The sequence below is a fragment of the Urocitellus parryii genome, chromosome 5 (genome assembly GCF_045843805.1).
Source record: "Urocitellus parryii isolate mUroPar1 chromosome 5, mUroPar1.hap1, whole genome shotgun sequence".
Classification (NCBI taxonomy): domain Eukaryota; kingdom Metazoa; phylum Chordata; class Mammalia; order Rodentia; family Sciuridae; genus Urocitellus; species Urocitellus parryii.
The window spans coordinates 82216079-82360257 of NC_135535.1; the positions used below are offsets into that span (position 1 = coordinate 82216079).

Below are 144179 nucleotides of genomic sequence, written 5' to 3' on the forward strand. Positions count from 1 at the left end.
TAAAAAAATGCTACAAAAGATTTAATTGAGGAGTGAGGATCCCATTTGGCTTCTGTAATAGTTTTCTGTGTCCATTGTTTCACATATGTTAATTCTAAACATAACTGAATGAGAAAAGTATTATCATTCTCATTTTACCAAAGCGCGTACTGAAGCTCAGAGATATCATTTGTTTTATGACAAACGATTCCTGTCAGAGAAGAATTAGCACACAGGTTTAACCAAATAAAGACTTTAATCACCATGCCATGCTGCTGACAGTGTGTTCAGAGGATAACACATGCCAAGTATGGATTTGGACTAGGGAGATGAGACTGAAAACATGAAGAGACTGGTATGGGCCGGCTTCATTCACACATGTGAATATGTGAATAAAAATTAAATGTGTGTGGAACTAAAAATAAGACTTGCACATAATAAAGGAGGCTCTGTTCTTAGAAAGCTTGAAAATAGTACAAATTTCCTTACTTCATTAGGAATTATGTCAGGCTGTTGGTCAGAGACCTGTGTAGTAGCTTGAAGGAATCAGGAGTTTATTCTCTTCCTAAATGAAGTCTGGCAGCAGGAAACACAGGGCTACCAAACAGCTCTACAGAGTCATAAAGGTCTGAGGACTCTTTCTTTTCCACTATCCTTTATGCACATGAGTTCATAAAATTGCTGCTAGGCTAAGGCTATCATACTCATTCCAAGAGAGGAGAGGAAGGGAAGGGAGAAAGGGGGTCAAATTGCTTTCACAGAAGCATTCAATGTACTCAATAATTTTTATTTACAATTCTGGCTATCCCATCTGCCAAGTCTGGGAATCTGAAGTTCTTAATTTGGGTTTACAGTCCAGGATTCTGGTGTTAAGAGAGAAAGGGATTTATATAAGTAGCCAGAAGTCTCTCCCAAATCCCTAATTATTATCCCTTTTTAACAATTTTATTTTTGTCACCCTTTTGAGAAATAAATACAAAAGAAGTAGTGCTAATTAAAAACAGCAACATAATTGTAAAAAGCAAGCGAAATATTTTTTACTGCACTCTGTTCTTTTCTCATGTCCTTTAGTTAACGTTTTTTAATAGTTCAAAAAGCCCCATATCACAATAACAGGATTTTCAATAATGAGAAAACAGGAAAAGGAAGGAGAAAATCATCAAGAAAATAAGCCAAGAAAGTTTCCTAGAGCCAAAGGACATAAGTTGCCAGAGAGTCAATGAATGCCCAGCAATGAATCACATTTGTATTGGCCATCATTGTGAATCTCAAAAACCCTAAAGAAAAAAAAAAAAAACTATACATGTTATACAGCTAACATGATGCTTTGAAAGTTGTAGATTTTGGAGCATTTAGGACTTTTGTATAGGGATGCTCATATTTCAAAATATGAAAAACTCTTGAAATCTGAAACACTTCTGGTCCCAAACATTTTGGACAAGGGATGCTCAACCTGTGTAAAATTCCATAGGGAAATAGATCTCATGCAATGGGTCAGGAATCTGAGTGTCTTTACACTCTTCATCAGGAGTATTTGAACAAAAAGATGCTTTGCCCCATGGGTTTTTCCATGGGGGCTTCTCAAGCATGATTATGACTAAACAGCTAGAATTCCTCAAGGGATGATCCAAAAGTAGCAAGGAAGAAGCCACAGTGTCCTCTATGGCTGCTGCTAAACCTTTAAAATTTTAACAGTCTTTTCAATTCTTTTTAAAACAAAACATACAGTTTAACTAAACCAATCCTACATGCATCTATGTGTGTGTGTGTGTGTGTGTATTATATATATATTTGGATATAAATGGTACTGATTTTTAGCCTCACATTATCACACTTATTGCCCCAGAATCGAAAATTCAAGAGATTTCTACACATGTCCCACCTTGTAAATGTGCACAGATGTATGTTAAAAAGCTTATCTTTAATATTCCTTAAGATTTCACTAATTCAGAGAAGATATTCTGGAGAGAACATTTGCACAGCAAGGGTACCTCCACTAATTAGCTAATGTCTCCAGACCAGTGAACTCTGTATCCCAGTAGCTTTAGCCTTTAATATCATCTTCTTGTCTGAGTTTCCCATGCCTAAGGTTTTCTATAGCACATGAATTCCCTTTGCAGTGCTGTTTTCCTAAATAAATAGCATTGTTCTTTGGAGAATTTCGCCCACTATTTAGATTGACAATGTGATACCAGAAGGTCCAATCTGTGGTCTGTAGCAAGGAGTCAGATTTTTAGCGGGGTTCCCGCATCCTAACAATCCTCCATTAGAAGAAAATAAATTTCTGACCAAGTCTACTCCTCCAAAGACCGGTTTATGAGAAAGTTTGTATAGATCAAGGAAAATGTCTATTGATTATTGGGTTTTTTTCCTCCCAAGACCCATAAAGGAGAGAGACCTCACTACTGTTAACTTGACTTTTACTTAGAAAAACAACTTGTTAAAAGAAATATTTGTCAAGTTAGTTCTTATAAAATAATAATGTTTATTCATCATCTTTCATCAAAGCATCTGAACTCTGATCACTAGGAAGGCCTTTATTTCTATTATTTAGCTGTTTGATGTATTTTTTACAATATACAAAATTTTGCCTTAAGAATATTCCTCAGATATAAAATGTAAATGTTTGGCCATTTTAGTCCAACACTGAAGTTAATTAATCATATCAGAAAACAGAAAAATATCTATTTTTCTATCAGCTGCAGACTGATTCTTATTATTCACTCATAGCATCTTGGATTTCTTTCTTGACAATTTGTCATTTACATAAAAGTCAAATATATGAAGACACACATAAAAATGTACTTGTCTTAGTCTCCTCCAAGATTAGCTGGGTTTCATTAATTTATAAATATTAGCATGAACAGGTGAAAATGAGGTAGTGATTGCTATAAAGAATATTATAAAGCCTGCTAGTCTGGGAGAACATGTTAGTATTTCTAGCTGACAGTACAATGTCTGAAAGAAGTTTGAATTTGAAAGGTTTGGGAAGAAAAATGTTACCTGGCTGATCACAAAGGTGTTTGAGTTTGGACAGGTGTTAAAAGATTTCTGAGCATTTGTATCATGTTACTGAAATTAAAATATGCCTACAGCATGTGAACTAAATATGTGTTGCTTCTTTTGAACTTTATAGTACATTAAAGTATTTATTATGCCTTAGGCACTTATTTAAAGATTCCCATCTGCATTTAGCTTAAAATTAGTTATGTATTTAAAACTTTTAAGAAATATCAAGAGTGAAAATTTATTTAAATATATAGAGATCATAGAAGATACTAAATAAATAAAATACATGAGATACAAAAATGAACAATGAAAGAATATTTGAAAAGCAAATGTTCTTTGAACATTCATTTGAATGTTATCATCATTATAGAGAACTGTTGGCATGGAATATGTATTTGTTGATTATTTTTGTGTTGAAAAATCATAGAGACTTATAGTAAAATATACTGAATACACATTATTAATAACTATCAAGGTAAATAATACCAACCACAGTCATATATTTTTGTGGGGTTACTTATTTGATGCCTATTTACCCCAATATAGAAAAAATTCCATGGGCAAGGGTATCCACATTGTCATTACTTCCTACTTAGCATATCTCTTGTCATATAGAAGGTATGCAATGAATATTTGTTTGAAGAGTGGTAAGGCTACAGGTTCAACTGATTGACCTATAGTCCCTCAGAACCTATTAACCATATTGAACTATTGTACATAAATGATTTACAGATATTAGTGGATGATTACTGAAACAGAGGTATTAGATGGCAGGTAGTGCCTCTGTGCATGGACCAAAAGTATCCATCAGTGGACATAAAACATATAAACTTCTTCTGTGAAAAAGTAATTTAAGACTTTCAATTCCCAAGTTGGCATATAGAAAAAATGATTCAGAAATGTAAACTACAATATTTGAAAATGTAAATACATAATTTGAATACAACCTGACAACCACCTATGGATAAAGAGGTAATGAGGTCCTGGTGTTTAGTATGAGGGTAGGAGAGTCTCAATGGATAAATGACTGGCCATTGGGATTGGCAGCTATAGAGAGGAAGGAGGAGATGTGGGATTCTAACCTGAACTTGAGATTTATGGTGATATTTTCTAGGCACAGAGGAGAAGACAAGATTTTGGGATAATTTATACAATCCACTTGGGAGATACTGACTTTGAGGTGTTTGTGGACATATGTTAGTTTTGCTTCTTACTTGCTAATACTTTTACTCAAACTATGGAGAAGGAAAAAAAAAGTCACGAAAACGTGGTTTTGGAATAGTCTAAAATCTATCTTCTGTAGGTAATACTTAATAAAAAAAATTGGGGGTGGGGCTAGCAAGGATTGAACTCAGGGGCAGTCAACCACTGAGCCACATCCCCAGCCCTATTTTGTATTTTATTTAGAGACAGGGTCTCACTGAGTTGCTTGGGATCTCACTTTTGCTGAAGCTGGCTTTGAACTCATGATCCTTTTGCTTCAGCCTCCTGAGCTGCTGGAATTACAGGCATGTGCCACCTTAGAATGTTTGTCTTTTAAAACAAAATTTTTTCCAAATATAATTTCACTGATAACCTCTCTTTAAAGTTGAGTTCTGTTCAAGTGAAGTTCAGTGGCAGAGCATGTGCTTCCACAGATCCTTGATTTGAGCCTCAGCACCAATAAAATAAAACAAAGTCCAGCAGGGTTTCAGTTTTCAGATAAAATAGTTTAGTCTTGTTAGATAAGATAATGGTGTTTTATTTTTTGTTTTGTTTTTTAAATAGAAGGGTCAAATTAGTTTTGCTATACTGGGAAACCCAAATTTCATGGGGTAGTTGTTATGCAAAAGTTGATTACTCTGAACTCCAGGGATCCGGAGGTATTTAAGTAAAAAAATTCCAGCATCCATCCAAGCAAGAGCCCATCCAGTCTTAGACCCACAAAAGGTGGGGGTGGGGGGCGCGGTGAGGAAGGACCTTTTATGGCTGACGTCTTTATAGCCAAGATAAAGCATTTTAGGTATATATTAACTCATTTAATCCTCATAATAACCCATTTTACAGAAGAGGAATTGGAGACAAAGAAGAAATAATATGCCCCACATAAAGTTAGTTGTTTTTATTTTTAATATTTATTTTTTAGATTTCGGCGGACTGAACATCTTTGTTTGTATGTGGTGCTGAGGATGGAACCCAGGCCAAAGGCATGCCAGGCGAGTGCGCTACCGCTTGAGCCACATCCCCAGCCCTAAAGTTAGTTTTTGAACTGGAATTTTAACTAGAAAATCCTTGCTTCAAATCTATGATCTTACCCTTTAAAAAATGTTTCTTCTTAAATGTGAAGGAAGTGGAAACTTTAAATCCTTTTACCTTGAAATTATTGAAATAGAAATGTCTCATTAGAAATTTTCATCTGCCCTTCTTTGGGGAAACTTTCAATGTAATAAGATTTCATAGTTCAGTAAAAGTTAATTCACTACATGAGACAGTTTTGAGAGAAGCAGAGAGCTGACTGTGAACTATGCCTGCTACTTCTTAACTCAAAGGCCTTATCATTAGCAAACAAGTAAATAAGGGTATTACTTTACAGGAGTGTTAGGATTAAATGAGAAGGCAAATAAAACATTTAAATAAAATAGTGCTGTGTATCAGTTGCAATTCGGCTTTCGATAGCCTTTTTTGGTCAATTAATCAGAAAATTAAAATTTCAAAGTTTGCTTGTAACATTTGATACAAGATGGGTAAAAAGGGGCCCGGGCCAGGCTTACTCTCCAGCAGTTCCTAATTACTCTTTCTCCCACCACCCGCCCCTTTCTTACTTACTGTACTATGAAGCGATAGGAAATGATGAATCATTAATTTTCTTTCTGAACAAATATTTAAGGGAAGAACAGATGTTGGCGAAGGCCGTGAGGAAGTCAGGCGTGCTTTTTCTTTTCTTTTTTTTTTTTTTTTACAGAATTTATATTGTAGAAAACTTTAAAAACACTGAACGAATTTAAAACATTAGCCATGCCTTGAAAGGTTCAAGTGTTCCTGATGGAGGGGGGGCGATAAGAACGCAAAGACAAGGGACACAGACCACGCAGAGAATGGAATCCTACGCGTTAATATTGCTAGGTATAATCTGCGTCCAAAATTCTCACCAGAACTGAGGTCTGTTGCGTTCAGTAGTGGAAAGCAACCTCTCTTTTCTGGCAGGAGATTCCGGATTGGTCAAGCGATTACACCAAAAACGCGTCTCCGTCTCTTTTCAGTTTAGGCACGCCCCTTGCACCGTGACCACACCTCTTGATTCACCAAACAATTCGTAAGCACAGGAATTATCGCGAGAACTCCAAATGGTCTCCCTTCTGACGTTTTCAGTGGTGATAGTCGCTTTTGTTCTCGCGATATTTCCGGGTACACGGGAGCCCCGGCGGCCCGGGCTTCTGTGAAACATGGCGGTCGACTGGGACCGTAACACAAGGTAAAATGTTGAAACCCCATTGCGTGGTGTTCCCTTGCTTGTTTCAGGGCCGCTTGGGCATGAATGCGGTTAAGGAGACTGAGAGCTTGGCGTTAGTTTAGGTGCCTGTCTTCTTCTCTTTCTGGAGAGCAGGCCAGATCGAAGAGCCTCTCCACTTCTCCCGGGGGCGTTACTGGCAGGACCCTGGGCAGCGCTGTGACTAGGAGCTCCGCTCTTTCTGTTCCTGGTGTCTCCGAGCTTTCTTGCAGTTAGAAGTAGTTGCGGTGCTTCCTTGATAGCTCCAACCCTGACTCCTTGCTTCTCACAGTGCCAGGTGACTTCTTGCGTCCCCAGGCAAATAGAGTCCCGCTTCCTCAAAACCAGCCTCATAGTGTCCCTAGTTTTATAGGGTTTCTGGTTCCCTACTCTCAAATAAATACTACATTCTTGGTAGCACGGTACTCTTTTTAAGAAAGAAGAGTGTTTTAGCCTCGCCTTCGCACGCATCTTTGGAAAATGAGAAAGGGGCAGGACAAGGCAAGATGCTAGGGGAGACAGGTCCCAGAGCGTCTACTTTTCTCAATTCAAGAAACCTGGGAAGGTAATTTGTCAACTCGTGTAGAGAAAAGCAGTGGTTATCGTAGTATAGAGTTGATCATTGTTTGAGATGAAAAAACACGTTTAAATAACTTTTACTTTTAGGATTTAGTGCCCTCAAAATTTAAGGTAAATTATGTTTGTTAAAATGTTGCAAGGCTGGCTTTCAGAAGCAATTAAAGATACAGTTAACAAAATTTTTCTTTTGTTTAAAATTATAGCCTAGTATTTCAATTAATTGCTTAACCTGTTGTATTGAATTTTAGTGTAATTATAAAGACATGGGTCTAACATGTTCACTGAAGGACTAATTTGCCTAATTTGTTTATTGATATCTTTAAGTTAATGCAATTACTCCAGTATTCTTAGAAGAATAACATGAGAAACAGAAATTCCATTTTTCCCCTTTTCTGTTTGATGCTAAACTTTAGAACATAACTGAGTATTGTCATAGCTTCATAGCACAAATTTTAAAAATATATCAAGTTTTCAAGATTTCTCGAAGGAAATCAATCTGGAACTAGGATAACAACGAATTAGTAAAAAACAAATTTTTCTGGGAGTTGATGACTGAAATGGAAGAAATGAAATTCACTTTTAATAGACATTACTTTTACCTTAGTCTGTGCCCATTGTAAATTTTATTTAACAATTTTCCAGTGTTTATTTTATTTCTGTCCTTTACAATCATAGTGAGCCATTATTTAACCTCTCTATGCCTTAGTTTCCTAAGTAAAATGGGAATGATAATATAGTCATACTTAATTTGTAAGGAGATTGTAGGATTAAATGTGTTAAAACAAAGTACTTAGACAATGCCTGCTATAGGGTTAACACCCGGAAAATGGTAACTCTTTGTTATTTTTTTATTTCCACTTTCTAACTTTTTTACTTGCAAATGTTACCTTGGTACTTAATCAAAATATAGACTGAGGAAGATACTTTTAAAAATTTCTTTCTGACTTCTCCAAATTGTCTAAACACTCTTCATTATATGTACATATATGACCTTAAACTTTTCCAGTTACTTTCTTGAACTGTTCTTCTCTCTTAATTTCTAAGGCACAGATTATTCCTTTCTACTTCTTCATGTAGTTTTATTGCAGTCTAGGTTCCTGCTCCTCTTCTTGGTCTTAAAAGCATGCTTTTGCTCTTAAGAACATTCATTTTATTGTGAATATACTTATTGCATTGTTGACCTTCTTTCCTCATTCTTAAGTTCCTTATACCTCCTTACTTTGATTTTGTATACTTTTTTAAAGTAGCTACTTTAGTCAAGCTGTTTTTTGTATTGATCTTCCTTTTATTGCCACTAGGTACTTCCATATTTCTGTTGCTGTGACTTTACAGTCACTTTTCCTCAACTTTTATTCTATTAGTTTATATAGTTCTCTATGAGATTATCTACTTACTTCATATATTGTCCTACTTTCCTCTGAGTTTAGCATCTAAATCTCAAATATCTTGTTTTTCCTTTTTTTCCAATTAGAAAACATTGACTAAATGCCTCATTTTATCCTAACTAAAAATTATGAGGTAACCTCCCTACCTTTTGAAATAATTGTGTGTGTGTGTGTGTGCGTGTGTGTGTGTGTGTGTGTGTGTGTGTGGTGCTGGGGATTGAACCTAGGGCCTTGTGCCTGCAAGGTAAGCACTCTACTAACTGAGCTATATCCCCAGCCCAGATGTAAAATTTTTGAGAGGATTCTGAAACATTGAGGCCTTTGCAAGTTTCTCACAGAACTAGTAAGTATGTAGATGACAATCTAGGTTTTTTTGGATTGAAACTTACATGTGTACCATCTTACTTGTCTTCCAAGTTAATCTTCTTATTACTGTGTACCATCTTGCTTGTCTCCCAAGTACATCTTTTTATTACTAAGAAAGTTACTAGATTATTTGAATTATTTTGAAGTAAATAACTTTAAAGCATAATATTTAACTGGCATATCCACTGTAAAGAGAGACTAAGCTATTTATTTTATAAAATTGTTCTTACTGTATTCTAATACAGTATAGTCTAGTAATAAAAATTTGTAGATAGATTGTACTTTTATTTCTGAAACTCAATGGTAGCCTGGATAATATATCTCCTTTCTCATTCCTATTAATAGCTCATATTAGTTTTGAGTAGTAGTCTTTACAAACTACCATAAACTGAGATGCTTAAAGAAATTTATTCTCACACAATTTTGGAGGCTAGACGTCTAAAATCAAGAAGTGGGTAGGGCCATATTCCCTCTGAAGATTCTTGGAGAGTTTTTAATTGCCTCTTCCTAATTTTAGGGGACTCCTTATAGACACCTTACTCTAATTTCTGTCTTTTTAATTTTAATTTTCTGTCTAATTTCTGTCTTCTTACATGGCATTCTCCCATGTGTATCTGTGTTTTTACATGTTCTTTTAAGGGCATCAGTCTTTAGATTTTGAGTTTCCCTAATCCAATATGATTCATTTTAACTAATTATATCTGCAAAGTCCCAATATCAAATTATGCACATTCACAGATAGCAGGGATTAGGATTTCAGCATCTTTTGGGGGGGACATAGTTCAACTCACATGATGGACATATGTATTAACTAATTAAATATTTATCATTGTCAAATATATATTATAAATAGACATTGCCTTATAAAACTTGGATAGCAGACTGTCTCCCGTTTTGTTTGGAGAGGTAATGAAACTTGAGCAAACTATAAAAAGTTTCATGAATGCTGTGTTTTAATTTCGGCAAAGCATCTGGTATTTTGATTCAAATGAATACAATGATAAATTATAGGCTATATGACACTGCTTAAATTGAGTGTTGATAAAGTCTATTCTCATGTGAAAGGAGGTTTCTTATTATGCAATTCTTCAAAGTATTATCTTTATCTCAATGTCAGTGACTTCCTAGAGTTTGTTTTTGTATTGCTTTTTAATATACAGGATAGTTTAGGCAAGACAGCAAAGAAAATAGATGAGATACTGGAGATGGTTAAGGTATAAATAACAGCACCAACCATTGGACAAAGAAGTCTAGTGTAATTACTCCTAAATTATTGGATTTTGATGACCAATACAAAAAAAAAAAGAAGAAAGAAAAAAAGCAGGGAGAAAGGCCTAGATTTGAGGACTGAGAATACATTTTACATTTTGCTAAATGAGGATATCAAAAAACAAAAAGACTCCTCTCCCTCTCTATATACTTATGTATATATTTTTATGATTTTAGTGTATATATATATATATAAATACACACACATACATACATATATGTGTGTATACACACACACACACACACACACACACACACCCACACCCCTCTGTTTACTTTTATCATTTCATAAAGGAAAAGGTATTTTGACACATAAAAAGGAAGACAATAATCCCAGATACCAAGGACAGATTTTAAAATTAAAAAAGTTTACCTTTTGAAAAATTTGCTATATTGTCCTTATGTTTTTCACTTAGGTAGAAATAACAAATTTTGTAACAGGATGGCGGCGACTTCTAAGAAGCATTTCTAAGTATATTTTTGAAAATGTCCAAACTGAATAAAAAGGCAAATAGAGTGGGTATGGGAGCAATGGGATTGGGTAACTGGGAGGGATTCAAGGGTTTGAGAACAGCAGTGAAAATGAAGAGCTTGAAGGATTATTTTTCATTCAGAGAGGAAAATGATGTTTTGAATTTTAGAGGTGAAGCAATTGTAAGAGTTGAGAGGAGCCAAACCATGATCTTGCTTATGAGTGACTTTGTATAAATTAAATGCACTGGAATAGAAGAACAATTGAGTTTACATAGTAAAAAGATGTTATTGTGAATGAATGGCATAAGATCATGAGTTCAAAGGATATGATGGAATGGGGAAGAAGAGAAGCATATTGAATGACCAAGGTGCTAAAGTCATAAAGGAAACTACATAAACACTTGCCAGTGGACCATGGCAGCATATAATGAAATAACAGCATATACTGTGGTTTGGAGCATAGATTTTGGGCCAAGCTGCTTGGGATCAAATCCATGTTATTACTGTCAGCATTATGGGCTTGGGAAAATTATTCTACTGTTCCTTGCCTTGGTTCCTCACGTCTAAATGAGAATGAGAATAGTATTATAGAAGATTAAATAAATGTAAACTACTTTTAATAATATCTAGCATGAAACATAAAAGTCATACTTTGTTGTATGGTGTTAACTTATCTTTTCAGCAGAAGGTAGACCTGAAAAGGGGAAAGAAAAGTGGTTGAGAAGTATGATAAGACACATTACTTCTTTAACCTGTGAGTCTATGAAATGAAGTAAAGGATTAGAAAGGATTTACCACCAGGAGAAAGTCAGGTTTTATAAAGAGAGTGGGTAAAAGGATTGGTTTTAGAAAAACTAGTTATTGAATAACTTGTTCATGTCAGAACAGTGACTTTATAGAGTGTTAAATACTAGAGGTAGAATGAATTTCTTGGAAGTAGGTTAGTGAATGAACATGAATGGGATGGGAAGATTTTCAGATTGGCAGGGCGCCTCATTCTAGAATGATAATAATGGAAAATGGTTTGGAGGAAGCCAGAGACTAGGTGGTAGCCAAATGGGGTATATAAGCTGAACTTTGAAGGGTAGAATACTGAATAGGTTGTGTGTGGTCTTAAAGGGTTTGTGAAATGAACCAGCTACTTGCCATATTTTTATACTCACATATAATTTAAAAGAAAGCATTTACAAAGCTTATAAAAATATAACATAGAAACTTTTGGAAGTAAAATTTACTGTTTTATTCATTTGCTCAACAATGCTTTACCAACTATGTGCCACCCACTGGTCTAGGTGCTAGGGATACTGCAGTGTACAAAATTGAAAAATCCTCCTCCTATTGATCTTAGGTATTTACTTATCTAAGTGTGACACTTGGTGATTTGAAATCTGTGCTAGTATTGGTGTTTCTCTGTTGAGAGCCACAGGTGAAACGGCCCCAGCAAACTTCCAGCTGATTGGCTCCTCTGCAGTGATGCTCATTGGGCTGTTTCCTCATACGGGCCACCAAATGCCACAGTCTGGCTGGGCACAATTCACGAGCCACTTGTCAAGCAGAAACTAACTTTATTTTTAGAGCGCGCACACACACACACACACACACACACACACACGCGCGTGCGGGCGCCACACCACACCACATGAGCTCTTCAGGAATTCCCTCAGAGCCCAACTGCCACCACCGGCTTCTGGCGGGCCTCTCAACCCCCACTCCTCCCCCTCTTGAGGCTGATTGGCTGGGTCGTGTGGGTGGAGCCAAAAGAGTCCCCCAATGAGCAGCTCCGTGGTCTGAAAGGGCGGGGAAACAGCCCAATGAGCATCACTGCAGAGGAGCCAATCAGCTGGAAGTTTGCTGGGGCCGCTGTGAGCCAATCAGCATTGGTGTTTCTCGGGAAGTTTCCTTCCTTCCCTCAAATATTTATTAAATAATTGCGTGCTAAGCATTAGAGATACAGAGATCAAGTTAGACATGATTTCTGCCCTAGAAAATAGAAAATGAAACCAGTAATTAGAAATACTGTGATAAAGGTATAGTGCTGTAAGTACTCATAAATTTTGAGGGTTGCAGAAAGCTTTTCCCCCTCAATACAGAAATTTATAATAGACTGGAACTTGAGGAGTAAACAGTCAAATGAGAGTTGGGGAGGGAATAGAAAATATTTAGGGGAGAGAGAACAGCATATTTGAAAAGTATAATGTGATTTTTCTTGAAGCTGAAACTTGAACTGCTAGGAATTGAGTTTGAAGAAAGGTAATCAGGACTTGGATTTTGGAGGGATTTGTAAACTGTGTTAGGATAGAGTACATAATCTAAGTGCAGTGGAACTTATCTAGGTATTTCAAGAGAAATATATGATCAAATTTATGTTTTAAAAGGGTAATTCATAGAATATGGAGAATGAATTGAGGGGTTGAAGGTTAGAATTTGTTGAAGCAATGCACTAGATTGTAACAGTTGGGACTAGGTTTCTACTTAGGAACTTCTCAGTGGACCCTCAAGAAGAGAGAATGGACCATTTTGAGAGAACTTTAGGAAAAGCCTAAGTCTAATGGTACCTGTTTCTAGCTTATGCAGTTGGATACATGGTGTTTATAATTAACTAGGAAGATATAGGAGAAACAGTTTTGATAGGATGAAATGATCATTTTTTTTTTGGACTTGCTGAGTCTGGGTTGTCTTTGGGATGTCTAAATGAAAGTGGAAGAGAAGACAAGAAGATATATCTGTGCAGAGAGATTTGGGCTGACTGGAAAGATTTGGAGGATTCAACATGTAAATGGAAACTGAAGGAATAGGAAATTACTTTAGGAAAACGTGGAGGTTGGGAGGAAGGCCTAGTGTAGAGAATGCGAGAGGAAAATAGATCTGCAAAATTAGCCAAAGAGGTAAAATGAAAATTAGGAGTGCAGTATGGGTTGAGTATCCATTATCTGAAGTGGTGGAACCCAGAAGTGTTTCGGATTTCATGGTTTTTCTAATTTTGAAATACTTGGATGGTCTTTACCAGTAGAGCATCCAAAATACTCCAAAATCTGAAACTTTTTGAGTTGGCATGTCTGTGCTCAGAAGTCTTGGATTTCAGAGCATTTTTGACTTTTGGATTGGGTTCTCAATCTGTATCACTTAGGCCAAGGTAACTATTTCAAAAAGAAAAGAAGTTTTTCCCAGGTGACATTAGGTAAGAACTGAGATGTGTTCTTGGGCTTAGTACTAAGGAAGTTCTTAATGACCTTGCTGAGAGCAAATTTAGTTAAGAGTGGTGACTACTTTTCTGAAAAAGGGGGTTATCAAAGAGTCCCACAATCCATGGGCCACAGTTTTATAGATTCTCAAATGAAAAAAGTACATATGTCCTATGACTCTTAATATATACTAAGTGAATCCCACCATTGTGTAAGGAAGTACTCATAATAGATGAATGGAGACAACTCATATGTTTGGTTAAAGATGTTGCCATAAATCTATAGAGTTGGACTTGAGTTTAAGAAAGGGTTTTATTCTAAAGATAAAGAGGCATGAACATATTTAACATTTAACTAATCAAAAAGGACAAGTAGAGATCGAAGAAAGGTTAACCTTGATGTGGTTTTTCCATACCACAAAGCAGGTATGGAAAATTTGATTACTTTCTCAGAATAGAGCAAACTCAGGGGCATGACTTATGCCCAACAAATACTCAAGAAGCTTAATTTACAAATAAATAAAAGTTTTATAATTGATATGGAGAAATTAACAAATGGGCCAAAGACCTGAACAGGCACTTCTCAGAGGAGGACATACAATCAATCAACAAGTACATGAAAAAATGCTCACCATCTCTAGCAGTCAGAGAAATGCAAATCAAAACCACCCTAAGATACCATCTCACTCCAGTAAGATTGGCAGCCATTATGAAGTCAAACAACAAGTGCTGGAGAGGATGTGGGGAAAAGGGTACTCTTGTACATTGCTGGTGGGACTGCAAATTGGTGCGGCCAATATGGAAAGCAGTATCGAGATTCCTGGGAAAGTTGGGAATGGAACCACCATTTGACCCAGCTATTGCCCTTCTCGGACTATTCCCTGAAGACCTTAAAAGAGCGTACTACAGGGATACTGCCACATCGATGTTCATAGCAGCACAGTTCACAATAGCTAGACTGTGGAACCAACTCCGATGCCCCTCAATAGATGAATGGATTAAAAAATGTGGCATTTATACACAATGGAGTACTACACAGCACTAAGAAACGACAAAATCATGGAATTTGCAGGGAAATGGATGGCATTAGAGCAGATTATGCTAAGTGAAGCTAGCCAATCCCTAAAAAACAAATGCCAAATGTCTTCTTTGATATAATGAGAGCAACTAAGAACAGAGCAGGGAGGAAGAGCAGGAGGAAAAGATTAACATTAAACAGAGTCATGAGGTGGGAGGGAAAGGGAGAGAAAAGGGAAATTGCATGGAAATGGAAGGAGACCCTCATTGTTATACAAAACTACATATAAGAGGTTGTGAGGGGAATGGGAAAAAATAAGGAGAGAAATGAATTACAGTAGATGGGGTAGAGAGAGAAGATGGGAGGGGAGTGGAGGGGGGATAGTAGAGGATAGGAAAGGTAGCAGAATACAACAGTTACTATTATGGCATTATGTAAAAATGTGGATGTGTAACCGATGTGATTCTGCAATCTTTGTAATGTTTTGAATAACCAATAAAAAAAATTGATATGGAGATTAGAAACTGCCATCTCTTGTCCACATCATCTATTTTACTAGATTTTGAAAAAAAATCATAATCTGAAGGTCACGTTGTAAGCAAGGAGTCAGCAATGGAAGTTGGATGTTTTTAAGAGTAAATGAAATTAAACTATTAATGCTTTCAACCCCACTTTACAGCAGTAACTCAGTGGTAGATTGGTCAAAAGTGTCCCTGGTTGGGGCTCTCTCTTTTGGGTGTCATTTGTGATAACTTCCAGTTTTTCTCCATGAATGCCCTTTCTGTGGCCTATTTATATATTAATTCTAGTCATTGGATTTCAGAACCAAAGTCTGTCTTCTAGAGATACTTTTTCTTACAGTAACTTCTGCAACCATCTAGAATTCATTCTGCTATTATGTGTTAATTTTACTAATACACCATTGATTTCTGGGAATTCTTTGTTATCACTTGTAGTATTTACACATGGATACAGTTGGCTGGGCATATCATGGGCTTCACATCCATGGATCAACAAACCTTGACTGAAAATATTCAGAGAAAAATAATATATTAACTGAAAATGTACAGACTTTTCTCCTTGTCAATGATCCTTAAGCAGTAATAGTACAACTATTTACCTAGCATATATATATTGTATTAGGTATTATTAATTATCTAGAGATTATTTAAGATATACAAGAGGAAGTGCTTGGGTTCTATGCAAGTACTACACTATTTTATATGAGGGACTTGAACATCTGAGGATTTCGTTATCTCCTGGGGACTCCTGGAACCAATCCCCCATGGATAGTGAGGGATGATGATATTATTAAAATTGCAGAATATCTAAGAATTAAGTTCTCATTTGTTTGACTTTATAACATTTTAGATGTAGTTGGCATATTGATCAAAAAGAATGGCAAGCAATCAAATTTTAAATAATATTTTAAAAGCAATTTTGAAACTTTGCAATTATGTAAAAAAAATGAAAATCCTCTAGTGATCTACTTTTAACGTTTTTATGTATGGACTTAAGTTTGTTTCTTGTATCTTTTCTTGTCTCTTAAAATTAGAACCCCTAAGGCCTTTGAATCTTCTTAATATATCATAAGTGTTTTCTTTTGTCATTAAATGTTTTCTTTTATGCTTTTTAGTAGTTATAGAGATTAAGACCAGTAATTTCACCATAATTTGTATAGTGGATACCCTGAGTTTAATTGTCTTGAATATTTAACAACAAAAAAAAAATAATATAATAGCTGGGTGCAGTGGTTCATGCCTATAATCTCAGTTAACAAGTTCCGGGCCGGCCTCAGCAACTTAGCAAGACCCCATCTAGAATTAAAATAAAAAGGGCTGCAAATATACCTCAATGGTTGACTGCCCATGGATTCAGTCCCCAGTACCAAACAAAACAAAACACTATAAGAAATATTTTTGTAATCAAATTTTTGTTCTTAACCCAGATTCTTGCCTTAGGATCCATTTCTAATGAGGAATTCATTTAGTGAAAAAGGAAGTGATGACATTTATGTCCTTGTTAGCAATGTATGTCTGTCTTATTTCATTTTTATCCATTGCTGGGAATGTTTTATTTTTATTTGTCAATTTAATAACAAAATCATTTTTATTTTGATTTGTATGTTTGAAGATTACAGTGTGACTGAATTGTTTTTGTGCTATGTATTGTTAGTATATATAAATTGCCCTTTATTAGTAGTTTTTTGTTAGGGCGGAGTGGGGAAAGGAATGGGTATGAGTATTATTTTCTCAAGGAAGGATAAGAACACTGAATTTCTAAGGACATCTTACCCTAAACTAAAAGAAACCTTTCATCATTTTATAGAATTCATTTAATTATTATTTATTTCTCAGCATGACTATATGAAGGAAGAGGAGGGTTTTCCTGAAGATGAGGCGACTGAATCGGAGAAAAACCTTAAATTTGGTGAAAGAGTTGGATGCCTTTCCAAAGGTTCCTGACAGCTATGTAGAGACTTCAGCCAGTGGGGGAACAGGTGAGTTTTAGTTCAAATAAAATTTCCTCGGTAAGTAGTTTCTGAGTGATTCAATCAAGAACATATAGAAATGTAGCCAAGAGGAAGAACTCATCAATGAATTGTGCAGTAACTTTGTAATTCGTTTGTCTGTCCTTGTGTCACTGTTGCCCTGTTTTATTCTTGTTTATATTCTGTATAACATTGAACCAAATTCCACTCATACATTTAACAGTGTCTATTAATCAATAAATTCATGCAATTTTACTATTTTGGTACTCTTCAGTTACGGTATTTACATTAACAAGATTTTGATATATAAATGGAAAAAAATTTCAAGAAATTATATGAGAATGTTGACACTGCCTCATTCCTATTTTGATTAAGTTAATATAAACGTAGAAATTTCTTAAATTTCACATTAGTGTTTGAGAGGCTGCATGAGGTAATGCTTAAGAATTTAAACTTTAAATCCAGACTTAAACTATCTGGATTAAGATCCCACCTCTGCTGCTTCCTATAAGGAAGTTACTCAAAACTAGTTTTATGAAGCAGGTATATCAGTATTTACTCACTAGGGTTAATGTATCGAATAACTTACTATGTATTATGCTTAGAGTAGTGGCTTACACAGATAGAAGGGTTTGTTAAATAAAATAGTAAGAACTGTAAGAATAATATGACTTTAATAATGTTACTATTTATTTTCCCATGAAGAGGTAATGAAATAACATATTTCACATGATTCTATTTTATTGAATAAAATGTGTAATAAATTGCTTAATATTTCTAATCTCTTATGATTTAAATTTTGTTAATGAAAGTAATACATTTTTGTTGTAAATTGGGCTATTTGCATAGATGCATTTTTTTTTAAACACTGAGGGGAATATTTTCAAATTTGGCCAGTAAGGATGCTTATTTTCATCATTTATTATATCTCACAGTGCTATATGTAACAAAATAGTTTATGTCTTGTAAAATTATAGCAAACCTATTTAGTGAGAGATGCCCTTAAAATTAGAGCAGAAAATTGCTTTCTCAGTATTCAGTTGTTTGTGTTCATATTTGTGCTTATTAAATTTTCATTTTAAATTGTTTTAGAAAAAATATATAGTAAACATTTGAATCAAAGTGTGAAATATGATATGTCAAGAACTATGTAATGTTTTAAACAACCAACAATAAAAAAATGTACAATAAAAAAAAACATTTTGAAGAAAAATTTTTTTATAGTATTTATTTAAATGGAAATCATATTAGACACATTTTTATATTGCTACTTTTAATCTCACTTAAAATAGTTTACTGTTGTGCATTTTTAATTTTTTTTTTAATTTGGTGGTATTATATTTCTCAGTTTCTCTAATAGCATTTACCACTATGGCTTTATTAACAATAATGGAATTCTCAGTGTATCAAGATACGTGGATGAAGTATGAATATGAAGTTGACAAGGATTTTTCTAGGTAACTGTTTTCTTTTTGAAATACTTTTAGATTCAAGTTATTTTAAAAGTGGATCTTTTGAAAAAATGTCTAACCTTTTATATTTGGTTTTAGTTTTGAAGAAATGGTCCTGAAAAATTCTTACTAATTACATGCATTAAATTGAAACATTTGGAATCATTTAGATACTGGTCTCTGATTAATTTGTACTTGTATACAAATTAGGAGAACATATGTTTTTCCTTAGATGTAAATAGCTGTGAGAATTGTTTGAAACTCTATTCTTTATACTTTGAAATATCTTACTGACATATATGGACTGAAACATAAATTGTGTATACTTATAACTTGACTTCTATGAATTATATCTAAGATAAATTTTGATATGTAGATTTACTTTTTAACCTTTGAAAATATAGTACTGTAGGAGATAAAATATACTTTTATCATTTATTCTTTTATTTGGATTTTTTTTGGATTGCATATAACATGTTTATAATATTAAGAGTACACTAGAGAAGAAGACACATTTAGTTCTCCATTTAAATTCCAGCTCTGTTATTCACGAGCTTTGTGACTTTAGGAAGTCACTAAATCTGTATCTGCATGTACTTCAGTTTTCTAATCGGTAAAAAAGAATAACATTTATTGTATCTTTCTCATGGGATTTATAATTAGGTCAACATATATAAATTGTTGTATAACCTTGAGCAATTCATACAATTGACTACTTTTGGACCTGTTTCTGCATCTGTAACATGAGTTACTATTCTAGATGCCATTAGTTTTCAGGACATTTTTTATTGTTATTTTGTTTGTTTATAGCATAAATTAAACCATTTTTATTTTCCAAATGTAGTCTAGATTAAGCATGTTATCAGTGTAGTAGGGGCACCCCAGAATCTGCTTATGTGGCCCCCTCCTCTGGTTCCTACAGTTTTTCCTGGAACTAAGCCTCAAACTTATTTTGAGCACAGTTTGAACTATAGACAACTTTAAGACACTATGAAGTTTTAAAATTTGTAATTCCTATTGAGATTAGATGAAAATTATTAGCGATAAAGTTTTTATAGGAAATGAAGGATTGAATTTGATGGTCTCATTCTACTATTTATATTGCTTAATTAATTTTTGTATTGTAAATTGATTCAAACTAATCATTTGAAAATAATCAAACCCTTTAAAAGGCCATACAAAACTTTAAGCATCAGATGTTTGTTTTCTGATAATTTGATTATATTTATCCTGAGTTATGCAGACCTAGTATGCCACTTTAGTAGTTATGTGATTTTATGCCAACATTAATTCTACTTTGAGTACTGGTGGTTTGTTAGAAAAAAGTTAATTGGAAGCCATTAACTTTATAGTTTCATGATATAGGATAAAAAAAGAGGGCTGAGGTTGTAGTCCAGTGGTAGAACGCCTGCCTAGCATACGTGAGGCACTGGGTTAGATTCTCAGCACTGCATATAAATAACTAAAATAAAGATCCATTGACAACTAAAAAATATTTTTTAAAAAGAAGAGAACATTTGTATATTACATTATACAAATATTATATTATATTATATTCGTAATGCATGATGTAGGTAGAGGAAAAAAAACAGTATACGTAATTCTTAATTTTTGGTGTTTATATTCTTAAAGGAATATTGTATCCAAAGTTTATATAAACAGAGGTTAAAACTTTGGATTACTTATTGTTATCTATTATGGTAGAGTTGCTATTATCATTATCTGAGCAATTGTGTTAAAAATCTGAACTCAAGTTTTTGGATTAATCAAAATAGAACTTTTATTTTTAAAGTGCCTTTGTTTTGGCCATAAGAAATGCAATCTAAGTTCTAATTGATATATTTTTCTCTGTTTGAAATCCAGGTTTTTCATAATTGATTTATACTTTTGATATTTTGTTGATTAACTAATAGATACTAACATTTACTTTTTTGTCTTTTAGCAAATTGAGAATCAACATAGATATTACTGTTGCCATGAAGTGTCAATGTAAGTACATCTTAACCTGATGAATCTCTATGTAGTTTATGGCTCCATCGATTGCCAGTAGAAATTAAAAGCTATTCATTGTATTGTAATCTTGTTTTTCCTTTATGAAATTAAACATTTTATTGTGATTTTATTTAATAATGAAAATAGTTTCACCTCGGTTTGTATTCATTATATTTCATCTTCATAAAGAGATTTAATTCACATAGTATAATTAAAATGAAGAAAATTGGAGGGAAGTTTTATCAGAATTCTAGAATAGACATTCTTTCTTGTTTGAAGTAACAGGTTTGGTACTCACATTCCACAAACATATCCTGTTTCACCATTTCAATTTGTCACATTTGCTATACTTTTATTCATATATTTTAAAATAGAAATTCAGTTCATTTAAGGGAATAGTGATATTTACGTTTTTTTCTATTTTCTGGCTTTCTGTATTGTCAGAAGTGGAAAAATACTAATATGTCAGATAATGTTTGAATTTGTAGTGCTCTCGAAAATGAGGCTGCTTTTATATGAAAATGGTCTTTTAAGTTATTGCTTAAAAATGTGGAAACCAAGAAATCATTAGTTTAGATAAAATTGTTTAGTGTGAAATAGTCTTATCCAATGTAACAGATTAGTTTCTGGAAGATTTTATCTCAGAACAACTTTAAATCTCTTTTCCAGGGCTGGGGTTGTGGCTCAGTGCTAGAGCGCTTGCCTAGCAAGTGTGAGACACTGGGTTCGATCCTCAGCACCACATAAAAATAAATAAATAAAATAAAGGTATTGTGTTCATCTCAATTAAAAGAAAAATAGTAAAAAAAAAATCTTTTTTCCGTTTATTTATTTTTCCTTATGTTAGTACTTTTAAGAAATAAGGAAATACTTTATATCCCCAATTTTGAGTTATATAGTAATCTTTTCAAAATAAGGTTTTCTATTTCTTGACTTTTTAAAGATTTCACAGCTTTAAGATTCCTTTTAATCTTGAAAATTAATTCTTAGTTAATATTTTGTTCAGCAGCCATTTATTACTTGTGATGAGGTTCTTGACGATTTTTGCAAAGCTTTTTTTTTTTTTTTTTTAAAGAATTTGGCTGGGCTTTTTTTGTTTGTTTGTTTGTTTGTTTTTTAAAGAGAGAGTGAGAGAGGAGAGAGGGAGAGAGAGAATTTTTATTATGTTTTAGTTCTCGGCGGACACAACATCTTTGTTGGTATGTGGTGCTGAGGATCGAACCCGGGCCGCATGCATGCCAGGCCGGCGCGCTACCGCTTGAGCCACATCCCCAGCCCCAGCAAAGCTTTTTAATTCAGTTAAGATTTATGTTATTTACCATGCACATCTTTGTCATCTATTTTTCTGAGCAAGAAATAAAAAAATCATTTTTCAGTTTTGGAATAATATCCACAAAAGCTACATTAATGGTACTATTTTAACTTTTGAACAAATAAACACTATAGGAAAGTGATAAGTGAGTTTTCTGTTAGTCATTTTAATTTGTTTATATCTGATGTCATTTGGCTCTGAGCATAGAATGTAAAAACTTCTAATTTTTTTCTTTTTAATGCAGATGTTGGAGCAGATGTATTGGATTTAGCAGAAACAATGGTTGCATCTGCAGATGGTCTAGTTTATGAACCAGTAAGTTTAATTCATGTAATTTTTGAAGTATACAGTTTGAGGAATTATACACTTGAAGACCAGTTTGACATTTGCTTTTAGTTTTCTCTGAGTTTTTAATGTAATTTTTCTTATTACATAGGTAATCCATATTTGTGCAAAATTTAGGTGGAGGGCAAGAGAGAAAAGTCTAATGTCAAAGACTTGGCATAGCCATTGTTAATATTTAGGAATGAGCCTCTAAAATCTGTTTTATGTTTAAACTTTTTTATATTTTTTGTTAATGCTTCCTAATAGTTTCCTTGTATCTTTGCTTTTAGTTGCCATAGTGATAAAATTTTCTGCTTTTTCTCTAATAATTTAGAAACTTTTATGTCCTATTCTACTTGTACAAAATTTTAGTCTTTACAAATACTTGAGCTGAATTTCTCTTATCATAATCAGGAATGAAGCATTATCTAAGAGAAATTTCATAGGCATGTATTAATTCATACCTCACTTTCACTTCTCAAGCCTTAGGAAATGCTAACATTCTCTTAATATCTTCAAAGCACAGTTGTGCAAAAATATAATTGGTTTATCAGCAGATACATTATGGGGATAGGTACAGTGATAACAAGACCTAATCAGGATTAGCCCTAAAGAAGCTTCTGAGAAAAGGGATGCAATTGTCAACTACTTTGTAGTTGCTGACTGCCTTTTGGTGTTGTGGTACTTGTGTTTACATATGTATTCTACTCTTGAGTTCTTTTTTGTTCACCACTGGCACTTGTGAACCCTTCTTTAAGGAAAATTGCAAAATGATAACTCAAAGTGGTAAGTAGAGGAAGACTTGAAGTAACTGAATGGAATTTTGATTGCTGAATTCATATTAGTTTTTTTTTTTTTACAGTAGCAAAACATGTACTTTTGGTGTACACTCTTTTAAGTAGAAATTTGTATAGAAAAGTGAATTTGTTATTGCTATTCTTTCCCTTTCTTCCTGACCTCTGTTTTCCTGCTGATACAATTGACTTTTTAGTAATTTTTACATGAAGCTATATACCTTTCAGTTCAGCGGATACTGTCACAACATATTGAGCTATCTGGAAATATTAATCCAAATGATTAGACACTTTAACATTTGCAAAAATGTTTTATACTATTGTAAGAATAGTTTTTCAAAAAAAAAATTTTTTTTTTTTTTTTGGTACTGGGGATTGAACTCAGGGTCCTCAACCTCTGAGCCACATCCCCAGCCCTAATTTATATTTTTATTTAGAGATGGAGTCTCACTGAGTTACTTAGTGCTTTGCTTTTGCTGAGACTGGCTTTGAACTCACAATCCTCCTGCCTTAGTCTCCTGAGCCTCTGAGATTATAGGCATTAGCCACCAGGCTGGCTAGTTTTTCAATTTTAATAATGTTTCATTGCTTTTAATTTTTACCATTCCTTTTTTATTTTTTTTTTTGTCTTTTATTTTTGTCTATCATTTTGTAGAGGGACTTGAGATTTCTTTTTTTGGCAGAAATATAGGGGATGATTTACAGACTAGCATGAATTTCTGTGCCAGTCATGGAGGAAGCTATTTGGCCTGCAAATGCAAATTTGGCTGAGGAGAGAATTCTTATTGCCTCCTAGCAAGAATATGGGCTTTGAATCCTCGAATTTTATACTTAAGCTATATGCCTTCCCACTCACCACCGTAGTTGTTAGTTTCATCCTGCTGTGATTTAAATGATTTAAGTCCTAAAATACCATTTTATATCCTGATAGATTGACTATATCTGTCAATAAAAACAGATAACTTTAACAGGAACCTATTTGTGATTAGTAAATTTTATTCTATTTTTGAATAGAATTACATTAAAATTTTATAATTTGACTTATAGAAGATTAAATATAAATCATGAATACCTGTTTTTAGTAACACTCTAAATTTATGTTTCTTACTCAGAGAATTTTTAAAAATTGTGCTAGAAAAACCAAGAATATTTGGCAGTGCCAGTAATTATGTTTTCTTTTATTTCAGGTAATATTTGATCTTTCACCACAGCAGAAAGAGTGGCAGAGGTAATAAGTGAAGAAAGAATTATTATTCATAGAAATCTATATCATGTTTTGGTATTGTAGAGTGCTCTGTATGCAGTTTTATCAGGATTTACTATATAATTGCTTCCAGAATTTTAGTATTAAAAATTATATTCACTAAACATGTGTGAACCTAATTCTTTATGTACTTGTGTTAGTTTGTGTGTGGAAAATTCCTAGATATCTTATTGAACATTTTCATAGGTGGTGGGACATATCCTCACAAAATATTTTGCTTATACTTCAAAGTTATATGAGAATATTTATTTCTGTACAATCTCATCGAAAATGGGTAATAGACTTTTTAAAAAATGTTTGCCAGTTTAATGGATCAAAATTGGTATTGTATTGGTTTTAATTAACATTTTTTTATGAATCAATTGAATATCTTTGTGATTTTTTTTTCCACCTAGTATTTCTTTTTTATGAAACTACTTGGTTATGGTTCATGCCTATTTTACTTGGTTGGTTTTTTTTTTTTTTTTTCCCTTAAAAAGGTGTTACATAGTTTAAGATTACTGCAAAGGAAGTTTTTAAGCCATTTTGTTTTCTAGTCTTCCAAAGTATGTTTCAAGGGTATTTCTTTTTTAATTTCTTATTTCATCATTTGGAGGAATTTTAATATGAAAATTGAAATTGAATGTGGTTGAACAAAAGCAATAACTATTAGATGTCTTAAGGTTTCTAGTGTTCTTAGTGAAAAGCTATCCAGAAATGAAATATTTCACTTTTATCCAGGCATATTAAAATGAGATGACTCCTTTCACCTGGAATTTTATTTATTTATTAAGATTAGTAATAAGTGGAAGAAGAGATTGTTTTTATAAAGATGATAGAGTTTTTTCTTCATGGTTTTCTACATACTTTTCTATGTAGAATATAGGCTTTATTGATTGGTATAATCCAGGCAAAATTTACTTGAACACACACTTTATTGTCATCACTGTCTTTAGTCACTGCCTAGCAACAAAAGTTGATGTAGATCCACAAAAATGTGAAGCTGTCGATTTCTGCTGGGCTTGGATCCAAAGTTATTAAGTCTTTAAATGTATGTATCTGAAGATGGGATTTTTTGAAGCTTTTTAGATGATCATGTTTTGCTTCTAAACATATATTCTTTACTCTTTTTTTATTATTATTGGTTGTTCAAAACATTACAAAGCTCTTGACATATCATATTTCATACATTTGATTCAAGTGGGTTATGAACTTCCATTTTTACCCCGTATACAGATCTTTACTTACTCTTGAATGGCCTAGAGATTTCCAAGACGTTATGTCTTCCAGAATAATGTACATATGAACTTGTTTTTTACCCTTATGTACCACATTTTATTTGTCCATTCATCTGTTGAAGGACACTTAGGTTAGTTCTATAGCTTAGCTGTTGTGAATTGGGCTGCTATAAACATTGATGTGCCAACTCTCTATATTATGCTTATTTTAAGTCCTTTGGTTATATGCTGAGGAGTGGGATAACTGGGTCAAATGGTGATTCCATTCCAAGTTTTCTGAGAAATCTCCTTACTGCTTTCTATAATGGTTGCACCAATTTGCAGTCCCACTACCTTTCCCCCCACATCCTCACCAACATTTATTGTTATTTGTATTCTTGGTAATTGCCATTCTGACTGGAGTGAGATGAAATTTCAGTGTAGTTTTAATCTGAATATTTCTCTAATTGCTAGAGATCTTGAGCATTTTTCATATATTTGTTGAACGATCATATTTCTTCTGTGAAGTATCTGTTCAGTTCTTCTCTAATTATTAGATTAGTTGTTTTTATAGTGTTAAGGTTTTTGAGTTCTTTGTATATCCTTCAGATTAATGTTCTATCTGAGGTGCAGGTGGCAAAGATCCTAAAATATTTAGGATCTCAATTATTCTTTTTTGTAAAAAAAAAAAAAAAATCAAACCCTGGTGATAGTCTTTCTGAATTTCTACTTTTTAAAGTCTGATTTAATATTTTTTTTTTAAAAAATCTATTTATTTATTTATTTTTGCATTACAGTTCTTAATACACCATTAATATCATAGTTTATCATATTTCTGATTATATATAAGGTATCTTGACACCAAATTCACTTCTTCATACATATATTTTATATAGTGATGAGAGTCTCCTGATTTAAGATTTATTGTAAACTAAATTTATAGTGTAAATATGAATTATTTTAAGTAGCCCTGTTATACCAGTATTTAGATGGGTGGTACATACATATTTTATCACCCACTTTCATTTCAAGAAAATGCTTATTTTATCATTTGGTGGAGGAGTGTGAATTATTATCAGATTTACATTTACATTTTTAAGTGCCTATGTTTATACATACCTTATTCAAGTTCAGTGATGCGTGTGTGTGTGTGTGTATGTGTGTATGAACAGACTTTTATCTTTTAGCATAGTTTTAAGTATACATTAGGGTTCACTCTTTATATTGTACATTCTGTAAGTTGACAAATGTATAATAAAACACATTGTGGAAGGAAAACTTCCACTGCCCTAAAAATTCCATTTTACTTAATCCCTTCCCCCCCCCCCATATTTAATTTTTATACTTGCTAAGTTTGAACTTTACTACAAATGACTTGGGATGTTAGTTATTTAAAGATGTTAAAGGAGATTAAAACCTAAGTATTTTTTTCTCCAATGTATGCTTTGCTTTCTATAATCCTATGCTTATATGTTGATATTACTTTTAAAATTATGTAGGAAGAAATATATTTTATTTAGAATGATCTTGTCATAGAATAAAGTTTAACTGTCTTGGGAAGGACACCAGGTAATATTTAAATGGTCTCATTATTTAGTTTGAAATGAAAAGTAGATGCTGGTGATGTGGGTTTATATCCTAGTAATCTATCATTTCCAATTCCATCAAGTCTATTGTATGCCCTTATTTGTCTTATTTTTTGTATCTGTGACACTTAATTCAATGCCTGACAAAAAGTTAAAATTTTGTAATTGTGGACATATGTATGAAAGATGAATTTAGATATTCAGGTAAGTAGAACTTTTTTGGTAATCCTGACTGCATGTTCATTATTGATGAAATCAGATGGATTTCTTAGTACTAGCTATTAGACCTCTAACTACCTCACCTCATTTTTCTTGGTTCCAAAGAAGTAAATAGAGGAAACTTTATATACTTTATTTTGGAATAAAATCTTGTATATTAAATATATATGGTTTAGCTAAGTCAACTAACCATTGCTATTTTTGAATAACTATTAACTATCTTTGTTTACCTTACTATATTTCTAAATTATTATTTGTGTTTAATTTAGGATGCTGCAGCTGATTCAGAGTAGGCTGCAAGAAGAGCATTCACTTCAAGATGTGATATTTAAAAGTGCTTTTAAAAGTGCATCAACAGCACTTCCACCAAGGTGAGATGTGCATTTTAAATCTGCAAATTTCCTATACTTACTGTGAATTTAATTTGACGGTTTTACTATTGGTTTAGTTTTCTAAATCTTATTTTTTTTCTCAGAATGGAATAATTTTTACTCTGAAAATTTTTATTACTGACTATCATTATGAACCATTAATAATTCTATCATGAATTATTAATTATTAAAGATACACTGTTAAATATTATTTTATTATTATGTATGCAGCCTGTAATTTTGATTAGGACTATTACAATATATTATTTCACTTTTACTTATTTACTTTATGTTATACCTTCATATAAAATTGTATTAGGGTCAGGCACAGTGGCACACACCTGTAATCCCAGCGACGCAGGAGAGTGATGAGAAGTTGAAGACAGTCTCAGCAACTTAGTGAGATCCTATCTGAAATAAAAAATAAAAAGGCTGGGGATGTGGCTCAGTGGTTAAACAGCCCTGGGTTCAATCCCTAGTACCTCCCCCTCGCCAAATTATTATTATTTATATACACACACACACACACATACATATATATATATATGTATGTATGTATATATTAAAATTAGGTTTTATGAACAAAATAATTGCAATTACTCTTATGAGGATGCATAAATTTTGGTTAGGAACTTTGTTTACTTCTCTTATTTTTCTTTTAAAGGTTAGAATAGCTGATATTAAGAAAAGTTATAATCATGAAAAGGATACTTTAAAAATATTCAGAGGTTTTACATTTTTTTAGGAAGAAATTGTTATTGTCTATTCAAAGTTAGAAAGGATTCCCTTTCCTTACCTTGGTTTTATTCCTGTTGTCCCCTTTCTCCCTCAGTGCCAGAAATAGATGAAGAAAGTATATCTTTGGTTGGACTGTTTCTTTTGTTTTAATCTTCTGTCATTGAATTTAGTCCTCTGGTTAGATTTAAAGAAACATGTAATTTCAGTTTTGTGTAAACAGTAGATATGTAATAATTATATATATATTTTTCTATTTTGTAGATGTATTGTTTTAACTTCGGAGACTTTAGGAAACTGCTATTTTTGACATTTAGGATATTATCTAGAAATTCATCTTTTTGGACTTTTATTCCTTCTATATGTAATTTTCTCACCTCAGAATGATTAGCAAATGTATTTTAAGTAATCTTAATATATCTTGTTTTAATAGGGAAGATGATTCATCACAGTCTCCAGATGCATGCAGAATTCGTGGTCATCTATATGTTAATAAAGTAGCAGGGAATTTTCACATAACTGTGGGCAAGTATGTTCTTTTCATTTACCAAAAATACTTTAGACAAGGTTGGAGCTTGGTTAAAAGTAAATTTTTTTCCCCTAATAAGATAATATATAGCTAGCTAGTAAAGGACTACTTAAAATGTTGTGTGCCTATTTTTAATGTCTTGAGATTGTTTTGCAGGGCTTTATTTTCAGGACATAGAAGAATATACTAACTTTAAAAACTACCTCAGGACAAAAGTAAAAGTCATGTCATATTTTATATAGTAGAATAAATGAACTATTGGTAAATACGAATTAAAACTTTCTGCTTGCTAAATTTTAGTACCCAGAGAACTCATATTTAGACATTTCATTAATTTGGTCATGTTGTTAAGGCTTTCATTTTGTTTAAAACCCTGTAGTATCCCTCACCAAAATTTAGTCCTTGACTAATTCTTTTTTTTTTTTTTTAAATTTTTTAGTTTTAGTTGGACACAATACCTTTATTTTATTTATTTATTTTTATTTGGTGCTGAGGCTCAAACCCAGGGCCTAGCATGTGCTAGGCAAGTGCTCTACTGCTGAGCCACAACCTCAACCCCATAGTCCTTGACTAATTCTTGACAAATATTTTGATATAGTTAGAAGCCAGCAGTATTCTGGAATAAAGTTAAATTAGGCAAAACTTAAGGAAAAATATCAGATCACAGCTCTTATGAACTGCATTTAGCATAGAAGTTGTAGAATAATAAATTTTACATAATTTCTGAATGAATAAATAAATTTCCTCCCTCAGATTTTGTTATTTGTTTGCTATGGCCAGAACCCATTCTACCCATTCCCAATCTGTTATTCAGAACCTTAGAACTTCTTAATATCATAGAAGCAATGACTATTAGTCATTGCCTAATAGTTGGCTCAAAGAAATTTAGAAGATTTTATTACACCTTTGCGTATATCCTAGTCCAATATGAAAACTTACACTCTCATGATGATAACGTATATTTTCAATGAGAGAGGCCCCATGGAAAAGCATTTGGTTTGTATCTTATCAACTCAGTGGTGTCTTTATGTGACCACATTCCTAACTTTTTGGTCTTGGATTTGTCAAGTACAGAACTGATCATTTTGAAAATTGTGTATTATCTCTCAAACATAGTGCCATTTCTAATTGTAATATAAGAGAGATTTTTATTATGTATAATATAATTTATAATATGTATTTCAGCATGCAAATGAATATACTAGAAAGTATAAGGAAGCAGGCAGATGTTTGCAACTTATACTATCAGATTGTGAAAGGTGTATTAGCATTTTTGTTGATGAGATGTTGTTCTGGAATAATGAACAACTCTCTTTAATGTTGTGAACAAAATAATATAATATTCACTCAGTTTCTTGGGAAATTTAGTGTATATTGAAATTCCTGCAAGTACTTTGTGAAACTAAATGGAATTAGGTTCTAGTCTAAGGTAATTATATATAGGTTTTTCACGTATGTGAATGTCTCTTAGAGCATTTTAAAGTTAGGTAAGATGAAGAACAAATTTTTTTTTAATTGATTTTCTTTGCAGTTTGTTTTGTTTTTCTGGCTGTTGTCCACAAATGCCAGTAGCAACCCCTTCCCAATAATTGTCACAATCAGAAATGCATCTCCCCAACCCCAATTTTCAGAATAACTTTTTCTCCACTGAAAGATCATTTGGGCTAGATTTCCTGTCTGATGGGGTAGAAATTACAGTGTCCAGGAAAGAAATAGGTAAATTGTTAGTTATCTAACTTCCCTAAGAAGAGCTTTAACAAGGGTCAGAGAACTGCTATCATGTACTAGGAATGATTTAATTTTATCTATCTATCTATCTATCTATCTATGTGTCTGTTTATTTATTTATTTATTTATTTATTGTAGCTGGACACAGTACCTTTATTTTAACATGGTGCTGAAGATCGAACCCAGTGCCTTGCACGTGCTTGGCGAGTGCTCTAGCACTATGCCACAACCCCAGTTCTTTAATTTGATTTTTACCTTTTAATTTTTTAAAGGGAGATGTATATTTATGCTATTACTTCATAAATTTTTAAGTGTGTCTTAACAAAAATTTAAGAAGGAAATAAAAAAGAGGCATAATTTAAAATTGTTCTCTATTCCTCTCAGAATAAAATACAGGTTTGTGAGACTGTGTGAGAGAGAGACCATTGAAGTCAGATATGATGTTATAATGTGATTATTCAGAAATTTTCCTGTCTAAAAATTTGTTTAGAATTTTAGTAGGAATACTGTTAGAATGATATGCTTTGTGGGGATAGGAATAGCCTACAACAATAGACTTTGTTTTAATAGTAAATCTGAGGTAATATACATTACCTTGAACACACAGCACTTTACCAGACTAAACTATTAGTTATTTCAGTGCATAGGGAGTTGCTTTGTTGCATAAAATTTTAATTTTATTGGATGTTAACCTAACTCATAGAAACACAATGGTCAGAAAAATTAGAAAATAGAATATCTAGAAATTCTTCATAAAAATAAAATATGAAAGTGAGGTTGCAATTAATGTAAGTTTCTGAGTGTCTCATCGGTTAGCCAAGGAAGGAAAGCTATGTACTGATAATTTAATGCAGCTGAAACAGTATATTCAGAGAAAATAAATTTGCTTTAGGTAATTAGCCTTCAGCAAGGAAAGTGCTATAGCAGTTGGACCTTAATAGCAGTAGCTAATAGTCAATTAAAAAAAAGACAAGTGATTTTGAGTGGTTTTACTAAACAATTGATGAGTAGGTAGGAGTTACCAGTAGTGTTTGTTTTTTTATTTGAGAAGTTAATGTTGAGTTTAAAACAATTTAAAATTAGAATCTTTGATTAGTCTATGTGGAATAACTTAGGGAAGAATATTTTTAAAGGAATCAAGAAAGCACAAATTCAGTACAACATAAAGTGAAATCTGCTAAGATGTGTTACAACTGATGATGTAAAAATAACGTAATAGCAGGAAAAGATTTGCTTGAGTACATTTTCAAATTGTGAAAATATAGACTTTTTTTTTTGAGAGAGAGAGAATGAATCTTTCTTGTAGATGGACACAACACAATGCCTTTATTTTTATGTGGTGCTGAGAATCAAACCTGGATCCCGCCCATACTAGGCAAGTGTTCTACCACCGCTGAGCCACAATCCCAGCCCAAAAATACAGACTTTTTTAAAAGCCTATAGTTATCCATTTTTTATCAGTATTTTACAGAAAATATTTAAATTTATCATGTATTTTTAACTGGTAGTGGTAAATTTAATTTGCTTTCATGGACTTAAATATTGTAATTTCCATGAATTTTTGTTAAAAATAAAAGCTGAATATTCTAACTTGCCCTACTACACAGGAATTTGATGGCTTTGCGAAGGTAAAATTTTATTGCTCTTTTTTTTTCTTAAGCTCACTACCAAGATGAAAATTTTTTTAGTGAGAAAATATCATCTACCACTATTACCAAACAGAGTAGCTTTGGAAATTTAGTTTTATGTGTGCTCAGTAAGGTTACTTGATGAATTTAACCTAAAGTCCTAAGGCAAAAACAGTTTATATATGAAGCTTATATTGTGGTAAAGGTTATTTTGATACAAATACTATTAAGTGATTTTTGAGTAATTTCTTTTGCTCTTAATGCTTTCACAGGTTGTGTTGTTAAAAGTTTAAATAGGAATTAGATTTCCATTCTTCTACTTGGATATATTTTCTTATCTCAAATTGTACTTCCAAAAGTGTTTTCAAGCACTTTTAAGTGCAAAGGAAATTTCTGTGTTTTAAAAATCCTTGTAACTATACAGTTGAGTAAATTCTGCCTTAAATTATTAAGCTGTTATGTAATGAATGACATGCTTAAAAGCAAATACCCAGAATCTAATAAGTATTGCTGAAATACCTTCCAAGTAATGAATATGCCCAATTCAAACAAGTCATGGATTTATATTTTCAAATTTGAAATATGTAAGATTTCATTATAGATCATCATTAACAGATAAACACTTGTAATCAGTTTTGAAAATAGGAACACTAAGGAAAAAGTAGCTTCCCTGTTAAACACTTACATTACAAAAAGTAGTATTAAGTTATTATTTTGAGTTTCAGCAATAAAAGTGTATGAGAATTTATATTCTATGTAATAGCTTTGATATTGTATCTTGGCCCACAGAGCCCAAAATATTTATTACCTGTTTCCTTACAGAAAAATGTTTGCCAACTCCAGTTCCTTATACTGCCAAGGTGATAAGACTTGTCTTCTTAATCATAAGCCACATACATTCTTCTATTTGTACTATAAACAATTACGTAACTTGGGAAAGATCCACTTTCTAGTTTTAGTTAGTTTTATGTGTATATATATATTTTTTTTTTAATTGTTTTTTTTAGTTGTAGATGGACAGGGTACCTTTATTTATTTATTTTATGTGGTGCTGAGGACTGAACCCAGTGCCTCACACATGCTAGGCAAGTGCTACACCAGTGTGCTGTTACCCCAGCCCCTTAATTAGCTATATTTTTTTAAGTGTTATTACTTTAATTTTTTTTCCTTCCTTTCAGGGCAATTCCACATCCTCGAGGTCATGCACATTTAGCAGCACTTGTCAACCATGACTGTAAGTAGTTTCTGAAATTTTTTCAGTGTAGATGTCTTTGAAGAAAAATATGGAGTTTTTATTTGGTGTATGTTTTTGTTTGTTTTATTGCAGGTGCAAAGTAGGGTTTTGAAAGTAAGCTTTTTAAAAACAGATGTTCTCCAGAGGAGAAAATTAATTATTGAATTTTTTTACTCTAATCCATTTTTTGTCTTTAATCTGCTTTTACTTCAGTTTGCTAATAGCTCAGATACTTCTAAGGTTGGGGATGAAGGCCTAGATGTACTTTGTATCACTTTGTATGCAGTTCCACTAATTTTTATAGACAAGAGAATATATTTGAAGTTTAGTTCAATTTTTGTATCTAAATGTGGCCATATTCATGTGTATGTATAAAGTTAGTTTGATATAATGATTGTGAGAAGAGTTACTTTTAAAGTCAGCTATAGACAACAAAATAAATTCCATAAAAATCTAAGTTTAGTTATAGCAATGATGTATGTGAAAACTATATATGATCAGCTTCATCATTTAGCCAGACGAACATCATCCCAATTCATGTAAAAACAGAATCTTGTAACTGTATAATTTATTGGATCAAGAAAGATCTAAATTTTTTTTGCTCTCAGGATTAAATGTAATACTGTTTCTTAGAATTTAATTTGCATGTAAATTATAAAACTTAAGACAGTTTTTTATCAGAATTTACTTTTACACATTTAATCCTGATGCATTTTCTCAACTTAATGTTGTTTTAAATAACGTATTATATTTGTAAAGTTTAGATATTTTCATTTGAGAATAGATAAAAATGTAAACCAATCTGTAACATGTATTTTTGAATAATATAACTTCTCTACTTAGTTTTTGTTTTGTCTTTTTTTTTTTTTTTGGTCTCTTAGCTTACAACTTTTCTCACAGAATAGATCATTTGTCTTTTGGAGAACTTATTCCAGGAATTATTAATCCTTTAGATGGAACTGAAAAAATTACTATAGATCGTAAGTATTTATTAATTATTCTTGTAATTTACATGTAGGAAATGGCTTTTATAACCTTACTATTAGTATGTTTTTAGTTATCCTCTTACCCCCTAGTAAAGATAATCTTTAAATGGCTGAATAATTATTTATGTAGAGAGAATTTGTCCTAGAATTGCACAAAATTTGAGTGCTAAAAAATAAGTTATAGTACAGAGCCAGGCTTGGTGGCACACACCTGTAATCTTATCTAAAGTCTGGGGTGTAGCTCACTGGTAGAGCATTTGTTTAGCATGCATGAGACCCTGGCTTCTATTCCCTGAATTGCAAAACAAATAATGTCATAGAACAGAATAAAGAAATTAGAGTTATGAGTAGGCAGGGGAAAGAGAATTTTAACAGTCAAAATATAGGAAAGGTTGATATGTTAATTGGGCATAAGTGCATTTTTCTATATTCACCAACAAAAAGACTTATTAATATAGTCAAAAGTACTACATTATAGGACAGATAACTTCTTTCAGTGTTTTTTTAAACATTGAATTTCAATAAAAATATTAGTTTATTTTCCATGTTTTTCTGAAAATGTTTGATTGCCTTTTCTTCTCTGGTCATAGTAAAAAATAAAGGTTGGGATATAGCTCATCAACTATACCTTTTAAGGACCTACCTTACACTTTTGGAGCACAGATAGTGTTATAATTGCACTAAATATTCCCATTCAAAACAGGCAAGGAAGGAGTGACACATGAGTCAGTGGTCTATAGCAGTTTTCTAATTCAACTGGACAAATGTAACATTTCCCTGCTCTAGGAATGGAGATGTGTGTTGATTTTGTCCTATTCTGCTTCTAGGCAGGTTTCCCTAATCCCCCATGCTTTCTTCATTTCTCTTTGCTTTGTCCTCTGAAAAGTATTCCTACTTTCCCATATCTTTTTTGGCCATATCTAAAGAGGGCACGGAGGATATCCCTTTCTTAGTAGCGAAACACCTCTCTCAGCCTACATCCAGTTTATATAAAAGTTGTGAATCCATAAGTTTTTAAATTTTTAGCTTAAACATGTATTTTCTTTTAATGCACACTCACAGACTTTGTTGGTCTTTAAGCGTATCATCTTTTCATTTAATTCTGTGTGCCAAAACTTACAGAATTCTTTATGAGATATGCCTCATTTTATAAACTTAATTCTACAGAATTCAGGCTATCAACCTTCCATGAAACATGCCTAAATTGCTCCAAATCAGTGAAGGGAAGTACATTCTGTTCTTGGTGAACTTGGGCAAAGGCAGGGAGAAAGAAGTGTACACAAACCAGTATACTGTCTTCCATGACTCATATTTGCCTTGCGGGTTTATTTTGTTTGTCGTATTTTAAAATATGTTTAATTTATTACTACATTTGATTTTCTAAAGATCACATATGTAGATACCGATTCTTGGATTCTTTTTTAAAATAGTGCTTCTGGTATTACATGGGGATGAATAGATGTCCATTTTAAGTAGGATATGCTCTGTCCAGTTTGTGTCGTACCCTTCTTGAAAATTAGAAATTGTGGTTAATTGACTTGTCTGAAACTGTAAACCTAGTAATTGGCAAAACACTGATTAAAACTCAGGTTACATTCCCACTAACTTTGCCTTATAGAAAGATTTGTTGAGGGTTCCTGTTACATAGTAATTTAACTCTTTATTTTTTACTACAATATGACCAGGTAAGTAAATATTTAGTTTTTTTTAAAGTATTCTTGGGCTGCTCTCTATCACAATTATTGAGGTCTTTGTGAAAAGTGCATATTCCTGGTCATCTTATCCATTTAAATTAGAGTCTCTGGGGAAATGGCCAAGGATTGTGTGTGTGTGGGGGGGGGGGGGTGTGTGTGCTGGGGAATGAACTTACGCCTTGTGCATATGAGGCAAGCACTCTATCAACTGAGCTATATCCCCAGCCCACAGGACTAGGATTTTTATTTTAAAGAAACTATTCATCTGGTTCTTTAAAATTAATTTTAAATTACTATATTTATACATAGTTAGTTTTTAGAAGAAAATTACTATGCTGAGTGAAGTACATCTGTTTTCTTTTGGACATAATGTGGCCTCATTGCTCATCTACAGACACACCTAATTTTTTAGAATATACCTAGAGAATGAAGATTACTTCATTACCAGTATTACCAATTACTAAGTATTACCAATTACTGACAATGATGGAGCAGAATTTTAGAACTGAAAAGTTTAATAGATTTCTTACCTACTTTGTTATTTGGTATTTTTTGCTTGTGTTAAACCTAGGCATGCCATAAAAATGACCCTCTTAATTTCATAGTAGTCATTTAGAAGTTTGTTAGTGTATCTTAAGATAAAAGGAGAAACTGAAAATTATGATGATTATACTATTGTAATTTTATTTTACTCATATTCCTGTACTACAAAGAAATGTTACCTTTATTTTTCCACATTTCATATGAGAATGATAATGATTATAAGGGCTACCTAACTAAATCACTAATTCATATTTTTTAACATTGTATGTTTGTATATTGTGTGTGTATGTGTAAGAGAAAAAGAAAGAGCAAGAGAAAGAAAGTGCAACCATGAGTATATTTTCATTTTATTAGACATTAAGTCAAATATAATATTAAATTTTAAGTTTAATGTATTTGCTAGAAGAAGGATATATCTGGTTCTATTGCTATTGGATTGATAAAAAAATAATTTGTTTTTATTTTAGACAACCAGATGTTCCAATATTTTATTACAGTTGTGCCAACAAAACTACATACATATAAAATTTCAGCAGATACCCATCAGTTCTCTGTGACAGAAAGGGTAAGTTGATTCTGATTGGTAAAATTATTTTTTAATTTTTTTGTTAGTGTTTTATAGCCCCCCAGGTACAAGGTTCAAATTTAGTTGGTTCCTTTTCTCATTTTAAAATTTGTAGGAATTTTGAAATGAATTAACATTTTATTTTAAGCTGAAAATTTATCAGAAGTATTAGTATATTCTAGAGTGAGAACAGAATTTTTTAAAAATCTGAAATGTTTCTATTCAATGAAAACTTTGAATCATTAAACTATGATGACATCACTTATTCATAATGTCTTTACTCTTTTTAACATGTTTACTTTTTATAATATTTTTTCCTCTATATTGTTCTTAATTGGCCAGCAGATTTTCTGATGTCTTTGCTGTTTATTTACTTTTAATATTTTCTTTTAGTTGTAGATGGACACAATATCTTTATTTTATTTATTTATTTATTTTTATGTGGTCTGAGGATCAAACCCAGTGCCTCATATGTACTAGGCAAGCACTCTACCACTGAGCCCCAACTCAGCCTTCTGTTATTTATTTTTTAGTAAATGTTCCTACCATGGAACATATGTGGTTCTTATACATCAGATAGCAAATTTAGAGGGCTTGCCTCCTCTAAGTTAGTGCTTTGTAGTTATCTGATAAAGTGTTGTGGAACCTCAGAATAGTGTGGTTTTATAAATAAAGACTGACAATGATGGAGCAGAATTTTAGAACTGAAAAGTTTAATAGATTTCTTACCTACTTTGTTATTTGTTTTTTGTGGAGCTGAATATAAAAATCAGGGCCTTGCACATGCTAAGCAAGTACTTTTACCATTGAGCTACATCTCCAGCCCTTATTTTCTTGTTTTTATGTTTAAGAATTGTAAACATTCAAATACTAACATCAAGAAGAATTGCAAGACGACAAAAAATAAGTGCTTTTTAAAATTTTCTTTTCTTCATTTGTAGTTTTCTTTTTGTATACTTGTAACTTATTATGACCAGGTTCTTAATAATTGTAGAATTTTCCATGTTCTGAAATTAGGTGGGTTTTTTTAGGGGTGAAATTTTGTGTCTAACTTTTCAAGTGGCTCAGGGAGAAAAACCAAGTATATATAATTGTGTGTATTTGTTTATTTTTGTGTGTATATACAAACTAGGTAAAATGTATATAAGTATATATTGTGCTTTTCAACATTTCTGTAAGAATAGGGAGATATTTTTCACCTTAAGATTAACAAACATCTGGAAGACACTATAAGCTTTGGAGAAAACAGACACATGTATTGCTATGAGAATGTAAAGTGTCATAGTCTCTGTAAAAAGAAGTTTAGCACTATCTGCACAATGATGTATGCATTTATCATTTGACCTAGCAAACCCTTTCCTAGTAATTCTTTTTGTAAAGAATTTAGAAGAATTCTTTTTCTAAAGAATTTACCTATTTATTGTATTGTAAAGGTTATTTATTGTATTGTTATTTATAATAATAAAGACTAGAAACAATCCAAGCTGTACATCTATATAATAGAAGAACACGTATCTTCAAAAGGGAAGAATGAAAAAGATCTCTATATACTGATATGAAATTATACCAGAATATATTTAAAAATAACAAATCCAAATAAAAAGTAAAAAAAATATAGCTGGGCACGGTAGTACCTGCTTATGATCCCAGCAGCTCCGGAGGCTGAGACAAGAGGATGGTGAGTTCAAACCCAGCCTCAGCAACAGCAAGGCACCACGTAACTCAGTGAGACCCTGTGTCTACGTAAAATACAAAATAGGGTGGGAAATTGGCTCAGTGGTTGAGTGCCCTGGGTTCAATCCCTAGTACCCCACCCCAAAAATAGGTATATATTAGAATCTCAGAGCATTTAATATTTAGAGGGATGTGAATACTGATATGATGACCAAATTAGTTGTGTTTCACTTGAGTAAAGAAGTGATGAGTTGGTAAAGTGCAGGATTGAGGGGTAGGGAAAGAGGCTGATCTTTGGTCTTGGAACCCAAAGTAAATCATTAGTCTTTTGTTACATGGACATCGCAGTCTCTAGCATATCCATATATGTGGTAACTTCAACATGATATTGAGCATATCAGAGCTTTAAGGTAAAGTCATTATTAAAAATTTGATCAGTACCTTGTAAGGTTCTGTTGTGCTAATAATAGGGGAAAGGGTTTTGTAATGCTCCACATAAAAATGTTTGAATTTATCTTGGTAAATAATTATATCACTTGTATTCCTAAAAGTATACAGTTTAGTTAAAACTTCTACAAACAGAATCTGGCACAAAAGTTATAACAATGCACTATGGTAGCATAGTGTTTGGAGCCATAATAGAAAATTATTAGTTTCCAAACTTGAGTTTTGAAGTATAAGCAGGATGGAATGAAATAGATTTTTTTTTCCTTAATGTTTACACTGGTAGATCTATGATTCTAGTGGCATTCGTGTTTGTTTGTTTGTTTGTTTGTTTAAATCCTTTTAAAACTGAAACAGTTGTTCAAATATTATCTTTCAACTTAGTGCATTGTCTTTTTTTCATGTTGTGTATGTAGTTCAAAATGAACAGCAGAAACTGAAATTATTTGCTTTTTTAAATTTGATGACATAAATGACAGGAAAGAAATATGATTATTTTGTAAATTCCTAGCAGATAAATACTACAAAACTATATCAGAATATAAACTTAGTTCTTATTGTTTTGGTCAATGAGGAACATGCTATTCAGTTGTAAGCTCTTGGACTTAGTATAAAACTCAAATGTAAGCTGACCTATTTGAGAAAATAGGAAAGAATGAGCCAGGTGTGGTGGCACATGCCCGTAATCCCAGCACCTCCAGAGGTTAAGACAGGAAGATCACAAATTTGAGGCCACCCTCAGCATTTTAGCAAGACCCTATCTTAAAACATAAAAGGCAGGGCTGGGGATATAGTTTGATGGTAAAACACCCCCACCCTCCACCCTAGGTTCAATCCCCAATACTGCAAAAAAAAGAAAAACTATAAGAAAGAATAATTTTGCTCTTTTGATAGTTTCAGAAGCTAACCACACAAAGAATACTGAATAACTGTGTCTGAAGAGTTTAATCTGGTAGGATAATTCATAAAGAATTTTGAATGTCTTGTATAGTAGAGTTGTACAACTTAATACTGCCGATATATGTTAACATTCAGATAACAAATTTTGTTTCTCTCTTCCTCCTTTTCCTCCCCTTCCTTTTAGGAACGTATCATTAACCATGCTGCAGGCAGCCATGGAGTCTCTGGGATATTTATGAAATATGATCTCAGTTCTCTTATGGTGACAGTTACTGAGGAGCATATGCCATTCTGGCAGTTTTTTGTAAGACTTTGTGGTATTGTTGGAGGAATCTTTTCAACAACAGGTTAACAGTCATTTCTCTGTCTTAATTTCTAAAAAGTGTCTATTAATTACACTTAAGATACTTCTCCTTAAAAGGGGCAATATACACATTCTTATGTTTTAATATTTGAAGAACTTTTTGTTTAATGTTAATTTCAAACCTCTAAAATTATATTGACTCACCATTAAGAGTAACTAATTTCACAGCATTCACTAATTGAAGGGATATTTGGTAAGCTACAAATATCCTGGGGGTTAACAGAAGACAGAACTAGAATTAAATCAGCCCATTTTCTTGGTGGTAGCCTTGAATGAGTCACCTACCTTTTCTGGAATTGTTTTCTCATCTGTGAAAATCACAATGAAAGATATAAGTTGTAAGTGTAGTATGGAGTTAAATGAGAAAATGCATAGAAATAGTCACTTAAGTTCAAATTTCCTTTTCATTTAAGCTTTATACTGTGTAAAATCATATCTTATGCTACTTTCAACTTTGTAGTATGTGGGATTTTTTTCAATCAATAGTGTTTTGATTTTTGGCCCCAAATTCTGAAATTCTTTTAAAGATCATTTGCAGAATTGTAATGATGAAAATTTGAGATTTAAGCATAATAGGTAAAGTAGAGAAAAAGTTCACTTCCTTTTTCATCTTTAGTTCCTGTTTGTATTACATGGAGTTGAATGGTTTATATACTTGAAATCTTTTTTTTTTTTTTTTTTGATACTTGGGATTGAACCTTTGGGTGCTCACCCACTGAGCCACATTCCCACCCCTTTTTATATTTCTCATTTTGAGACAGGGTCCGGCTAAGTTGTTTAGGACCTTGCTAAGTTACTGAGGATGGCCTCAACCTTGTGATCATCCTGCCTTAGATTTCCAAGTCATCATTTTTTTTTTTTTTTTTTTGATACCCAGGATTGAACTAAGGGGCACTCAACCACTGAGCCACATCCCCGGTCTTATTTTATATTTTATTTAGAGACAGGGCCTCACTGAGTTGCCTAGCGCCTCTCTTTTGCTGAGGCTGCCTTTGAACTCCTGATCCTTCTGCTCCAGCCTCCCGAGCCGCGGGGATTACAGGTGTGCACCATTGCTCCCAGCAAGGCATCATATTCTTAAGCATATTTTTTTTAAACAAATGAATAACTTTTCTATGTAATTCCTTGTTTTGTGCTTTATTTAAACATGTGTTAATAATTTATTTTCAAAATTATAGGGGAAAACCTTGAAAAGATTATGTCAAGGTCATGAATTATATGGCCTTGTGATTTTGAAAAAACATTAATTTGTTTTTAAATGTATAATTATCTTCTTATTTATTTATTGTTTTTCTTTTTTGGTACTGGGGATTGAAGCCAGGGGTACTTAACCACTGAGCCACATCTTCAGCCCTTTTTATATTTTTTTAGAGACAGGGTCTTGCTAAGTTGCTTAGAGCCTCACAAAGTTGCAACTGTTGGCTTTGAACTTGTGATCCTCCTGCCTCAGTGTCCTGAGCTGCTGGGGTTACAGGCATGCCCCACTGTGCCTTACTGTCTGTCTTAGTTTTTAACCATGAAAAAGAATAATACAAACAACTTTGTTTCCTTCCTTAATTTATTTCATTATAGTTGAGTTTTTTATTCATGTATAGCAATTTCAGAATAATTTAAAAACATCAACATTTTTTGTTACAGGCATGTTACATGGAATTGGAAAATTTATAGTTGAAATAATTTGCTGTCGTTTCAGACTTGGAGCCTATAAATCTGTCCATTCTGTAAGTGATATTATATACATGGTGTTGATCTCTGAATCATAATATCATTTCTAAATCTCAATAGTCACTTTTTGTGCCTAGAAAGAATTACCCAAAATACAGCTTTGTGTTTAGAGAAAATAGTATAAGGAATAAAACTAATGAGTTGGTCTTTTTTCTCCCTTTTCCCTTTAGGTTCCCTTTGAGGATGGCCACACAGACAACCACTTACCTCTTTTAGAAAATAATACACATTAGCAACTCCTGAGGGAAGGAGATAAACTTTTTGCCTGAGACATAAAACCTTTTTTAATAATAAAATATTGTGCAATACATTCAAAGAAAAGAAAATATGAGTGAGAACCTGGAAACACACTTATTTTAAAAAAGAAAAAAAAAAAAGGGAAAAAAAACAACCCAAACTGAAATCCTGTGTATGTTGTGTCTGTTACAAATGTCCTAGAAGAAATTATGCAGCTAATCAGTGAATAAGTCCATCTGGAGTATTGGTTTGAAGATGACTCCTTCTGATACTTTCACAACAAATGGACAGTGTTGAACTCAAACCTTACTTCTTGGTAACAAAGCCTGAAGGAAGGAAATGAAACTACATCTAAAGGAAAAGGCATTGATAACTGCAAATGTTTGCGTCCTTTTGTTTTTAAGAGATATGATGTGAGAATAAAAATATGTAAAACATATGGAAAACTAGTCTAAACTTTAAAAAATTGTGATCAGTTCACAATGTTAATAAAGAAAACAGGGACTAGTCCCTATGTTATAGCCATATTAATGTTAAGCCATATTGACAAGACCATTTTATCCAGTATTTTGGTCTTATGAAAGTAACTGCTTTTCTTTAATTCTTGACATTTATAACCATTCAAGGTAGAATCTTAGAAGACTAAGGTGAAATCTCCCAAGGGCAGATATGTAAGTGGTATGATATATAACAGAGATATCATTCACAAATTGTATAGTGGAGACTCTAGGGAAAAGAAAGCACATTCTTTTTTTAAGATGCTGTTTCTTAATCTGATCATTATTTATTGGTATATTTTGAGTGATGGGAGTGAGAAAGACAAAGATCCACTTCTGATGACAAAAATTATTAGTTTGTTAATAATAAGAGGAAACCCGGAATATTTTATACATGTGATAAATGGGGAGCAGGGTAAATTTAAATAAATTAGAAGTATGAAGCAAATTTTAAGTATGACAAGATAATGTCAGGTCTCAGAGGTGCCATATTGAACAATGTCCGTTAAACTAAAAGCTGGATTATGAAGGAAATATTTCATTCAGTATGTCCTGAATGTGATTGATTTGTGTTAGGTTAAGGGTTTGTTTTTTTTTTTTCATAACCTTTTAAGGGTTGGTTTTAAATTTCTAGAATATAAAAGATTAAAATAATGAAAGGGAGCTATCACGTAGGTGCCATTAAAACCTATATTTGGAATATGCATGTCAACATCAGTTTTCCTTTTATAATACTTAATAATAGTAGAAGAGTCATCAGTCATTTCCCAAAGTTTAAATCATTTAAGGAAATGGGGAAACAAGATTCCAGGTAGGTAATGAGATTAGCAGAAGATTTTAGTCCTTAACAAATAGACTTAAACGACTAGATTAAAAATGGTGGTTTAAGAGAGTGGTGGGTCACAAGTTATAGTTTTTCAAGTGAAAAAGTTTTAAAGATAAAAGCTGTTTTTCTTTTTTTAGAATCAGAATATTTTTTATTTTGGTTAGAAGTGGAATCAGTTAATAGGAAGATAGACTTCCTTAAAAAGAAGGTAAACCATAGAGAAATCCAGGTCAAAACTATTTTGCAGTAAGGCTTATGTAGAATGATATTTTGGATATTTTGCCTAAAATAACAGAAGCATCTTTGTTTAAAATATACAGGATCACAGAGACCTAATGTTAACTGATAAATAGCAAGTGACATGTTTTAAAAGATTTTTTAATTGAAAGTCCAAATAATGAACAAGCCTTCTTTGTGTTTTTTCTTCTAATATTATTTGTAACAAAGGTGGGCTAGAAACTAATACAACATTTCTCAAAAGGAGATTAATTGGAGAGAATTAGAATTTTTGCTACTGACTTTAGACTGGTTGTTGGTCTTCCTAACCTGCTTGTCAGAAAATTCAATCAACTTTTCAGGTTTTTTTTTTTTTTAATGGGAGGAAAGTGCTGATTTAGGGTTACTTTCAGGATTATAGCTGTTAAATATCTTTTTAAAAGATTTTTAAAAATTATTTTGTATTTATATGATTTTTAACTATTTCCATGTTTTCTAAATACCACATTAAAATTTTAATGAAATTAATCTGTCCCATTAAAACTGACTATAAAGGAATTTCATTAGTTCAAAATTCTGCTTTGCCATACATCTTCAGAGTTAAAATAGAGGCATATTTTTGGCATTGAAAGAATTAAAATTCTGTCCAGCTCTTTGAATGATGAAGTTTAACTATGTATTAAGATTCCTTAGGTGTTTTTGTCCTCTCCAAGTGTTTCACTTTCATCCTGGAAAGCATTTTCTGACCTACCAGTCATGCAACTTTCTCTATGTCTGTGGGTCCCTCTAGCCCTGATACTCAACTTTATTACTTAGTCCAATTCTCCTTTTCATTGTGTATTCATAATCTATTATATATATGTTCCAGCATACATATTTTAAAAATCAGGGACCTAAAATTATTTGAAATGTAATTTTTAAACTGTGTTTTCATATATAAGCTATGAGGAAGATTAAATATTTAGGTGAATAATTCACCTCTGCAGTATCTGTACACTTCAGAACTACCTCTTCAGAATAGCTTAGCTCAATATTAATCAGAATTATTATCTAATAATTCTGTAATTCATAAAATTACTTCTGATTCTCAGATGATTAATATACATTATTCTCCTGCACATTTTTGATAGAAAGCATTGTATTTTTATAATAATTTACTGCCACAAAATTTATAATCTATAGTTTTAACTTTGGAATTCATAAAGAAATGATTAATATTTTAATATTGGAAGTAAAGATATACCATGCTTTTTAATCTTACATAATTTAAGTACTGGATAGTAAATTTATATGTAACCCTTCTGCATCAAAATTCAGTTTATGCTTGAGATCAAGGTGTATTTTTTACCATTCGAAAATTACTTAAATCTGGGATCTTTACAATCTCAGCATGCCATTTAAACTAGTACTTTCCCTTCTCTCTTGAATTCTAGCAAACCAAATGGAGTCAACCTTTTTCACCACCATCAAAATAAAAATGGTGGTAAACAATATGTTTACTGCCTTATCCTATAATGCCTATATTAATACTCAAGTATTCCCTTATTGTGATGATATGCTCAAAATATCTACCCCCCCCCCTTTTGAAATATTTCTTAATGATGAAATCACCTTACATTATTGAAAAAAACTGCCTTGGATTTTTAAAAAATTTTATCCCAGGAACAGAACAGGAAACATTTAGTGTCTCAACTGCAAACATTTGACCCTAAATAAAATTACAAATAATAAAACATTTTCTTTGTTTTTTCAATCTTAGAAAATAAATAAACATCAATTCCTTATATTTAAACCTTTTTTTCTCATAGATAAACTACATGAATATTTAAATATCACTTGGTTATATTTGCTTTTACTCTAGATGGAGCTAAACTGCTATGTTAAAAGTGGAAGAGTGACCAAAGTTGAGCCAATTCATATAGGTCTATAAAAAATTGAGTACAGATAAGATTACAATTGATAAAATATAAAACATTTAAGTAATTTTGTTTTGCAGCTCCAAATATTATTGGATGTTTAGCCAAAAGAATTAAGTTAACTCTTCCAAATAGTATAACTAATGCAATTTATGTAGTAATTTTAAAACTCAGAAGGCATAAGGAAAACTTACACATTAATGAAAATTTTTTATGTCAGCAACAGTTTACATAAATATGTAATGAATGTATTGCATATTCTTTGTATTCTTTTTTCAGGTAGTTGTCACTTTAGTAACTACCTTTTTAGTTTTTAATTTTATTTATTTTGCAATGTTGGCAATCAAACCCAGGCCTTGGAATATGTTAGCCACTCCCTCTACCACTGAGTCATACCTGCCCCCAACCCCTACCTTTAATTTCTTAAAGGTATTTTTTATAATTCATCCAAGTTGCCATACCTCACATCTCTCCTCTGATATTCAATTCCAGATTAAAATAAGTGTTTTAGAATAGGGATTTACTAAAATGTGTATCAATAAAGATATTTCTGCTATTTAAACTCAATTTCAGTTAAGCTCCTTTGCTACAACAGTAGCTGTACTTCTAGGGGATTGCTGTCTCTCAAACCAATAACATCTTAAAACCAGCAAGTGCTACTCTTCATTTTGTTAGTTTCTGGAAAATATTTTTTCAAAGTAACCTAGGCAGTGAGATTTTTAAAACTTTGTAGGCATATGGGACAAACATTACTTCTTATCATAAACAGTTGCTTATATATTTCCAGGTATTAGAAGAACAGTTCTAGTAAAGTAGCCATTTAAAAATTTGCATATGATTCCCTTTAATTTAAAAATTGGTGTTTCTGGAAAGTTTAGTTGATCTAATTTTTATATTCTTTGTGAGATAACATGCTCTGGCTATGAGATTATTTACCTTGGAATTTATTTAAATGGGATGTTAACTAGAAATTAGGTTAGCATAAAATTTCTATGAAAAGTTAGTACTAAGTTGTGTACCCATTTTCAATTTTTTCTAGTATTAATTGCCTTAGGCAATTAATATTCACTACTATATTAAGTATCATGTGGGTGTAGAATATAGGGATTACCAAACTTCCTTTTAAACATAGGTACTTTTACTTTTTATTTGCTCCCCAAAGTAGAAGATTCTTTCCCATTGCTCCGAATATATTAGACATTCAAGTTATTGTTAATTGGTCCTGATATGAACTACTTATATAATAGGGATTCTCTGTCATGCAGGTACCTTTTACTGCTGAATCATCACAAGAGCACTCAATATTCCTGTCATTTATCTGATGCCACTGATAAAACATTCATGTAAATGTAATCCTACAAAGGGTATCAGAAAAAAAGTGAAGTATTGTGTACCTGTATTTTTATATTCATCCTATAGATATTCCTGTGGTTTTATTTGTACAGAGTTCTTTGGAAGGTTATTTCTTTTTTCTGGGGTGGGGTGCAGGGTGGTGTTATGTGATCTGCTATCATCTGCAGTTAAACAAATACACAACACTAGAAGAGGAAGTTTTTAATTCAAAGTTTTATTTAATCAAAAGTCAAAATGTGAGTACTTGATCAGTGGAGTTACTGAATTGATGCAACATACAATAATCAAAAGATAGTAAATGCTTAGAATTATTGTGTTTAAATCCAATCCATTGAAGTTTATCTTGATTTCATATTTTTACTGTATCCATAGTTTGTATTACTGTAATTCAAAAGTATCATATAGACATCTCAAACTGGTGTTTTGTTTCAGAGCTGAGTTGTCTGCCATAGAAAGTAGTCCCTAGATCTTATGTCAAATTGGTAAAAACATTGCCCAGAAGAGTTTCCCCAAAATGCCTTTTATGATACTGCTGTAAGGCCTTATATATTTCAACTACCAGAATGTGCCTTTTTGAATATTACTAATTAATTATTTCAGAAGGTGAGCATAAATGTAACTGCTATTCTTTATTAACTTTTTCAACTAGTTGTGTGGTGATGATTACTTTTTAGATCCCAAAAGTCATATTTGAATAATATTGTTTTTAGCATGAAGAAAAGTAATCAACATGCACTCTCAAATATGAGAAAAGTTGGGATAACAGTTATTACTATGGAATGTGAGAGCATATAAAGATTTTACTAATTTGTATTATATAAAACATTTTAGGCAAAAAAAACCCTCTAAATTTAATGAAATCCACTTTTCTGCTGTACATTGTACAGTCAACATTGTACAATTGAAATAATCAAGATACTAATAAATCCTCTGGTGAACACAAAGAGTAATCTTCCCCACTTTATATAAGAAAACAAACTAGATTTTAAATTTTCATTTGAAATTTTGCTTTCATCAATGGCAAAGATGAGGTGACTGGGTTTTTAAGATTCTGGTCTAGGAATTTCCTTCCACTTTAGCCACTCAAATAGATGCCTAATGAGTGAAATAAGCTTAAATATAAGGGCTTTGGCAATTTTAATCAATAAGCAGGAAACTCACAAGAAAAGATTATCCATAAAACTGGTGATTAAATAGTAGTTATCAAAATTTTATGAGATGTTATTATTAATGTTGACTTGAAAGCATAGTGAGACTCTCCAATGCAAATATGCTTAAGTCCTCACTCTATACACAATTGTTTACACTTCTTGATCTTTTTTTTTTTTTTTTAGTTTTAAGAAGTGGATATAGTTAAGAAAAATGGTAAATGTGAACTCAATTTCTGATTCTACTCCTTAACCAGGACTCTGTTACATCATAGAAAGGAAGGAGAGCCACTCCAGTGGGGAATCGTTTAACTTACAGCATTTGTGAGGGTGTTGAGATCACAATTCCTCTACTTGTTTTGTGTTCAGACCTTTCTCCCAGTTACCCCAGTATGTTTCCAGGGTTAGTACTGCCTTAGCTTATTTTGGCTTCTCCATATGTTCTTCCTTGCTTATTGAGTTGAAATTAATCCTCTCAAAGAGAAAAGCTAAATAAGAAAAGTGGGAGCATTTTCACATTGAGTATGCAAGAGCCTAGACTAGAGTGTTAGGAAATAATCTGGAAGTAATTTTTTCCTAAAATATGTATGGCTATAGTCTAGTTTGTGACTTTCCTCCTTTCATGGAAATAAAAATAGACAGTTAAGAAATAGTGATGAATACGTAACAGCATATTTGACATATGTCAGCTTGGACATGTTCCTTGTTACTTCCTAATCTTGAGAACCACAGTTTACTGTTTTGAGAGGTATCCGAGAGGTTCCAGATAAAAGGTGAATGTTGAATGTTCTTAGATCTTTAGCGTTCTGGATGCCCTAAAGTAGGAGAGGAACTTATAACAGAAGCTCACAATGAAGAACCACATATTCCGAGCCATTTGAGATCTTGCAATGAGAAGGCACCAGATGATAAGAAAGAGGGCAGTATTAAAGAGGTAGTGAATATTTCGGAGCCTGGGGAAGAGACAGACATAACCAAAGTTAACATAGTACAAATACTCAACTGTGTGATCTTAAGCATAAATGTCTTCCTGGTTGTAATCAGCAAATATTAAGTAGAGTATGTGGCATGATTTGATGGCTTTTTGGTTTCTGTATCTTATTTCCACAACATTCTGAATAATCATTTCTCTAGCTAGATTCTTTGCTCATCTCTCTCTATTTTTAAGCTATTTTACAAACATGACCAGTATAATCTTTTAAAAATATATTTGACTTTATTACCATATCATAAATCTTCACTGGTTCTTGTTTATCAGAGGATAAATTCTAAAGTTCTTGGCCTGCTTTTCAGATTTCCTTCCTGTTTATAATCTGCTTTTCCATTCTTATTATTTTCTGCATTGCTATTATTATTTGTACCTCCAGGATTATGGCTGAAAGAAATGTAAGGAAGTTGAAGGAACTGAAGAGTAGCTAAGTGATTTTTCTTGGATTACATATAATAATCAGGTCTCTTGCCTTTGGAATTTTTTTTATATCACATTATGATAGGGTGTGGTAAAAGAAATAGAAACTTGAGTTTAAATCTGGCTCCTGTACTAAGGAGGTGTTACCACAGATAAGTTATTTGCCTCTTTGATCTTAAATACTTTCGTGATAAAAATGGGATAACGAAAATAATACCTGCCTCATAGGGGTGTAGTGAAGTCTAAATGAAGCAGTGTATTATTATAGGGCATAGTATGGAACACAGGACTTGCAGAAAGTGCTCAAGAAAAATTAATTCCTCCCTTTCCCTTCTCAAATTCTATCTGGTACAAAGTGACATACACAATAGATGCTCCATAAATATTACCTGAGTAATTATGCTTACCTTTTTAAGTGTTGCTTCGCTTCTGGGATCCCAGCCATATCCTCTTTCAATATGTATTTCTTAATTCCCAAAACATAATTTTCAATGTATTCTAGCCAGTTCAACTGGCTCACATCAAAGTTGAATACCTGCAAGGCAAGAGAGATTATGCGTTGCCAGAATTGCACAGCTGAATAGGCACTTTGTCCACTTGATGAAATTTCTTTTACGTAAAGGAGTGACACTCAGTTATAAGAGACAGGTTGGACACCCCCTCCAAAAAAACCCTGTGATAATTTGGAGCTGTTAGTTCAGAAGAACTGATAATATAGATCACCATTTACATAAGACTATTTAAACAGGGACCAAGCCAAAACAGTTGACATTCAGGAAGTCTTGTGAGGAAAATTTAAAAGAACTGGTATTAAGTGTTATGGTTTTGAAATAAGATGTCCCTCCAGAGCTCCTGTGTTTCGGCAGGAATATTCAGGGGGGAAGTAATTGGATTGTGAAAGCTGTAACCTAACCAGTCCATCCTAGTTTGAACAAACCAGGTAGTAACTGTAGGCAAGAGAGACATAGTTGGGGGAGGTGGGACACTGTGACCCTGTCCCCTGCCCCCCTATGCTTCCTTTCTCTTTACCAGAAGCAGCTTCCCTTAGGAATGCCCTTCCCCCCATGAGACCTCTGAAAATTAGCTCCAAAAGTTATTGTTGCCAGGTATTTTGATCACAGCTAAACAAAGCTAATACAATCTGGTGAAAGCTTGTGATTGGCTTGGTATGCTTTTTCAAGTAAATGATGAATGATTATTATAAATATTAATGGGATGACATGTTAGTGACCGAAATATAACTTACATATCTTTCCCATACCTCTTAAATTTTAGCATTGTTCCCTTGGCCTACTATTCTTTCTTCCAATACTACTTCATTACATAGATGAGGTTAAGTAACCCATTCCTTAAAGCTTTTTATATTTAAGAAGTTAGTGGTAAAAGAAAAGAGATGAAGGAAGATGGAGGGCAAAAGGAAAAGGAAGAGATTTATTTAGGGAGAGAGTGCTGCTACATAGAGATAGACACTGTAAATAACAATAAGGAAAGTTTAAAAATGTTTTGCATCATTAAAGTGTATTTTCTATTTGGTTTGTTACTGAAAGCTAGTGTAAAGTTTTTAATTGCTTCCAACAGATTTTATCTCTGCTCCATTTTGAAAGTAATGCTGTGGTGTGGCAGGATCATGAGGACCAGCTTCCTACAGACAGCCCTAGGATGGGTTGAGAAGGAAAACATCAGGTCATCCATGAGCCATCCATACATCTTTTCAAAATCTCCATAAAACGAGCTTAACTAGAAAAATAGAGGAAAAGAGCTTCAAATATAATAGATAATTTTGATTGAATATAAAGAATTTGGGGCAATAAAACAACAGGAAGAGTGTCAGGAAGATTGTGGTAACTCTGGAAATATTTAAAGTGTTAGGTTCTTCTTGAGTGGTTTGAGTATGATCCTGTTGAAAAAAAAGATTGCGTTAGATAATCACTGGTCTTCACACTGGGTAGATTTAATTTTGAAGGTTTTTATTTAGTATATTTGAAAAGAATGGCATGAAAAATGAACTTATGCTAGCATTAAAGAAAGTTCAATATTTTATAAATCTTAGCAAGTGGAGTTTCTTTAAGCAGTCTAGTCTTCCCCATAAGGAGCTTTCTCTTCCTTGGATGTATAGCAGTCTCAGATCACTTTTTGCTTAATAAAATCCTATTAGTAAAGAATTTTCCTCTGGGCAATGAAGGTGAGTTGCCTGATTAGATTTAACTGATTAAACTCCCATTGAGGCCTCACTAGAAAGGACTTTAATCTTAACAGCAAAACATCTTAATTCAAATAAACAATGTTCCTGAAACAACAGCTGGCACAAGATGGGTATTCAGTAAGTACTGGCTGAATATATAAAAGAATTGCAGTTTAGTAAAATTAATGTTATTCTTTGTGTGTGTGTGTGTCACTGGGGAACAAACCTAGGGCTTTGTGCACTCTGCCACTGAATTACATCCCTAGCTCCTTAATATTAATTTTAAAAAACAAATGTTCGGGCTGGGGATGTGGCTCAAGCAGTACCGTGTTCACCTGGCATGCACGGAGCACTGGGTTCAATCCTCAACACCACATAAAAATAAAACAAAAGATATTGTGTCCACCTAAAAAAAACCCTAAAAAATAAAAAACCAAAAGTTTATTTTTGTTACATAGCATTTTTGTTTGTTATTTGATGTTTATATAAGGTTTATATGAATATTACCAAATTAAACTTAGTTTCCTTTTTATTTTTAGACAGCCTTCCTTTTTTTCAACAGCCTTTAATGGAGGCATAGATTGTTCTAAATAAAAGGCATAAATTGTCAAGATCAAAAAACCAATCACAACTAAAAGTTGAGTTTATTGACTTTAAAATGGCCACAGGGGAGGCTGAGGCAGGGGGATCATAAGTTAAAAGTCAGCCTGGCAATTTAGTAAGACTGCCTCAAAAACAAATAAATAAAAACTGCTGGGGATGTTGCTCAGTGGTACAGCACTTGCTTAGTGTGCACAAGGCATGCATAAATGAATGAATGAATGAATGAATGAATGAATGAATGAATGAATGAATGAATGCCAGCTACCAGTTTCTGAAAATCTCTTGGGCTTTATGATTAGTGGTTTCCCTATATCTAGGATATAATAAAATTCTAAAGAAAATTAGTTTGACATCTTAAGGATTTAGTAGTTCTCTAGGGCTACTTAATCCTCATCTTTTATATGCAAATAAAAATGTTATATATTAATCACAGAAAACCATCTTAGACCTGGGAGGGAGGTGAGTAAATATTAATATCCTTAGTTAACATTATGAGCATTCAATGAACATTTACTTAATGAATGAACTCTTTGCTGATTTATTATCCATATTGCTTTTTGTTAATATTCTCCACTTTCACAGAGGAACATGATCAGAAATAACCTTTTCCCGGAGCTGTTACTATGTTTACTTTAGAGATATTATCCATTATGTCTTAGAAAACCATGATAGGAAACCCTTTATAAACATTCGTTAGATATTAAATGTAAGAGAGCTTTGCTTTAAACATTAGTATATTTTCACCTTTGGGACAAGGAATTTCATGTTCAATTTGTCACCAGAAAGCTCAAGAACAAATTCCCTACCTCAAGAACAACTTCCCTAGCAACTTAGTAGGATCTAAAAACATTTTTGTTTTTTTCATTCTTAGCCATGACACTCTGACTTGTATTGGCTTGTATTTCAACTAGTTTGGTAGTTCATTTCATTTCTATTTTGTTCTTTTATTGTATGTATTAATTCAAGTTTTCACAAGCCTTTGTAAAATTTGAAGTGCTAACAAAGAGCACATGAGGTTAACAAGTTCCATAGCACTCCATAGACTTGTCCAGAAATTGAATTGCTTTGGGGCTGGGGTTGTACCCCAGTCAGTGGCAGAGAGCTTGCCTCACATGTGTGAGGCACTGGGTTCGATTCTCAGCACCACAAATAAATAAAAAATAAATAAAGGCCCATCAACAACTAAAACAATATTTTAAAAAGAAGTTGAATTGCTTTCAACAGTAGTTCCATTATCACTTTGTTGAGTATGTTTGTGGTTATCACTAAATATTTATTCATTTATATAAATAGAGGCTTTTATTTTTATACTGTTTCACACTACGGAGTTAGATTTCAGTGAAGTTCTAGTTCGGAATTTTTTATTCCATCAGCAAATCAAACTGAATTCCTAGCCACACTGGAATTCAGTAATTACATTTAGGATTATTACCTTTGCTAAAATATTTTGAGAGCATGGTCAAATCCACTGAAACTATTCCCATACACATTTTTAGTCATTTTAGGTTGAAACTTACTATTTCAATGCTGTCAAGTACAAAATAAATAGAAAACATTTTTAAAACAATTGTTTCTTAGGAGAAAATGCCAATCATTAGAGAGGAAGTAAAAACTTTTAAAAGTTTAGTTAAAACTTTAGTAATGTCATAAGGATATGCTCAGGGAAAATGAAACCTAGGACATGTACAAAGTACAAAAGACTTCGGCGTTTGTGAATTTTAGAATCTGCAGAGGTTTATCCTTTGTGGTTGTTAAGAAACTAAGGAAATAAGTGATGCTGATACCAAAAAGAGATGGCCTATCTTAAAAATTAGAATTGCATTGTGGAAGAAAAATATTGCAGGAAGGAACACTGAGTGTCAGAGATAGGGCCATACTGGTAGGGTGAAATTTAGATGAGATAGAATGCATAGTGTAGGGGTTAGCTTTAAAAAGATAAGAAGGGCTGGGCACCGTGGTGCCCATGTATAATCCTGGCAGCTCAGGAGGCTGAGGCAGGAGGATTGCAAATTCAAAGCCAGCCTCAACAACTTAGTGAGGCCCTAAGGAACTCAGCAAGACCTTGTCTCTAAATAAAATATAAAAAAGAGTTGAGGATGTGGCTCAGTGGCTGAATGCCCCTGCGTTTAATCCTCAGTACCAGGGAGGAAACAAAATAAAGAAAGGAACTGTAGCTGTGGAGATGCAGATCAATTTTAATTTGTCAAGTATAGTAGATGAAAGAGTTTATGAACAATAAAAATGAACAATAAAATCATTTTTTATTGACAGCATAGTACATAGGGGAAAGTCAGAGATAATGAGGGCTTGTGGTGAATATGACTACTGAGGGATGAAAAAAGAATTTCAGGATGGAAGTACAGTAGACAAAATACATCATTGCAGAGAAACAGAGAAACAGTGGAAATCTAAGTGAAGTCCAAGAACATAGGTTTCTTACCTCCATTAAACTCATTTCCTTTCACTGCGTCTGATTTTCTTAGGAAAAAATTATCTGTGTATATACCCAAAACTTCCTCCATTGACTTTATGAGTTGAATAATCCTAAATTCCAAATGAGTAAGATTCTCCTGTTGTCTGCACCAGTGCTGTACTTACTCTCTGGTCCTCAGGACTCAGCTCTGACATCAGCATTTCTGTATTGTATGTGCTCCATTCCCAACTCCGGTTGACGAAGTACTCCAGCATGGAAATAGTTCTTAAAAGCCGATTCATGAGCTTTGTCATCCTAAGGATGAGATCAATTAGAAGCAGATATCAGTACACCACAGATGGCTACTATATTGGGATGACACTATATTGGGATAGATGACAAATTTCATTGAAGAAAAATCTTATCCCTCTTCTTTTTCTCCAATTCCTCATTAAAATTCTTAATCTTTTTTTTCCTTCCATTTTAACTCTGTTGAATGAAGGAAAGGGAATGAATTTAAAGGAGATTCCTCTATCGGGCATTTTAATACCAAAGTCTTCTTTCTGCCATCTCTTTCCTAAGAGTAGCAAACTTACTTTTAAAACAGCCTGCTATACCCCCCTAAGGACACACTGTTCATTTTTTGAATTCTGAGGGAGACAATTGGAAAACTTATTTCTCTTTATTGTATGTTCTTGGATTTTTTTAAAATAAATAGTCTCTCAGATCTTAGTATATAACTCCTGGATAGAAGCATTGACCATATTAGCATCTGGAGAACTAAAGCATTTGCCAGTTGTAATGCAGACCTAAGGAGAAAAGAACCCACTCTTGATAACCTGAATTATGCACAGCACTGATACTTCTAAGAAATATTCTCTCTGCTAGTTTGCATAATATTATCTTTATAAATAAATATTTGCATTTTCATAAACAGGTAACATAGACTTAAGACTGTGTCAAAGCCAATATTACAACTTAGTTTTGAACAACCTCCAAAAATCTCTGTGCAATCTCATAACCTTGTATCTCATGACTTGAAGTAATTTTCCAATTCTGTGGTCAGAACTTGAAACAGCTCCTTTGTGTGAATCTTCCAAGTTAAATACAATTAGCAAGAAACTTTCATATGTGTTATTATTTGATCCTCACAATACAACTATGAGGTCATCAACATTGATATTACTTATATTCACTTCATAGAAAGATTATGTTCAAAGAGACATTGCTAATACTCCAACTTAGTTCTTTGGATTATAAAGCATTTGATTTTTATCTTAATTAAACCAATATTCATAATAGTGATTACTGTATTCAATGCAGTAATGAGTTATGTTGCTATTTTGGGGATTTGGTTTTATTTTTGGTTAAATTCTAAAGCCTGTGTACCCAATGACTCATGGGGTACTTCTCTCACTGTATTATGGAAAATTTCTTAAACAGAAGGTAGATATCAATGTTCTTTGACTCAAATACCATAATAGAGTTCCATTTAACTGTAATTATATAAATCTCTGTCCCAACTCTGATACAATTGATGTGATTTTAATAGTTGCACTTTAATTCTAAAAAATAATAGTCATACATACAGTATTATCCTTGTATATATAGGACTATATTGACCTAATGGTATTTATTTTTTTTTAGGAAAAAAAAGAATTTATCACTCGAAGGTAGAAAGTTTATCTTAATAGCTAAAATACAAAAATGGTAAAAGAAAAGAATGATTTATTTTACCTCATAAAAATTTAAAACATCTTCAGCAATAATAGAAATTATTATTCTAAACATTTTGATGTAAAGTCCTATAAAATAGATATGATCACTATCCTCTTTTTACAGAAGAGGAAGTTGGGACTTACAGAAATGAACTAATTTTAGGGCTTTTATGCCACAAAACAAAAGAACCCATTTCCCACCAAAATTACAGTTTGGTTTCTCGAAAACAAAACACCTAAGGATTTTTATTGTCTCTTCCTCCTGTGTTTTTATTTTTTACATACTGAACTTTCTGCTATTTATCTAAGCCTTTTAACCCTGACTATTTTGAACGTTTTAGCATTTCTGCTGTAATTTTTTTTACTTTTTATACTTAATAAGCCCCATTCAAGGGCTAAGGCTATAGCTCAGAGGCAGAGCATTTGCCTAGCATATGTGAGATACTGGGTTCAATCCCTACAACTGCATAAAAAAATAAACAAACAAAATAAAGGCATGCTGTCCGTTTTTATCCCCCTCTTCCAACAAAAAAAGCCCATTCAAATATTTCCCTTATAGTCACATGTCCTTATACTTCAGTAAAGAGCTGAGTTGTGAGCTCTAAATGGAGTCTCTGAAAATATGGTTAAGCTACAGTGGCTAAGTTTGAGTCATTTGCTCTGTTAAAAAGGATGAAAATTAAGCACAATGAGAACCCCCTAACCCTAATAAAGGATAGTAAAGAAGCCAATACAGTTCATGGTCTAATTCTTGATCACAGGCTTGACTTGGTAATTATAATAATGATGACTTCTCATTACTCCAGTGAGACAAAGAGATAAGGGATATGTCCTCTGTCACACTGCTCATGGCTTAGCTTCAGCACACTTTGTTCCCCCTAATTCCTTCACAATTCACAATACTGGCAGTTGAGACTCAGCGTTCTCTAAACCCTTCCTCTGACACTTCCTTTGAGACTATTCAAATTCTTCCCTTAGCTTCTCTTTCCTTGATTTTAAATTTGGGATGATAAGAATGTCTTCTCTGAGATGTGAGAGTGGAAATGGGATCATCATGATGCTGTCATCCTTCCCCCCAGAAGTGCCACACAGTAAGCTCTCAGAGATTGTCGTTACTGTGTATTTTAAAATGATTTACTTGAAACACTCCAGTGACAGAGTCTCCGTTGCTTTACTTTTAGTGTGGATGATGACTTGCTAAATTTATCAAGCAAGTTATCATTTATCTATCTATTTATTTATTTTATTAGTTCTAATCAGTTCTACATGACAGTAGAGAGCTCTTCAATTCATCGTATACAAATGGAGCAGAATTTTTCACTTTTTGGGTTGTATGTGAAATAGTCACACCATTCGTGCAATCATACATGTATCTAGGGTAATGATGTCCATTTCCATTCCACCATCTTTTCCACCTCCTTGCTCCCCACCCCATGCCCCTTTGTCCCATCCAAAGTTCCTCCACTCATCCCTTTTCCACCCACCCCTTTTCCACCCACCCCGCCCCCATTATGGATTAGCATCTACTTATCAGAGAAAACATTCAGGCCCTGGGTTTTTGGGATTGGCTTATTTCATCAAGCAAGTTCTTTAACTTCCTTCATTATGGCAGGCAGGAGATTTTTAGGTTAGCAGTAGTTTGTGGTTTCTCACTACTACTGCTGCCTTTTTGTCCCAAAAGTGTGTGTGTGTGTGTGTGTGTGTGTGTGTGTGTGTGTGTGAGAGAGAGAGAGAGAGAGAGAGAGAGAGAGAGAGAGATACATTCAGCATCCACTTTGATCCTCAGCTGAAGCTGGGCTAGAGACTTTCAGGCCCTAATTTCCAGCACAGTGACACTCTTAAAGCCATTTGTACAGCTGCTCACCTGGGCTCCCTTCCAGTGAGTCGCAGATAGAAGTCATAGATGATGGCAGGGGCCCGGTGGCTGACCGCATTCCAGCAGGAGGCTGTGAAGTAGTTGGTTGTGAAGTCAGCATGTGGCCTCCTGAATGCTCTCTCAAATGGGACTTTTTCAAAAGTTGCCAAGACTTGTGATCCTGGCAAAAAAGGAGAGTTAGGTACTAAGTTTCCAAATATATAAACCCATTAAAGTGAAAGATGTTTACAAAATAATAAAGACTACGGATTTGCTGCAAAGAATAAAGAATCAAATTCTAAAAAAGTGAAGACTTTTATGTTGGGCAGATGGCCATCTACAAACTTAAACAATATGAATGGGTCAAGAATTGGCTCCTTTTCTTGAAATATTTACTCAAAACAAATACTTGGGGAACTAGAACTAGTTTGAGTCAGTACAAGGAAGAGCTTCAATGTCAAGATTACCTCATCTCTTCTGAAAGAGAGCCTAGGGACCACATATTCCTTAGTTGAATTATTACTTGCAGAACCATCAGGAAAGTTTCTTCCTTTCTTTCTTCTTTCTTTGGTGCTGGGGATTGAACCCAGAGGCACTTCAACCCTGAGCTACACCCCAGCCCTTTTTATTTTTTATTTTGAGATAGGGTCTCACTAGGTTGTTTAGGGCCTCACTAAATTGCTGAGACTGGATTTGAACTTGCAATCCTCTTGCTTCCATCTCGTGAGTCACTAGGATTACAGATGTGTGCCACCACACTTGGCAGGAAAGTTTCTTAATGGGTTACAATTTCTCAAAGTTAAACTTTCTCAATAAAGAAAATATAAAGGTGGGATTCCCTTGCATTGGTTCACTTTAAATACTACAGTCTTACTTCTTTGGTATTCTACTTTGCTGGAAATATGTTAGATTTAATTTCCCACTATTGTCTCCAAGTTTCTTTTTAATAAAAATCTTTTCATTTTACCTTATTATTTAGATTATACTTAGTTGAAAAACTTTGATGCACATTTGTCAATTCAATAGTTCTTCTCAAAAATATTCACTTAAATCCAATTTGAATTTATGTAGAGTTTTTCAAAGAATGTACCTAAGCTCATTATTCAATGATAACGAAGCTATCATTTATTATGGTAATGTGATTATTGCCTTTCTTCAAAAGATACCACCTAGAAATCTATATGAAAAATATACACCCTATACAGAAGGGAAAATCCATAGGCTTATTTACTTGAAAAAGAAAAATAAATAAAAAGGTCATACACATGTAGGGTAATCTAATATTAACACCAACTTTCTAATCTACATATCCATATACATTTCCACTCAGATATATAATAAACATCCATAATTTTGTTTGTGTGTTTTGGTACCAGGTATTGAACCCAGGGGCACTCAATCACTGAGGCACATCCCCAGGTCCTTTTATTTTCTATTTTGAGACATTGTCTCACTAAGTTGCTTAGGGCCCCACTAAGTTGCTGAGGCTGGCCTCCAACCTGTGATCCTCCTGCCTCCTGCCTTGGAAGAATTTTGATTGCTCTTATTTGAAACACAAATAAGTTTCAATTTAAATGTAAAATCAAATTAATCGGTAATAGTGTCCAGATCTATTGTATTAAAAAGAATGCTAATACAGAGTCTTGGCACTGGGGCAAAAGGATGTTGTGACCAGCTGACATCTGCCATGGTGTGAGGGGATGAGAGAAGGCACACATGCCAAGTATGTGTCATTCTTGGGAAGGCATTCTTCAAGTCAAGCCTATCATACAATAAGCCACAGCGTCTGGCTACTCTACAGTAATAATCTGGGACCACTCAATGGAATGTGTAGAGATAATGTCACTGATGGAACAGGGAAAGGAGAGATGTATTAGTGAGGACTGAAGCATCCTTCAGGGTAGCTAAACCCACATTTCTTACCCTCTGCCATCATTAGATGTTTACATGTATTTCCGTGGATTTTATTCATTGAATAGATCCAATCCCTTACATGTAGACCAATCAATAAAGTTTATTATGGGGCTTCTCACAGTGGATTTCCACACAATCAATACTCATATGGATGCTATTAAAAATATAGGTACCATGGGCTGGGGCTATAGATAAGTGGTAGAACATTTGCTTTGCACATGTGAGGCACTGGGTTTGATTCTCAGCTCTGCATATAATAAAGGTCCATTAACAACTAAAAAAAGATCCCAACTGCAGCAGGACCAGGGAGATCCAGGCCAACTGATTTGCGCGGCCTGCCCTGCAGCTACAGAAGGCTTGGCGCCTCAGTGAAGCCATTAATTAGCAAGCAGGGAGGTTAGGGACTGCCATTAGGTGGAATCCCGCCAGCCAAGCCCACACGGACCCTTGGGCCAAGCACGGGATCTCAGAAGGGGAAGGAAGCGGTACAGTCCCATCCCCCACAGCGGACACTCCACCGAGGCAGTCAGCGGCCACCATCCGGTAAAGCTGAAGGATACACAGCCACTCTCCTTCAGAGTTCAACATCAAAACAGGTTGGTGTCATTCAGCTCACCCCCCAGACAGCGGGAATTCGCATAAAATCTCTCCTAGGCTTGCCGGGAGAGGGAGTATCAAGCTGAGCCTCCATAAAGACTAGGGGGAAACTAGAGACACCTGACCTCCAACCCCTCCTCCCAGTAGCAGCCAAAAGGAAACCTGGCTAGCCAGCGCTGGGGGAGGGGCAAGCAGAAAAAATCAAAGTGATAGAGTGCCAGGGATCCCAACAGCCTGCAGCAGGACCCGGAAGATCCAGGCCAACTGATTCGCTCGGCCTGCCCTGTGGCTACAGAAGGCGTGGTGCCTCAGTGAAGCCATTAATTAGCAAGCAGGGAGGTTAGGGACTGCCATTAGGTGGAATCCCGCCAGCCAAGCCCACACGGACCCTTGGGCCGAGCACGGGATCTCAGAAGGGGAAGGAAGCGGTACAGTCCCATCCCATCCCCCACAGCGGACACTCCATCCAGGCAGTCAGCGGCCACCATCCGGGAAAGCTGAAGGATACACCACCACTCTCCAACAGCTTGCAACATCAAAACAGCCAGCAGCAGGACCCCGGAGATCCAGGCCAACGGATTCGCGCGGCCTGCCCCGCAGCTACAGAAGGCGTAGCGCCTCAGAGAAGCCATTAATTAGCAAGCAGGGAGGTTAGGGACTGCCATTAGGTGGAATCCCGCCAGCCAGGCCCACCGCCCACGCCCGGAACAGGCCCAGCGACCTGCCAGCATGGTAGTCACGACACCCCAATTGGAATAGGGACAGAGCAGAGCCGCCTTCCACTCCCGGAACAGGCCCAGAGAGACGCCAGCGTGGTAGACATGTCACCCCAATTGGAGCAGGGGCACAGCCGCTGCCCGCACCTGCAAGGGAGACTTTTCAACCATACAAGAGCAACATAAATAAATAGGGGGTAAATTTCAAAAACACAACAGTTGCACCAAGCAGAAACAAACGCGAGCAGTATGAAAAGACAAGGAAAGAAAGGACCACAAGCAATGCAGGTCAACTCAACTTTAGAAGAGGTAATAGCTGCAACAGATGGAATATCAGATAAAGAGTTCAGGATATATATGCTTCAGATGATCTGGAGTCTCAAGGAAGACATGAGACAGCAAAATCAGACAATGAAAGATCACATTGACAAACAAATCCAGGAAGTAAAAGATCAATTTCACAGGGAGATAGAGGTAATAAAAAACAAACAAATAGAAATTCTAGAAATGCAGGAAACAATAAACCAACTTAAAAACTCAATTGAGAATACTACCAGCAGAGTAGATCACTTAGAAGAGAGAACATCAGACAATGAAGACAAAGTATTTCAACTGGAAAAGAACATAGACAGCTCAGCAAGTCTGCTAAGAAACCATGAGCAGAACATCCAAGAATTATGGGACAATATCAAAAGACCAAATTTAAGAGTCATTGGGATACAGGAAGGCACAGAGCTCCATTCCAAAGGAATAAACAGTCTATTCAGTGAAATAATATGAGAAAACTTCCCAGAATTGAAGAATGAGACAGAATCCCAAATCCTAGAAGCCTACAGGACGCCGAATGTGCAAAATCATAAGAGATCCACACCTAGACACATTATAATGAAGATGTCCAACATACAGAATAAGGAGAGAATTTTAAAAGCTGCAAGAGAAAGAAAGCAGATTACATTTAGGGGTAAACCAATCAGGATAACAGCTGATCTCTCAACACAGACTCTGAAAGCTAGAAGATCCTGGAATAACATATTTCAAACACTGAAAGACAATGGGCTCCAACCAAGAATCTTGTATCCGGCGAAATTAAGCTTCAGGTTAGAAGATGAAATTAAAACCTTCCACGATAAACAAAAGTTAAAAGAATTCGCAGCTAGAAAACCATCTCTTCAAAAAATCCTTGGCAAAATATTACAGGAAGAGGAAATGGAAAATAACATTGAAAACCAACAATGGGAGGTAGGACAGTAAAGGGGGGAAAGTAGTCAAAGAGGATAACAAATCAGGTTTAGTAACATCAATAAACAAATATGGATAGAAGAACAAACCATATCTCAATAATAACCCTAAATGTTAATGGCTTAAACTCACCAATTAAGAGACACAGGCTAGTAGAATGGATCAAAAAACAAGACCCAACAATATGCTGTCTACAGGAGACGCATTTGATAGGAAAAGATATACATAGACTGAAGGTGAAAGGTTGGGATAAATCATATCACTCATATGGACCTCGGAAACAAGCAGGAGTGTCCATACTCATATCTAATAAAATAGATTTCAAGCCAAAGCTAATCAAAAGGGATATAGAAGGACACTTCATACTGCTCAAGGGAACCATACACCAACAAGACATAACAATCATAAATATATATGCCCCAAATAATGGTGCAGCTGTGTTCATCAAGCAAACTCTTCTCAAGTTCAAGAGTCTAATAGACCACCATACAATAATCATGGGAGACTTCAACACACCTCTCTCACCACTGGACAGATCTTCCAAACAAAAGTTAAATAAGGAAACTATAGAACTCAATAACACAATTAACAACCTAGACTTAATTGACATATATAGACTATACCACCCAACATCAAGTAGCTACACTTTTTTCTCAGCAGCACATGGCACCTTCTCAAAAATAGACCATATACTATGTCACAGGGAAACTCTTAGACAATACAAAGGGGTAGAGATAATACCATGCATCTTATCTGATCATAATGGAATGAAACTGAAAATCAATGATAAAAGAAGAAAGGAAAAATCAAGCATCACCTGGAGAATGAACAATAGGTTGCTGAGTGATCAATGGGTTTTAGAAGACATCAAGGAGGAAATTAAAAAATTCCTAGAGTTAAATGAAAACACAGACACAACATATCGGAATCTATGGGACACATTGAAAGCAGTTCTAAGAGGAAAATTCATTGCTTGGAGTTCATTCCTCAAAAAAAGAAAAAACCAACAAATAAATGATCTCATACTTCATCTCAAAATCCTAGAAAAAGAAGAGCAAAACAACAGCAAAAGAAGTAGAAGGCAAGAAATAATTAAAATCAGAGCTGAAATTAATGAAATTGAAACAAAAGAAACAATTGAAAAAATTGACAAAACTAAAAGCTGGTTCTTTGAAAAAATAAATAAAATTGACAGACCCTTAGCCATGCTAATGAAGAGAAGAAGAGAGAGAACCCAAATTACTAGCATACGGGATGAAAAAGGCAATATCACAACAGACACTTCAGAAATACAGAAAATAATCAGAAATTACTTTGAATCCTTATACTCCAATAAAATAGAAGATAGTGAAGGCATAGATAAATTCCTTGAGTCCTATGATCTGCCCAGATTGAGCCAGGAGGATATAGACAACCTAAACAGACCAATAAAAATAGAGGAAATAGAAGAAACCATCAAAAGACTACCAACTAAGAAAAGCCCAGGACCAGATGGGTATACAGCAGAGTTTTACAAAACCTTTAAAGAGGAACTAACACCAATACTTTTCAAGCTATTTCAGGAAATAGAAAAAGAGGGAGAACTTCCAAATTCATTCTACGAGGCCAACATCACCCTGATTCCGAAACCAGACAAAGACACTTCAAAGAAGGAAAACTACAGACCAATATCTCTAATGAAACTTGATGCAAAAATCCTCAATAAAATTCTGGCGAATCGGATTCAAATACATATCAAAAATATTATACATCATGATCAAGTAGGATTCATCCCTGGGATGCAAGGCTGGTTTAATATATGGAAATCAATAAATGTTATTCACCACATCAATAGACTTAAAAATAAGAACCATATGATCATCTCAATAGATGCAGAAAAAGCATTCGACAAAGTACAGCATCCCTTTATGTTCAAAACGCTAGAAAAATTAGGGATAACAGGATCATACCTCAACATTGTAAAAGCAATCTATGATAAGCCACAGGCTAGCATCATTCTGAATGGAGAAAAATTGAAGGCATTCCCTCTAAGATCTGGTACAAGACAGGGATGCCCTCTCTCACCACTTCTGTTCAATATAGTCCTCGAAACACTGGCCAGAGCAATTAGACAGACAAAAGAAATTAAAGGCATAAAAATAGGAAAAGAAGAACTTAAATTATCACTATTTGCAGATGATATGATTCTATACCTAACAGACCCAAAAGGGTCTACAAAGAAGCTATTAGAACTAATAAATGAATTCAGCAAAGTGGCAGGATATAAGATCAACACGCATAAATCAAAGGCATTCCTGTATATCAGCGACAAATCCTCTGAAACAGAAATGAGGACAACTACTCCATTCACAATATCCCCCCAAAAAATAAAATACTTGGGAATCAACCTAACAAAAGAGGTGAAAGATTTATACAAGGAAAATTACAGAACCCTAAAGAAAGATATAGAAGAAGACCTTAGAAGATGGAAAAATATACCCTGCTCATGGATAGGCAGAACCAACATCATCAAGATGGCGATATTACCAAAAGTTCTCTATAAGTTTAATGCAATGCCAATCAAAATCCCAGCAGCATTTCTTGTAGAAATAGATAAAAGAATCATGAAATTCATATGGAATAATAAAAGACCCAGAATAGCAAAAACAATGCTAAGCAGGAAGTGTGAATCAGGCGGTATAGTGATACCAGACTTCAAACTATACTACAGAGCAATAGTAACTAAAACAGCATGGTACTGGTACCAAAACAGGCGGGTGGACCAATGGTACAGAATAGAGGACACAGTAACCAACCCACAAAACTACAACTATCTTATATTTGATAAAGGGTCTAAAAGCATGCAATGGAGGAAGGATAGCATCTTCAACAAATGGTGCTGGGAAAACTGGAAATCCATTTGCATCAAAATGAAGCTGAATCCCTATCTCTCGCCATGCACAAAAGTTAACTCAAAATGGATCAAGGAGCTTGACATTAAATCAGAGACACGGCATCTGATAGAAGAAAAAGTAGGGTATGATCTACATACTGTGGGATCGGGCTCCAAATTCCTCAATAGGACACCCATAGCGCAAAAGTTAACAACTAGAATCAACAAATGGGACTTACTCAAACTAAAAAGTTTTTTCTCAGCAAAAGAAACAATAAGAGAGATAAACAGGGAGCCTACATCCTGGGAACAAATCTTTACTCCACACACTTCAGATAGAGCCCTAATAACCAGAATATACAAAGAACTCAAAAAATTAGACAATAAGATAACAAATAATCCAATCAATAAATGGGCCAAGGACCTGAACAGACACTTCTCAGAGGAGGACATACAATCAATCAATAAGTACATGAAAAAATGCTCACCATCGCTAGCAGTCAGAGAAATGCAAATCAAAACTACCCTAAGATACCATCTCACCCCAGTAAGATTGGCAGCCATTAGAAAGTCAAACAATAAGTGCTGGAGAGGATGCGGGGAAAAGGGTACTCTTGTTCATTGCTGGTGGGACTGCAAATTGGTGCAGCCAATTTGGAAAGCAGTATGGAGATTTCTTGGAAAGCTGGGAATGGAACCACCATTTGACCCAGCTATTCCCCTTCTCGGTCTATTCCCCAAAGACCTAATAAGAGCATGCTACAGGGACACTGCTACATCGATGTTCATAGCAGCACAATTCACGATAGCAAGATTGTGGAATCAGCCTAGATGCCCTTCAATAGATGAATGGATAAAAAAATGTGGCATTTATACACAATGGAGTATTACTCTGCATTAAGAAATGACAAAATCATAGAATTTGGAGGGAAATGGATGGCATTAGAGCAGATTATGCTAAGTGAAGCTAGTCAATCTTTTAAAAATAAATACCAAATGACCCCTTTGATATAAGGGGAGTAAACAAGGACAGGGTAGGGACGAAAGTTTGAGAAGAAGATTTACATTAAACAGGGATGAGAGGTGGGAGGGAAAGGGAGTGAGAAGGGAAACCGCATGGAAATGGAAGGCGATCCTCAGGGTTATACAAAATGACATATAAGAGGAAAGGAGGGGTAAGACAAGATAATACAAATCGAAGAAATGATTTACAGTAGAAGGGGTAGAGAGAGAAAAGGGGAGGGGAGGGGAGGGGAGGGGGGATAGTAGAGAATAGGACAGACAGCAGAATGCATCAGACACTAGAAAGGCAATTTGTCAGTCAATGGAAGGGTAACTGATGTGATACAGCAATCTGTATACGGGGTAAAATTGGGAGTTCATAACCCACTTGAATCAAACTGTGAAATATGATGTATTAAGAACTATGTAATGTTTTGAACGACCAACAATTAAAAAAAAAAAAAAAAAAAAACTAAAAAAAATTTTTAAATATAGCTACCATGACATTGTGACATTTCCTACGATCTTGTCCCAGGATCCAAGAAAACTGACGTTTTTTTTAATCTCACAGAAATTCGTACCCATTTTTTTAAAATTAGTTTTTAGTTGTGGTTGGACACAATACCTTCATTTCATTTATTTTTTTGTGGTGCTAAGGATCGGAACCCAGGGCCTCCCAAATGCTAGGCCGGTGCTCTACCACTGGGTCACACCCCAGCCCTCATACTCATTTTTATGAGTTGCTAGTGGAGTGGTTATTCTCACTGAAAGGGGTAAGATATGTTATTTGCACTGAAAGGGGTAAAAATGATTTAGATATGTGTCTAAACAACTGTATATATGGTGTAAAGAGCTCTGATAATAGTAGGTAATTTTATTTTATTTTCACAGAAGTAATAACTTTGCAACTAGAATGGCACAACTGAGCACTCTGAATTAGAAATCATATTCTAACCAATGAAATACACTTGATTTTTGCTTTTACTTTGTCTAGTATCTAAACAACAGCTAGATAGATGATATAAACTTTCAGACTTTCTTCAACATTAAAATTGAATCAATTTCAAGATATTTTCAGGATTACAGTTGCTACACCCTCAAGAGAGGCAAGCTGCATAAACTAATGAGGAATATCACTGACTCAATAACAAAGGAATACTATTATTCGACTTTCCTATATTTTCTCAGTCACGGATTATTTTAAATTCCCAGCAATGCCCCAAGAGAGAAAGGCCTGCGTGGGTTTTTCTAGGAATTGCTTCAGCAGGAAAGAGTGTCTTATCCCTGACATTGTTTGTAATTGCCAACTTTTGCTAGGTTTTATTATTGTTTTTTAAATCTCTGTGGCCAACAGACCCCTTATTCCTTGGAATTGTGTTGGTGTTCCCACCGCTTACTTAGTACACCACAGGATGTTCCAGAGAATGATGACATATTTCAAAATTGCAATCATTTTCTCCCTTTATTAATTATTATTATTATTTTTCTTTCTTCTCCTCCCTGACACATTTCATTGGTCTTGATTTTTTTTCCCCCTCAAGCAAAGACTAGTAGTAATCATATAGTTACATCTAGAGGCACTTACCCATTTTGCCCCAATTACAGGGATTGGTAGTTCCCGATGTACAGTGGTAGATTAAGGTTGGCTTAGGTCTAGAAGATGAAATAAAAATTATATAACAACAAAATGCAGAACTGATGATACAAAGATAAGGGAAAAATCACATCAAGACAAGGTGCCTTAAAAATTCCCACGACTAAAGCAACCTATGCAATACTTTCATCTTTTGTTCTTTCTTTGGGTTAATACACAAAATGGAAGGTGACAAGGAAAATGTGTGTGTGTGTGTGTGTGTGTGTGTATGTGTGTGTGAGTGTGTAAACATGTGTTTATGTGTGTGAAAGAGAGAGAGTGGTGTCAAATAGTTATGATATATTGTGGAGTACATGTGTCTGAGTTTACATAAAAATTTAATTCTGTGTATCCTTTACTAACAATACCAAATGTACAAGCAATCTATTTTTTTCTCCTTTGTATTCAGAAATTTCCCCACATTCTGTGGTCTGGACTTTTGGCATTTACCAAGAAACTGAGCAGTTCAATGAAATATAAAATATGTTGTGATTTCATCAACATTTATATCTTTGCCATAAAAAAGGAAGCTATATTTTAGATGACTGAATATAAAGTAAACATTTTTGGTTATCAAGAATTTCAGGGCTAAGCTATTTAAAGTGCATATTACTTTATAATCAAAGGCACAAGTATTTGTGCCTTCTATAATAAGTGCTGTATTTTTCAAATGTGCCTAACATATTCACCCTCCTCATATCTTTGAGAGCCTGCTTAAGAGCCCATACCTGTGAACTGCAGTGTACCATCCTACCGCTAAGGTGAGATTGACAACTGTATCAACTGGAATTAAATCTGCCACAGCCATTGGGGTAGCTTTCATGGAACGAAGAAATCCTTTTCCAGTCTGCACAAGAAAACAAGTAAAATGATAACACAAATAAGACACATTAAGCCAGGACTTAAGTAGCAGATAGGACCAGCATATAAACACTAGTGCTGTTAGTCAAAATAGTTAACACTGATTCACTGCTTCTAAGTTATTGTTCTGTTTGACCTCCCAGCCTATCCAACCTTCCCAGCCAAATTCATCTCAAGTGCCCACATCTCTGTGTGAGTGGTCCTTGGATTCCTTTTGGGTATAAAATTCCTTAAATTCATGAGAAATTAATATACTTAGTTAATTAACAAACACCACAAATAGTTTTTCATATAAAAATTAATTTGTAAGACATTTTAAGAATTTAGGTTTCCCAGATTTTCCACTGATATTTGTTTACCATTACTTAAATGACTTTGGTTTCTGTTAGTCCTTATTCAATTACAAGCAAAAGCAGTAACTAAAAATTTAAAAAAACATTTATCTGAAAAAAAATGAAAATGAAATTTTACCACTTAACAGAACAATTTTTTTTGGCTTGGGAAAAGACACCACAATTATTTATTTTTTGTCCAATATTTTACTTCAACCCACAGATCATAGATGTTATATAGAAGCAATAATTAGAAATTTATTCATGTTTATAATTTATAGACTTCATGAAGTTGGTTTGCTTTACTTTGCACATTTCTAGCATTGATTTAAAATTATCAGCACTTTCTTATATTCCTAATTCTTTTTCTTTATCAATTTCTTTTTTTTTTTTTTTTGGTAACTAGTTCCCTTCCTTTAGATATAAGGAGGCAGGTGTTAGGAAAATTTTAGGAAATTTGAATAAATGTGCAGCTTTGCAATGTAATGAAACCCACTCTGGGCTCATGTTAAAATAATAATATTATGGGTGACCAAACATTCACCAACTAAATGGTAAGAAGGAAAGAGTTGAAGACAGATTGGGAACAGAAAGAGGAGCTGGTTGAAAATTTGGAACTCGGAAGGCAGTTCATTGTCACTATCTTTAAAAAGTCGTACTTGATTCACTGTCTCGTATTTATATTTTAATTCATGTTGGACTTAGTTTGAGGACTTGTTTGAAGCATGTGATCCCTAATAAGATTTAAACTCGTTTAGATAACTGAATTGCTATTTAGTGCTCTGAAGAGCAAAGATGTAGTTCTGGTTCTAAAGTGTTTCGCTGTGAGCAGGGGAACACTGCACCTCAGCTGGGTCACTGTGAACTGCTAGGAGATGGACACCTGGACTAGCTGTGTTTCTCCTCTCCCAGGGGTTTGTGATTGAAAAAGCATTTCCCATGTTTGCCAGTTTTTACATTTGAAACATCTGCCACACCTTTTTGTATTAAAAAAATAGTTATTGATACATATTTGTACATGTATATGCATAATATATTCTTTATATACACATACCCATAAAACTCTTGCATATTTTAAAGTCAATAATTCAATAATCTTTGAGGGTTAGGTTTTTACGGCATCCTCAATTTGCTGCACTAATTCAAGCCATTAATAAACAGCAGAGGAGGAAATATCCCCATCTGGTGGCAACTAAAGGAAAATTCTTGATGTTCAAAGGTTTTGCAAAATAAAACCCCTCAACAGTAATTGATGATGTCATATTACATGTTTTCCATATGATAAAATTCTCACGGAATGAAAGTGATTCCATATGGTCTCTAGTTTCCAATCAGCAAAACGGAGATACGTTGTTTCAATTATTAGTATAGTAAAATTTATGTTTTGGGATCAAAGAAGCTAAACCAGCACTAAGAATTTTGTTATTATTTCTCCACAACCTTTCAAGAAATTATACATAATTTCCCCTTCATTATACTTACCGCAACAATGAGTCCACTAGGTCCATTTAGGTTATCAACCCAGCCCTAAAAAAATAGAAGGTCTCTATTGGTTACATATTTCAGAAAATTTCTTTATCTTTGGAACATCTACAGTCTAATCTTAATACATATCAAAGAAGAACATCAAAACCCCAGCCAAAAGAATATTTTAATTTAGTATTTCTAAGATTCCCCAAAAGATCAAAGCACTGGCAAAGCATTGACTACTTTCTACACTTTTTCTGATTCTGCAAGGATTAAAATGTTGCAAGTATTGATTTTTCTTTTTCTAAATATTTATATTGGTGCTTATTAGTGGAATTTGTTGTGGCATATTTGCACATGCACATAATTTGGTCAATTTTGTTCCCCACTACCTCCCTTTCTCTCTCCTGCCTTCCATAATTCCCTTCCTCCACTCTATTAGACTCCCTTCTATTTTCATGAATTTCCTCTGCTTCTCCCCACTCCTCTCTCTCTAGCTCCGACATATAAGGGAGAATGCAACCCTGGTTTCCTGAGCCTGGTTTATATCACTTAAAATAATGCTTAAGTTCCATCCATTTTCTTGCAAATGACATAATTTGTTCTTTGTAGCTGAATAAAACTCTTTGTGTGTTTATACCACATTTGCTTTATCTATTCATCTGTTGATGGGCACTTAGACTGGTTCCATACTTTGCTATTGTGAACTGTGTTGCTGTGAACACAGGCATACATGTATTGCTACAGTATAACACTGATTTTCATAACAAGGAGGTATGGATGTTTTCCTGCAGTTTCACACTGTCTCATGAGCTAAACTGGACCTTGTCTTCAATATAGTGATCCGCCAACCAGTTCATCAAACACAACTTTTTTTTTTCCTCATCTGAGGTTGGATTCTAAGCTATGTGAAAACATTTCAAACATGAACTGTAGGGGAATGACCCATTTCTTGGAAAAGTTTTAACAGCTTTGGAGTCCATACCACATATATATTTTTATGTGTTGGCCTGGTTGGAGGTGTTACAGGAAAGATTGTGCCTGGGAAGTAAGGGAGAAATGTCATTTTCCCAAGCCCTAAGCAAGTCAGTTTGACCTTATTATGTCTCTTTCTTTATCTGTAAAAATCAAAATGTGTGTGTATAATGGAGAGGGAAGAGGAAGAATCTAATATTTATTGATCTTTTTCTAGGACCAGGCATTACACAAAACACTACTCAAGCATTGCCTCACTTAATCAACTCTCCAAAGTGAGTCAAATCAACCATGATTTATAGATGAGACAATTCAAAAGTTTGCATTGCTAGTAGGTAATGGAACACCCAGCTCTGAAGCTTCAAAGAGTTTCTCTGAAGAAGATGATATAGTTAAAAGTAACTTTTGAAAGGATATAGCAATAGAGAGAGGTTAAAAATATTATTCCTAAACTGAGAAACCGTGGGCTTTGTGACTCCTTTTTACCTTGGAAATTGCAATACTACCCATTTGGCCATAAAGAACATTCTGACATATTGAAACCATAGTGGGAAAGCCAAGTAATGAAACTATCTCCCTGGAATTTTGAGACTAGAGTTAGTGAGAAGCAATTTAAGATCTCTACCCAACTCTTGGACAGTCAGAGTTAACTCCCAAAGGAGCCTCATGCTGGGTAAATCCTGACGCTAACAAGGAATTTGCTGTAATAAAATGAACTTGTGTTTGATTTGCTGCACTCAGCTATATACACCCTGAGAAGGAGGAGGAGGGAAGGGTGGGGGAAAGGAGAATACAGGAAGGGGGAAGGGGAACATCAGAAAGAAATGGTGCTGTGGTTTGACAGCTGAACAGAGAATCCAGAGTGAGCTCACTGGGAAAGGCTCCTGCCAGGTGGCTCCCACGATGGAGGGCCGGATGATGGCCACGTTCAGGTTGCTGCCCTCTTCCTGCACTACCATCTCTCCCAAGGCCTTGGTGTAGGTGTAAGTATTAGGCCGACCGGCAATCAGCTTGGGAGTGATCTCATCAATGATAGCATCATCTAACCACCTGAAAGTAGAGAAAAAAAAAAAAACATCTAGGAACATATGTTGCACAATAGACCAAAAGGAAAATGTGAGATACAATAAAAAATACTTCCATCTTCTAGTTTGACTTGGGGAATTCAGAACAGTCACAGTATAGCAAGGATGAGTGTACCTGTTCCAGTCATGAATGACAGATGAGCTCTTCACTCTCTTCTAGCCTAGTCTTAGTGAAGTCCCACTTCCTCCCACCCAGATAGATAGATTAACAAATTAGACAGATATGCAATCTACATTTATTACATATAACCTCACATTATCCTCACTTCTCCAATAGGTTCACAAAGACGGTCATTGAACACGTTTTTGAGTACCATTCATGTGCTAGCTGCCATATTCCTGGACTCAAAGCCTCCCTGATCCAGTGAACTTCAGTGGCAGCTCCACTCATTCAGTGTGGTCCACTGAAAACCTAGTGAACCAGACCGGAAGGCTTTAACTTTTAATTTTTAAGATTTTGCTCAATGCCTCAACAAACAAAGCAACTACATTTGGCAGACTTCTCATATGTTTAAGCAAATGAATAAAATGTATTTTGAAAGTCTGTTTAGAGCCTAAGCAAATAATGTGATAATTATTTCTGGAGATCTCTGAACAGAACTCTGAGGTCTGTCAAGGGGAGTGATTATAGTACCCTGAAGCAGTGTCAGTAACAACTATTGAATATTCCTGCTTAAGAGGTGACAGGGGTTGTGAGTAACTGTGCCATATAACATCAGCCTAATCCTTTTGAAAACTATGGCAGAACCATTTTGATAATCCAAGTCTATCTACACTTCTCTACAAGATTAACAAAATTATTGTCAATTAAATATGTAATGTTTCTCTTAGCTAGATGATCTGTTACAGACCATAACCACACTAAAAAATCTTAACTGTTACTGCTTTGAGCACAGCACAAGTTCTTGAGTATTTAAAATCTGTTTGATGTTAAGACTGATTCACAATCACAGCTATGAATTTTAATCACTTTCATTTAACATTTTGGTGGAATGTAAAGATCATCTATAGTATTAATTGTCCTTGCTTTGCTTCTGTTAGTGCTCAGTGTTTTCTGTGTACTCAACTACCTTCTGATTTCAGTTGAATAGGGGAAGGTTGAGAAGTTCCTAGAACTAAAACAACTCCAAATACATACAGAAATAGAGATATTTCAACTATATGGACGCCTGGAATTTGGGAGAGAGTGGGGGATAATGCAGGTGCCTCTCTGTGTTTATAATGATACAGCCATCCTCTGGATGAGGGTGTGGCTCAGCAGCAGAGCACTTGCCTCACATATGTGAGGCACTGGGTTCGATCCTCAGCACCACATAAAAATAAATAAACAAAATAAAGATACTGTGTCCATGTATAACTAAAAATTAAAAAAAATATATACAGCCATCCTTTGGTATCTGAGGAGGATTTGTTCCAGGACCCCTGCAGATACCCCAATTCATGGATGATAAAGTCTCTTATATAAAATGGTGTAGAATCTATATATAAAATATACACATTCTTTTGTAGACTTCAAATCATCTTTAAATGGCTTATAATATATAGTACAATATGAATGCTATGTAAGTACTCGCTACACTATATTGTTCAGGGAATATTGTTTAGTGACAAGAAAATATTCTTTACATGTTCAGTACAGACACAGCTTTTTCCCCAGACATTCCTGATTGGCAGTTGGTTGAATCTGAGCTTGAGGAACCCTCATCACAGAGGACACAGTGTCTAATCTCATTTGCAAGTGAAGAGTGAGTCTACTGACCTAAGATCACTCTCTCTCCTCTGCAAAAACATGCAGATTACAAAAACCAAGTTCAGAAGAGCCTAATTTCAATAAGCCTGTAAAGAAAAAGATTCTAAGGAAACATTAGAATCCAGCAACCACTGGGAGTCTGTGTCACAGAGCTGCTGTCAGTGATGTAAGAGTACCTGGAAAAGAGGACACAGTGGGCTTTACAAAGTTTGATGAGTAGCTTTACTTAGAAATACTGGCTTCATAGATTTCTTAGGACACAAGTACAAAAGAGCTTGTAGCATCCTGTGGATGGCCCACCTCTACTACTCTTAGCTCCACCTGTGTTCTGTTGGAGTCCCTCCATATTTACTTGTGAAAAGAGGCAACAGTTCCATCTGTTCTAAATTCTCAAGTTATCACCAGGACAAACAGAAATCTTCACAACTGCACTTAAAGCTATTTGATGAAACAAAACAAGTCAAGGAAACTAAGGCATTCTTATTTTAAAAAATGAAACAAGCATATATCTACATAGGTAATAGTGGTTTTAAGGTAGGTTTTCTAATCCCACCCAATGAGCCATCTATGTCTAGTCTAGTTGCTTCCCAGGTTCAGAGAAGATTAAAATGACATGTAGCATGTGGTTGAGTGGAGGCTCTTGTCAGGACCTACACTCAGTTCAACTCTGCTGCTACTGTTCTCCATTTGTTCTTAAAGCAGCCAATAAATCATCATGGAAGAAAATACTATATAAATCAAAGTACATTTCTGAAAGTAACCAAATGCTCTTCACTATACTCAAGGCAGTATTTTAAACCCATGGGTCTCAATTCTAAACTTCTACTGCAAAAGAAGTGTGAAATTATTGAAAATTTTGGGAAGCAATATGTGTGTGTCTATATGCACATAAATACACAATCTCTTCTAAATTATACTATCATTTTTGCTTTGAAACAGTGCTTCAACATCGCGAAGACATTAATAATTTCATTACACACACACACACACACACACACACACACACACATACTAACTGAATGAAAAAAAACAAGAGAAATATATATTTCTCCCCTGATTTTCTAATGTAAATGCAGGGCAAATCTAGAAGAATTTCAGGAAAAGCTTCCAGCAAAATCCATGGATGCACTGCTTCATGATAATGTTTGCTTCCTCATCCTCTAGTCTGGGTTATGTTCTTTCCTTGATTATTACAATTATCATGCTGTGTGTTTGCTTACATGGATAGTGAGTCCAGGTGAGCAGGGTTACAGTGTGTTTGTGTCTAATTGCCTTTCTGCTCTAGATCTGGTAAATGGATGCTCTTCCATGTGGTGGTCTTGAGCAGCCAATTTATATACTGTATAAGGTTTTTGGAAACAGAGATGGATAAAGACAGGAGAGAGCAGCTGAACTCAGAAGGAGATCAGGTTGTAGGGAGAATGTGGGGGAACTGGCTTAAGAATAAGTGCAAATATTTTATTTAGAAGAAGGGCATTTTTTAAAAAATGTGAGATGGAACTCATTGAGCCACATCTCCAGCCCTTTCTTATATTTTATTTAGAGACAGGGTCTCTCTGAGTTGCTTAGGGCTGCACTAAATTGCAGAGGCTGACTTTGATCTCTGATCCTCCTGCCTCCACCTCCCAAGCCACTGGGAATACAGGCATGCACCATCACACCTGGCTGAAGAGGGAATTTCTGAGCCTAAAGCCTGAGGCCTCTTTATTTACCTCCAGATATTTATTGAGGACTTATCTTGGTCCAAACCTGGACAGACTTAAAATTATTCTTGTTTGGTAGGAAACAATTTAACTGTTCCTATTAGAATTTAAAGTCTAGCACTATTAAAGTGTGCAAGATTTGCCTTTTTTGGCATCTAGATGCTTGGATGCCACCTTGAGGCCATGTCTTCCTGAAAATAAATGCACAAGTGCTAGAATTCATTTTTTACACTTCCCCTGAATAGATCACATTTTTCAGTGTTAACAACAGGTCGTTTAACACAAAGGCAAAATCTACTTTCCAATATCTGACCTCCTTTCAGGCTTCCCAAGAGGCTGTTAAGAGGGTCATTGCTAGTGGCTGCAGGCAGCTTTATGTCCCTGCTTCTCACGAGCCACCCACCACACCTGTACACTGGCCCAGCTGACTGCCAGCAGCACTTGATCAAGAACTCCATTTCTTATTTATATGGATGATTAGCTGTGTCTTCTGGTGCCTGGGCAGCTTCAGAAATATGATTTTTAGCGGATGCAAATCTACCAGGAATTTTCATTCAATTTGAGCATGTAGAAATCAAAAGACAGCAGAGGTTGAGGAGAGCAGGCAAAAGAGGATCGTTAGAATACAAATGACCCCCATTTCAAACAAAAACTGCTCAGTGAAAAAGCTCTTTAAGGCCCTACTCCTCAAGCTTTCTAGCTCACAAATAAGAATTTCACAAGGCCACTGATAAGAATCTAGGTTCACAAATACTATCTTAGAACCACTAAGTCAATCTTCAAGGGCAAGAGTCTGATACTCTGTTTTTAGTAAACTCTGGAAATTCGTTTGTTAGGCAAAGTGGGGTACCACTGATTTAAAATTCCTTCACCACAAATATAAAGCATCAATTAATAATGATTTGAATACAGTAGGACTAATTCTCAAAAGCTATTGCTTCTTGGATTAAACATTTCAACAGAATTGGGCTTTAAAAAATTAAATCCCTCGTATTAGAATGTAAGATGTGACAATCCTGCCTTTTCTAATCTGGCTGCTCATTAGATATGTACCCCCATATGCAAAGCAGTGGCCGTGCCCTATGGGGTCTTCCTTGCAAACAAAATATACGTGTTTTTTATGTCTGTTGCTGGACCCTAGTTCTAGTCCGTCACACCGCTCCATCTTAATGATGGGTTTTCCTGCCTGTGGCTACTGCCTGTGCTAATCCACTGCCTTCCCTCCTCTCCCTAGACCATGATAATATTCTAAAGCCCACTTTAATCAAAGGCTTTTCTTGATTAAAACAAACAACAAACAAGTCGCGCGCACACAGCTTCCCTTCAATGGATGCCCACTGCCTAAGAATTAAATACAATGTTTCTGCTTGGTATTCAAAATCTCCTGAGGGTAGCCCCAGCCTACCTTCCAATTTGATCCCTAACTGCCTCACTACACATAGCACATGTGCAGCTATGATAGACTTCTACCATTTCCCAAACATGCTTGGGGGTTTCTTGCTCCAGTTGCTCTGCCTGGTGTAAGTCCCCCACTTACTCATCCACACGGGGGCTCTCCTCTTCCAGGCCTATGTCACATGCTTGTCCTCAGACACTCTTTCTACATCGCCTAAACTCCACCAGACCTGGTATGTCCCATTTCTCCCACCACACCACATATGTAATTCTACCCACGTTCTATGTGTTGGATGCATGCTCCTTGAGGGCACAGTCTGTATCTTACAAGATCACCTGTAAGTCTCTGGCACCACCAGAAAGACCGTGGCCTTCAGGATGATGTGGCCGTGGGTCAAAAATTACATCTTGGATTTACCGATTGAGAGACTTTCAAAGTATTACCTAGTCTGTCTGAGCTTTCTGCCCATTCCTTAGTATGGCAGTGAGGACAAGATCAACCTGGCAATGCTCCATTGAGGAATTAAATGTCCGTAGCTTGTTCATGAAGCTGCTTGGTAGTGGCTCATCTCCCTGCCTTCCCTTCCTAATGCATATTTACTAGTTTTATTTTGTACGTTAGCCAAAGCAGTCAGTATTTATGGATCCGTTATTAAGTTCCTAACTCTAGTTACTTCACGTTTTTACACAAGTGCAAAAGCCTTTTTTTTTTTTACTTCTTTGCTAGTTTCATTGAGATAGTTACCTTGACCTGAAAACTATGGAAAACACCAACCACAAAAGCCTATCTTTCCTAGTCAGTCATGTGCATTTTTAAAAAGAAACATTCTACTTAAACTGTTATTCTGGAAAGCTCAGATTTCCAGGGCAATTCCAGATCCTTTATACACACAAGTTTCTAAAGGTAAATATCACGAAATATCTAGAAGCTGGTATAAAGGTAGAGTTGAGCTAGAATGGTGATACACGGTCCCACGACAATGTCTGCAGGGATGAGGGGCAGCAGAAAACAGCAGGCAAGAGGGCAAAGAAAACCAGTTGCTGGTCACTGACTAATGGCCCTGCCTGTCATGCTAATTAAAAGTATTACTAACTCCTAGTTAAGTTTTATTAAAAGCATGTTTATACCAACATGCTGAAGTTCTTGTACTGACATGATCAAATTTCATTTTTCTGGAATGGTCCAGGACCAGAGTAATTCTGGAAGTTTCCAGAAAGGGGCTGAAGGAAGGGAACTGAGGCTTCGCAGTCCAACGCTGTTTTTTGGACAGTAAAAGGGGTGAATTTGAGTGAGGAGGGACCTGAGATGGTGAAGGGTGGGGCAGGGTTGTAGGTGTGGGGGTTAGGCTCCCACCCCACTTCTCTTTCTTAAAAACCCTGAGCTCTGTCACTCTGGCTTAAACAATTGGGAAAGCTGTCGGAGGGGGAGAAAAATACAAATTCTCTTTTAGTTCCCAGAACTGGAAATAGAAACCTAAAAATCTTGGAGAATAATTTTCTTTTAACAATTACTAAGTAGAGAAGAAATCAGAGAGAAATTTCTTAAATCTCACTGATTCTGAATTTAGATGAATTAATATAGGTTGCACATCCCTAGTCCAGAAGTCTGACTATGAAATGCTCCAAAATCCAAAACTTTTTGAGTGCCAACATGATGCTACAAGTAGAAAATTTCTCACCTGAATTCATGTGGTAGGTTACAGTCAAAATGAAGACACACTAAATGTATTGTATAAAATTACCTTCAGGCTCTGTGTATAAGATGTACATGAAACATAAATGAATGTTGTGTTTAGACTTGTGTCTGATCTCCAAGATAGCTCATAATGTAATTGTAAATATTCCAAAATCTGAAAAAATCTAAACTCCAAAAAACCTAGGATCCAAGTATTTTGGAGAAGAAATATTCCATCTATATTTACTCAGAATAACTTTGATGACATTTGTTATTCTAAAATTTCAAAATTTTCATGTAATATAGGAGTTGTTGAAATAGTCACACTGAAAGTTTCGTTGTTCAGGGGTTGCTAGGCTTCATTTAAAGTATTATTCAAAACTCACAGGTAGGTTTAATTAAAAGTGTAAGAAGAAAAAAAAAAGCAATCCAAAACAGGGTGAAGTATGGCAGTAGAGATATTTTACACATAAGCTCCACATCCCAAATATTAGCTTGTTATGCAATATTGTCAATTCTTGCTTCTTTCCAAAAAACAAGAATCAGCCAGAACAGTGGGAAGGATGATCATCTAATGCCATGGAAAGCTTTTCATTCATTCAGGAAATATTTGAGCCCCTACTATGTGATGGTACTGGATGTGCAAAGAGCAACAAGAGAAACTCTCTTCCTTTGAGAAGCTCATTGTCTAGTGGAGAATATAGACAAGCAACCAGATGTTTATAAATGACTGTGTTAATGGCAATGATAAGGAGGAACCCTGGGGCCTATGTGAAAGAAGCCTCCGCCAGGGGGCGTCGGGGGAGAGCACTGGGGTGCCAGTAGGACTCACCAGGGAGGCAGAGAGGGAGCAGGCTCTAGGGACAGAACCATTACAGAGATGCCTACCTATCTCTATCTATCTATCTATCTATCTATCTATCTATCTATCTATCTATCTACCTACCTATCTTGCTGCATTAACTTTGGGCATCAAACTACACCTGCCTTTCTCCAACTATCCTGATAAACTTTGGACTCTGAAATATCCCTTTGCACCAGTGAAGCAAATCACCATTTATTAGCAACTTAAAGTAACCTCCAGATCCTTTAGATGACTTTCACTTTTCTTTGTCCTGGATATTTTTAAGTTACAGGTAAAAATATCTGTTCTCAGACCTGAAAGAGATAAAAATGTTTGCCCTGAGGGAATAAACTTTTGATTTAGCTAAAGTTTTTAAATATATATGTATATATACATATATATATTTGAACATAAGTACTGTATTGTATGAAGTTATAATGTGACAAATTCACTGTAAAATAGTCATTTTTCCCTGCTTTAATATTTTTTATGTAGAGTTTTTTAAAAACTGAGTTAAAGATGATAAAAATGGAGAAGAATGAAGAAATGGAAAACAGAAATGGACTTATTTTGACACTGGGGCAGCATCCTAAGAAGAAAGTGGTTTCTATCAGTTGGCAAGAGAAATTATAGAGACTGCACAATACAGCAGTAAAGAGCCCATCTCAGATGAATATGTCAAGAGACTGTCACCTTCAGCCAGATCTTTGAGGAATTCCTATTCTTGATTAGTTCTTCTTTACTAAACATTTGGCTACACTCTAGCACTGTAATTATTACTTTATATAACTTAACACGTGATCACAACTATAAGATAGACCCGTGTTACAAAAGAAGGAACTTGGATTCAGAGAACCAAGGAATTTGCTCAAAGTCACACAGCTACTATGTTAAGTTGAACTCATACAAGTCTGATTACAAAAAATTTTCTCCTGAACTTTTTATACTGTACATTATATTTCCTTTAGCTAGTGACAATACTGGTGTTATTAAGAAGTGAGAAATCAAGTCTATGGTATTCCCAAGTATCTTATGCAGTGCTAAACTATTAAACAAAAGGTTTCTTTAAGAATTTTCTATCTCCCTTCCCCTTCAGCAATATAATCCCTACCAGGGAATAAAGGAACTAGCAAGGACAGGAGCATGTTTTTGTGTATGTGTGTGTGTGTGTGTGTGGGGGGATACCAGGGGTTGAACTCAGGGACACTCAACCACTGAGCCATATCCCCAGCCCTATTTTGTATTTTATTTATAGACAGGGTCTTGCTGAGTTGCTTAGTGCCTCTCTAAATTGCTAAGGCTGGCTTTGAACTCGTGATCCTCCTGTCTCAGCCTTCAGAGCCAATGGGATTACAGGCGTTCACCACCATGGCCAGCTGCAAGGATGTCCCACTTCATTCAATAATGAATGATGATAAAGAATCAAATAGATATATGCAACATTTTTTTATCCATTCATCTACTTAAGGGCATCTGGATTGCCTCCATAGTTTAGCTATTGTTCATTTTGTTGCTATAAACATTGATGTGGCTGTGTCCCTGTAGTATGCTGTTTTTAAGTACTTTGGGTATAGACTGAGGAGAGGGATAGATGGGTCAAATGGTGGTTCCATTCCCAGAATTCCAAGGAATCTCCATACTGCTTTCCATATTGGCTGCACCAATCTGCAGCCCCACCAGCAATATATGAATGTACCTTTTCCCCATATCCTTGCCAACACTTACTGTTGTTTGTCTTCCTAATAGCTGCCATTCTGACTGGAGTGAGATGATATCTTAGAGTAGTTTTGATTTGCATTTCTCTAATTGCTAGAGATGATGAACATTTTTTCATATATTTGTTGATTGATTGTATATTCTCTTCTGTGAAGTGTTAGGTCCTTGGCCCATTTATTGATTGGGTTATTTGTTTTTCTTGGTTGGAATTTTACTCAGCAATAAAAGAGAATAAAATCATGGCATTTGCAGACCTATCTACCCCTCTCCTCGATCTATACCCAAAGTACTTAAAAACAGCATACTACGGGGACACAGCCACATCAATGTTTATAGCAGCAAAATTCACATTTGCAGGTAAATGGATGATGCTGGAGAAGATAATGCTAAGTGAAGTTAGCCAATCCCCAAAAAACTAATGCCAAATGTTTTCTCTGATAAAAGGAGACTGATTCATAGTCTAGATGAATTCTAGATAGGGCAGTGCCGCAGTCTGGCTGGGCACAAAATCAAGAGCCACTCAAGCAGGATATTTTTGAAACTGCCGCCAATGCCCTGTACTTGCCCGGGAAGATTGCCGATCCACACACGCGGCGTTCTCCTGGAACCCCAGAGGAAGTTCCTCCCCCGAAATTCCCTCCTACTGCACTTCCCCAACCAATGGGAACTCTCCAGGAGTCCCTAGCAGGCTGAGGTGAACAGCAGGAGTCCAATATCCATAAGAATGCAAATCTTAACATAATCATATCATCTCCACGGCTAGCTGGCGTCACCTTCCAACCAAAAATGCCATGCATCATATTACTTGGCTGTGGCTCTTAGCAGGGCAGGGGAGTGGGAGGGAAAGGGAAGAGGCAGGGGGTTAGCAAGGATGATGGAATGTGATAGACATCATTATCCAAAGTACATGTATGAAAACACGAATTGGTGTCAAGATACAACCAGAGATAGGAAAAATTTGTGCTGTATTATGTGTAATAAGAATTGTAGTGCATTCGCTGTCATTTAATTTTTAAAAAATAAAATAAAAACAACCAGCCCACTCCTCAATCCCTTCCATTGACCCAACTTACTCCATGGATTGGATGATTTTTTTTGGCTCCACGGAGCATGGATAGATGACTTCGTCGATGTGCTTCAGGTTGCAGTTGGAATAGGCAGTAGAGATGTGTATGAAGGCTTCAAGCTTTGGCATCTGACTGGCGATATGCAAGAGCTGCTGGGTGGCAGTGACGTTAAGTTGCACAGCATGTCTGGAAAAAATTAAGCAGCAGGACACATGATGAATGACACAGCATCCCCCTGCTGTGATTGTGCCTACTCCAATAACTAGCATATCAACAAGGCAGCCATGGAGGACAAGGAGGGAAAGGATGGGTCATGGCTACAAGCTGAAGACACTGGTTGGTCCTGCTAATGCTGTGATTTGTGCACCTGAGTCCTGTTCCTTGAAGCACGGAACATGTTGTGCTTAGGGGTTACTTGGTTCTAATCAACCAGAAGGAAGATCATGATCCTCTGAATTCATAAATGGGCTTTTACAAGCAGCCATTAAAAGAACAAAAGTACATAAATTAAGATCTAATTCAAAAGGTTAGAAATTACAAATAAATTGTGGATTTTTTAATGAATAATGTAAGTTGCTACTGTAAAGATCCAGGTGAGACATGAAAATTGATGTCAAAACCATAAATTGTAGCTAATAGAACACAAAGCTCTATAAACACAGTATGTGGTGATAGTGACATAGTCACTATCATAAAAAATAAAAAATCACTATCAGAAGCACATGGTTTATCTAATATCAGGAAACCTATTACTCTAATTTAACTCAAAGAGAAAACAACTATATAATCATTTATATATATTCTGAAAAGTCTTAAATTGACATTTAATATCTATTCTCTAATTTAAAAAATTTACTAAAATGGAAATAAAATGATTAAACAATGTACATCTCAGTTTGCTGGTCAGTGTCCTGCTTAATGGTGAACAGGTGGGAACACTGCTTTAAGGGCTAGGAAGATGTCTATAATCACTCCTCGTACTTGATATTGTTGTGAAATCCCAGCCCTGCAGTTAGAGAGGAAAATAAAATCAATGAACAGATGTAAAGGTTTGAAAAGGCAGTCATAAAAAATCACTATCAGGTTATATAATGGCATATTTGGAAAACAAACAAAAAGAGCTTTTTTAGAAGATAATTCAATAAAATGTCCCCTTATAAAAATTATATAAAAAATCATTAGCTTTCCTATATATGAACAAAACTTAGAGACAACAATGTAAGAAAGGGACACATTCAAACTAGACATTTTTTATTAAATCAAATTAATCAGAAATAGATATATAAAGAAAATGTTAACATATCATTAATGGGCTTGATTGCCAAACTCCTGTAATCCCAGTGATTTGGAGGCTGAGTCAGGAGGATAGCAAGTGTGAGGTTAGTCTGGGCAACTCAAAATAAAATAAAAAGGGCTGGGGATGTAGCTCTGTGGCAGAGGGTCCCTGGGTTCAATCCCCAGTGCCACAAAACAAAACACAAAACTTAATTAATGAAGTAAATGAAAAGACTATTTTAAATAGGTGTTCTAAATTAATCTACATATTCAAGTTAGTGCTAATTAAACTCCCCCAAAATTTTTAAAACCTTGTAAAAATTATTTTAAATGTAAACATGAAGTACAGTCAATTGAAAATAGTCAGAAAATTTGATTTAAAAAGCTGTGCTCTGGAGTGCTGGGGATGTGGCTCAAGTGGTAGCCCACTCGCAGGGCACTGGGTTCGATCCTCGCACCACATAAAAAAATAAAATAAAGATGTTGTGTCTGCCAAGAACTAAAAAATAAATATTGAAAAATTCTCTCTTTCTCTCTCTCTCTCTTTGAGTAAAGTCTATCTTTAAAAAAAAAAAAAAGCTGTGCTCTGGAATACTTGCCCTAATATAATAAATATTACAGTAATTAAAACTGTGTGGTATTGGCAAAGAAAGCCTAAGAAAGAGTCTAAGGAATTGAGCACAAGAGTTTCATTTCAATAGAATGTAAATAAACCATTTAATAAACATTGTTTAAGAGCTAACCATCTGGAAGAAAAAAAATAGCAACTCTACCTTCACATCTACATCATTTTTCCATTTGTAGATTTTTTTCTATTACTGTATATAGTTAAATTTTAAATGGATCTAATATCTAAATGCAAAAATAAAACTAAAAATACAATAGAAGAAATTATAAAAATTGTACAAATAATAAAGATTTAAAAGACAAATGAAAAATTGCTAAAATATTATGCTGAATTTTCCAGGAAACCTCAAAATTAAAAAGAAAAATGTTTCAGTAGAAAGCAGGAAAAAGAACATGAACAGGCATGTCACAAAGGAATAAAATGTCAATAAGCCTATAAAAATTGTCGAACTTTCCAATCATCAAAGAAATAAAAATCAAAACATACAATACCATATCTACTATCATAGTTGCAACATTAAAAAAATTAAGAAATCATATTTTGAGTATAAGAAACAAGCATTCATGTACACAGGAACAATGTTAGGTTTACACTACCTTTTGACGAGGAATTAGTATTATATGTAAAAATGTAAACTTTTCATAACCTGGAGACATCTAATATGTATCTGAATATTCTACTTCTATAAATTTACTCCATAGAGAGTACACAAAGAGTTAAAAATAATCTATACACAAATATATAGACAAATATACATACTTATAAACAAAGATGTTCACTACAGAGTTGTTTATAATAATGAAAAATTAGAACAATTAGTTCATCAATACAGAACTGGTTGAGTATATTACATATACATACAATGGAATGTCATAATCATTACAAATTGTAACAACTTTTTTTGTGGTACTGGGAATTGAACCTAGAGGCAATTTACCATTGAGATACACCTCCAATCAAGGTCTCCTTAAATTGCCAGGTTGACCTTAAACTTGCAATACTCCTGCCTCAGTCTCCCAATTATAGAATATTTATTGAAAATGAAAGACATCCAAATTATAAGTAAATAGATTGTAAAATATCATTCTCAATAGGATGCCATATTTTTGTAAAGTTAAACATCATATAATAATAGATGTAAAAAGAAAAGTTGGACTGTATGTTCTCTACAATAGGTGGTTGTCTCTGGATGATGGGATTTTTGAGATTTGCTTATTTGTATATATAATTTTTTCATTGAACAGCTGGGTTTTTTGTTATTTTTTAAAATATTTCTTACAGAAACCATAAAGAAACTTACATGTACATGTGTACATGCATACACACATGCAAGCCATGAGGGGGAAATGGAAAGGTACCTCAGTGGGTCGTCAAAGCGTACAGTGGCCGCGCAGTGGAAGATGATATTGACAGAGGACAGGAGTTCCTTCATGTCCTCTTTGCTGATGGCTAAGTCCTTCTGAATGAGATCTGCATAAATAGGTTTAATCTTCTCATGCACTTTTGGACAAACTTCTTTGACTTTCTCAAATAGCTGAAACACAAACATAAGTCAATAGACAAAGATCATCATCATCTTCATCACATCATTCTTGTTTGCACTGACTTGTTTTACTATAGTTCTCAAAAACTGGTTTTAATCATAATGTTAACATCACCCAAGGAAGGTGTCTGCCTGCTCAAGAGCCATCTGTTTTCCTTCATGCAGTTCAGTTTAGCAAATTCCTGCTTCTCTTGAGAAATATTTGAAAAGTCAGTTCCATTACCAAGAAGGTGTGTACTTGGAGCTCTTCCTGGGGTGGAAGGAGTGACAGTAAGCAGTTATCATCCATGTCCTGCCTTGATCGTTCCCATTTCTGGCAGCTTCAAGTTTACATGTGGTAAAACTTTTAACCTTGGCTGGAAAAATAATTGTTTTCAGTGTAAAAATTACTAGCCTGTATCACAGCCTTTACAAATAACTAGAATAATTACCCGGGACTTGGTTAACTGGCTCAGATTAACAAGATGTCTTAGCAGCACAAACATGATTAGAATATAAGAAACCCACCAAATTTGTAATGAGTGAAACAAAAAATCTTATGTAATCTTTTTCTAAATATAAATAGCAGCTAATGTCTAGTAAGAGAATTACATGAGCTCAGGTACTTTGCGGGGGATTTTAACAATTTTTTTTAAAAAATTCTAGTTTCTTTATAAAGGGAAAAAAGTAGTAATTTTGGCTTTTATTACATTATTGAAATGTAATCTTCTACACAGATTCTTAGATTAAATTGGTATTTTCCACTTTCTCAGAAACACAATTTTAATAAAAATGATCTTTCTTCTGACTTATTTTGATAAATGGGATTTTACTGTAGTATCTGAATGGTAAATGTTTAGAACAGTTAAGAGTAGAGAAATTGGTCAGTGGTTTTTAAACATAATGTAGTAGTAACATACACAGTCCTCTTCTCCCCTTTAACTCCCAACCTATGCTTCTCCCCTCCATTACAGATAGCAGGCTTCTCCCCTCCATTACAGATCTATCCCAGGATGGGTAATAAAAAATTGAATCAGGTCGTTAAAGAAATCACGTCTCATTTGTATCAGGCAAGAGCAGGTTCAGAGACCATCCTGGGAACTCAGTGAGGATGACTAGGGAAAGGAGTCAAATCTGTATGCTGCCCTGGCTGGTTAACACACTTCTGTCTTTGAGCTAACATTTTTCTACACTGTAGAATCAGTCCTTTGGTGTTACTGCAATTCTGAAAATAATTTAAAAGTTAGGTCAATCCTCAGTGGGGTTTTCTGACATCCGGGATTGATAAGATTATTCAAGTATCCTAGGCACAATTTCAACAAAGACATCATTCTGGCTCTTCCAGAAAGATCTTTAATGGTTCCTTTAATCTTGATCAGCATACTAAATTTGTGCTTTCATGGTCAAATGTTGACTGTACGAAAAACACATGTTGGATATTTTTGGATAAGTGCATGTGAAATTTGTACAATTTCTCTTTTTTGAAAAATTTGTAGAAAGCTCCTTTTGAGCCGACGTCATAGATTTTATTCACTGGACATTTGTTTAAGGTTCTGTGAACTCCTTCAACTTTGGCTTGTGATGAATCCCTGCCCTGGAGAAGGATCAAGAACTGGGTGAGGGATGGAGGTATCATATTTCTATAATGCTTTTGAAATAATGTAGAGACCTCGAACTTGGATTCTTAGTCAAGTAGTTATCCACATGACCTCACGTAGGAAGAATCACAGGCATCTACTTTCTGGGGATCATTGAAGGTAATTATTCATTTTCTAATCATGAAAGTTTTTCATTTTACAGAATCCCAGTCTTCAAATGTAACTATACTAGTTAGTCCTAAAACACACCAAAAACTTTCTTAATATTTTTGATTTTTGAAAAAAGGATAAGATACTTTCAAATTAAAGCAATCTCCGTGAAATATCTGGTGTTGCAAAGTGAAAGAGACTGTAACAGAATTTTTAATGTGCCGAGTACCAGCAAGCAAATCAATGGACTCTGTAAATTGGCTCTAATTTGAGAACAATTAAACACAAATAAGTACATGTACATCAAAGCAAAACCCCATTATGCTCAGTGTACAGCAAAATTTCAAAATGTTGGGATTGTGCTAGTTTGCAATTAATTCCCATAAAATGTAAAGGATTAATCTGGAAGTTTTTATTGCTTCAGTGAGGACCATTTCTATAAGACTATAAAGCAGCATGATGTAGTATGTTATTGGCCTTTTCTTTGCAGGTGTTTAGTTCAAAGTGATTTTTTTTTTTTAGTTCAAAGTTAATTTGTTTAAATGAATTGGTGTACCTCTTAGGGATTAATTTTATGCCTTTTAGGAACTGCTTAACAGCGATAACCTTGAAAGAACTCAAACCATTTCATAAAATGTTATCTTCGATGGTCTGAAACTGAATCATGTTCTGTGAATGGAGGTCACAGTGTGTGACTCTGCACAAGTCATTGTCCGAAGCTCCCCACTGTATTTCATAGATGATTTACTTCAGGGGAAACCAAGGGCTTATTGAGCAATTCACATTTTTCCAGAAAAGATGATGTGAAGAGTCCAGTGCAACCTGCCAAGCTTTGCCTGCTTATATAAATCCACTTCCTGGTGACATCATTCAAAAAACTCCTCCTCTTCTCCCAAACCTTGAATTTTGTCTGGCATTCTCAGAATTTGCACTGCAAACATGGTACAATATAGTTGTAGACCTTCCCTTGTCTAAAGACTGTAGCTTAATGGGAAAGCCCAACTATTTCTGATATGCTCTCAATGAAAACTTTTTTTTTTTTAAGAATCTGATCTCACAATCATTCTTAATTAACTATTAAGAGTGATGTAGTTAATTAAGAGTGAAGTTTTATTTTCCAGGTATGGATATTGTCTTCTTGATGTTATCTCAAGGAGTTACTCAGAGTAGATTATTAGTGATTTAAGTGATTTATCCTAAATGAATAAATATGGGCCATCATTGTTGTAAAAAGAAACACCGTTAAGGCACTAAAAAACCTCAGAATTTCTTTGGACTTCACAGCTGAATGATTTACATATAACTTATTATCTGTTACAGTGGCAAAGAGCCACTGGGTCTTTTGAAGTCAAGCCATATTGAAGATAGCAATATAGAAAAATCATCAATCTTATTTAGATTTGTTTTTCTTTAAATATTTATTTTTAGTTGTAGTTGGACACATATATTTATTTTATTTATTTATTTTTATGTAGTACTGAGGATCAAACCTAGTGCCTCAAACATGCTAGGAGAGTGCGCTACCACTGAGCCACAACCCCAGCCCCCTAGATTTGTTTTTGATACAATGGAAAGCTGATTGGCTTATCATTAAGTGAGCACATTTTTCATAACTAAGACACTAAGCAGGCAGTGCCTACAAACCCTGAGTACCTACAAATTGAAGAGCACTGGTCTGTGGTGAGTGAGCATGTTCAAAGAAAACACATGAAATCTGCCATGGTTTCCTTAGAAGCTCTTTAGATTTTTTTAAAAAATATTTTTATTAGTTGCTGATGAACCTTTATTTTATTTATTTACTTACATGCAGTGCTGAGAATCGAACCCAGTGCCTCATATGTGCTAGATAAGAGCTCTACCACTGAACCACAACCCCAGCCTAGAAGCTCTTTAGATTTTGTGAAATATTAGAAGATAATTGGAAGATATTAGAAGATAACTGGAAGATATTAAAAGATAATTGGAGGATATTAGAAGATAATTAGAAGACAAATGCATGGAATCAAATTTCTAATAAAGTCAAATATTTAGCTCTGATAAACAATTTTGAAACTAAAAATGAACTGAACTTATCGGCTGTCATAATTTTGAAAAATTCATGACAGCTTTGTTGCCTTATTTACTTGCTTTTTAAAAAGATAGGTGTTTCATTTTCCCCACCATAACAGTATAATATGTTCATAGTAATTGTATTTGGAAAACTGGAAATAGATTACTGTTTTTATTTTTTCACTATTAAAGAGGGTTCTTTTTCCCTTACCATAAAAGTAATATGCTTATTATAACTGTAATTTGAAAATGCCAAAATATAAAATTAATCCAAGAGTAATCTGAGCATTTAGGGTAATTAGTTGAGATTATAGTGAATATGGATATGCATCCTTTTTTACACTGAACATATTGCAAGCATTTCCTCATGCCATTTACTATTTTATAAAACATGATTTTTAATTTAGGCCTACTAATCCAACACATGTATGTATTGTTGTTTGTTTAATCATTCCTCTGTTATAGAACATTCAGATTGGCTCCAGTTTTTGTTATTATAAATAATACTGAAATAAATATATTTGTATATTATTTGTGTGTTTCTGGTTGTTTTCTTAGAGTACCACCTTAATTATCTTTGATAAAGTCCTCAAGAATTTATCATTAATTCAGATACTTCTCCCTCTATTGATGTCTCTTTAAGTGCTCAGAAAATACTTCAGAAACTTAGTCATAAGTATGAAAATGAATTCTCTTTTATGATTCTTGAGTCTCACTTCTGTGTGGCAAATGGATTTTTTTTTTAAAGTTTGTTTCCAAAGTATCTCATTCTTAATTGTCTCTCTTTGAAAGCAAGGAAACAGGAAGTGAGAGGTGGTAGCTATGTATACCATGAAAGGAAAAGAATGAAGCAGATGTATGAATTTTGATAAATAGAACAGATGTCTTTTTGATCATATTTCCTGAGGACAAATTGGTAACATTTTTGTTTATTATATTTGAAAGAAAAATTTGCAAGCCTCCTATGCCTGACAACAGTATGTCTACCTACCTTTAGGAGCATTAGCGTACTTATGTTGAGTTAGAATTCACTCATTACTATGGATGACTAGGGAGAAATATTTTTTGAAAGCTATACTAAGGGGGCTGGGGCATGTGTGTGGCTCAGTAGTAGAGCACTTGCCTACCATGTTCAAGGCTTGGGTTCAGTCCAGGACCATGGGAGAAAAAGAAAGCACTACTCCAAGGACCTACTTAGAAATAAGTTATACTCAAATCACTGTGTTCATGTCAAAATAGTCAGTTAAATGGCATTTTATCTAAACCAGGCTTTAATTCATATTAAATACTCAATCAATATTTGCAGAGTCCAAAGCCTCCCCGGAGAAACTAACACAGATAGGAAAACTCTTCAGAGTTAGAATGAACAGGAATGAGAATGGTACACCAGAAATGTAGTTTGACTGGACCCAGACAAGACCTCTGAGTAACCTCCACAAATAATGTTGTGGAAGTAGATTTGTCTGAGACTAAAATCCGTAAGTGATGTGAAGGCAATGTCAGAGAAAATCTCTAACTCTTCTTAACTGCTTGACATGTTTCCAATCATCATGAGCTTCATTCTGGTGAGTATTGCAGAATGGTGGATTCTGTCTTATTTTATACTTTATTCGATTAGAGTTGGAGGAGGGGGCCAAAGTGCAGATTGGTTATTCCAAAAGTGGGCCGCTCCAATCAATTTTCCAATATAGGATTATTACTTAAGGGCATGTACACATAAAAATTTCATTTCCTAGTAATTCTGTTTTATGCTTTCTTAATTTAACACTTGGTGAAAGTAAGAGTTTTAAGTGTGGCAAACATGACAATGTTTTTTCAAATGGAAAACCAATAGCACACTAACTACACCATTTTCTCTTTTTAATTAGATATCTAAGAACTTTTCAGGGTCATTACTCTCATGCATTACTGTGATGGCCTCCACATTTGGCATAGTGATGACACTTAGTAAGTACTCAACCAATATTTGTTGAATGAACAAGCTTAATGAATTTCATTTTTTGCTAGTGTTTAGATGATTGTGTACCTAACACACACTCCTTCTTCCTTTCATCTCTTCATTAATCCATTCTCTCATGTCTTTCATGTGCAACAAGCTGTCATACTGTGTGCCTGAATCAGGAATTTCTTTTTACTTGGTTCTAGACCTAGGCTCAAGAAACAAATAACTTTAAACCTGAAAATTCCATTGGTTCCCACACTTACAGTTGCAGAATGAGTTGTGAAGGTGTGAAGACATGGAGACGAGTATATCCGACAGCCACTTCAGAGGTACAGTCAGTGGATAGGAGACAAGGAAAGGCCTTCCAAAAGGTGAAGCCGTTGGCCACAAAAAAGTGATGGAAAAGAGGGTTCCTTCCAGAGAATAGATTTGGAGGCTATTTAAGGACCCTACTAACCCACAGGGAAAGGGAGCCTTCTCAATTCATGCCAAATAGGATCTCCTAATAGTTATAATCACTCTCTTACATGTTATTGAACACATTCAACTCTTCTGAGCTTTGTTGACACCATCTCTGAGTCTTCTTCTAGACACATGATTTTGAAGCATGTCCTTGTTATTGATCTCTCTCTCTCTTCTTTTTCTTGTAAGGCTTTTCAAATTCCTTACATATATATTTATTTCTTACAAAACGTCTATTTCACTGGACTATCATTGAGGTCAATCACCAAGTCTGTTTTATTTATCACTTTATCCCCACTTTTCCTCTGGCACAGGGCAAAGTGCTTGGCATGTACTTGGCTCTTGAAATATATTGGCCAGATTCACATGCTTGTTTGACTGCTTCTAGAAACTTTCTTTTCATTTTGAACTTCTACGCATCTCCTTTGCCTCTAGCTCAGCCGTGCATTCAGATTATTTTATAAAAACACATTTTACCTAATATGTTTATTTGTTCTGCATCAGAAGGTATTTTTCTGATTCCCTATGCCAGGAGTTGGCAAACTTCCATAAAGGGCTGCACAGTAAATACTCTCATCTTTGTGAGCCATGATTTCAGTTTAATTTAACTAATTGAACTCACCACAGATCTCACATATATCTTTCCCATCCTCACCAGCATCACTTGAGTACATTATTATTATTATTATTATTATTATTATAAATCATCTCACTGGCAGAGGACTAAATAAATAAATAAATAAATAAATTGGCCCTTAGTTGGAGTGCCATGCTATAAAAGCAGAACAAAATTCTCCCCCACATTTGACTAAAAATATGGAAAGCTAAGTCCTTCCTAGGGTCCAGGCACAATTCTAAGTGCCTTTCCAATATTAATTCATTTACATCTTACCATAATTCAAAAGACAATGACTATTATTGTTTCAATGTGGAACCTGAGGTTAGGTTACATAAAGGCACATTGCTCAGTGGTAGAGAGTTGATGCCAACTCTGTCTGGCCTCAGGAACAATGTGCTTCTAGGGATATTTATCTCCTGACACTACTGAAGATATTTATCTCTCTTCCACCTCTCAGAAAGTCTCAATTATCATTATTATGCAGGTATTCTCCACTCTTCAGTAGCTACTGTGCTTTAGAAGATGATCTCACCTTCAGGGAAAGGCTGACTGACCTAGAGACACTCATCTCTGAACAGTGATTGTCTTACCTCAGAGGTTTCTGAACATATCAACCCATGGCATACCTCAGGTCACAGGGGTTGGCTAGAAATGGACATGCAACTCTGCCCTGACAGATGAGAGATGAGGGACAGTCACTGAGGTTTTCTAGAAAAGAAGCATCATCAATCTTGGGAGACCCAAGAGAAAGCCACCTCTTATCATTCAAAGATTGCCATATATGGATGTGTGAAGCCTGAAACCATGGCAACCATCTCATTCCTAAGGGCATCAAGCCACAACAAAATGGCAGAGCTGGAGAAACAGATGGAGGCAGCCAGAGCTCTGGTTAAGTCACAGTTGCTCCTAGTCTTGGACTTTTCATCATATGATCAATACTTTTGGTTTTTAGACCAATTTCAATTATTCAAGTCTTTCAGAATCTGGCCTCAGCATATTTCTTACATGTCTGCTCTGAGACTTCACTTAACTATGTAATTTTTGTCTTCAATTTTCTTTTTACCTCACCAACTAGTGGCACATGGTAAGCACTTCAATAAATTTCTGCATGCAAATCTGGATGACAATATAGTCTTACTCTACAAGATGCTTAATCATCTATAAAAATGCTATCTGATAAAACTAAGCCCTAAGAAGCTCAGTGGGACCCTGTCTCAAAATAAAAAAAAAATAACAAGAACTGGGATGTAGCTCAGTGGTAAAATATCCCTGGGTTCAATCCCAAGTACCAGAAAACAAACAAACAAACAAATAAAAAATCTATATAATTTAAGAAACCCAGTCTTAGCTTACTTGTCTTTATTTCAAATTTTCAGTTTCAAAGTAAATATGGGCAATAATACCTTGCATTTCACAGATGGCCAATAACTACTTGTTAGATAATTCCTTATTTTCACAGAGCTTTATCTACAGGCAGTTGGCAATAACATCCTTATATTCTGAAGCATAATGATTCATGTAGTGGACAGTGTTGGGATACCAAGAAATGAAATCAAGTACATAATTCTTTTCATGGAAACTTTTTATAGATTCCAGATAGTGCCAGGAAAGTGGTGCTTGCGTAACCAATAGCTTTTTTTTTTTTAATATTGTCAAGTGATAGATTCTGTTCTTGTTTCCATGCAGACATTAGTATTTGTGGTAAATCACTATGTCTACATGCCCATGTCACATAGCTAATTGATAGTGCTGAGATTCAAACCCAGGTCAGCCTGACTTTGAAGCCCATTGTCTTCAGCACTATCTGATGATTACTGACAGTTCCCAGATTATGTGATGCACCTGATCTTGGGGCCCCACTTTGAGGATCATTGTTTAGAAAAGGTAACAGCTGATAACAAATAGAGCAACAGTGGAAACAAGTGTGAGGATTTACAAGGCAGTTTCAAGATGTTGTACCTAGCATAGTCAAGATGTCCAGAATAACACTAATGTTGCTGGGTTATCAAATACAGTGCTTTGAAAGGAGCAGCAAGAAAAAGCTTGTGCTGACCACAAGACTGTCTGCCACAAGATTTCTCTAGAAATGCTTAGCTGGCAACAGAACTGAGTGAACTGATGAAGGGTATGTCCACTACGTGAGGAAAATAAAGTCCACTGGGGAGATATATATATCTGAGTAAAGCTGAGAAAAGAGATCGGGAGTTTAGTCTAGGTTTTGTTTTTATGGCGTATCACCTTTTTGGTCTATTCTTAAAAACCATTAGTTATGAAGGCAGTGTGGGTTAGGAGGCCTCATGGAGTCACGCTGGGGCTTTTAAAGTCTGACTTGCTTATATACTAGGTGAGTGAATTTTGGTAAATTAATACATTAAGCCTTAGTGACTCCATCTATAAAATGAGGATATTAATGGCTATTCATTCACAGAATTTTTGCAAAGATAAAGGAGGGATGGCATGAAAAACCCTTGGAACAGTATACACTAGATGTTAGCTATTATTATTTGCACCACAGTGGACTCAGACCATGAGATAAGGAGAGAACTTCCCAGTTCACTGGATAATGGTTTATACTGAAATCCTGTCCTGGTGCCAGCAAAGAAATTTGATCATCAGTGTTTCTGGGCCATCTATAATGTGCTGTGCTATTCAATATACAAATACATATATTGGTTAGATGTCAGTATTTGCACACACTGGAGATAATTTGAAAAACAAACCAAAAAAATTGTCAACAATTCTTTAAATCTTCCTTATGCATAACCCAGGTGATTCTGTAAATTCCAAAGGATACTATCAACCAGAGAGATATGTACATTTTCTCATTTGATTCCTTGGTACATAATTGTTGTCATTTCTATTTTAAACATTGCAAATCTGAAGTTTACCAGGTAATTACAACAAATTGATAAGTCAGAATTTGCACTCAGATGTGTTAAAGACCAAAACCTACACTGCCTTGAAATTTAATATACATAACATTTTTTGGGAGGAGAGTGAGGGTTTGTTACCTATATGCTCATTCATAGGAACACAATATTTCATTTCCAATGTTTTTGACTTAGAAGAATATATGAGATAATAGAAAATTTAAGTTTTCATAGATATAAGAGCTAAATCATTTATTGTTTGGATAATTGAAAGTACTATTGTCTGGCTACTTATTATCATATTTGCTTCATACATAAAAAAAGGGGACATCATTGAATATCCAACATTTGGGGAGTCGGGAAATCACCTCAAACTTAGATGAAAATCAGTGAAAGAGTTTAGATGAACTTGTGACTGACAGATTTCAAGCCAGGAACATCCACTCTAGGAGTTTTAGTGTTTTGCCTATCAGTAATTTTCAGAATAAGATGATATCCTCACCGTCCTGGATGGAATCTAGCACTCTCTTCCCTCTTTTGGGAAAATATCACAGTCGGTTGCTATCTTAGTGTCTCCTTGTCTCTGCCTGCACAGATATTCTAACCCCACATGCAGTTTGGGGCTAGAAAGGAACACGCAGGGAGTCACTGTGCCCTAAGGCATTGCCCACGCACAGGGATCTTCCCCTGAGGCATACCTTACTGTTGAGGATCTGGAAAACCCTTTGCTGCAGGGTTTGGCCAGCCTTGGGTCTCACAAGGATGTAGATGACTTTCAGGTCAGGGCTGGTTCGGAACAGCTTCTCCATGAGCACTTTGCCCAGGAAGCCTGTGGCCCCGGTGATGAGGATGGACTTGTTGTCATAGAAAGCTGCAATCATGGACATGATTCCTCTTTTTCTCTTTTAGAACACTGAAAAGGGGTTCCTAAAAAGGAAAAGAAATAGCAAAAGATTACTGTTTTAGAAGTTCTAAAACTCAAACATCACTTAAAATATTTCCTCTGGTAGAGGAGCCAGGGGCTGGGGTTGTAGCTCAGTGGAAGAGCGCTTGCCTAGCATTCGTGAGGCACTGGGTTCAATCCTCAGCATCACATAAAAAAGTAAATTAATAAAGTTATTAAAAAGTATTTTAAAAAGAAGAAAAAAAACAGAAAAAAAGTCAACAAACTGCTTTCTCAACTCTGGTCAAGATCCCTATATTAGTAACTACTTAAGAATAACGATTTTTCATAGCCATAATTTATATTTTGAAGATGTTGGGGGCTATGTTCTTAGGCAAAATTCTTCACATTCATGGGATTCGTTCATTCATGAATTTACACAAAAACTAATTTTGAGCACCAGTTATGCCTGATTCCATGCTAAATTCTGAAGATAAACAGAAAGAACACATAAGATTTGCTTTCATTCTTGCAAGGGAGGCCTGTGACACAAGACAAATAAATTCATAAACAAGATAATTACAGACTGATACAAATGGTCTGAAGTAAATAAAACAGGGATTAAAAAATCACCAATGCTATCCACTTAAGGAAATCTGCATTTCAAATCATATTACCTATATTCACAAAGTTCTTATTTAAGCCTCTCTTTTATTTGGTTGATGTGAGAAAAATTATTTTGTAAAACCCATATTGTGCCAACAGCAATTAATGATGTTTTTTGACATATCATAATCCACCCACTGATTTCTTAAGAATTTTGCACTTAGAAAAGATATTGAATGTTCTTGCCTTCCTGAAAGATATTGAATGTTCTTGCCTTCCTGGCTTGAAGCTCAGAAAAGTTGTGTCACCATGTTTGGAAGGCAGTATAGTATCCTGGATTAGCATGTAAATTTCAGCAGGACTCTGAGAAATCAAATCCCAATTCTAACAGCTGTGAGCCATGTGGCCTCAGGCAAATTATTAAATTCTCTAATGCTTCAGTTTCCTCATCAAGAATATGGGGATTTTACAAAAAACTTCTCTTAATAGTTCCATGGTAAGGATGAAAATAAGTTAACTCATGTAAAACCCTTAGAAACACAATTGCCTATATCATGTACTCAGGAATTGTCTAATAGTATAGTCACTGGTTTCAAAAATTTCTTCTTAATGGTTTCTGCCTTTCTTTTTGACACTTATTTCTTATGTATTTTATGTACAATCTTTTGGAAATAGATGACTTGTAATTCAATCACTCATAAGAATCAAGTAAAGTATTGTCACCAAATGTGACTTCCTCTTACCTCTTCCTTTATATATCAAATGTTTAGGTAGCTTGATCCTTTAACACGGTAATTGGCATAAATGGTCATGGGTGGCAGGGAAATGCAGGTAGAAAACCGAAAATATACTGTTATTATATTTTTCTCCAACACATAGTTTTGCAACACAGAATTTATAGTTTTAGAGAGAAAATAAGATATCTTTAATGAGACTACTTCTTTTTTCTTTCTTTCTTTCCTTCTTCTTCTTCTTCTTCTTCTTCTTCTTCTTCTTCTTCTTCTTCTTCTTCTTCTTCTTCTTCTTCTTCTTCTTCTTCTTCTTCTTCTTCTTCTTCTTCTTCTTCTTCTTCTTCTTCTTCTTCTTCTTCTTCTTCTTCTTCTTCTTCTTCTTCTTCTTCTTCTTTTAATGAGTCTATTTCTTTGGTAAGAAAGAATGGTTCAATATGTCCCCAAATAAAAGAATTTGCCTCTTCTGTCTATAGTCCAAATACTTCTTAAACACAATAAATCCATAGGAGAATACATTGAGGGCTTGAATAGGAAAAGAAAACATGATCCTAGCCCTCATCATCATGACGTGGTAGAGCAGTTGGGGCCATGATTCTAATCAATTCAAATGGTTCTGAAAAATGTATAAGAGAATTCATTCTTTTATTTCTTATTTCCAATCTGAATATATGGGTTGATTTCTCAGAAACTCCTATACAAAACTCTCTGTAGTCCCCTTCCCTACATTACAATTTTGCAACATTTAGGAATTGTTAATACTTAATATAATTTGTTAAAAGTGAAATTAATTATTTCTAAAATTGAAATAATTTCACACTCAGTAATGGAGTACATGCAATGCTAGGATTAGGACTGTGTTTAGAACAGCATACCATGCCTTTTACACCTTAGACTACCCAAGGCAGAGAACAAAGGATACTTTCTTATGCCTCATGCTCATGATATGGCTTGGGAAAAGGACAAATCAAGATATTATCCTTCCCAATCATCCTGAATAATTTAAGATATCTGATGTTTAAAAGAAAAAGAGAAGGGACTGATGGTATTCAGCCTGTGTATTTTTATTGAAGATCTACTATATGCCACACACTGTCTCAGCACTAGAATTAGCAATAAATGGGCCTTATATAACTTATCTTTGTTTTTTAAAATTTCTGTTTTAGTTGACATATCCAGCTGGGATCCTTCATTTCTATTCTGGAGCATTTCTTTTCTCCTTATGATCATTAGTTTTCATGATCAGAGTATAGAAAAATAATTTTTATTCTCCCTTTGGTAGTAAATCAGGACCAATCTCATTCCTAGAGAATAGATGTCAAAATATTGAACCATTATAGCTGTATCAAGTTACATATCTGTTGCAAGTTTCAATGTATGGAAACTTTTTTGGGGAAGGGTTCTTAAATTAAGAATTTTAATCCTAGGAATTTTAATCCTAGGAATCCTGCATAAGGCCTGTTTCCAGTTCTGAGACAGTGCCTGGCATATAGTAGACAGATAATGACAGATAATGAATCCCATCACTCCCTTCTCTTTCAAACACTAGATATCTTGCATCATTCAGGATGTTGAGGAAGGATAATATTCTGACTTAGGCATATCATAAGCCACTTGAGGAGACAAGTTTATCTAAATGTCTTGGTAATCCTTTGGGAAGAAAGTTTTTTTCTCCTTTAGTAAGTATTTACTGAAATTCTGCCATATATTAGGCCCTGTGTTAAATATTGGATTAATTCTACTGCATCTTAAATCCTCACACTCCAACATGAGTTATCTTGGATGTAAGATAATAGCACTTACATCCATCCCACATCCAAATCACAGAACACAGTCATCTTTGATACTTTCCTTTTTCATATTTTCCTAGAGCTAATCATGTCACTATGTTCCAAAAATTCTACCTCTTAATATGTATCAAGTTGTACCCTCCTCTCTATTTTTACAGGGTTATTACAGGCCTCCATGCTTTTTCAATTTCTTATTCAATTAAAATAAACTGAAATGGTTTCTTTCTCTTCAGACTTGACTTTTTCTAGTCTAGTGGCTTTTCAAGCCGTTAGTGCATAAAATTCGTCTGGACTACGTGTGAAAAATGAAGATCTCCAGTTATCATCTCAAACTGACTCTGAAAGTTAGTCTTTTTTTTTTTAAGCACAGGAAGTGATTTTCCTGTAGGGTATGAAGGTCCACATTTGAGAGAGTCTGTCTCATTACTGATAGGGTACTCCTTTCCAAAAGCAAATGTTACCCGTCATTATCTTCATTGTTAGGAGAGAAATATTTTTATAAGGAAACAGGGCACTTTGCCTCTTGGGTACCTTTCTCTTGGTTAGGGTTTTTCAACCTTGGTGCTGCTATTGATCAGATAAATCTTTATTGTGCAGGCTGACCAGTGCACTGTAGGAGGTTTAACAGCTTCGTTGTCCTCTAGGAAATAACTGCCACTCGGTTTCCCCTACCATCCAAGTGTAAAACCCAAAATGTACTCTAGACTTGGCTAAATGTGCCCTGGAGAGAAAATCGCCCCCTTTCAGAGAGTCATTGTTCTAGAACTTTAAAATTTTTATATTGTATAATATTCAGCACATCCTTTTAAAAAGTTCAAGTTTAACACTTAAATTTTTGCTTGGTAGGCTAAATACAAATATGATCCATCATCAATACTTATTTTTCCTGTACTGAATCATTCACAGCTAATTACATTTGCCCAAACAGATTACATGTGGGTGGAAAATCTTGATAGTGTTCAAAGTGGAGAAGGAAGAATTTTCCAGAGAGAAGTCTTTTAACTTTAACCAAATTTTTAATTTAATTTTTAAATTTTAACTGAATTTTAAACACAGAAATTACTTCAATAATTATGCTATATTAAGGAAAATAATATACAAAATCATATTCAAACCTGTATAAAAACAATGTCCATTACAAATCTCCAGTATTTCATCAGTGGCAGAATTTGGAGGGGAATGCAATAAATAATAGTAGTTGTATAGTAGTGTGATAAGATTAAAGTTGAAGAGTGTTGTTTCATGTCTGTGATATCTTGTCATGATTTTAAGAAAGGTAATTTAATAATATATACTTTAAAAAGAAGTGTTTGGAAATTAGTGACAGTAATGTATAGTCTCCTCTTTTGCTATAGGTTATAGAAATGTAGAGAAATTTGCAAAACAAATTCCTTGGAGTAAGGTCTTCTGACATTACCTACTGTTAGGGGCTGAACTGAGTCTCCTAAAATTGAAGTTAAAGTCCTAACCCCAATGTGTTGGTATTTGGAGACAGGGAATTTGGAAGGTGATTTAGGTCAAGTGAGGACATGAGGGTAGAGCCCCAATCTGATAGAAGATGTCCTTATAAGAAGAGGAAGAATGATCAGGAGCTCTTTCCAAGCAGGTGCACAGGAAAAGACATAGGAAAAAACAGTCTGCAAACCAGGAAGCTAGGCCTCAGAAGAATCTGATTGTTCCAATGCCTTGATCCTGGACATCTATCCCCTGTAACTGTGAGATAATAAATGTTTGTTGTTTAAGTTGCCTGTGTTGTCGTATTTTACTAGGGTAGCCTGAACTAACCAATGCATACAAAAATACACATCAACAGGAACTGTGTTAACTTTTGACTAGAGAGCAAAAATAACTCTTGACAATAATTCATATCAACTTTGAAATTCTGGAGTAAATATTTACAATGAATTAAATGCATTGGCCTCATTTTCCTATTTTATAACATAAAAGTACAATGTTGGTTCTGAGTTTTCAAACATTTGTGAAATGATAGACAGGTATTTTATGATGAACTACAGAGACCTCATTGATCTTAGGCCTTAAAAGTTTATGTCAGTCACATATCTGTTTGTCAAACAATGGGGGGAAAAAGGTTTTCATCAGAAAGATCTTTCTTTTTATTGCTTTAGTTTCCTGAGTACATCCTGAATTATGCAACTTAGCAGTAAACTTAGGTGCCTTTCACTGTGAGCTTAATTTTTAAAGTTTTTCTGGTAGGAAACTTGACAGAATATTAACCTCCAGGGTTACTTGTTGGCAGCTGTTGGGAATAGGCTTTACTAATTGGATTAGTGGTACTCCATAGTCAAGAAAAAAATTTGGAAACAGTCCCAGCTGGGGAAGGAAGGTCCAGGCTGGCTTCAAGAACACCAAATTTAGCAGTCACCTCAATACCTTCTTCCAATTTGTTTCTGTTAGCTCATTAGTAAGTCTTAAAAAAAAAACACGTATAACTGAAGTGAAAAAGACATGACCTAAATCCATCATTTCAATATAATTGATTAAACACATGTGTTGAGTATCTACGTGTGCTACATACTGTTAGGTGTGAAAAATGAATAGGCAAACATCCTTGTTAATTAATTGGTAAGGCATTATAAAAGATGCAAAGTATTATTGTTTCTAGGAAATGAGTTTAACATCAATCTGCATATAAAGATTATAAAAGGATATTAAGACAGCCACAGTCAAATGTAAATCTTGATATGTCCTATTTCCTCTTGCTGCTTTATAAATTGAGGCAGATTACAAATAAAAGAATAGTTGACATACTGACCCAATGAGAACAGAATAGAAACCCCACTGAGTGAATAGAAAGCCAATAGATTTTTTTCGACTTTGCTTAGAGTAAGACTCTTTAAAAGAGATGACATAGATTATTGTTGTATTATAGTTCTCCAGAAAAGAAACCAACAGGGTGTGTGTGTGTGTGTGTGTGTATGTGTGTGTGTGTGTGTGTGTGTGTGAGAGAGAGAGAGAGAGAGAGAGAGAGAGAGAGAGAGAGAGAGAGAGAGAGAGACTGAGTGTGTATAGGAATGGGAAAAGATAGAGAAAAAAGGAGATTTTTAAGGAAAGATTTTAAGGAATTGGCTCACACAATTATAGAGGCTTGGCAACGTCAAAATCTTCAGGGTAGGCCAGCAAACTGGAGATCCAGGAAATATCTTCCACAGGTAAGATTCAAAGGCTATCTGTTCTTCTTGCTCTAAGGACATATGTCTTTGTTCCTTTTCAATAGGCTAAATGAGATCTTCCCACATTGTGGGGTGTAGTCTGCTTTACTCAAAAACCCACCAATTTAAATAGTAATCCCACAAAAAGTACCTTCAAAACAACATCTGTGAATGTTTGACCAAATATCTGGGCACAATGGCTCAGTCAAGTTGACCCCAAAAATTAACCACAACAAGTCCACTCCTTGCCAAGTTGACAGCCAAATGCATCTCTTTTAACCATATATAAGCTCAAGTTAAAAGCAATAACAATGTCATAATCTTACATGGTACAAAGTCCTGAATCTAAATTGCAATCTTTTCCCAAAAGAAGGTGCAAATTTCTTGGTTGGTGTTTGCTTTTTTCCTTGATATTTCATGACATAAATACTAAGATGGAAATTAACAGTACTTAAATATTGCAATGGAAAGCCAATTCATTTATGTTACATATGGGTATGAGAGAGGGAAGAAAACAGACATCTGTTATGCGTACACATGTTCTTAATAAAAGAAGGAAGAAACGCTCATGAAAATCACAGTCCACATCTCTGTCACAGCTGGTATTTACACCTACCTACTGGTATTACCTATTCCCTGTTTCCTTTGTCTTCAACAGCCACCTCAGCTGGCCATGGTTCTTCATTTGGTGAGGTAATCTAAACCTTCCTGGAGGGTCTGGGCCACAGTGGTCCTGCCTTGTATTGGGTTTTGTTGTATTTTTCCATTGACCTGAATTGTAGGGTATGGGATCTCCTGTATTCCATGCTCTTTCTTACCTCTACTGTAGAGTGGCAATCCAATTTCCCTCTAGTAGTCAGTATCAACCACTCTACCGAGCACAATAATGCCCTTTTCTGCCTATTGATTTGGTCTTGAGGAATCTGAAGTTGGCAGGCAGCAGTCTTAGTTTCTAGGTCAGTGAATTTTTTATTTTCTCTCTTGCTGGAAGTTCCCTCTGGAAGGAACACTTCTAGTCCAGAAGACCATAAAGTCATAGGGAGAGGAAGCAAAAAGTTTGCTGGTGGCTCACTATGGGTAATAGTGAATTATGCCATTCTCATGTCTATCCCTTGACCCTACACACAGGAGTCCTGGCTATGGGAGAAACAGCATCATATAATAGACATGGATTTAGAGTACACTCGGCCTTCTGGAGAACCTTGCTCCAGTGCTGCAAGGTATCACCACCTCGCTGGTGCTAAAATTGTGTCTTTGATAGGCCATTCCACTGTTTTATCAAAGTAAATGCTTCAGGATGATAGGAGATATGGTAAGATCAGTGAATTTAATGTTAACTGGCCACCTGCTCACTTTGCTATGAAGGGAGTGATGGTAGTTAAGGTATCCCAGAAATCCATGGAGGTAGTCTTGGTAGGAGCATTCTGTGCAGGAAGAGCAAACTGGTACTGTGTATTCCAATAAGAACAAAACACTTCCCCTCTCATATAGAAGCAGTCCAGTGTAATCAACCTGCTGCCAAACAGCCAGCTGATCACATGTGGAATGGTGCCATCAGGGACACAGTGTTAGTTTCTGCTACTGGAAGATTGGGTTCTTGGCAGAGGCTATCAGCCAGAATGGCCTAAGTGAAAAATGTGTTCCAAATCCGAAGAGGCCCATAACATCTTGTGCCTCCTTTTTAATTTTAAAAGGGGCCAGATTTGACAACATATATTCTTTACCTTAGAAGGAATACCTTAACCTGCCCCACACTGTTCCTTAGCCCATGCAAATCTTCATCTCTGCCACCATGGTCGGTTTGTTCTTCAGCTACTGGGCAATGACAGGAGTAGCCGGGGAAAGAGATGGACTGATATCCATTGAACAGGTCATCCTATTCACCAGACTATTAACATTCTCTGCTGAAGTCACTTTGGTTAGTAGTCATATGGGACACAAATATATTCATGTTTTTCATTCAGAGAAGTCTATCCATATACATCTTTCCCAAATTTTCTTGTCCCTATATTCATTCATATTCCTTCCAAGTGCTTGACCATCCAGTCAAATCATTGGCCATTTCTGGCCATTTATACATCCAAGCAAAATGAACAACCAGGTCCCCAAAGTTTGGCCTATTGGGTGAAGGCGAATTTTCCTTCATCATGTCCTTGAGGGGTGTGTTAGAAAGGGGCTGTATTGCTGCAGCTGTTCACTTTTTGTGGTGTCTGCATATCATGTACCACTATCTATAACCAGGCCCACATATTTTATTCATGTCACCTAATCATAGGGTACTCCCCATGAAGCCATAGGTACAGACTGGAAGAGCGAATGCCACATAGTAGTAGTAGTAGTAGTAGTAGTAGTAGTAGGGTGGGGACCATGGGCATTTTTGTTACTTCTTTTTTATGTAAATTTTTTTATGTAACTTGTTCATGCCTTCAATTTCTGCTCCAGCTCAATCAAACATATACTACCTCCATTTAATAATGGAGCATTGTTACACAAACCCAACTTTATAGCTTGATGGGATAACACTCAGTTCATGATGGCCAGCTCAGGTCATAGTAACTTGGTGGCCCAGGGTTAAGTATTCAGTCTCTACTAAGGCTCATTAGCAGGCCAACATTTGTTGCTTAAAAAGTGAGTAGTTGTCTAAAGATGATAACAGGGCCTTGCTCCCAAATCCTAAGGATCTGCACTGTGTTTAACCTACAGTGGACTTCCAGAGGTGCCAACCAGCATTCCTGTCTGCTGTGGACACTTCAAACACTATTATATTTGTTGGATCCTATGGGCCAAGTGGCAGAGTGACCTGCATAGCAGCTTTGACTTGTTGCAGAGTTTTCTCTTATTCTGGATCCCATTTATAACTAGCAGCTTTTGGGGTCACTGTGTAAATGACCTGGAGGAACATACCCAAATGAAGACTGTAATCCAAATCTAAAGAGGCCCATTACATCTTGTGCCTCCTTTTTAGTTACAAGATGGGCTAAATTGACAATTTATAGCCTTTTCCTTAGAAGGCATATCTTGACCTGTCCCACACCACTGAACCCGTAGAAATTCCACTGAGGTACAAAAGGCCTGAATTTTTGTCAGATTTCCTATTCTCTGACAGGCAAATGTCTTACAATTAATCCAGAGTGGTTGCCACTTCTTGCTTTCTAGGCCCACTTGTCAAAATGTCATCAATATAGCTGACCAGTGTGATATCTTGTGGAAGGAAAAGACAATCAAGATCCATGAAAATTAAATTGTGATATATGGCTGGAGAATTGATACTGCTGAGGTAGGGCATTGAAGATGAATTGGTCTTACTAAATGAAAGCAAACTGCTTCTGGTGATCATTAATAATAGGAATAGAGAAAACAGCAATTGTCAATAGCTGCATACCAGGTACCAATAGCTGCATACCAGGTACCAGGAGATGTGTTAATTTGTTCAAGCACTAAAGGAGCATCTGGTACAGGAGAAATAGTTAGGGTCCCTACTTGGTTAAGTCCATGATAATCCACTGTTGTTTTCTAAAAATCCATCTCAAATGGGGATATGGTAGGGAACATAATGCCTGCATCCTTGATGGTGGCACTGATTTTCACAATCTCTCCAGATATGTGGTATTGATTTTTGTTTAATATTTTTATGAACAGAAGTTATTCTAGTGACTTCCACCTGGCCTTTCCCTCCATAATGGCTCTTACTTTACAGGCTAGGGAACTCATGTGAGGATTCAACCATTTGTTGAGACTATTTACTCTAATTATCCATTCTGAAACTGGGGAAATGACCACAGAATGGGTTTTGGGGTCCCACCTGACAAAATGTGAGTAGGGCCTCGAGAAAACTCCATTGTTATCTGACCTCTATAGCCTCCTACTCTGACTGGAGAGTCATAGTGATATTCAGCTCTCCTGGAACTAATGTTAGTTCAGAGCTAGTGACCAAAGTCTGATTATTTCCTTTCCCTAAATGCATAGTTTCCTGGGTAAAAGATTATAAGTGACAGGGAAGCTGGAAGAACGATTAAGAGTATAAATTTTTGGCAGGGTCCTTCCTCAAGGGGATCTGGCCTCCCTTCTTTCAAGGGATTCTGGGTCTTCAGGCTGGCTCAAGTCTAGGAATTGATTAAGGGGCGGTGACTCTCTGTTTTTATGGTTCAAACTAGATTTTTGCTCAGTTGATCAGGCACTTTTTTTTTGCTTATACAGATCAAATAAGATTTAGTAGACATCCCATCTATTTTGTTTATAGAAACATCATGATTAACTAGCCAATAGCATAGGTCTCTATAAGTCAGACTCTTCTGATTACTGCTTTGATTCTACTGTCCATTATGGTTAACTGCGTGTACCTTGCCTTTAGCAAGGTGTTTAAGTGACCCCTTGTTCTTGTTCTCCCATGGATCAACAGTCTTTTCAGTAGATTGAGTTCAAGATATACCAGGATCCAATTACTTCCACTGCATTTAGGTTGCCCAATTCAGTGGCAGCAATTGCCACTTTCAATTCTGTGCTACAGGAAGAGTGACTCTTCAAGGATGCTGAGGCTCCCTTCACAAATGTATCCCTGTGGCCCAGTCAAGTTTACATAAATTAATTGCATTTTTCTCCTACCAAATTCACCATATGTAGGATTCCTCTAACAGTTTTAATAAACAAAATTTTTGCTTGATCCTTGGTTGCTAAAGGTAAAATATTTATTGTAGGAAGAAATTTTATTAATTTGATTTGGAATTGTTTCTTTGGTTTGTTTTTCAATTGAATCGTTCATTACTGAAATAATTTTATCTTCTTTAAATTATTCTACTTTAAGACTGCCTCAGCTTACATAATGAAATGAATTGTATGAGGTATATTTCAGACATGAAGAACATTGATCTAGGAACTAGAAAACCCCAACAGTAAATCTGATCTGTTGCTAACTGGTCACTAACTCTGAATCTTGAATCCTGACAGCTCTGAGAGTCAAGTTTCCCTCCTTTTGAAGAACAACATTCTTCTTACTTTGCATAGTGGTTTTAATAATCAACCAGGACAGATGATTGCTCCACATAGTCATAGCAGTACATAAAGATGTCTTTTATATTCAGGATGTTACATGTTAAGACTATTAATTCTACTTTGACTCTGAATCCAAATACCTTGTGATTATGGGTTAGTATATTGAGGACACATCTTGTTAACTCTGAATAGCTCATATAACACTTGAAAGAGAGTCTATATTTTATACGTCAGTCCTCACATGCTGGCTATATAGCACAGTACCAAGCAATGAAAAGTGGTGCAATAAATATTGTCAAGCCAATGAACAAATTAGTCAGGACTGATGATACAAAGAGTCAATAGATGGTTCACAAATACTAGTGGGCATCTGAGTGATTTGAAGATCTTGTTTAAAATGCTCTTTACTAGACTCCATTTTCTGAGATTCTGATTTAGAAAGGCTGAGACTGGATCCAGACAGATGCATTTCAATGAGAATGCTCATTGATTCAGATGTAAATGGTAAGGGAAAAGCTGGCATAAGGAATTTGATTCTCTTTTAATCCTAGATCATACCTTGCACCTTAGACTATATCCTCAATATATAATGGTCACTATGATTCCCCTTTTTTCCTAAGTAATGCATAGAATAATTGGCTTACTTGAAAATTCACATTCTAATACTAGTAGAATATAGATACACAGGAAGCAGCAGAGCTTGGCTCCATTTTAGCCAGAGCATAAGTTTTTAATGATCTCATGTTGCACTAAGGTAATTTTCATGGATGATGGAACTTTCTATGTATTTCCTACAGGCATCAGAGCTCACATAAGTCCCCCAAAAATGCATGTATTGGAAGAGGTGAAATAGAGACTTGTCTTTTCACATAAATAAATAAAACTTCTAAAAATTATTTTCTCTGGGTTTCTGCTTTTCCATACTAAAACTTGAAACAAATAGTTTCTTAAAATATTTTAAAAATATAATGAAAATGCATGCAAAGATCATACGATAGCATAACTGTATTACTAAACATACTGTATTACTGTGGAATGAAAGGGATATATGTCAAAGCAGGCTAATTTCTTCTCACAAGATACAGTCATTTCCTTTGCTTCCCACACGGGATAAGAGATGTAGTCAGATTCATTCAAGTGGAATTTAGAAAATAAAGTTTGAGATTTCTATTTCCTAGTCATAGATCTGTGCCTCAACCTTTTTTCAACCAAAGAAACTAAAAACAAAATAGTTGGTATGTGTGAAGACCTTTAACAAGGCCTTGATTAAAAAGAGATTGATTTAACATCATGAACTCAATATACTGAAAAGACTATTGATCCATGAAAGAACAAGAACAATTGCTCTATCACTGAACAAATTATTGCTTGCATCCAAAGATTATACTGTTTATATATAAAAACACACTGTTCTTTTGCACTTACATGAGTTACCAGAATTTGTTAATGTCAATGATTAGACATAGTATTTAATAACTATATCCAGTGAAAGACAAAATATCAGTCTCCTCATCTAGTGAGATTCCAAGAACTTAGTCATTGCCATACATTAATCGCTGTTCTTGAACCATGTAGGAACTTTAATTTTTTAAAAGGCTGTTATAATATATGCAAATCATTTATAATACATGCAAATTATTTATAAGCAGATCAATATAATTTGGTAAACTGGAAATCCTTATTTCTTAATGTAAGTTATTGATCATAACCAATGTCAATAAATTGACAGTATCCCAAGAAACATCTGAATAAATATGAATATAGTATTTGGAAATATGCACTTAGGCCTTTAGGAAGAACTAAGTTCTGAATTAAAGCTGATATTTCCCCTATTGAAATTCTCTCACTAGGACCTTGTTCCATGTCAAAAGAACATAAGCCACAATCACATTTATTTTTCTTTGAAGAGGGACAATGAATTCTATTAAAAAATTAACAAAGATTTTAGACATTTGTCTTTAAGAGAAGGTACTTACAGATCAGAGAAAATTACTTCGTATTTATACTAAGCTGTGGGTGGGTAGTAGCTTTATAAAATGAAAAGAAAAATACAGGTTTTATACAACAAAGTACAAGCTGTCAGAAAGAAAGTCTATCAAAGCTACGTTTGGGACAACTTCTATGTCTAATGGTTTGATATTACTTGAACAAAGAACAAAAGCAATTGTTCTCTTTTTTGAGTTAGTATGTTATTTATATGTATATTAGCTCCATTTTAAACTCTCTTTTATAATGCTAATTAAGATAGACTATCCAGTCACATTTTTCATAGCATTACAAGTGAAATTGTAAAATCCATTTTCATTTTACCATGGACAGAGATAGACTATTTCTTACAATATTAAGCTTGACATTTTATAGTCTAACCTCTGCCATTTAGTTCTTAATCTGAACCCATCGATTCAGAATTTATAGTCCAATATAATTTATTATAACCTGTTTTGTATCTAGGGCAAACACGTACATTTACTCATCAATCAAAAATGAATTTTGGCTTCTTTTTGATTATTATGTATCCCACCTTAAACTATTAGAAGACTGTTAAGAGAAAGAGAAAGGATTCTCAAGATAGATGAGATTCCTGCCTGTCTTCTAAGGCCTGCCACCAATCAGGAAGAACATGAATGTATCATGACAATAAAAGGAAAAAGTTGGCAGATATGTGCATAAAGTTGTATAAAATATGATTTATATAAAGTAACATTACATATGTAGCAATCTAAATTATGAAAATATTAAATTAACTTCATTCTGGAGTTCTAATCATACTTCTTATTCTAGTTTTAGAATAAGAAGTATGATTAGAGATGCAAAAATTGAAGGCATCTGAGATGGCAGTAGTGGTTAAGCAAGGGGACAGGAGGAAGTGCAATGTGTATTCCAATTGCAAAGGATGACTTTAGAATAAGAAAATAACTCTTAAAAAGGAGGCAAGGAATCTCAACTAGAGGAATAGACGGAAACAGATTGTACAAGCTTCAATGTCTAAAGAGGTAGAGTTCATAGGGAATGAAGATTTCTGACCAAGGGAAAGAGAACAATCAGGAGAGGCTGAGAATGGAAGGGGAAAAATCCTTTTGGATTTTGTTCAATGGTCCAGGCCAGGGCTAAAGAAGAGCTAAGCCAGGGGCAATTCTAGTGGTTCTCACATTGTTGTGGGAATCAGAACTAGAGGTCTCCAACTTTCACCCCACTGTGATTCTGTAGATCCGGAGGGGCTTACTCATTGGTTATTTGTGGAAAACACTAATATAATAAGCACCGTAAGTCAGGGGACAGTTTTGATTCTCTCTCTGCCACTTACTAACAGTGATTTTAGGCAAATGACTTAGTCTTTGTCAGGTGCTGCTTCTTGTCTGTGAAATGGGAACAATATCACTGATAGGACTTATTTAAAAAGGGAAGGCAGAACCTGGCACATTTTACAATTGGGTCAATGAGGCTGGAATGGAAGGGAGGAAATAGGGGAAGAACATTTCAGTTTTTTCTCCTACACATCCACCATGTTCTTTCTTACATATTTGTGTACAGGACTTTCTGCTATACAAGTTCTTTAGATCCAGAGACTTTAGTCATCATTATGTGCTTCAGGTAGCATAACTGAATGAATATGTTCTGTCAGATCCCATCTCTTGCTGACTTTGTGTTTATCATTGATTTTGGATCACGCGCTTGAACTCTCGGAGGGCAGGACAGTAGATTTACTTTATATCTCTACTTCCTGGTAAACGCTCAGTGACCAATCAATTTTGTTTAACTGATTGACTAAATGAATAAATGGATGTATAAATGGATGTTTGGAGTTTGAAGACCACACCAGAAATGGATTATTGCTAAGCCAGTTCTTTTGCCTCTAACATCTTGGTTTCCAGCAACTCAAATAAACTGAATGCAAGAAGCTCTATCTGTCCCTGAGGTACCTGTTCTTGGGATGCTTATGTCTGAGAGGTTGTGTGAACTAAGTGACGTGGTACATATCTCTGTGAAATCATTTCAATAAGTTTAGCATTTGAAGTTCAAATTTGGCACCATTCACATTGATTCTTAATGAGATGGTACTTCATGTCATATTTTTTTTCCTGTTCACCAAGGAACTTTAAAATATCATTTAATGTGTTCATTAGCACTATCCAGAATTCAGCATTTTGGGCAGAGAAACTGACCAAAATAGTCATTCTTGACTATCATTATAAGTTTCACAATTTGATTATTTTTAACCTAATCAGACATTAGGCACACTAGAGAAAAAAGAACATGCAGAAATAGCCAAATGACATACCAGATAACAGCCAAGGTATACCTATTATCTTTATAAGAGCTAATAGGTATACCTTGGCTGTTATCTGTTAGTTGGGAAATATATTCCTTCATTCACTGAACTGCTGATTAAGTGTATACTGTATTGTAGGCACTATGCTAGATGCTGGGGCCACAGTGGAGAATGAGACACCCATGTGCTCATGATAAGGCATTTTGTCCCTCATCTTATCAATTCTTATTATCAAGCTTTTCAAAACTACTTAAGACTTTAAGCTTGCTGTTATCTCTCTAAAACATGCTTAACTCAAGATAACTTTAGAGAATTTTTAATAGACCTGGAAGTTTTCTGGGCTTAATTCCTAGAAGCGAAACTGAGGAAATGGGTCATTTAAGATTCTCTTAAGGAATTCAGAAGCATTTGGCCTACAACTGATAGGCCATTTTGACTTGCCCTAATTCTTCAGAAAATGGCCAAGTTATACCAGCCTAATCTGAGTTTCTTTACATCTTCCTTTTCTGTTCCAAACTCTATCACAGACATCAAGAAAAGTACACCAGAGAGTAGTGGGTTTAAACACTTGCAGAGTCTGTATTATTTCTCCTTATTAAGCACTTACTGCATGATCACACTGTGAATGCTTTCCATGAGTGCAGTGACAAAACTGAATATCCAAGCAGAGCAAAAGAATAACAATAAAAATAATATAGTAGAACTTTGACCCACACCTGCAGCAACCTGCCCAGGAAACCAAACCTTTATTTACAATAAACAACCCAGGAAGCCAACCTGCCATAAGTCAGATTTGTAGGAAGCCAGATTGCTATCTCTAGTGGTAATACAGGAAGATAAGCAATAATTTCTTTAATGGTGACTCTAAATAGTTTTAGGAGTTAATTATTGACAGCTTTCTTAATTTTTGCCCCTACTTCCAACTTAGCACCAACAGAAATCCAACAATGCACCCCCTAACCAATCACAGAGGCTTCCCTGATTCTGGTTTGTCTGCTTACAGCTTCCCCAGCCAGCAGCCTCCAATCAGGACACTCTGTAGGCTTCCTTACTGTCATTGCAAACCACTTTGTCACCTGAGATTTTTCTTTTTTCTTTTGTCTAGCATAAAAGAGTAGAATTCGTTCAAGTGAGAGAAAAGAAGTAGAGCTCTTGCCCAGTGAGAGGCTACCTGACAGCAAGTTGCTACTTTCATGTACTAGTCTAGGGCCTTATATAGCTACTGAGTAAGGGCATTGATCGATATCTATGGTAATCAGGAATTGGAAAAAGTACCAATTGAAGCTAACCAGGTATTAAAAAATTACCAATTCTATTGGCCAATATCTATGATCATCAGGTATTGGAAAAGTGCCATGGCTACTGGTTTGGCTCATGACCTTCTGATTGGTTGTGCCCTTTTAGCCTGGAAGTTGGTAGTCTTCACTCAGGTCCAATCTGCTTCTCTTTTCCCACAGCTCTGGGACAAAGGAAAGGAATTTGCTGGAATGTTTGGAATGCTTCTCCAGTTTAATCTCATGGAGTGGCCTTCACATTTAGTCTTTATGGGGCCTGTTGCCCTAAGTGCCTTCATTTTTTTAACATCTATCCTATTTAAAAAAAAAAAAAATATATATATATATATATATATATATATATATATATATATATATATCTGAAGAAATAACCCTAACTACCATTAGGGAAAGGAGCAACAGCCACTCTGGCTATTTCAAGATGGAAAGGGGCATTGGAAGGGGAACAGCAGTCAGGGTCCCCCTACTGAGGTTTATCAAGGGCCTCTGGTACATGGGGATTTTATTTTGGTTTCCATTTGTAGTGTGAGCATCTCATATCTCAGGGGAGTGCAGAGGTCCATGATACAGTGGGGACTGGACAAGGTGTTCACAGGACAGGGATCATGGCTTCTGAATGATCCCAGATGAGCCCTTGAAAAATGAAATGGATTTCCAGTGTTGCAACAGACTGCTGCCAGTGACTTTTTTTCCAGATCCTTGTGTCACAAGTTTGAAGAACAAAATCCATGGACAATAAAGAGTGAGCATAAAAGAGTATGATTTTTTCAAGTGAGAAGAAAAGAAGCAGAGCTCTAACTGGGTGAGAGGGAACCTGATAGCAACTGATAGCAGTTGCCCGCCCTGGTCTGCCCCCTGATTCCTCTGCTTAAACACAAGAGATGGTGGCTGACTTCCTTGCTATAAAAATTCAGAACCAAGAGTCCTTCCTTTTTTCATTTGGTTGGTTTTTGTAAATTTCCCCAATTTATAAAGGAATTTATAAAAATTAACTTTTTAAAGGGACCACATAGGAGGCAGAGCAAGGGTTTGGATCTGATCTCCAAACTCCAGAGTTATCCCATTACCCAGTGCCCGAAGATAGAAGAGAGACTTTTCCTTGCTGTCCTCTGCTAAACCTAAGGTGTAATTTTCAGGACTTTCCTCCTTCCTTAAAAGCAAGTGGCTCCAACTATAATGATATTAGTCTACAGGCCTGCAGACAAATTCAATTCAGATGCACTATTAAGAGTTTAGGGTGATAATGGCAACTCTAATTCTGTACTTCTTTACTACAAATTAAATGTATGAAGAGGTCTGGAGTCCAGTAAATCTTGAAACTCGGCTTGCTTGTGAGGAAATACTTCTCTAATTTCCCAATCTTCCCATTCTTATCTAACTTCTCTGCTGCATCTCAATGTCATGGCTCTCTAGGTAACTTTAAAGCATTTAAACATGACAAGCTAGAAGGAGGATGCATGGTTTTAGTATATGCATATTTACTGATTTAGAGAACTGGACAAAGTCCCTTGTATATTGAGTTGATCAAAGAAAATAAAATTTCAAAAGAGAGCTTTTTGTTTTTCTTCAGTTCCCCACCCCATTTTTTATCATTTTGGGTGATGCAATTCTATATGGAGTGAAAGTGCCAAAGGAAAGGCTCAAACTCAACTTTCCTCTGATTCCTAAAAAATCCTGAAGTTTTGTAAACAAACATCTGTGAATCTTCTGCATAAGAGGAAATGCTGTGCATTGAAGGGGATGCATGCAAACATCCAGAGGTGAGGTCTGGGTTTAGCATTCAGACTGGGCACTCCAGAGACCACGCTGCCCCCCACATTTGCCACCTGCAGCTGTCAGAGAATACATTCATTGCAGTGACTTCTCTTGTAGAGGCCACAGAGAGGAAAGGGGTATTTTCTCACAGCTCTGCTGCACACCCCAGGGTGCTGGTTACACCCATCAGCAATTCCCTCAGCAATCTGTCACTCCTTCCAGCAGCTGAGGCAGTTCCTCAGGAATGAAAGGCAGGAAAACCAGCAGGCTACACAAGTCCTGCTGCTGGAATGTGCAACAGGAAGAAGGAGCTGCTGGCTTTGAAGATTCTTGCCTCCCTTCCCCCTTTTTTATTTCAAATGTTGACACAAGAAAGGAAAGATTTTACATTTCATACATCAAAAAAAAAAAAAAAAACAAGTAGCTTAGACTACCACATCAAAGGAAACATTGTAAGGTTCCAATAGTCTCCAAGAAAACACCTAGTTTGTGAAAATAGAGAAAAGAAGAAACTGAACTGGAAAGCAAGAGGGAGGAGGAGAGCAAACTAAAAAGAAAGAGAGACATTTCCGGTTGTATACACAAAAACAAAAACTTTGATTTACAAAACATCCAGGTAAAATAAATCTATTATTTACAAAATTTCCTCCTTCATTCTCTTGAGAAAATCTTCTAGTTTCTGTCACATATAAAGTAAAAAGTCACATTTGGGGGCTGCAGGTGTAGCTCAGTAGTACAGTACTTGCCTAGCATGTGTGAGGCTTGTTCAATCCCTAGCACCATAGAATAAATAAATAAATAAATACATTAATTAAATAGAATATTTAATATTCTGTAATATTAGATGAAGAAAAAAGAGAATTAGAGTCGTGTATACATATGCACTTTACACATGTATACATACATACATACATACAAAAATACCTGTTATATATGTACCCACACATACTATTTAAATAGCATCTACATAAATTAACATTTCTTTATTAGAAGTTCACAGGAGCATTATAACAACTAGACTTTAAATATACAGTGAAATTTCTAGTGCTTTAAAAGAAATGTACATGGTTGTCCATGATTAATGATGTAGTTCAGTTACCCTTTTCAGTGATGTCATCTCTGGATATAATTAATAAATACTGTGTCTATGTTCTGTGAGGAGCAAGAGAGTCTGAGGATGAGGGTGGATGACATCTCTGAGAGACTAAGAATGCTGATGAAAAAATGTGGGCTGTGGATGAAGAGGCAGAACGGTGAGGTCAAATTTTTAACTAAACAAAAAAATCCCATTCTGTGGTGTAGATTCTTTGTTACCCTGCACCAGAAAGATCTGCTGTGCATTCATGTTAGTGGTACTCTTGGGAAATGGAGTAGTATTCATCACTGGAAGCAGAAAGGAAAGAGAAATTGTGTTAAGGGTGAGCACATTAGCAGGGAAAGAAGAATCCTGAGGAATTCAGAAGGAGAGTGAGGCTAGACACCTGCCAGGGATCCTTGGAAATGTGGTTATAAATTAATGGATTGGGCCAGAGCTATGCTATGCGCACATCAACAATAAGGTCATGTTAACCAGATACCTGGTATAAAAATATCTGAAATTATGCTTTGTTTATGCAGTGGTAAAAGTGAACCTCATGCAGTATACTGTTGGAAGCTGGAGTCAGGGAGATGTGAACAATTTGTCTTTTGTATAGAGGAAGAGTGATTTTGGAATCTCTTGAAATGATGGCAGAGGTGGAGTTGGGGCAATGGGACAGGAGATACTGTCACAAACACAAGACACAAGTAATACTGAAGACAACAACTAATGCCAAGGGAAAACAATACATAAATTATGTTTCCATTTGAAAACAACAATATAAAACTATTTGCATGTTTCAGAGTAATAATAAATGAAATATTCAAAATATAACAGTAAAATCATCCCATGTCATTAACAAATAAGTCAAAGGGGATGTGTGATAGTCATCTTTTTAGGAGAATTCTTAAAACCTGAGTTCACAAGTATAAAGAATTCACCAATTTTTTAAATTATAAGCATATACCATTGAAGTGTAATGCTTCTTCTGGCTTTTCACAATTGAAGAGTTATGATAGCTTTGTTATGATGACTTTGGTGGGCATTTGTTTTGGAGCTTCTCAGACTCTCTTCCTCCCTCTACTAGTTTTCACCTCCATTGCGGGCAGCACTTCTCTTGCTTTGTGGAGCTCTCTATGAATATCCTTTACACTTGGTGAAGGGATAGGATATTCCATTTTGATAAAGGTGCACAACAATACATATGGAGTTGATTCATCTAGCTGTGGCATGTTAGCCAGGTAACCTTGTCAATTAATGCTTGTCTTCTTGGTAGAAAAAGTAAGGCTTTGATAGCTCTTAGGACTTGGAAAAGCGTTTAAATGTTCATTCTGAGACTGGTCCTTCAGCCATTTCTTTGACTCTATGGCTACCCACTTTACTTGCAAGAAATTTCCTATTCATCTAAGTAGGTAGAGTTCTGAGATGACTACCAATGCCCCAAGCCCTGTATAATCCCCTCTTCTTAAGAATAGACAGGGCCTGCAATTTGGGAATCAATACAATATGGAGATTATGATGATATTTCTATGATTATTATCTCATTTGACAAAGGTGAGAGAATTTTACAGATATTATTAAGGTCCTTTATCAACTGACTTTATCTGTTTGGAAAAGGGGGACCTGATCTTATAAGTTGATCCCTTTAAAAAAGTGACTTTAAAACGTTTCCTGAAGAAAAATAGTTTTCTTTGAAAAAGTAAAGTTCCATGCATTCTACCACATGGAGTCTGTGAGATAATAATCACCTGATGTTTTAAGATAAAAAACTGTGGTTTATTTATTCTATACCAATAGAAAACTAGTAAAGTTGTCGTTGGTTTCTTTGGCTTTCAAAGAACTCTGATAAAATGCTGGTCTTTTAAAAAAAATTGTGTGCTAAAATCTGTGAATCCTATTTTAATCAATAAGCAGTTATATTTCTTTGGAATTAAATGTCACAAAATATGATGGTTTCTATTTACCTAAAGTTTAGCATGAGTGAAATGGTCCTCCCTTGCTGTGATCAGCTAAACTAGCTATTCTTGCCTATTTTTGTCCCTGATCTTGTGCCCTTAAAAATTACTGAATACCCCAAAGAGGTTTTATGTGGTTATATCCACTGATATTTAGTATATTAGAAAACAAAACTAAAACATTTAAAATTTCATTTGTCATTTAAAACCTACTAAATGTTAAAAGAAATAACATATTTTTTAAAAAGTGCATATTTTTCCAAACTAAAAAATACATATTTTTAGAAGAATTGGCACTGTTTTACATATTTTCAAATATCTTGCATGTCTGCTTTAGAGAAAACAAATAGATTTTCATATCTGTTTCTGTATGCAATCTGTCTCTCTATAATATTTTGGCTGAACATATAAGGAAAACCTGGCCTCCCATAGAGATTTAATTGGGAAAAGGGAGGAAATATTTAAAACCTTTTTAGATAATTGTGGATGTTTCCTTTTGATATTCTTTCCAAAAATTAGTAAATTGTAGTTTCTTGAAGTTTAGTCTAATGTTCAATCTAAACTAATGAACTTTTCATAGTTTGCTACATTAAAATCTACTGGTCTGTTTGCTGTTTATATGGTCTTTTATTCATCCATAATTTCATACCATGCATTGGTAAATTGGAAAATAATGGCTCCCTGAGTTATGCCAATCTTCCAACTGTTGACACATTTCATTATATAATATCATAAAAATCACATTTGGGAGGATCACCACGCATCTCACCAGAAGTCTTAAAATGATAGGATGCTGTCAAGCTCAATGGTGCCTGATACAAGTCTTCCAAAACTCTGATTTCCATTCAATAACTCAGTTTATCATTGACAAAATGCTTTCAGTTATTTTCCTTGGTGACAGATTCACCTAGTTTATTTTCAGAAAACATCTGCCAAATACCCAAGTCTGAATAATCACAGTTTGTCTGTCAGTCATTCTTTCAGGTAAACATGCTTTCTGTGCAAACCATCAGCTTGGTTCAGTTCCCCGCCGGGTCACACAACGTTTTTCTTCCACACCAGCATCCTACTGTTGTGTGCAGCAGGAGTGATTCCTGTGTACTTTGCATTTCACCACATAGGATACTAAAAATGTGTGCAAAAGTTGAAATATGCTATTGCTGATATTATTTCATTGAAAAGAGTGTGCATTCCTTTGATTTGTATCTCTACACCTTCATCTATCCCAATAAATTTTAAATTTATTTATTTTTCTTCATTTTATCCCATAATTCTTGGAAGTTCTGTTCATGATTTCTTAACATTTTTTCTCTGTGGTCAACTCTGTTTTCAAGATTATATATTTTGTCTTCATTGCCTGATGTTCTGTCTTCCAAGTGGTCTAGTCGGTTGGTGTTGCTTTCTATTGAATTTTTAATTTGGTTTATTGTTTCCTTCATTTCAAGGATTTCTGGTTTTTGTTTATTTTCATTTTTGTTGTTGTTATTGTTGTTGTTTTTATTTGTCTCTTCGTAAACAGTGAGGTACTAAAAACTTTCAGGGACACTATAAGTCCACAGGGTAGAAACTCTACTGCCTCTGATGCATACTGTTAGATGGGTAGACACACAAAGAACACGAAAAAGCAAGGGAACAAATCACCCCAAGCAAACCAAGACAGAATCCATCAACACCACAATAACAGAATCCATCTACACCACAGTGGAAGAAATGTCAGAGGAGGAGTTTAGAATGTACACGGTTAAACTGATCTGTGATGATGTAAGGGAGCAAATACAGGTAGCAAAAAAATCACTTTAATAAAGAGACAGCTTCTGAAACAACTTCTAACAACTTCTTAAAGGACATCCTTAACAAAACTGACTTTTTTCTTTCTTTCTTTTTTTTTTTTTTAGAAAAACTCAGCATTTGACAAGGAATACAATGACATTTTGGAGCCTCTGTGTCAATTCACATTTTGCCCCTTTGCCCCATTGCTTTTCATCATTAGTGCAAATATCAACCTAGTAAAAAAGGCAAATAACATATCAGCATTTTTATGAAAGTAGTTTTTGTCCAGTTGGCTCCTCAAAGGTCTGGAGACCTCCAGAGGTCCACAGAACAGCACTTGGGAACTGCTGATCCAAGCTGCTATATGGAGGGTCGATTCTAGCATTTAGCTCAAGGTAGGTTTAATAGTGTTTTAAATTTAATAGTGCTTTTCAACTTGGGCTTAGAACTCTTTAGGTATTTCCAAGACAAAAGGCACTGACAGTAGTGTTCAAGAGCATGGGAATCCTTGTCTCTAACTTATTACAAAAATATGCTAAAATAAGACAGGAAAGTTTTCTTCACATTTGAGACCAGAATAATGATCAGCAAGGATAAGAAATCTATCCTATCATGACAAATCTAACTAGTTTTAACTAAAGGTGACAATATCTTCAGTTTAATGTTTAATGTGGCTGGTGTTCTGTTGCTCTGATTTTCCTGTTTCAAAAGTTTTGGGGGCCTTTTTAGTTTGTTGTCCCCAACCCAGAAACTAAGGCCCAAAGTTATAAAAGGGAACCAGCATCCCTCCTTTTCTTAGCTGTGTCCTAGTTCTTCTTTGGTTCAGGTTATACTTTGGTGCTTCAAGAGGTTAATGGCAATTCTTTCTGAAGGTTGAAGTTTTTGTTATAAAAGCATATCTTTGGACTGGGGTTGTAGCTCAGTGGTAGAGCACTTGCCTAGAATGTGTTAGACATTGGGTTCAATTTTTAGCACCACATACAAATAAACAAAATAAATGGCCATCAACAACTAAAAAATATTTTTAAAAAAGAAAAGCATATCTGTTCTACTAGCCATGTCTTTCAACTGGCAGATTGATTCCATAAAAGAAGTTTTCCTATTTTTTAACTCAACCTAGAGTTTAGTGAAATTATTTGAAGAGCAACATGGTATTAACTAGCAGTATTTTATTTCCTGACCAAAAAAAAAAAGCATAACCTTTATCTCATTTACTGCCATCTCTTGCTACAGTTTTTCCCCAGAGCTGACCCTAATACAACACAATGCTTTGTGAATTGTAGATGTCCATTGTTGCCTGTGGAACTGATTGGGATGTGTGCCAGTGAAAAAATGATAACATGTGGTGAAAAGTTCAGGCATGGGTTACAAGTTTATTGCAAGAGAAAATAATCCAACCATTGGTCAATGTGCCTTTGCTATAGGTTTCTTTTCTTGCCATAGCTTGAACTTCTCAGTGTATCTCTTTATTGACCACATGCTTCAGGATTCATTAGAGGAAATGGCTGAGTAATAGCCAATTTTCAAATGAAGGGATTGTGGAAAAACACCAAGAGGTATGTAAAGGTACATTTCCACAGCACAAAGAGCTGCTAAATGGCATTCCCAGCATGTACTACAGTGAAATATGACGGGATTTTCTAATTGGCACTCAAAAAATGCCAACCATTGTTTGAAATGTCACTCTGATTTGAATCTTTGCTTTCATTCTGGTCTGTTAATATTATCTAGCTTCTTTATGAATATCTTTCCTATTTCCTAAATATAATACCACTCATTCACGCATTCATTCAAGAAGTATTTATGAAGTGTCCATTATGACGCAGGCACAGGGTAACAGCAGTGAAGAAGAAAGGTTGATTTCTGCCCTGCGGAAACAATGGTTACCGCAAGGGCTAAATGAATCAATGATTGCAAAAAATTTAGAACAATCCTTGGCACCTAGTGAACATATGTACAGGTTATTATTATTATTATTCAGTTCACATTCTGAGGGAGAAACATAAACTCAACAAGTTATTTTAATAAAATGTGAAAAGTGTATAATGAATAACTGAAGCACAGAAGATGAGTAATTTAAACAAGTGACAAATAATTGAAATACCTAGTAAGAGTTACAAAGACACCTTAGATGGAGGTTTAACAGATACTGAGGGTAGGTTCATGGAATAGTCCCCTGAGAAAAGAATATCTGAATTGCATCTGAAAGGATGAGGAAGCTTTGGGAAAAGAAGGGTGAGGTTATTGATAGATGCAGTCGGGATCATATCATGAAAGAATGGATCTTACCCTGAAGACAAAGAGTATCACGCAAGAATGTTGAAGAAAGTGACTTGAGCAGATCAGAAATTCAGAAAGTTGACCCAGGTGCAATGTAGAGAGTGAATTAGACAAATAGAGACTAGGGAAGGGAACTAGATAAAAGGTTTTGCAGAATGAGGTGACAATTAGTAAAAGTTTAATTGAAAACATAGGAGAGTGAAATGGTGGGGAAAAGGACGGATATTGAATGAAAAATTAAAACATTGGTATTTCATGACTGTTGGATGTAGAAGGTGAAGCAGGATAGGTCTGACTCCCTGGCTTCTGGCCAAGAGACTTAGATAGGTAATAGTGGTATTTAATGCAGGAAAACAAAAACAGAAATATTTAATCTGCTCACTATTTAGATGAGGACAGTTTTATGGAAACTCTCTGTTGTGCTTAGGCGTCTAAGTAGAATGACTGCATAGTCTGAGAAGTTTGGGTTAGAAACTCTATATAGGAAGACACCAGTGCACCAGAGATAACTTCAAACGTGGAATTAGAAGAGTTTATCCAGTGTTGTCCCACCAATCTTTTAGGGACAGGCAGAAGAAGAGTAAACAAAGAAGAGGATGCAGGACACTGGAGACAAAGGAGATTGACATCAATGTGAAATGGAGCAGAGGTGCCATGTAAAATAAGAATAGAGAAGTGTCCATCAGTTTCCCTAACTGGGACATAATTGACAATCCTTGAAAGAGGAGTTGCATTGAATCAGTGGGTATAGAAAAAAAAAATTGCAATCGGATGAGTGAAAGGAAGTGAAACTATGGGAATGGCATAAAAGTATAATTGGATAGCTTTTTTCAGAAGCTTGGCTCTGGAGGGAAGGAGAACTGGCAAAGTGGGTTTTATTTGTTTTTATTATTTTAAAATATGAGAAATTAATAACAAAATTAATAACATATAATAGGCTTGATATAGCAAAGAGGGAGGAACATTTATAATAAGATCTCAAAAAAAAAAACAAAAAAGAGAGAGAGAGAGAGAGAGATGTGTAAATGCAACCTAGAGCCAAGGTCAAGAATTTGACTTGGACAAAAAGAAAGATATAGCTGGGTGTGATGGCACATGCCTGTAATCCCAGTGGCTCAGGAGGCTGAAGCAGGAGGATTGCGAGTTCAAAGCCAGCCTCAGCAACAGTGAGGCACTAAGCAACTCAGTGAGACTCTGTCTCTAAATAAAATACAAAATAGAGCGGGGGATGTGGCTCAGTGGTCAAGTACTCCTGAGATCAATCCCTGTTACATGCCCCAGTGCCCCAAAAGAAAGATACATTCATTTGGCATAAATACTAATTTAGTATAAATACAGATAAGTGCATTACAGGTATGACACTAGCAGGGAAAGAAAGAAAGAAGTTGACAGACTGCAATTTGTCCATAAGAGGATAAACTGACAGAGTTTTTGTCTTAAGGCTCTTATTTTCTTCTGAAAGAGGAAGAGAAGCCCTGTGCTGAAAATGGCACAGGAATTGGAAGTTAGAGGGCTTCAGGAAGATGGTGAGGGAGTGAAGGATTGAAGGAAATGACCAGGACTGGGAGAAGAACTGCTCAACAAGATTGGGTATATTCAGAACTGGAAACCACTAGTGGCAACAATCTGCAGGAGTGTGCAATATTTCACAGCTGAACTTGGTGTTGCAGGTGGTGCTTGAACAGTTGCAGAGAAGCTGGACATTAGTGTTTTTTCAGGGTTTGGATTCTAGAGGCAGTTTTTCTAGGGAAAAACGTCAGGCAGAGACTGACAGATTGAGAGAAAATGGAGGGGTACTCCAGGAGACTGGAGTACTTTAAGAGGTCAGAATATGAGGGTGGTGATCGCAACACAGAAAGCCCAAGATTGCAGGTAGCATACTATTGTCAGAGAATAATAAGATGTTGGAATGCAGAATTCTAGAGTTGAAGCACCTCTGGAGGCCAAATTAATCTGGCCCAGGGAATAGTTTCTCCAATAAGGAAAAGATCTGAAGATCACTGGGTTTGAATAAGCCAAAGGGAGACGTGTATTTGCTGGGTCACCTACAACAATATGGCAGAATTGACAGTGAAGAGGAAGATGTTTCAGTGCCCCAAACTCTGATTTAGAAAAATGCAGAAATGATCATGATGTGGATGGATGGTAGCAAAGCTAGGTAGATTAATAATCAATTGGCATGATATACAAACAGAAATGACTGGAAGTATGTTTCGGTATGAGAGAACACCAAATACCTCCTGATATGGGAAGGAATGAACAATCTGTGTTTGAGGCAGTCATGGGGGGAGTTAGTGTCTTAATAGAATATTGACTTTCAGTTAAAGCAAGAAGAAAAAGATGGCGGGCTGGGGTGGTGTGGGGCTCCAAAAATAGGATGGAAACATTAGGAGGGAGGAGGTGATGGGAAGAAAGAACCACGAGGAAGGAAGGAAAGCAACAAAGGATGTAGGGATGAGAGTGTGGGGGAGGCCTGAGGAGGTCTGCAATTTGGATATTGGCGAGGGTGGAAAGGCTGTTTCAGGTCCTTGCAGACCTCAGGAGTTGCCGAATGATTGACAACAAGCACAAGTTGAGGCCTTTGCTCTAGTTTTCAAGGAAAAAGTTGTTGAGAAAATGTCTTTGAAGAAACTGATGCCTTAGGATGGCAAACAACTAGTTCATACCTGGCTTCCTCACCCGCTACCGGAAACTGCATTTGCTTCCACTGAGGGATAAGTGTACAACCTGAACTCTGTCCTTGACACTCTCCCAACCCCCTGGAGAGGTGTCTTTATTTTCTATTCATTATCACAGACCATTCTGTCATAGCCATGTTGCCTCTGGACTTTTGAAAATCTACATTCCAAAGTCTCCATGTGTGCATCTAGCCAGGCCCAGTGTTCCCATAGTTCTCATAAACTCTTTTCTATTGCTGCACTTGTAGAATGTGTCATATTTGTGAGCTTCTTAATGGTGAGGATTATTTTTTTACATTTCCATAAGCCCAGTATTTGAAGATGCATGCAGTGCATGGTAGATGCATGATAAGAGCTGTTGAATGAACGAATGGATAAATACAGGTAAGTCTCCTTGTACATGTATCAACCTTTTGAATAGAGGAAAAAACTGTCCCTCTTTGTATCTGAGGCTTACATCCACATTTACATTTGAATTTCATTCTACCCAGGCTTCTCAGAGAGCTACAGGATTGACCAACCATTTCATCACTTGCTTATAAATCTGCCCCTTTGAAAAGTCTATTTCCTTCCAGTTTTGGATTATCTCTCACAAATTAATCCCTGCTGCTCAGACCTCACCCTTGAGTTTCGGACCACAGTAGCTACACAATCACTTCCTTGATATTTCCCCTGGGATTTCACAAAGACATTTTAACCTTATAATTGATTCCCCTCAAGTCCTATTCTAGATTTTTCTGTCAAAGTGGATTAAATCACTGTATCATTCCTTGCTTACTAATCCTAAGAAAGGTAAAAGAGAATGCATATTACAGAGAAAATAAGAAGCCATCGGGTCAGGAATAGTGAATGGACCACTAGCCATTCACATGGACAAGGTCTTATTTCTTATTTAATATAATGTTTCTATTTCCTTTCATTTAAATCCCTTCTCAGAACTAATACCTTCTTTTAAACTTATCAATATAAATGCCTTCTAGTTCCATCCTACAAAGGAGACAAACTGTTGACAAACACCAGAATTGAGAAATAGAATAATGATGGGCCATAAGGTACCCTGCAGAGATCTGAGTACCAACCCACTCTAAGAAGTCTCTCATTTATCTAAAAGATAGAAAAAAGGGTCTCCTTATAAGAGCAGAAAGTGACATTTTCTTTTGAAAGATATTAGTACAATAAGTTTTCAAAATGCATTGAGTATGTCCTGTGTTCCCTGAAAGATTCCATCTCCTAGTATTTTGATAGACATGATAGATCCTCCAGCTGGATATCTCTACCATCTTCCCAATGGCACCTTTTTTCTCTAGAAGAATTCAGTAGTGTTCTATACCATTATACAAAATTCCTATTAAGAGGAATTTAGAGACTCCATATACATGCTACAAGCCAGGGTGGGATAGGGACTAAGGTGATTTCAAAGCAGAATAGAAAAAGCATGAAAAGTAGATACATATCTAAACTCTCTGATAGGAGAGACAGAGGGTTATAAAAATATCTGACCATTCCATAATATGAAATCAGAATTATTTTGGTTGGATTAGATTTTCATTTTGACAGTAATTCACCATCATAAATAGGATTACTTTCCAAAGTAATTTGGAATTGACTCCTGCCACTTAAAACTTTTTGTTCCCCAGAGTATGAATATGCATATGAAGTTTTTTCTAATTAACTCCTTAGAGGTACTTTAGTAATAAAGATCTTGCCCCAGGACTTTGTGAATCTTCACTGTTAGAAATGAAAAATACAACAGTTTAAATTCAAAGATAATTCCCAGATCCTGTTATTAAATTCATAAATAAATCAAGTACAGAGGTCTTAAATATGGGTTTGGGAACAAGACTTCTAATTCCCCTTTCTCCTGATTCCTTTACTGTAAGCCAAATAACTCAGGGAGGAAACTATATAATGAAACCACAGCAAATCTTCACCAAAAAGAATAATGAGAATCACTAACAACATTTATTGACACTTACTACAATGGCCTGTGTACTATACAATTATTTTTTCATATAATCTTTACAATAGCTCTTTGAGGTAACAAATGAAAATGTTCAGCTCAGAGAGTTGAACCTCTGAAGTCCTAAGTTTTTAATTCTGCAAACATAATTACTTCAAAATTACCACAGTAGCATATTTGTTGCTTAATTTTTTTAATAGGTGTTCCATATCTAGGATGATGGGACAAATGGGTTAAGTGCCTTGTGTAAGTAGGAGAAAGTATAGAAAGTTCAACTCAGGAACTCAATCTCTGGAGCCATAAGGTTTCCTTTTATATGAAGCTAGTGAGATGATCCTGGCTAAGCATTTCCTAGGGTGAACAACCTGCACTTTCACCTCCACACATTATTACTCAGTTTGGAAATAAGAGAAGCTGCAATCATTTTTGGAAATGAAACAATGTGAGGATTTGAGGTGACTGAAGGTGTACTAATGAGACTACTGTTGAGCAAATCTGTGATAGCCACAGTTAAAGGCGAGTACAATTGCCACCCTTAACCTTTGCTGCTTGTTTGTCTTGGAATATCCACACCAGTATTTGTCCTACTGTCTCACTGGGTAGTCAGAAAGGCCAGGGATCTATGAGTCTTGATCTTTCCTTGAGATATATATTCCTATAAGAAATAGCATTATAGAAAATTCCAGAGTCCCTTTAGCCGAGTTTCCCACTGGAAAAACGAGCATTACGTAAAAGTGCACTCCTGTGACTATCAAGTTTGATCGACAATCAAATAAACTGTAGCAACAGTAATAATAGCTTGCACATTTGTGCCAAGTCTTCTGCTGAGAACTTCACGTTTTATCCCATTTGATCTTTTTTTAGTATTTATTTTTTAGTTGTAGATGGACACTGTACCTTTATTTCACTTATTTATTTTTTTATGTGGTGCTGAGGACTGAACCCAGGGTGTTGCACATGTGAGGCAAGGACTCTATCGCTAAGCCACAACCCCAACTCCCCCATTTGATCTTTATAACAAAACTAGAAGGCAGGTAGCATTAATACAGATTAGAAAACTGAGGCTCCAAGAAGTTAAGCAACTTGTCCAAAAATCCTTGATTTACAAAATCAACTAATTGTTTGTTAGTTCACATTATTTTCACGTTCCTTTGCTTTAAAAAAAGGGGCATAAAGCAATTAATACTCACTTAGCAACTCTTCTATATAATCAAACATCTTTCAGAGTATTGCAATAATTCCACTCTGCAATTTAAATACACTATTAATGCCTTTAAAAAATTACTGCTAAATCTAATAAGTCACTATTTCAGTGTGTTAAGATTTGAGCATGTCCCATAGAGAAGCCAGATGAAGAGAAAAACAGATGAAATGTTCATGGAATGAAGGCCCTGTTCCAGTTCCACCATACTCAAAATATTTAGAATGATCAATCTTCTCAGTGCTTTGGAGTTAATTAACAAAAAAGAAAGAAAGAAAAGAATCCTATTGTCATGCACAAGCTGGAATGTATAATCTGAGCTCTGAGTATGAAAATTGTTTTTTAACTGATTTTTCTAGGCAAACTCAATAAAATGATCAAATGCAATTGAAATATCATATTCTTCCCGAGAGCGCTCAAGTTCCTTTCTACTTTAATCTATGTTTGAATCTCATATGAAAACTCTTAAGACTATAAATATGCACCAGCTGTGCCAAAGCAATACTTGATGATGCACATACAGCAGAATTGAATTTCAGAGACTGGAAACAACTATCCCCTCCGTGCCCTCCCTTTAGTCCCTCACCCCATAGGAAAGTTCAGCATTGCCTGTCGCAGTCTGAGTGAACTTTTTCATCTTTTTAAAAATTCAAATGCTTCAATCAGTTGCAACAATTATTTGGTTTGGATTTCACAGCACGAGGTGAAACCAAGTATTCTCTTTTAACCAATGTAGAACACTGCAGATTTCTTGATTATACTTCACAGGAAATTAGACATTGATTTCTTGATAAATGAGTTCTGCTGAGCTATGGTAGAGACCAAAGAAAAGTGTAAATGAGATGAAAAGACCAGTCTCTCACCCTGAGACTCATTCAGCTTGTTACTTCTATGAATACAGCTTTAGCAACATCTGAGTCTCTGCACATTGCTTGGTTTTTCTCTTACCTTTTCTTCTGATTTCTCTGACTGCGTATTTCTCTAAGACCAGAAGGTATGAATAACAGCTGAGCAGAAAGTATGGCAAAATTTAAATCAAGTCTAATTAGCAATGAGACTGGCTCTCACAGCATCCCAAGACCAGCAGCTTTTCACCAGGGAGTTCCAGAATCTTCAGAGGAAAGGTGCATGGTGCTGTTATATTCCCTGGCCTGAGGTCCAGCTCACCCTGAACTGAACCTGAAAAGCTCTGTGGGCTGGGCTTCCCATGGACAACTGCCATGGTCCTTGTATTATGACATACAGACAGTGCCTTCTGGTCCTAAAGTGTTGTCATTGCATATCAGCACACCGGAGTTTGAGAAACATTTATCTTTTTGGTCATCAGGAATTAAATAAGCAGTCATTTCGTCAATTCACTCAGTCGGTAATTTAGCTGAGGACAAAAATTGTCCATGCCCTGCTCTGTGTTAAGTACTAGACTAGATTTAGGAAGGAAGGAGGTCTAAATGCAAAGAATGTGCCTAAAGGTATGGACTTCCACAACTCTAAGTCATTCTACGTACCCTTCACCCACCTTCCAGTTCTATGTGTTTGTTCGGGGAGAACCAGAAGAAGAGATTTTATAGATGCAGGCAGGCACAGTGGTAGAGAACATCCTTTCAATAGTCACACTGCATAGGTTCTAATTGCAACCTTAACATATCTAACTTGGGTAACTTTGGACAAGCTTTGTAATGGCCATGTGCTTCTGTTTCTCTGTTGGCCCCAAGATGGATATAACAATAGCACTTCCACTAGAAGACTAGGTAGGATTGAAGGGATTAATTTAGGTAATTGATTAGGGCAGGGACTAGCAAATAGTAAGTACAATATAAGTATCACAAATATTTTCATCATCTTATGAGATTGATCAGATTTCCTGTATTTCATGGAACAGATTGTGTGTGTGTGTGTGTGTGGTTTTGCTAAAAGATTTCATTTGAATAAGACAGCTTGTGTCAGTCATTTATAATAGTATTATAAATAATGATGAAGTTTATTTTCCAGGCCTAAATAAAAACCAGCACAGAACCTCTAGCACTCTTTAAAAAAATTATATTTTAGGTGTAGATAGACACAACATAATGTCTTTATTTTTATGTGGTGCTGAGGATTGAACCAGGGCCCCGCCCGTGCTAGGCGAGTGCACTGCCCCTGAGCCACAATCCCAGCCCAGAACTGCTAGCACTCTTGATTGGCCCTTTTTAGTGGGTGAATCCAAGTTTAGAAAAATGAAAGATAAAAACTTTTTCTTTGAAAAACTTTAGTCAGCGTGATCTGAGACCTCTTCTGGACTAGGCTTTGACCTTGCCCTACTGAGACCAGTTTTAGCAAAGAATCCTTATTAGCCAGTTTATAGAAAATCTTCCACACCTTTGATATCTCACATCCTCCTTCTTGTTATCTTAATCAACTTCCTCTTAGTAATTTTCCATCTTCTCCCCACAGCCTCTAAATCCCCATTTTCCCTTTTTGGTATTTGAAGTTGAGTTCAATATCTTTCCCATATTTCAGTAGTCTTCAATAAAGTCTTCTATGCTCTTTTAAAAAATCTGAATAATTTCTCTTTAATAATAAAAATACTAAAATATTCTTAAGATTGAAATATGATTAATTCTTTACATAGGGCAATGGGGAAATTTTTTAAAGATTGGAAAAGTTTATGGTGCTCAGCGACAGATTTTCTTAGGACAGTAGGGTTCTGATTATGAAAACTGACGTATGAAAAAAAGCAACCACAGAAAATTTAAAGTACTTTGATCATCTGTAATTGTACTATGCATTAAAAATAAAATTCTTAAAGTCAACTCAGTTTGACCCTAAAGCAAAATTGGTGGTAATAATAATGATATATCACTCTTGCCCATACAGCATCATGCTTGGCTGCAGGATTAAATGGTGGAGAAAATTGGCTATGAGGTAGACCATTTAGCAGAAAAGGAAGCATCTAAAATAATATGACAAACTGGAAAGGCAAGAAATCAAATATGTGGCATACTTAAGTTAGTTAAATTTCAGCTCAGTTTAAATATGTATACTAGAATATGTATATTTATTAATTAAGAAGTAGCTATGATATTTGTGTTAATTAATAAGTAGCTATGATATTTGTATTGAAAAATACAAATTGAAAAATAACCCGCTAGTTTTCAGACTTTATCAATCAGATTCTAGAAACTGTAATTAGGAGGTGGGGGCTATTATAGAAAGAAAAAATTGATAAGTGGCAAAAATGTCCATTGGTATTAATGATCATAAATTTTTGTCACTTAATTTTTTACAGGCAAATCACTATAAATAGTCAAAAGTCCTTAGTTTTAAGTTCAAATTGCAGATTTCTCCATACTAATGTCAAATTCACCCACTAAATTAATAGAGCAATGTCTCAAATCATTTATGAGAAACTTCACTTTCTCTGTAGGACTACTATAAATTACAGTCTTTCGTATGATACTCATAGGATTTCTGAAGCTTTCAATTTTGAGGAGAAGATACTAGTGTGTGCCTTCCACTGTCTATTCCCAGAAAGAGTTTTGATGCTGCTTAAAATCTGCCTGACATCCATTAGCAGGGAAAACCTAATAGAGAACAGACATGGATACAGGAAGAAAAGAAGGTCCTTAAAGAAAAATTGACAAAGCCAGAGCCATTAAAAACAAATCTTGAATATCAAACAAATCTTGAATGGGTTTTAGCCTCAGTCTTACTTCTAATTAGCACTGTGACCTCTCTGGGATTAATTCAATCATTTGTAATTTGCAGGGATGGTGATCTCTAAGTACCCCTCTGGCCCTAAAACTCCCTCGATTTGTGATGTGTTGTAAGTTCATGATAAAAGGGAAACACTTCAGTCTTTTAGGCTTCTATATTTGACTTCAATGTTTCTCTTTTTTATCTAATTTTTCAGCCTTCTCCAAAAGGAAACATTTTCTGTAGCTCAGTGATAGGAAAGACTAAAGTTGAAGGATAAGAGAAAGAAATGATGTTATTGCTCTGCTCCTTGGGATCTTTTGAAAGTAAAAGAGCTGATGTCTGCACCACAGATATAAGTATTTGAAAAATTACTTTTTTCATATAAACAACCTTATTTCAGTTTTTAAGATTTAAATTGGTCCAAATTTTAATTGTTCTTCTTCTTTTTTCCCTTGTTACATATATTATAAATTACTATTGGAAAAAGATTTTCACATATCCATGTTGTGAGCTAATTTATAGATGATCCAGGCACTCTTCCAGGCACTGAGATAGAACAGTGACCTTAGCAAAGTCCCTGTTCTCCCGAAGCATATCTTTTATTAAGTTGTCCTGTTTTAATAATATCATGAGTTTGTGATTGTAGAAAAGTATGAAAAAGAAAATAACTACCATATACATTACACTGATATTGTTGCATTTGCTTTAAGAATTTTTTCCCAAGAAAAATTATAGCAATATTAACTCACTGAAGCCTCATAAACCTTGTGAGGTAGGTAATAATAGTATCTACTGTGGGTATAAAATATTAAGTTGACAGGTTTTTATTTTCAGCATTTTAAAGACGGCAACCCATTATCTTCTGTCATTGTTTCTAAGGGAAAGTCATTCATTATTCTTATTGTGATTTTCCTGAATATAACTTTTCTATTTTCTGGCTACTTAAATGATTTTCTCTTTGCTTTGTTTTATACCAAATTTAAAAAAAAATGTTTTTGTGAATTCATTATAGTTATACAAAATAGTGGGATGCACCCTGCCATACCCATGCATGGAATGCAATTAGCTCCACTTCAGTTCCCAGTATTTTCTCTTTCCCTCCCCCCTTTAGTTTTCATTTTCTTTTCATTCATCTTGCTTTGTACAACCTAAGGTCTTTAAATATTTAAATAGATATTTTTAAGTTCAATTTTGTAAATTCTTGGTGGTATTTGTTCAAATATTTCTTCTGCCCTGTTCTTTCCCCTGTTTTTCTTTTTCTGGGACTTCAATTACACAGGTGTTAGACTCTTTGGTATTGTCCCATTTGATTTTTTTATTCACTGTTTGTCATAGGGTCTTATAGTCAGAAAGTTTTTTGCTGAAAGTACCAGTTCCTCACTTGGGACTCAGATATCCAATGGGTAATTAACAGTAGGATAAAACCTTGGCATCTCTGCCTTCCTTTTCTCTCTCTCTCTTCTCTGCTGTAAACTTTGGGTCAGATTCCCTCTCAACTCTGCCTGAAAACATGTTAATCATCTAAGAAGTATCTGTCTAAAAACTGGTAATAGTATGTTGTTTAGTCCTAAATTTACCTAAACTATCTCAATTCCCTTTAAGACTGAAGGCACCAAGATAAGCGTAACTAAGGCATTTTCAGTATTTTCAGGGACATAGTAATCAACAGATTATCAATTGCTGGCTTTTAAAACATCCTGTTGTGGGCCCCTATGACAATGCTTAGAAGTACAGAGTCAGTGCTTCAAAACTGAAGAAACTTATCCTGCCTTTCTGACTTATCCTTTTCTCTAGCAATCACTTTAGATTCCAGAGCCCCATGATGAGGTGATCTAATTGGGACCAATTATCCCAAGATGGAAACTGAGGCTGCTCCTCTAAACAGGTGTAGTTATTGCATGATAGGAAATCAAATGCCTCCTCAAGCAATAACAAATTCTCTAGGACCTTGCAGAATCCAACTTGAGATAGCAGCCAAACAGACCACAGTTTGACGCAAGGTGCTTAATTACTCATACCTTTTGACTTTCCCTATTTATGAAATTCTTTCCCTATTTAAACCTGAAGCTCCTGTCTGTACCCCGAAGACAGGGCTAAAGACTCCAGTCTCAGAATGGCTATACTGAATATTAAATTTCTTTTCTACTTCACCATAACTTTTGCCATTTGATTCTGTTTTGCAGCGAGTGGCTGGACCTGGTATATTGGAACTCCCTGAGGTCAGGCACCACTGGCCTCGGGGGATTATTAACACAGTTACTATGTTCAGAGTCACCAAGTTCAGTTTTTATCTTTCATCTCTTTGCTTCTGTTTGAATAATTTCTATTAGTATGTCTTTGAGTTCACAGATCCTTTTTTTCCTTCGGTGAACAGTGTATCATTAAATCCATGTCCATTTTGGATATCTGTCATTCGGTTCTATAGTACCCATGTTTCTTTTCCTTCTCCTCTTCCTTCTTTTTTCCCAACTTTTCTTGATTCCATTTCTCTTATGCAGTTCTGCACCTCAAATCTATTTCATAGTCCTTTTCCATTAATTTATTTAACATATTTGTCACAGTTACTTTTAAAAGGCTTTCTTATAAATTCCAACCTCCTCTGAGTCTCATAGGAACTACTTCTATTGATCCATTAAAACCTAGCCTTGAATGTCAAACAAAACCCAGTTTTTTTTTCTCTTGATGATGGGAGGATCATATGATTTGTTTCATAAGTGTGTATGTATAAGTATATATGTACATGTATAAACATAATGTCCCAGCATTTATGTATGTATGTTACACACACATACACACACACACACACACACACACACACACACACACACATACACACACACGATTTTTTAAAATGCTGAGACATTGTGTTTAGAAGAATCAAAAAGACTGGAGTAAGATAGGGCATCTAATAGATGAAGGCTCTGTTAGATAGCTAGGGAGAGGTTAACCACTTTTAGACAATCAGGAATTGAGTTTGGTTGAGGATAAGTTGACATTTTGGTAAGTTACAGCTTACATCTGGTTTTGAATAACTTTAGGATTTCCTGTGTGTGTTATTGTCTTGTTCCTCTAGCATCGCTTCAGGCTGTAAACTCCATGAGTTAATGGAAGTCTTTCTCTGCCTTTCTCATTCCACCTCCAGCTTCCACTACAGCTTCCTCTGTGAATACAGCAAGTCTCATGAGGGGATCAGGGCAGCTCTGTGTCTAGGGTTCAACTCTTATGGGTTTCCATCTATCATATGACTAAGGTTGCTGTTTATTGTTCTACTTGTTTCCTCTGCTCTTCAGAAAAGTCTGCAAAAGTCCAGCCAGATTCTGTACTCTCCCATGCTTTCAGGAAAGTGGCCTTCAGAGGGTTCATCCCTCTCCAGATTTTAAATGTTTTAGACCACGCTCATCTTCTGTTTTCTGAAATTTTTTTAAAAAAAAGTATATATAATCTACCTATTTTTTCCTCTATTTAGCCAGAAAGTTTCAATCTCCTATACTTTAACCAAATGACTAGTAGAGGTCAGCTTTACTGAAGAGCACACATATTTTTAAAATGTGTCCTTGTTTTAATCTGTAAATGCTAAGCAGTGATTAGAGATTCTCATCTATGTCCTTTGCTTGGCCTGCAAACTGCTGTGGATACCTTAGAGAACATCCTGTATGGCATATGAAAGTACTTTGTGGCCCCTTTGATAGTTTATCCTAATATGATGTGGGAAGTTTAAGTAATTTGGAATTGCTAAAGGAAAAGATTGAATTTACATGTTGGTATATTTGGGGAAGTCTAAAATATTGAAATGTCTGGAATTAACTTGAAATGCTATCTGTTCTGAGATTTCAAAAAGAACATATAATCTCTGAAAGGCTAACATTTATTAGTCTTTTTTCCTGCTGTTTATTATCACCTGCAGGTTGTTATGACGTAATGGTGCAAAGTGCAGGTGATGCAATTAGGAAGAGATTTAAAAAAAAAATTACTGGGAACTTACATGTAAAGTTTTTGTAAAAGTTCTCCCCTTTGAATCAGACTTAAATAATAAAGATTGTGAGCTCATAGCAACATCTACTATTTACATGAGAACAATAAGAAATTTGCAATTTCCCAACAACATGGTAAACTGTGTATGACTAGAATCATAATGCGTGGCCACCAAATAGGATGAATTTTTTTATAATATAAAAACATAAATGCATCAGAAAGGATATTTAAAGAAATAGTAGTCATTGGGTAGAACATTCTGAATAAGACTGCTGAAGGAGAGGGATTTTAAAAAGACCTTCACCAAAAAAATTATTATATAGCCTGGAGATAAGCAGTATCAGAAGAGAAATGTTTCTAAACTAATTAACTTAAACTAGATCTGACACTCTGGAAATTGTCATGGTCCTATCAGAAAAGTTTCATTGACTTGTTCAAGATCTGAATAATATTTTGCTTATTCAGAAAGACAAAGAATTTGCAAATTGTAAATTGAGCTTATGTTATATATCATCGAAACAACCCAGCCCAGGGAATGGAATTGTGGTTCCCCAATCAACTGACAGCTTCTTGAAAGACAGACTGACAAAAAAAAGATGGGAATCTCTTTGATGATGAAATATGCTCAAATATACTTAAATGCAATGGCATTTGTGAAGGCAATTTAAGAGAAACTTTGAGCTAAGAACTTAAGAAATCATTACATGAAACTTCAGATTGTATCTGTTATTAATCCAAGGCTCTCTGATGTTTTCTTATTCAAATTATTGGTTCTAATCACTCTGCCAGTAACCGCCACTGAGTTTGCCACCTTGGGGTTATCTGAGTAGAGCTGGTAAATTCAGTTGATGGGAAGTTCATTCAATGGGGTCAAAGTGTAAATGATGGAGATGGTTTGGTTGATGGAAGCACAGATTGTCTGAAAGACAATGAGGGGGGATAACACAGGGAGGATGGGTGGAGACTGATTATAGACAGACTTATTTCATTGTGATCATTTATGGAAGGGCACTTTATGGCTCCTTGTTCATATGTTCCCTAATTTTATGTTGCTACTAAAGTTCTAGGGCCCCACTCGTTTCTGACATTGGATGTTACAGTCAATTGGTTCTACACATAGTAATTCTATTCCAGCAATGAGTATCACTAAAGTTCTATTCAACTGTTTGTTCATAGCTACAATAAGTCACATGCTAAGGGGTCTAGATTTTGTCACTTTGGGGTGAGGTAGGACACCAGATGCTTCTGAATGAAGGAATTAAGAAAAAGAGAGATGTTTCAGAGATGAAGTTGATGAAATATGCACTGTATCAGGAAGAGAGATTGAAAGACAAAGGACCAGTTAGTATATTATTGTAATTGTTAGGTAAGAGACAATGAAACCTAGATAACCTTTGTGTTCTCATGGGAGGAAGAGGGACAAATGAAAATGACATACAAAAGAAAAACAATAATTATTTATTTAGCACTTAATTTGTGTCAGTTAACTGTTTTTTACACATTCCTATTTTGATGATAGAGGCATATGATGTTAAGAAATGTGCCAAGAGCTTTCAGCTACTAGAAGCAGGACAGAATCCAAACCCTAGTTTGACTCCTGTAAAGACTATATTCTCTTAACCATGTAGCTATGCAGGGATTCAATTCTAAAGAAGGCAGAAGTAATTAAAGAAGTTTAAGCAATAAGAATTGGGAATGCAATTTGGGGGGGAAATGTGTTGTTTGGATATTCCAAGTTTGTAGTATTGGTTAGACAGAGAATTGCAGATTAGTCAGGTATGCAGGCAGGAAATTCAGGCCTGGGGATCTGGAATGAAGTTAGGAGGTAATGTGCATTTGGGAGAGAATACAAATGGATAATTTTGCGAAGTGACAGAAAAAGGGGAACATAAGAGAATCAGGTAAAATATAGCATTCTGAGCAACCCTAAGTATAGAAGATTAAAAATAGGACACAGAGAAAGCGGTTAGAGAAGTAAAAGAGAATCCAAGGGCAGAAGGCATAATCATAAAGTGGAACTATCAAGGATGATGATTAGGGTTAAATGGAACAGGTTGGTCAGCAAAAATAAAGACTAGAAATGGGTCATTAGATTTAGCAGGGTTTTTTTTTTCTTTTTCTCTGAGAGAATACATCATTTCTTTTAGTTTGAAGGCAGAGGTAGAAATAGAAGCCAGATTTTTTTTTTTTTTTTTTTGATACTAGGGACTAGACCCAGGGGGCACTTAACCACTAAGTCACATCCTCAGCCTTTTTAATTTTTTTTTTTTTTGAGACAAACTCTTGCTAAGTAGCTTAGGGCCTTTCTAAATTGCTGAGGCTGGCTTTGAATTTTCAATCTTCTTGCCTCAGCTTCCCAAACCACTGGGATTACAGGCCAGATTATGAAGTATTTGGCATTATGCTGTTTCAGCATCAGATTAATATATTTTTATTTGAAGTATATTCTCAAGTATGTATTTATTTTCAATAATTAGAATAAAATATTTCTGAATATACCTTGGGAATTTCAAGCTGTCATTTTCTAAACGGTTAACCAAAATATCACTAATACAAACAGAGGATATATCAATGATAGATTGGCATGTATTTTTTTACTCAGATCAAGTGAAGTCTTATTAACAGGTCTTTCATGTTTTTGTTAGAGCCAGGGCACCTTTGCCAACAAACAGAAGGATGATTCTGGGAAGGATTTAATGGCAGGTACAGTACATCTTTGATGTTCTCTCACTTCCCTCCTTGTACCCATTTTCTTTTTAAGTATCATATTCCTAAACCTGTCCCCAGAATCACTCAGATTTTTCCATTTTTTTAATCATTTTCCAGGATATGTGAAAGTTGTTCCTAGGTCCCATAATTTTCTGTTTTCCTTAAAATTTTGCTCTTGTTCATCATTGCATTGCTTACAATAGAGAAAAAACTGGAAATAAATATATTAACAAATAAATTTAGCCATGAAATGAAAACTTATGAGGCTATTAAAAATGGCTGGGATATAACTAAAAATAGAGAAAATGTCAATATATCAAATGAAACTGTACAAACTGTATTCTGCTTCCTAAACTAAGAGTAACTTATGGAAATAATAGAATAGAATTTATTTAAAATTGGATTTCCCTGAAAATAACACGTGTTAATAAGCACCATATTAAATAGCAAGGAGTCCCATAATATGTCAGAATATTCTACAATACAGGCAATGTCCTATAGGAAGATGCTGCCAAAGTACTATATAAGACTCACTTTTTATTTGTGTCATTTGAATAATTTATAGAGGATGTCATGTCTCAACACAAAATTTAGATTTTTCCATTGGGAGATATAAAAAACAATCAGGCTGGTTTCTTTCAGAAGAGTTGAGTAGAAAATTCAAAGCCAGCTTCAGCAATTTAGCAAGGCCCTAACAAAGACAATATGGAAGCCCTTCAATCAGGTTCAGTATCATTATATGGGCTGTATGGTTAGTTATATATATGGTTAGTTATGGTTAGTTATATATAACTATATATATATATATATATAACTATATATAGTTAGTTGATTATATGTCACTAAAAAAATTATATGTCACTAAAATAAAGTAAAATATGCTCTCAGAGCATATTTTTATACTTTGTTTTAGAATTTGTGATAGTTAAACAGAAAATTGAAGATTTACTTATGTTTCATTTAATAAGAAAAAGCTACCATGAAACATACTCCTTAAAATGATGATAATTAAATAAACTCAATAGTAAAGCAACTAATAAGAGAACAAATGCATGTCAAATCAAGAATTCAAGCTATCTGAAATATTTCTTGTGAAACAACTTATTTACAAAATAATCCAAAACAGTGATATTTCCTAGTACATACAACATTCAAGTTGTTGTTGTTAATGCAATTGTCTTTTAATTCATGTAGCATTTTATAAATACACTCCATCAGCCCTCTAATGTCCCTATGAGTCAAGGAGAAGGAAGAGTGTTTTTTAAAAAATTTTATATATAGGATATCTACACAAGATATCAACAACTATTTTAGGAGATTGAATAATTCATTGGGAAAATGGAAATAGAATGCAGCTCACACTCTTTCTTTACATTAAGTTAAAATTTGGGGTTGTTTTACGCATGAAGGCAGAAAACTGATCTCAAAAGCCACTATGATATTACTATAATTATTTTAAAAAGGGGACTAATTATAGCCTTTTCTCATTAGAGTTGAAATCCAAATGATATGACTGTGAAAATATGCATATACACGTGTATACAGAACTTGCTAACACATCTACACACACCACATAGTATGTTTGCACCATTATTCAGATGAAGAAAGTAGAGGATCTCAATACTTTTCTGGAATATAGAGCACATTTTTGTTAAACAAGTCTTAATATGACTATTTCCCTCATGCGGTTTCAGTTTTGGTTAGAAGCAGTTTGCAAACATAAGAAAAATCTTTTTTGTTTATAAGATATGTGATGAAAGGTAGAAATCTTAATTGGTAAGAAGGCACTTATACTCTGGCTAAATGTAAAAATAAAGTATAAGTTTCTCTTTTGGGGATTAAAAAAAAAACAACAAAACCGAAAATTTGGAGGGATGCATTAGTATCTGCAGACATGTGTTCATTCATTCATGCTGCGACTCACAGGCTCCTATTACATACAGGTCTCTATGGCACTTGGTGATCAAGTCAGAGCTTAGCTTCACACAACTTGTCTAGAGAAAAATATGATGAAAAGTTTTGAATTAATTTTAAATTAAATCTAGTAAAAATATTACTGCATACTCTAATGCCTTTCAAAACTAGGGTACAATTGTTGAGGGATAGTATAAAAATAATGTGTTTAATTGTCTTATTTAATTATAAGACAATTAAAAGACATTTAATAATAATGTACTTCTGTGACCATAACCAAGCTTTGGGTATTCCACGGGAAAAAAGATCTAATAAACTAGAACACATTTGATGGAAATGATCATCAAGGTTAAGAAACTCCAAACTATGTTATAAAAGTAGTAGTTCAAAGAACTTGAGGGCTAGTTTGGGGACTACATGACTCAGAAAGGATAAGATATCATGCAAATATTCAAAGGACTGATATGTGAAAAGAGAATTAGATCCATTCTTTCTTATTTTAAGAAACTGAACTATAATAAATGGGTGAAATCTACACATACAGTTCAGCTGAATAAAAAATCATATTTTAATCATCAGAGTTGCTAAAGATAGCACAGGTTACCTTGGAAATTAGCAGATATATCCAAGTAGAGTCTGAAAACTGATACAATGTTGAAGATATACTCAAGTATCTGATGGATATTTAAGCTATATGACCTGATCATTTCTTTCAAACATGAGTCACTGAATCTGTGATGCAAGTTAGGGCAATTTTAGGATCATACTAAATTTCTTTATCTTTATAAAGTGTTTGAGTCAAGAAAGAATTTGCTCTCTAGGTGATCTTAATTAACATGGCTATTTAGAGGAAAATGTTAAGCTCTTGGTGTCATAGTTATTTTGTCTTCTTGTACTTGTTGCTCCATTTCTTACTGTTAGTTGAGTTGCTGTAGCAAACTGTGTGGCTTATAGCAACAGATATTGTCTTGCAATTTTGTAGGTCAGAAACCCAAAACCATGGTGTTGGCATGGTCATATTCTCCTGAAAGTGCAAAGGAAAGATCGGTTCTAGGGCTTTCCCTTAGCTTCTGGTATTTCCTTGACTTGTGACAACAAAACCCAGAATGCACATGCTTTTCTCATGCATGCACATGTCTTTGTGTCCAGATTTCCCCCTTTGATAAGGAGAATACTCATACTGGATTAGGGGTCCATTGCATTCCAGTGTGGTCTCATTTTAACTATGTATATCTGTAACAACCATGTTTCCAAATAAGATCACATCCTGGGGTACTGGGTTTAGGGATTCCACATATGAATTTTGGCAGGATATGAACCAATTCTTAACACAGACGTAATACCAAGTTGTTTAATGCATTTTACAGCTATGATTAAGGAAGTTATAGGGGAATTGATTCTCACAGTTTACCATTACAGCTAGGTAAGTTCAAGGGGTCAACTGCTTGTTTTTGATGGCACAGCTCCTGCAATAGGAATAGAAAGCCTGGATTTCAATCCGGTGATCCAGTTATTAGCCATGTCACTTCACTTCTCTGAATATAGTTTTCTAAACTTGTAGATATACTTAATGATTATGAAATACTTGTGTGACAGTGTCATTATCCATAAATATAATCATGTGCATACATTACATAAAGTAAAGCACTCTGAAAAGTCCTTAGAAAGAGGATAGGCAGAGTTTCTCTATCCTTTTGACTGGGTTATTTGAGAACATTAACAAGATATTCTGAAGAAGAATGTGATTCAGTAGAACTCAGATTAGCTCACAAAGATCTAACCTGCTCTATGAAAACCTACACACACACACACACACACACACACACACAGATACACACACACACAGATACACACACACACATACACACACGATATAGGCAAGAAAGTAGTAAATGACTTTCCCTTCTTTTATGAATAATACATTTTTACAAGAATTTTTAAAAAGTCAGATTTGGGATTGCCATTTTAGTACTCTGCCACATTGGTATAAAATGAATATTTAAAAAGAAAACCTAACTAGCTGTAGGAAATCCAGCTATTCCTGTTATAGCCGATGTCCCCGGTGTCTATTTTTTATTTATATTTTTAAATTTATAAAGGCCAAGCCATTGCCAGCCACAGGGATGGCCACCTGTGGCATGGCTCTACCTGAACCTATGTACCACTGGTAGTTGTGAGTAGGCATGAAGAACTTCTACTTCCAGGTCAGTCTTGGAATAGACACTTGCCAATTCCCTGCACTGGACAGTGCTTTGGGTTTCTGTTTCCTTGATTACAGTATCTATCACATGGAAAACACTTATAAACCACTTATCATAACAATTGTTATGATACTGATGAGATGAAGTGAAACCTGTATAAGAAACAAGGAGAAGTCACAAGGTTTGTCAAACTCAAAAAAAATCTGTGTATGTGAGTTTGGTGGGGCAGGGTTGAAACTGAAATCAGCTCATTTAATTTTGAGTTCACCGATTTTGAGTTCTTTTACACTTTGCAGTGTGAGTGTGCCTATCTTTCTTTGTAGCAGAAGAGACAATACATTTTTTAAACTAGTGGAGAGGAAGCAGGCCCACACCATTCATTTCTACCTGGTTGTCCTAGCAACCTCAACTTCCAGTTTTCTGCCAGCAGAACTAGACTTTCTGGGGGTAGCAATGACTTCCTTCTTCTCAGAATCTTTGGTGGGGGTCACTATT

At 35.1% G+C, this 144179-nt stretch overlaps 2 protein-coding genes across 6 annotated transcripts; one reads left to right on the forward strand and one right to left on the reverse strand.

Annotated features, from left to right (window-relative positions):
* The first annotated feature begins 6360 nt into the window (after nt 1-6360).
* Ergic2 (ERGIC and golgi 2) lies at nt 6361-42866 on the forward strand. 3 transcript variants are annotated; one of them, XM_026379880.2, is made up of 15 exons: nt 6378-6439; nt 6567-6752; nt 17084-17226; nt 18566-18674; nt 20611-20657; nt 22217-22287; nt 24278-24318; nt 27625-27726; nt 28895-28990; nt 33525-33580; nt 34462-34560; nt 37271-37368; nt 40571-40733; nt 42389-42471; nt 42646-42866. In XM_026379880.2, the coding sequence occupies exons 3-15, from the start codon at nt 17121-17123 to the stop codon at nt 42706-42708; spliced, it is 1134 nt and encodes a 377-aa protein (XP_026235665.1). In that variant the 5' UTR covers nt 6378-6439; nt 6567-6752; nt 17084-17120; the 3' UTR covers nt 42709-42866. The 3 variants fall into 3 exon arrangements, with proteins under 3 accessions (XP_026235664.1, XP_026235666.1, XP_026235665.1); XM_026379879.2 differs by lacking the exon at nt 6567-6752 and having other exon boundaries at nt 6361-6439; XM_026379881.2 differs by lacking the exon at nt 6567-6752 and having other exon boundaries at nt 6361-6439; nt 18620-18674.
* A 1422-nt stretch (nt 42867-44288) lies between these two features.
* Far2 (fatty acyl-CoA reductase 2) lies at nt 44289-97692 on the reverse strand. 3 transcript variants are annotated; one of them, XM_026379878.2, is made up of 11 exons: nt 97504-97692; nt 86952-87127; nt 83697-83876; nt 73328-73505; nt 71496-71540; nt 69549-69667; nt 68773-68840; nt 58857-59028; nt 55460-55589; nt 50484-50611; nt 44289-49621 (listed from the first exon to the last, which is right to left on the reverse strand). In XM_026379878.2, exons 1-11 carry the CDS (start codon nt 97690-97692, stop codon nt 49459-49461), a joined length of 1548 nt encoding a protein of 515 aa, XP_026235663.2. In that variant the 3' UTR covers nt 44289-49458. The 3 variants fall into 3 exon arrangements, with proteins under 3 accessions (XP_026235663.2, XP_077654368.1, XP_077654369.1); XM_077798242.1 differs by lacking the exon at nt 97504-97692 and having other exon boundaries at nt 69531-69667; nt 86952-87040; XM_077798243.1 differs by lacking the exons at nt 71496-71540; nt 97504-97692 and having other exon boundaries at nt 86952-87040.
* Between the last annotated feature and the right edge of the window lie 46487 nt (nt 97693-144179).

Bases quoted from the DNA above. Each gene is read 5' to 3' on its own strand.
- Ergic2 (XM_026379879.2), top strand. From the start codon at position 17,121: ATGAGGCGACTGAATCGGAGAAAAACCTTAAATTTGGTGAAAGAGTTG. The intron at 34,561-37,270 runs GTAAGTATTTAT...TTTTTATTTTAG, and splicing joins TGAAAAAATTACTATAGATC to ACAACCAGATGTTCCAATAT. The intron at 40,734-42,388 runs GTTAACAGTCAT...TTTTTGTTACAG, and splicing joins AGGAATCTTTTCAACAACAG to GCATGTTACATGGAATTGGA.
- Far2 (XM_026379878.2), bottom strand. From the start codon at position 97,692: ATGTCCATGATTGCAGCTTTCTATGACAACAAGTCCATCCTCATCACC. The intron at 69,668-71,495 runs GTAAGTATAATG...TTTCTTGTGCAG, and splicing joins CTAGTGGACTCATTGTTGCG to ACTGGAAAAGGATTTCTTCG. The intron at 59,029-68,772 runs GTAAGTGCCTCT...CTTTTTTGCCAG, and splicing joins CTGTAATTGGGGCAAAATGG to GATCACAAGTCTTGGCAACT.